General features: G+C 41.0%; 1 long non-coding RNA gene across 1 annotated transcript; it reads left to right on the top strand.

Annotated features, from left to right (window-relative positions):
* The first annotated feature begins 30,953 nt into the window (after positions 1 to 30,953).
* LOC142652984 (uncharacterized) lies at positions 30,954 to 82,051 on the top strand. The gene is made up of 2 exons (XR_012848005.1): positions 30,954 to 31,022; positions 81,856 to 82,051. It is a non-coding gene; the product is annotated as an uncharacterized LOC142652984 (long non-coding RNA).
* The last annotated feature ends 62,128 nt before the right edge of the window (positions 82,052 to 144,179 follow it).

The raw sequence follows: 144,179 nt of genomic DNA, 5'->3' as shown, positions 1-144,179 counted from the left end.
TCTTGTTGATTTTTGCATGGCAGGAATTTGAACACATATTAACAATGATGTTAAAGGGTTATTCCCAAGTTGACCCTAATTTATTCGATTTTTTTTTTGTATTTTACATATTAATAATTACAAATTTTCCACTTTTTGTAATGAAAATATTATTTTTTATTTCATCAATTTTAATCTAAGATGTTGTTTTTTTACTCAATATCTGTATGTATCGCACTTCACCAGCAAGTGGCGCTGTAATAGAATCACAACGCTGCTTTGTGTATCTGCCCGCTCCCGAGACTTCTATAATACAATACCAACATAATGTGCTTGCTCCAAAACTCTCTAAATTATTTCTATCTAAGAATATAGAGATATCATGAGGGGATCAAGTGCAATGTGTGGCATCTGATAATAATTATGACTCGGCATGAAAGGTGAGCGCCTAGGATTTGCGCGCTCACGCTTGAGATGATAGAGGAGAAAAGGCAGAACTGCGCAGGCGTCACAGAATGAAGAAAACTGTGGTGGTGGTCGTTTCCATAGAAATGACCGGCACAACTAAAAAAATGAGTTGCACTTCAGAGGATGGCATAACTTCAAAACGCTGCACTACAGAAAATAGGAGGTATTTAGAAAAATGTGTACTTTTACTTTAATAGGGCTTGGAACATGGAAATTTATCTTGGGAATAACCCTTTAAGTCCTAGAAAGCAAAGAAAGAAATGCCCTTTAAAGACAAACTCCCAGAAACATGTGACATCATCCCTACCATCAACTTACCTACAGTAGCCCACACTATAACAGTGTTATTCTATTTTTCAAAATGCAACTTCATTTACCCTTCAAAAGAGAATAATCGAGATTCCATCTGCCATTTGACTGTAGAAAACAATCCAGCAAATAAATTTCCACTTTAGACAGCAACAGACTTCATATGCTGTTAGAGTGCCTGTACTCAAATGGGATGTTTTCCACCCCCAAAAAATGTCCAAAGTAGTAGTTGAGAAAACCGCAACTTTTATCAATGAATTTCTTTAATTGTGCCCATCATTATCGTACAAAAAATAGAAGCAAGAGCTTGAAAATAACCAACCACTGTAACGGGTCGAAACGGTGCTTCTATTTTTTTTGTACAAATATGATGGGCACACTAAAAAAAATTCATTAAAAAAGGATGCTGTTTTCTCAACTACTACGGTACTTTGTAGCAGCTCTGGAAATGACATGTCCCATAATGCCTTGCCCAGGCATCACAAAGAGAGGTGTGACCAGGTGATATCAGATGCTTTAGTAATATAGATCATTTCAAATTTGAAATAACATATAGGCACAGGAAAAGGCACAGGAGAGGCTGCAGACCTTTCTTATGCAGCAGCATGCGTGTCACAGGTAGTTTCCAAACTCCAGACAACTGCAGGGAGAGGCAGCCAGGATTGGTTGTCAACAGTCTTACATCATCTACAGGAGACAAGAGGCAACCAGGAGGAGATCAATAACAAATGCAAAATACGTGGGATATGTAAATTTACAGTTGTTTTTTAATTGTTAATTCATTGCTGGATTGTTGATATGTAAGGGTCCAGGAACATTCGACCTGATATATTATTTAGAGTGCAGTAATATCAAACCTCATGATTATACGTAAGGGCTCAAATAGGAAACTGATTCTGTAGAAATACAATCCTGACACAATTCAGAAAACGATAGTCATCAATTTCCAAGGCTCTGTTCACAAGGGTGACAATGCTCAACTTTCTGACTGATCTGTTAGGGATCTATTTGGAAGCATAATAGGTTCCAATAGATTCCATTGACTTTAATGGGGTCCAGCACGTTTTAATTAATTAAATGAGTAGAATAGTGAATATTAGACTACACTATTCTGTCCGCCTGGAAACCTGAAGGAATATAGGCTAACTGAAGGCAATTCATATTTACCATAAGAGAAATCCCATTGAAATCAATGAAGGTTAACGGAAATGTTTCTCTAAATTTTTTTGAAACCGCAATGGAATAGACTAACCATCTCCTTCTCCAGATCTCCACTTTACTGTGCAGATTTACCATTCACAAGTTTGAAAAAGCTGGCTAACAACCACTATAGGAGTGGTGATAGAAAACAGAGGAAGAAATAAAATATAGTATGACAGAGAAATAGGTTAATACAACTTTTAATACTATGGAATACTATGGGCGTAGCTAATAGGCTGTAAACCAACGCCGAGAGAGTCGTTTTGGTAAGGGATTTAATATATCAGGAATAATACTGGCAAGTATTATGGCTGTCACTGCCATATGAATCATGTCACTGTTATTGTGGTCAATGTGTCTGTCACTGTTATGTAGTACTTTGAGGATGTCGCTATTATGGGGGTTTCAATTCTATGGGGGCATTGTGTCTTTTATGGCTATGGCACGGTCGCTGTCATTGTTCTATTTTACGTTTTTGGCCAAAGCTATGTTTTTGGCCAAACTTCCACTTTCTAGTTTACCTTTTTCCACTGTGTGTGAGGTAATTTTTGATTTTGCATGTTTTTGTTGTATTGATTTGCTCTTGTACTTCATTGTGGTTTCACGTTTGCTGCAATTATATTATTCACTCAGCGAGTTACATGCTGCCATCCTCATGTTTCCATCTCTGGTGGTTTATGATGTTTTTGTTTTTCTCTATAATTTCACGCTTTATCTGAGAATGTTTCTGCTTGTTGCTACATATGATGAATAGGATGAGGTGCAATGAAAAAATATAATCATATTCCAACAGAGAACCGTCATCTGAAGACCAGAACTAATAATTGTAATAAAGGGAAACATGAAAGGGTCCAAACAATAGTTGAGCTATGCAACAGAGTAAGAAGTGGTTCAGGCCTCTTTTACTGGGGACACAAACATAGAGCGGATGCTGATTTATAATTATTAAAAAGCAACAAGCTCAGAATTCATCATTTACTAACCAGGGCTGTCATTATAATCACTGCAGGTATTATGTAGTAATCTATTATAGATATTGTTTGGCGTTTTCTTCATGGTTTTCATTTCTAGTAATACATAGTGAAGAAAAATTATCAGAAGCGCTAGGAATTTGTCAATCCCAGACTTTTTTTGAATGATTTATAGGCCACTGCTTCAGAGAACTGCAAAATGTCTACTTACCTGTTTAGAAAGTTAGAAAGTTAGAAAAAAAGACCTCCAGCTCTTCATAATCCTATTATATCAAATTGTAGCATCTTCCCTCTACTGACTCACCACCCCTGCATTTTATTTTCCCATTTGGACCCTGAAAATCTTAGACCCTTGGGTCATTTCAGATTTCAATAAACTTTTCAATGTTTTTTTCTGAACCATTGGGTTACAGACTACATGAATGTTAGTAAATATTACAAACCCTAGTTGATGCCCTACAGCTTACATTATAATATTTAAGAACCAGATTTCAACTTCCATTATCATATAACCAGATAAGTAGGTATAGAACCTAGGGGAATTTATCAACCTTTCTACAACAGTTTTCTGGCATAGAAAAATCACAAAAAGGGCCCAAAAGTTGCAATATGTTTTGTAAATTGTGACTTTTGGGCCTTTTATCCTGCCCACATCTTTTGGAAAAAAGGGCATGGCTTACAAAAAGTGGTCGTGGCTGCTCGACAAATTTGCTATAAATGACGTAAAAAAACTGGCGTAAATTAAAGCTCCCAGCTGGCTTAGATTTCACTTTGTAGGCAAAGCACAGATGCCTGGCCCATCAGACTACCCCCATTGGACAATAAAAAAATACAAATATGTATTTATCACCTCAATGCTCCTCTTCACACCCCCCTTCAGGTCCCTTCAGGCTCTCACTACTAGCCACAGCTCACACTACATACTCATGCCGGGCAGCGTCCGGACACTAAGTGATGCAGCACTCAGATGTTGAGAGGTGCATCATATATAAGGCCCTGATGCTGCTCATTGTCAGGACCTTGAATGAGCTGTGGCCGGTGGTGAGAGCCTCATGGGACCCAGAGGGGAGAAGCAAAGAGGAGTGTGCATCTCTTAATAAATCTGTTGCATCTTACTCCTGCAAAGCAGATAGTTAAGACTGGCGTATGAAACACCACTCTTAGTAAATCTGCCCACTGGGTCTTGTGTGTTGTTCTTGGTGTAGGGAATGACCGAAAGTGAAAATGTAATAATAAGGACAGGGCTTAATGTAACACTAGCAATGTCCTATAACAAGGTAAATAAGACATAGAAGATAAGTCGAAAAGCCGTAGAATGAGAGGTACAAATATGAGCCATGTATGCCAATGGTACCAATGAGGCCCAATGGAGCCCCTTATTGGAAGAAAACACTTTCTCTACAGTAATTGGTCACTCCCAAGCAAGAAAACACCCCCCAGATTGAGCAAGGGCTGTCTATCAGGACAACGGACAACTCCTATCCATATGCCATATTGGGGCATAAGGACATCATAGAGGGGGTCCTTAGCCCGGGATCTCCCTCCATGAGTCAGAGCAGACAGCTGTAACAATTAGCATCTCTCACTTTGGTGGAGTCAGGTCTATCCATGTATTAAGTCTTCAGCAGAAATATCTGACGGTCTGCAATTGATCTTCGTGGCATCTCCAATATTTAGGGGTTTTCTGTGATGAAACAACTCCTTTGACTTCTGCCCAGGAAGGAGTACTTAGATTAGTTGTGAACCCCTCGTCAGGCACTAATATATTTTCTTAATTCTATGTATATGACTCCATGCAACCCTTGCCTACCAAGGAGAGAACAATATGCTAAGGAAAAAGCTTTCTGCCTGTTGAAAAGAGACGATTTGAAACCCTGCTTTCTTGTTTATTTATGGCTTTTTATCCATTGCATAAGACATTATATAACAAATCGAACAAAACACAGTTTGGTCCTGGACAATGTTAGTAAGTTCATACTGTACGTTTGCTTTAGAAAATAGTTTTAGGAATCATTTTCCTTTCTATGTTGCTATACATAAATGTTTTATTGTCAGATGAGAAGTTTGTTAGGAATGCATTTATAGAGTGACCTCGAGTATGACAACAAAGAGGAGCGATTACATTCAAACTGTTTTTCAAGTATATAGAAAATTACCTTCTTTATTCAGAATGGCTGCTGATTGCAAAAGTTATATTTAATAGTATGAATTTGTCAGCCCAAACTCTTTGTCAATGTATATTTCTCAATATATTTTCATATTACAATATAAAGAAAAGAGGAAACATACATACAAACAAAAAATAAGATAGTAATCAATATAACATTTTTGTCCTTCTGCTCCTTATGAGCATCATTTTCCTAGTCCTGACTTTATGAATTTATTGTATAGAACTGGGGTCTCAAGCACGCGGCCCACGGGCTGCATGCGGCCCCTGGGGCTGTCATCTGCGGCCCGCGGAACACAGAGCCGCTAGTATCGGCTCTGCTCCGAGACTCTGTAATTCCCTGACATCGCTGTCCACATATGAACAGCGATGTCTGGGGCTTCCCCAGAGCCGGAGTCCCGAGCAGAGCGCTGGTGTCGGCTCTGCTCCGGGACTCTGTGGAATTCCCTGACATCGCTGTCCACATATGAACAGCGATGTCTGGGGCTTCCCCAGAGCTGGAGTCCCGGGCAGAGCGCTAGTACAGGCTCTGCTCCGGGACTCTGTGGAATTCCATGACATCGCTGCCCATATATGGACAGTGTGTCAGGGTCTTGCCCAGAGCGGAGCAGAGCGCTGGTGTCGGCTCTGCTCCTGGACTCTGTGGAATTCCCTGACATCGCTGTCCACATATGGACAGTGTGTCAGGGTCTTCCCCAGAGCGGAGCAGAGCGCTGGTGTCGGCTCTGCTCCTGGACTCTGTGGAATTCCCTGACATCGCTGTCCACATATGAACAGCGATGTCTGGGGCTTCCCCAGAGCCGGAGTCCCGAGCAGAGCGCTGGTGTCGGCTCTGCTCCTGGACTCTGTGGAATTCCCTGACATCGCTGCCCATATATGGACAGTGTGTCTGGGTCTTGCCCAGAGCGGAGCAGAGCGCTGATGTCGGCTCTGCTCCTGGACTCTGTGGAATTCCCTGACATCGCTGTCCACATATGAGCAGCGATGTCTGGGGCTTCCCCAGAGCCGGATTCCCGAGCAGAGCGCTGGTGTCGGCTCTGCTCCGGGACTCTGTGGAATTCCCTGACATCGCTGCCCATACATCGACAATGATGTCAGGGGCTTCCCCAGAGCAGGAGTCCCAGTGATGTCAGGAGCACAGCTGGAGTCCCAGTGCCCTCTATAGAGGCTGCCCAAGTGATGTCAGGGGCTTGCCGAGAGCTCTGCCTGGGACTCTAGCTCTGGGCAAGCCCCTGACATCACTGGGGCAGCCTCTATAGAGGGCACTGGGGCAGCCTCTACAGAGGGCACTGGGGCAGCCTCTACAGAGGGCACTGGGGCAGCCTCTACAGAGGGCACTGGGGCAGCCTCTACAGAGGGCAGTGGGGCAGCCTCTACAGAGGGCACTGGGGCAGCCTCTACAGAGGGCACTGTGGCAGCCTCTACAGAGGGCACTGTGGCAGCCTCTACAGAGGGCACTGTGGCGTTATCTACAAGTGGGTGTGTGACAGTATCTGAAGAGGACACTGGCATTATCTAGGGGTGTGTTGCGTTATCTACAGAGGGCAATGTGGCCTTATCTACAGAGGGCACTGTGGCCTTATCTACAGAGGGCACTGTGGCCTTATCTACAGAGGGCACTGTGGCCTTATCTACAGAGGGCACTGTGGCCTTATGTACAGAGGGCACTGTGGCCTTATCTAGGGGTGTGTTGCATTATCCACAGAGGGCACTGCGGCAGCATCCACAGAGGGCACTTCGTCCAGCATCCACAGAGGGCACTGCGGCACTATCTAAAAAGGGGCTGCCCAATCTTGACATGTGTGCTGACTGAGCCGCCGGACTGCATTTGGCGACACTTAAACTGGAAAGCTGGATTGTTGAAATAAGCACGTGGAGAAATATCTCAAATTTTAAACCTAGCGGTATTATTATAGTAATGTAGTATTATTATTCTAGTAATAGTGTTATAGTAGTTCAAATAACTAATTGATTAACAATAATTTTGTATTGTATCAAATTTGAAAGTAATGCGGCCCGTCAACTTCCCATTTTTTCTATATGCGGCCCACTTACCCGGCCGAGTTTGAGACCCCTGGTATAGAACATAAGATGTGGTTATAAGTATAAAGCAAATTACAGTGTTGATTTATCATTTTTTCCCTACACTGCACAGAGTATAAATTGACATAAAAAAAGAAATGAAAACAGCAAAAACCAAAAAATCATGAATGTATAATACAGATATGAAGCTTCACAATTTATTAGCAATAACAAGAAATGTCACTTGTGTATAGAAAGTTAATTGACACATTTCCTGGACTGCAAAAATTGTTACATGGAAATACCAGTCATGGTGCCATAATATGGAAAACTTGTGACAACCGCACGTAACAAGCGAGAGGATCTTTACAATGTAAGATAAGGAACAAATATAAATAATGCGATATTTGATTTTTCATTTTTAGCGCAGATTTTCCATTAACTTGTAATGAAATTCAGTTGGTGAGCACTGTATTCCGTGTGACTGTAAAATTTGTACACAGAGGTTGATGTCTTTACAAACCCTTTCCGGAGGATCTAACTGGGCAGTCATCAGGACCTTATCTTTTGTGTAATACACAGTACATATGTAGCCATCTTTATCTTGATTCTGATAACTAGATGCAGCGTGATATCACACAACAAAAGACATTGAAAAGTCATTGAAAAAGTTGAGATTAAGAATCTTGCCACTGTGTATTTAATGTGTTAAAAGTCAAGATAAAGACGGCTACATCTGTATGTGCATTATACATATTGACCTGGGTCCTTCAATACAGAACTGTGTGAGGGCTTATTTATTTTTTTATTTTTTTTTAGCACAGCAAGCTGTAGTTATTATTGGTACAATTTTGATCACTTTTATTCCACTTGTAGGTGAGGTAGCCAAAAAACTGTAATTCTGGCATTGTTTTTTTCTCTTTACGGCGTTCACCATGCCACACATAGAATGCATTTGTTTTATAGTATGGGTCACTATGGATGTGGCAATACCAATTACGTGCCTTTTTTAAGCTGTTTAAATAATAAACCATTTTTTATCAGAGAAAAAATAGTTGTGTTGTTTCTTCTTTTTTTATATTTCTATATTTCATTACACTTTTTATGCAATCCCTCATATAGCATGATGCAATATTTCTGTATTTCAATGTGTATATCACCGTAAAACACATCCTATGACCTGCTGCCATGACAACACTTCGTAACTTTGCGATCATGCGGTCACAAATAGGGTTACAGTCCCTCTATCAAACCCCTTAGACGCAGCGGTCAATATTGACCATGGCATCTTAAGGCTTAAACAGCCAGGATGAGATTTTTTCTGAGCTAGCACTTGCTGTTGATGGTGCAGGATCAGCTGCGGAGCCCGAGCCATGACTGTGCCGTAAATGCACAGCAATTTGCGCTAAGGTCCATGGGCACTGAGGAGGCAGCTGGAAAGCCGCATTGTTATCATTGCTTCGTGGACACTATGTCTGTTATGTGTTATGGGGAACAACAGTTGGTATTTTAATGGGTTACTGAGGCATCTATGACATTTATTTGTGTACATTCTTCCACAGAGTGCGGGCTTGTGTTGCTAGAGAGGTTGGGGATGTGCTGTAAAACAATGGAGTCAAAGATGTCCATGTGTCAAATTGTAGCTAGAAGTAGCCTTCAGGATGGTCAGAGACAAATTAATAAGGAAAAGTGAATGATTTAAATTTGGTTCGCCAGGGTGCTCATCATATTTTGATATTCCAGCAATGGCCCTGTTGTTAACTGGGAATCATTGTAGAAACCTCCATGTGTATATGTGGCCATGTAAGATATGCAAATTAAATGTGCGACGGTAAGTCATTGGGTTTAATTACTGTTTATTTTGCCATTGACTGTATTTGATCAGTACTGTATTGGTTTATCCAATCTACGGATTGCCTGTTATTTGGCCACTGTAAGCAGCTGCAGAAATACTATGTGTACAGCTGCATGGTCCTGTAGGGGACCCACTTCCACCTTAACCTCTTCCCGCGATTTAACATGCATGTACGTCGTATTCGACAGAGGAGGAGTATGGAGCGTGTTCACAGGCTCATACGCCGCAGATGTCAGCTGTACAGAACCGATAAAAACACAGGGACATATACAAAAACACCGAAAAAAGGCCATACTTACAAATGGACACAGCCAGGCCAGAAACGCTGATGAAAGGGCGAGCAGGTGCTTTAAATAATAATAGCCACTCCCACTAGTCTTGAGGGGAGTGGTGTGTGGTGCATGGGAAGTGTAGTAAGAAATAATAAATGAATAGTGTGTGTGCAAGTGTAATACTATAAGTGAAATATAGGGGGCAGTAATAAATGAAGTGCCTCAATGGAAATAAATGGATAATGGGGTGCAAGTGAGTGAAACATGGAGGGATAGTGTGTACGTCATGAGGCACAACGTGTATAGCCAGGTAGAAGCCTATTTGTGACGCCTTGATAATTCATAGAGCGGGCTACCCTGCTTGCTATGCCAAACAACAACACACCATGCTCTCCCAGCATCAAAGACCCGGCTGTGTCCAAGAGAAGCGAATATACATAATAATGAAAAATACCTGGGGTATTGGTAATCATTTTGGCCAAAAGGACGCAAGCTCGCAATCCACGACAAGGATCCCCAGACTTGCGAGTCCCTAAATCCTAAACTGGAACAGAACGTTCCTGATGCACAAACAGAACCGATAAAAACACAGGGACATATACAAAAACACCAAAAAAAGGCCATACTTACAAATGGACACAGCCAGGCCAGAAACGCTGATGAAAGGGCGAGCAGGTGCTTTAAATAATAATAGCCACTCCCACTAGTCTTGAGGGGAGTGGTGTGTGGTGCATGGGAAGTGTAGTAAGAAATAATAAATGAATAGTGTGTGTGCAAGTGTAATACTATAAGTGAAATATAGGGGGCAGTAATAAATGAAGTGCCTCAATGGAAATAAATGGATAATGGGGTGCAAGTGAGTGAAACATGGAGGGATAGTGTGTACGTCATGAGGCACAACGTGTATAGCCAGGTAGAAGCCTATTTGTGACGCCTTGATAATTCATAGAGCGGGCTACCCTGCTTGCTATGCCAACTGAGACCTCGCACTAATGGCCGAGATGTGAGATAACTCCAATCTTGGCTGTTTAACCACTTAAATGAGCAGGCAATAGCGTCCACAGCATCTATGCAATAAGAGGGAGGCCCCCTCTGTCACCCCATTGGCCTGCGACGTAATTGCGGGGTGGTGATGAGTTGTCATGGCAGCCGGGGGCCAAATGAAGGCAGGTCTAAAGAGGAGATGGCAAAAAGCACAATATACTACAATACATAAGTATTGCAATGTATTGTGCAAGCATTGAAATGATTGCATGTTCAAATACCCTAGTAGAACTAAAAAAAATGACAAAAGTAAGGGGTATAGAAAAAATATATTGAAAAAAAAAAAGTTTTCCATTTTCTCTAAAGTAATGTAAACAATTATAAAAAATGTACTCTGTAAAAGTCCATGCTATGACAATATAATGCTATTTATCTGACACGGTGAATGCCATAAAATTTTACAAAAAAAACAATTGTTTTTTTTTAGTCATATGGCTATTTGAACTAAAAAATTAAAAAACGTAAAAAAAAGAAAAGGAAAAATGAAAAATTGCTGCGTTCGGAAGGAATTAAAAGCAGAGAGCAGCATCCTACTGTCTATAACATTGCAAGAAGAGATGAGCACATCAATTGAACTCAAATCAAATTTGGTTCGAATTTGCCAAGAGTTTCGGATTCGGCGAATTCCAAAACTAAATGCTGCCATTTTACAGATTAGAAAAAAGATAACATGACCTTGGACGGGCATTGAATTTGCGAAAAATTGAGGCCCGAAACGTATTTTAGGAAATTCACTCATCTGTAAATACAAGGGCCTGAACTAATAAATTTCACAGCACAAAATTACTGGCAGTTTGTTAGAGAAACATAGGTGAATGTTCTATAATGAGTTATTAGTGAGCATGGAGCCCATATGCTGTTCTTGCCCCCTGCTATCCGTGTCCACCATTGACTGTGTCAATTATTTGATTACTGTATGGCATTATTTAGTTACTCTATGGTCATATTATTTTATCACTGTATAGTGCTGTTATTCATTCTGCGTATGGTGGTGTTACTCAGTCACTGTATGGAGATATTAACCAGACAAAATATAGTGGTGCTATAAGATTACTGCTCTGTTTGGTCATGTATTTTTTTTTTTCAAGATATAATAAACACTATATACTATTATTTATAGATCCAAGTGTCTGTGAAGAGGGACATATTTTTTCAGGGAATGGACAATGCAAGACATTACCAACTGGTGCCCGAAGGTGCCCCAGATGTTTTGAGATTCTAGCAACGCAACTGTGAGTTATTGTGGAAATCCACTTATGTATATACTAGACCAATCAAGATCTGCAAATTAAATATATAAAAAGCAGTTCCATTAAATCTTTAAGAACTAAGTAATGGCCCATTTATCTGAATCCTGTGGTATGAAGCCAATATGGAAAGATTAAGCATAATTATTTCCAGACAATTCATGTCTAGCATACAACAGATGAAGATGATACAAATTCTATGAGTTGGAAATAAAGTGGAACATTAACTTCATATGAACTGAAGCCATAATAAATATCAGGACAATGGACATTTTCTTATAGATATTTTGTGCTGGCAGACCCTTTGTCATCTTAAGTGTTTGTCACTGTCAACCGTATCTTCAATGGTATTATCATTTGTAAATTCTGTTTTACGGATACTGACCAGTGCTTCTTCTTGTAAGCTGTCATCTCATATGTTCATCTCCATTTACTTAATTTTGAACTGTTGACAGCTCAAATGTGTTTCAAATAAAGAAAGTCTGATTTGTACATTAGGAGTGATTTCACACGGCCAGATACTATCTGGAAAAACTAGCATCGTTCGACGAGACAGGACGGCGCTCGTGAGCTCTATTCACAAGGGGCAACAATCGTTAAAGAGGCTCTGTCACCAGATTTTGCAACCCCTATCTCTTATTGCAGCAGATCGGAACAATGTAGATAAGAGTAACGCTTTTTGTTTTTTTTAAAAACAAGCATTTTTGGCCAAGTTATGACCATTTTTATATTTATGCAAATGAGGCTTTCTAAAGTACAACTGTGCGTGTTTAAAGTTAAAGTACAACTGGGCGTGTATTGTGTATGTACATCTGGGCGTTTTTACTTCTTTTACTAGCTGGGCGTTGTGAATAGAAGTGTATGATGCTGACGAATCAGCATCATCCATTTCTCTTCGTTACCACCCAGCTTCTGGCAGTGCACAGACACACAGCGTGTTCTCGAGAGATCACGCTGTGACTTCACTTCCTGCCCCAGGTCCTGCATCGTATCGGACAAGCGAGGACACATCGGCACCAGAGGCTACAGTTGATTCTGCAGCAGCATCAGCGTTTGCAGGTAAGTAGCTACATCGACTTACCTGCAAACGCCGATGCTGCTGCAAAATCAAATGTAGCCTCTGGTGCCGATGTGTCCTCGCTCGTCCGACACGATGCAGGACCTGGGGCAGGAAGTGACGTCACAGCGTGATCTCTCGAGAACACGCTGTGTGTCTGTAAAAGAAGTAAAAACGCCCAGGTGTACATACACAATACACGCCCACTTGTACTTTAAACACGCCCAGTTGTACTTTAGAAAGCCTAATTTGCATAAATATAAAAATGGTCATAACTTGGCCAAAAATGCTCGTTTAAAAAAAACAAAAAACGTTACTCTTTAGGAGATAGGGGTTGCAAAATCTGGTGACAGAGCCTCTTTAATGTATGGAGACGAATGATCATTATGATCTTTTGTCCCCATGCATTTGCATCGCATCATGTCGGCAGCACATCTTTCTGTCTGACTAGCAATAATTTTTTTGCTGCATAAAAGATCCGATCAGCAGATGAACGAACTTTTGCTCGTTCCACAGCTGATCATTGCCCTATTTACACAGATTTACACAGGGCAATGATCGGGAGCGAGCGTTTGTATGAACACTGGTTTGCACGATCATTGGCCCTTATAAAAGGCCTTAAAGGGGTTGTCCACTACAACTGATGATCTCTCCGCCAGATAGGTCATCTCATCAGTATATCATCGGTGCGGGTCCAACACCAGGTCCCCGCACCGGCTATCTCCGGGCACCGGATCGGATGTTATAGCCCATTAGGCGGTTTACATAGCCTTTAATTTTTGTTTTATGTGGTTAATGAGTGCTATCCATAGTACTCTCTACTCCTGCTCAAATTGCTGCAAATAATACTTACAAATTATTCTATCCATAGAAAACAAAGACAAAACAATTATGACTTGGTCCCAGGCAGACTTAAAGGGGACCTCTTCGAACATATCTGTTAAAATAATCAACAATGTTTAGTTAGTGCTCAGTCGAGGAGAGTTTATTTGTATTTTGTTGCCTAAATGTAAAGGCTGTACGTTTTATTTTGAATTCTGCCACAAAATAAAGGAGAGGCAAAGCACCTGTTTGAAAACAAATTTCTGTGTCACGGTTCCTGACTGCAATTTGCCTACCGCTACAGAGCTAATAATATATATTTGTTTATATATACACTCCTTAACATTAGAATTGCAACACCAAGGGCAAGCCATAAGGTTATGCAAATCAAGGAACAAGCAGGTGTCGCTAAGATCTGCAAGTGATCAAATTTTCAATCACCTAGCTCCAATCTGTGGCATGTGCGGGGCGGCATAAGACAAGATTGAAAGCAAAGATCTTTAGCCAAAAAACCTCAAAAATTGGATCAAGTGGTGTGGGATGATTGTGTGATGCCTCCTGTTAGTCGACGTGCCAGTTATCGCACTTGTTTACTTGTTGTAAACTGAGAGGAACAGAATCCCTGAACTGAGAGACCGTGGTTTATCACTCTGGCAGAGATGCCAGCACTGTTCAACGTTGCGTGTTGGGAGAACAAAAACAAATGGGAATGACAGCAAGAGGTATGAGTTTGCCAAGGTGTGTAGCTAGGCGGGTCCCAGGGCGCAACTACATTGTAGTGAAGGGGGCGCCGCTGCAGGGTGCCCATAAGCTGCAATCAGCTGTTTTGATACAGCTGCTCTGTGGCGGTCCCATCCTCTCAGGCTTTTCCATTGTAGCGGCACCTCGCGCGGCACCCCTCCCCCCCCACTCACGGCACTGACCCCCCCACCACCCTGTAACTTCTTCCTGTCCTGGAAGTCTGTCTGGGAGGGAGAACAGAAAGTGATAAAACACACACACACTTTTTTTTTCTCCAATAAATATATATTTTAGGGGCGCAGCTGGGGGGGGGGCAGGCGAGGCATGTGCTCCGGGCACAACTACAATGTAGGGAAGGGGGGGCACCGCAGAGCAGCCGTATCAAAATAGCTGATCGTTGCTGCAGCCGCCCAGTATACAGGGCGCCTATTAGCAACGATCGGCTTGCTAAATGCTGCAGCATACAGGGCACCCATGAGCTGCGATCAGCTGTTTTGATATAGCTGCTCTGCGGCACTCCCATCCTCTCAGGGCCCCCTACTGCTACGGAGCCCGTGCCGCCCAGGACATTACATTTATGGGCCGGGTGGCACGGACCCCCTCATGCCCTGTGGCGTCGCTAGCACCGGGGGGGCCCGGTGCTAGCGACTGCCACATTCAATTGTATCTGCATACATTTGAATACTATGGCGTAGCAGCTCCCTGCTCCGCCATCACTAGGTTACAGGACATATTAGCCCTGCATCCTATAAGACACTGGTACGGAGTCCCAGCACAGGCCGGCGTGATGACGTCATTGGATCACGCCGGCCCACGCAATGGTCTTAGAGCCGGGAATGGGGCTAGGTAAGTAATTTTTTTTAAAGTTCTTTCTACACGGGGGGGGGGGGGGCGGGCTGTGTGGCACCATCCACAAGGGGGGCTGTGTGGCACCATCTACAGGGGGACTGTGTGGCATCATCTACAGGGGGGCTGTGTGGCACCATCTGCAATGGGGGTTGTGTGGCACCATCTGCAAGGTGGGGCTGTGCGGCACTTTCTACAAAGGGGGGCTGTGTGGTACCATCTACAAGGCAGGGGCATAGCTAGGGGGCAGGCGGGGCATGTGCCCTGGGAGCAACTTAGAGGGGGGCGCCAGTGCCACCCCTTCCTTCGCTATAATTGTACCTGTGTCTATAGGACACAGGTACAATTAGAACCAATGAATGGCCAGGTACATTCCGTGCCCGGCCATCAATGGCGGATTATCATGGTAAATTGTAGTTTTGTCGCGATTTTGCCGCGAACCGCGGCAAAAACCGCGACGAAACTGCAATGTGTATGTCCTGCAGAAGGACCTTTATACATAAGGTCACATGACCTCATCTCTGAAGTTCTTACTATTGCTTAGAGACCTGCTGGTCACATGACCGCAGGAGCTCGAGCAGCAGCAGAAGCAAGACTCCACAGAGAAGACTGACTGTAAGTATAAGGGGATTGATTTGTTTAATGGGTCTGTATTTAGGGGGACTGTATTTAGTGGGTCTGGTGTGGGGTTTGTATTTAGGGGGTCTGGTGTGGGGTTTGTATTTAGGGGGCCTGGTTTGGGGACTGTATTTCAGATGTTTAGTGTCTATTAGTTTAAGGGGTCTGTATTTAGGGGGTCTGGTCTGGGGTCTGTATCAGTTTAAGGGGTTTAGGGTCTGTATATTTAGGGGTCTGTGTTAGTTTAAGTGGTCTGGGGTCTATTTAGGGGGCCTCTTCTAGGGTCTGTATTAGTTTAGGGGTCTGTATTTAGGGGGTCTGATCTGGGGTCTGTTTTAGTTTACAGGGTCTATTTAGGTGGCCTGTTCTAGGGTCTGTATTAGGTTAGGGGGTCTGTATTTAGGGGTCTGGTCTGGGGTTTTTATTAGAATAGGGGGTCTGGTCTGGGGTCTGTATTTAGGGGGTCTATTAGTTTGGAGTCTGGTGTCTGTATTTAGGGGGTCTGTATTTGGGGGTGTGGTCTGGGGTCTGTATTAGTTTATGGGGTCTGTATTTAGGGGTCTGTATTAGTTTTGGGGTCTTTATTTAGGGGTCTGTATTCATTTAGGGGGTCTGGTCTGAGGTCTGTATTAAGGGAGTCAGGTCTGGGGTCATTATTCGTGTAGGGGGTTAGGTCTGGTGTCTGTATTTAGGGGTCCGTCTGAGGTCTGTATTTATTCAGGGTGCTTGTGATGAGGTCTGTATTTGTTTAGGGGGTCTGGTCTGGAGATTGCAATAGTTTAGAAGGTCTGGGTCTGTATGTATTCTATGATCCAGTCTGTGGTCCAAATTTATTAGTCTGAGAAAAAGGGGTTGTCCGGGGACATAGATAGGTCATCAGTATAAAAAACGATCTGTGCCCGCACCACCCCTTTAATGTATCGTCCTGGGTCTTGGTGTCTAAATTTGTGTGTTTCTATAGGGGCTGGAAATGGCTGCAGAAGTGATGGACAAAGATGTCTCATAAGGAGAAGTCGCCATAACGGTCTGCATCAGATGGAGAAGAAAAGAAGACGGCTCCCATCAGAGAAGACGTCACTGGATCTATAGGGGATCTCCTCTCCTGACATGTCTGTTGCAGGTAATCCTTGTATTCTACATATCTCTGTGTACCCAGAGCTAATAGACAAATGCGAGTTACCTTTCCCATTGTCAGGAGGATGTGTCCCTACACAGTGTGATACGGTCAGCGATGGTTGGAGATTGTCAGTATGTAGGGACACAGCCAATTGACAAGGGGAATCGTAACAACCATTTGTCAATGCTCACACAAAAAGGTGGTGTTCACTATAGACACGGCAGGGCGGCGGTGGAGAACGGTGGCCCAAGTTTGTGGAACAGCCCCAGGCCTATGGTCTACTTAATCTGCCCCTGCCGGCTATTCAGCGCCTTTCTACGAGTGAGGTGGTGCGATACTTTGCGCCGCTTGCATCGTTTAAATGCGCTGATTGACAGGGAAGCGTTCAACCCCAGGAGACCTGCTCAGAAGATAGCAGGTCTCCTTTGCTGCCGGATGGCGTGGGAACGGGATTAAGGTGAGTTTGAATAGTTTGTTATTTTATCGTAAAAGTGTGTGGCATTATCTACGGGGGTGGCTTTAGCTACAGGGGGGCTTTACCTACGGCGGGGGCTATATCTAACAGGGGGGGCTTTTTCTATGGTGGGGCTCTATCTACAGGGGAGGCTATATACTGGGGTGGGCTATATGTGGAGAACTATATACAGGGGTGGGCTATATCTACAGGGGAGCTATATACAGGGGTGGGCTATCTGTGGGCACTATATACAGGGGTGGGCTATATCTACAGGGGGCTATATACAGGAGTGGGCTATCTGTGGAGCACTATATACAGGGGTGTGTGTGTGTGTGTGTGTGTGTGTGTGTGTGTGTGTGTGTGTGTGTGTGTGTGTGTGTGTGTGACACAGTGTATGGTACGCTATTATATTTAGGGGCATAGTATGTGGTATATTGAGAACTTTATATTTGTTTATAGGTGTAGAAATGTAGGAAAAGTGAGAAGCTGAAGACATCTGAGCGGCAAACTGCAGAAATGCGCTGTGACCGGGAGAAGTCATCATAGAGGTCTGGATCGGAAGAAAAATAACTAGAATCTGAGACGTCACCGGTGAGTCACTTAATGTAAATGTTTATTCTGCCTCTAATCAGTAATGTAGTCACTGTATGATCTGCAGCGAGATGATGGGTGGTATGATTATGATATGATATTTTTTTGTGTGAAACAGCATCTCCCAGCATATCCTTATCATTGTTCAGGCCATGCTGGGAGCTGGAAACAATTTATTGTGAATCTATACGTCAGGGGTTGCACTAAATTGAGCTGTATTTGTGCTGGTGCTGTATATATTTCCTGAGCTTGGTTCTGGTGTTGTGTATAGAACTATATAGCTTGTAAAATGTACAAATGTTTTTATGCTCGAGTTACATAAAAAGAAATGTGGAAAAGAAATGACACATTGGTAGAGAAAACAAAAACACGGCAAGGGGGAAGGAGATGTCGGGAAAGAGGTTTGCGGGGGGCGCCAAATGGAATTTTTGCTCAGGGTGCTGGAGAACCTAGCTACACCTCTGTACAAGGGGGGGTGTTACCATCTACAAGGGAGTGCAACATGTAGAGGTAAAGATGGTTGGCACTACCTTAGCTTGCAATGTCACAGACTCTGTGCTTAGGCTCGCTGGGACCTGTGGTTCGACAGCCTTTATCTGGCGGTGCTCAGTGCGTGTTGAAGTTAGATTCAGCAAATAACAGCAAGTAGAAAAGAAGACAGCACCACACTCACCATTTGCAAAAGGTTTCTCTTTATTCCTAAATTGAGGCAGGCAACACAGGATTAAAAGACAATAGAGCCGACCGTTTCACGTCCTTCAGACGCTTTATCAAGGCATCACTGTTGCTGCAGAGGGGGCATTATACTTTATGGGGTCATTATACTGTATGGGACAGCTGTGGGGGGCATTATACTGTATGTGGCAGCTATGGAGGGCATTATACTGTATGTGACAGCTATGGGGGCATTATAATGTATGGTGCAGCCATGGGGGGCATTATACTGTATGGTGCAGCTATGGGGGGCATGATATTGTATGGGGCAGCTATGAGGGCATTATACTGTATGGGGCAGCTATGGGGGGCATTATAATGTATGGTGCAGCTATGGGGGCATTATACTGTATAGTGCAGCTATGGGGGCATTATACTGTATGGTGCAGCTATGGGGGGCATTATACGGTATGAGGCAGTAATGGGGGGCATTATACTGTATGGTGCAGCTATGGGGGGAATTATACTGTATGGGGCAGCTATGGGGGCATTATACTGTATGGTGCAGCTATGGGGGCATTATAATGTATGGTGCAGCTATGGGAGGCATTATACGGTATGGGTAAGACCAAAAGAAGAAACAATAAATGCTGAGAGACAATAGAATAATGAGAAAATACAAAAATACTTTATTGACATGAAATACACTATGTGATGATAAAAGAATCCATAAACCAACAGTAAAAACACGGATACTCGACTGAATGTATATTGAACTACATACAAAACGGTGCATGAAATATATAAACTCCCTAGATGGAAATGATTTCACTAAATACTTTTTAATATATGTATATAGTAATGTGGTACTGTAGTCTGCTTGAACAGGTAAGCAAAATATATAAATGCATTTATATGCAAGGTAATGTAAACTGCATAACCCTACAAGCAGTGGCCTTATCTATTCAATTGGTATGCTGTTTGGGTATAACACCCTGGAATCAACCCGTAGAGCCATATATATATATTTCCCACTTGTGATATGCTCTTTATTGGGGTATGTAGATTCATGTTGCTTTTTCGGATCGATTATACGGTATGGGGCAGTTATGGGGGCATTATACTATGTGGGGGGCAGCTATGGGGGGCATTATACTGTGTGGTGGATTTATACTGTGGGAGCAGCTAGGGGGGCATTATACTGTGGTGGTCAGCTATGGAGGGCATTATACTGTGTGGGGACAGCTATGGGGAGCATTATACTGTGTGGTGGGCAGCTATGGGGGGTCATTATACTGTGGGGGCAGCTATGGGGGCATTAAACTGTGGGGGCATTCATGGGGTCTGTCGGGCAAGGCAACTGGGCATAGGCGTGTGCAGGGGTCTGATGGTGTTGGGGAGGGGTAGGGGGGCCTAAGCTGAATTCTTGCACCAGGGCCCATGAGCCTTTAGCTACGCCACTCCAAGGCAGAATGCTAGTAGTGACAGTGATGTCAGGAGCTGTGTGGCACTACCTGGCAGGGGGGCTGTGTGGCACGATCTACAGAGGGCACTAAACTTATGGGGGTACAAACTGGGGGCCTAACTTCTATATGGGGGCATAAACAGGGCCTAACATCCATATGGGTGCACAAAGTGATGATTCTTGGCATTTTATTGCCGCCGCGTGTTCCCCCGCAAAGGTGCCCACTAAGTATGTGTCGCCCAAGGGCCCACATAAACCTGGAGCCGGCCCTGGCTGTGCATAATGATAGCCTTTGAGAGCGGTTGCGTGTGGTCAATGGAACTCCTGTAGCTGGATGTCTGTCTCATAGCCCAGTGTCGTGCAAGCACCTTCTGATGGTTTGTGTTGACAATGGTTGGGGCCCCAGGCTTGGGATGTGACGCTCAATTTCACTTGCAGTACAGAATGGATCACTATGCGCCATTCTTCCAATCAGACAATCCGTCCGTGCAGAGGTTTGAATCCGCACACCTCTTGCTATCATTCCCGTTCGTTGTTGTTCTCCCAACCTCCGGGACATGCAATGTTGAACTAGCTGACATCACGGCCTAGCCACATAGCGATCTGCCTGAGTGATAAACCAAGGTCTCTCAGTTCAAGGATTCTGTCCCTCTCAATTTTCGCCAAGTGGTGATAACTGGCACGTTAACGAACAGGAGGCATCGCACAATCATCCCAGACCACTTGATCTGATTCTTGAGGTTTCATGTGGCTAAGAAACTATGCTTTCAATCTGGCTTTTGTGCTGCCCCGCACATGCCCAGATTTCGGCTAAGTGCTTGCAAATTTGGTAATTTGCAGATCTTAGTGACACCTTCTACTTCCTCGATTTGCATAACCTTACGCCCTGTCCTCTTGCTGTTGCAATTTTAATGTTGAGAAGTGTACCTTACCCTGAGATGTGCGGTTACCCCATGCAATCAATACCTTTAAAAACCTCAAATATACTACATCACAATATTATAAAAATATCAAAGCTTTATTATTCCATAAATATAATCACAGTTTACAAAAAGTCTATAAAATAACCTATGTATATATTCACACATGGTCTCAAGATGTATGTATACAATATATCACTCAAAGAGCTAATTCACACTTCAGTTTATCTAATTTCGTTTTTCATTGAAAAAAAAGTGTCAATACATTAAAATGGTTTTGTTCACATTTCCGTATTTTTCTACACGCCTTTTTTATGTGCAAGACTTTTTTCTTTCAATATGCAGCAACTTCCAACGGATCCGTCTTGGTACAGTTTTTAGCCCCTAGAAGTCAATGAGTGCATTTTAAACACTCATGTTCCGTTTTAGCATAGTTCATAAGTGCGTATCTGTTTCATTTTTTTTAAAGGGTAACTAAATGTTCAACAAACTTCTGACATGTCATAGTGACATGTCAGAAGTTTTGATTGGTGGGGGTCCGAGCACTGAGACCTCGCCAATCGCTAAAACGAAGTGGCAGAAGTGCTCGCGTGAGCGCGCAGCCGCTTCATTTCTGTTCCGCTTGCATTTTTGTATTTGATCCGTATTTTCATATGCAAGTGTAAAAGGAGACCTTTTTGGTAAATAGTATACACCAATTGAAAAAAAAACCTGTAAATAGGGTTTATTCAAAATCTTGCATTGTCTGGAAATTGGCCTGAACTAGTAAAAAATGGCTAGTAAAATTATAGAATGTGACTAACATCCATTAGATGTAATACCCTTTAGAGTATGTGCACACACACTAATTACGTCCCTACACAGTGCAGGGAGCCGGGCTCCTAGCATCATACTTATGTACGATGCTAGGAGTCCCTGCCTCGCTGCAGGACAACTGTCCCGTACTGAAAACATGATTACATTACGGGACAGTTGTCCTGCAGCGAGGCAGGGACTCCTAGCATCGTACATAAGTATGATGCCAGAAGCCCGGCTCCCTGCACTGTGTTCGGTTCGGTACTTGCGGCCGAAATACGTCCGTCAATTACGGACGTAATTAGTGTGTGTGCACATACCCTTAGGATATGTATCTTTTTTGGTAAGAGCTGTTACATCTGATCAATGAACACCAAGGGCAATTTAACTAGTAAACATATTTCTGTTATTCATTGTGCTTTAGTGCTAAATCTCAGATATTAAGACTACTGATGTGAAGAAATTTAATTTGAGTATTAAACTGCCATATGCTTTAGTGCGCAATTACATAATTAAAGCAGAAAAAATGTAAAATGTTTCGTTCCAGCCTGACATAACAGATGCTACTTTACCAAGTCTTCAGGCATTGTCTGTATAGAATCTCTATCCTTTATTGCAAGATCAGCTAAAACAATAAATCAAACTAATGTTTATCACATAAAAATATAAATGATTTCTTTACCATTTACCAATCAAAGAATCAAACACTTAATAAAGAAGGTTGAAATGTAACTTTGTATTTTCAGTTATAGATGAAGCAAAACAGAAAAACAATAAAAAATTCTTTAGGGTTTGAACAGTATTGCACAGGTCTTTATCCAAATTGTGAATGAGTAAGCTCTTTCTCCTTTTCTCGCAGGAGTAAGTCCCAGCAAGATACCATTCAATATTCAGCAGCTAGATTACATCCAAACAATCTGCAGCTTGTATACATTCTCTTTTCTCTTCATGTATCTGATGTTGAGGACACTTTTCGTAGGCGAAGCTTCAGCCTCCATCACCAACTTTTGTGTTACAAAAAGATCTTCTGGGGTCTAGATTTAACCCGTTAGTGACCACCCCATAGTGTTTTTACAGTGGCCACTAACGGGCTTTATTCTAATGCAGTAGCCTTTTTACTAGCGCTGCATCATAATAAATAAATAGAGCAGGGAACCGTTAAATTTCCCTGCTCTCAGCTAGCAGAGGTAGCTGAGGGCCAGCAGCATCCCTGCTCAAATGGGCGAGATCGATATCAGTATCGATCTCGCTCGTTCAACCCTTCAGATGCGACGCACAATAGCGTTGCGCCGCATCGGAGTGGTTTTGGAGAGAGGAAGGGAGCTCTCTCTCTCACCCCACCGGCACCCTGCGTGTGATCGCAGGTTGTCGGTGTCTCTTATGGCAGCCAGGGGGCCTAACAAAGGCCCCCAGGTCTTCCTCAGTTAATGCCAGGGACATGGCCTATGAGATGCCTGTCTGTTTTACACGGACAGGCATTAATACACTGTAATACAGAAGTATTGCAGTGTATTATAATAGCGATCAGAAGATCGCATAGCTAAGTCCCGTAGTAGGACTAGTAAAAAAAAGTAAAAAAGAAAAAAGTTTAAGAGAGAAATAAAAAAGTGAAAAAAAAGGAAAAACCCACTTTTTCCCCTTACGAACTGCTTTACTATTAAAATACACAAAAAAAGTTAAACTTTACACATATTTGATATTGCCGCATCCGTAACGACCCCAACTATAAAGCTATTACATTATTTAACCCACTCGGCGAACACCGTAAAAAATAAAATAAAAAACAATGCAAAAATTGCTGTTTTCTGTGAATCCTGCCTTAAAAAAAATTTGATAAAAAGTGATCAAAATGTCACATGTACTCCAAAATGGTACTAATAAAAACTACAAGTCGACCCGCAAAACAAAAGCCCTCATAAAGCTGCATCGGCGGAAAAATAAAAAGTTATCTCTCTTCAAATATGGAGACACAAAAACAAATAATTTTGAAAAAAAAGAGATTTTACTCCGCTTGATCTGTTATTATCCTTGTACCCACTTCTGGCCTGAACCCGGTTTTGTCTCCTGATACCGATTACTGGATCTGACATTGTCTACCTTTTACCGACCCGGATATGTTTGACCACGAAACATTTTTATTCATTTAATCTGCAGCCCTACCTTCTGTTAATGTCTATTCTGCAACCTGGGAATTTTACTGGCAAAGTTCATATCTCTTGCAGGGGTTAAGGGTAAAAACCGGGGGAGTCCTGAAACTCCAGTTTAGTCTGCAACAACTAAATAATGGTCACAACATACCTTCCAACTATCAAGTATTGCAAAGAGGGACGACCAATGCGGCGAGCATAGGCAGGGGTGAACCTAGCCCCTCTGCTGCCTGAGGCGAACTATAATAAGGCGCCCCCCCCCCCCAATCTATCTGAGTTTTCTCATTACTACCTTTACACATCAAACACACAATATATAAAAAAAAATTAAATAGGAAAACATTTGTTGTTTATTTGTAAAGTGCTGTTTAATGTATAGAGAAGATTTAAAGAACTCTTTTTACTGTATTACTTTAGTATCATAGATCAGAAACGCAGCATTAACACTGAAAATGGTTTAAAGGAACAGTGTCATCACAAATTATTTTTTTATATGTTAAAGATGTTAGTGCTTTATTAAAAACGTTTATATTCATTTGTGTGTTTGTGTTTTACTTTTTCTTATTTTTACACTTTTTCTTCCCTATGGGGGCTGCCATTTTTTTTCCATTTCTGTCTGTGTCGATTAACGACACATACAGACATGGAATACGGCAGCCACAGTCCCATAGGGACTGCGAACGGCTCCCGTCCCATTGACTTCCGTGTACGGCGTCTGTGTGGGAACTGCGCATGCGCCGCTCCCACACAGTCCAATTCGAAATTTGCGCCATCCGGCACCATTTTCCTGTGGACCGGAAGTCGCGGCCGGACAGTAATATTACTACTTCCGGTCGCGGCTTCCGGATTTGTGCACTTGGACCAGCGGCAGCAAACGGAGCGGACGGACCGGAGGGAGCCGCGGCGGCAGGAGCAGGTAAGAGATTTCAATGTATGTTCGTGTTTGTGTGTGTTTACTACTGTATGTAAACCTACTACACTGTGTGTTAGCTCAAAAAATGGCGACACACAGTGTAGGAGGTTACACCGTTCAAACCCCTCGTTTATCCCGGCACTAGCCAGGATAAAGGAGGGGGGGATGCTGAGAGCTCACTAGAGCGAGGGCTTTTAACCCTATGTTGCACTGCTGCAATTTTGGGAATAGCTCCATCTAGTGACCAAAAATGGGTAGTATTATAAATTTAGAATTAATTTATAATATTTCCTGACTCGTGAAAAAAATAAAAAAAATTTGAACAATGTTTAATCACCCACACACTAAATGTTTAATTTAAAAAAAAAAAACATGTTTTTCTGGCAACACATTCCCTTTAATGCATCTTCTATGCCCCCTTTTTATTACCTAATTGACTTATGATTTTTAACCGAGTTCAGTGGCCCGGCGTGGTCGGCATGATGCAGTGACGTCATCGTGCCGGGCAGTTGACGTCATCAGCGTGCTCCCGATCTCTTGTAGGCCTCAGGCCTAAACCAGGCTGTGGCCTACAAGAGCAAAAGGCGGAGCAGGGGTTTCTATTGTGGCAAATTATTTTTTTTTTTACATTTTATACTGCTAACTTTTTTTTGGTAGGTTCCGCTGGACCGTTTGGACTACATCGTAGATTCATTGGACTACTTCAATGATCTACTTTAAAAAAAAAAAATAAATTGTGAAAGAGGGTTGCATGGGGGAGTTTTGATTTCAATAAAAAAAAAATCTTATGTCTGTTTTTTTTTAATACTTTATTATGGCCTTAGTAATGGCACCTGTCTGATTGACAGCGTTCAATTACTAAGGCTGGGGCTTAGCATTAGCCAGTAAAAAGGCTATCACTAACCCCTATTATTACCCCGGTTCCCACTGCCGCCAGGGATACCGGGAAGAGTCGAGTACGATTCAGTAACTGGCCATCTGAAACAACTGTTAGGCCGCAGGCTGGTATTATCAGGCTGGGAAGGGCCAAAAAAGTGGCCCTTCCCACCCTAGGGATGCTAGGCTGCAGCTGATTTATTGTATCTGGCTGGTTATGAAAAATTGAGGAAACCCCTCGTCATTTTTTAAAATCAAATTGAAAAAAAAATTACGTGAGATCCCCTCCATTTTTCATAGCCAGCCAGATACAATAAAGCAGCAGCAGCAGCAGCCAAGCATCACCAGGGTGGGAAGGGCCATGGTTTTTGTCCCTTCCTAGCCTGATAGTACCAGCCTGCGGCCACCCAAGTGCCCTTCTCTTCAGACGGTCGGGTGCTGGATCGTACCCAGCTCTTCCCGGTACTCCTGGTGGCGGTGGGTACCGGGGTAATAATAGGGGTTAGTGATAGCCTTATTACTGGCTAACACTAAGCCCCTTCTTAGTAATGGACGCTCTCGATCAGACAGCAGCCATTACTAAGGCGGTAATGAAGTATTAAAAAACAGAGACATAAAGTAATTTATTTTATTGAAATGACAACTCTTCCACACAATCCACTTTAACCATTTTATTAAAAAAAAAAAGAAAAAGAGCTTACATCAGCGAAGTAGTCCAACGAATTTACGGCGTAGTTCAAATGGTCCAGCGGAACCTACAAAACAAAAATTAGCAGTATGAAAAATAAAAATAAAGTTGGCTGTCCCCACAGACGTACAAACATATGAATAAATAGCTACCTTCGGAAACATATTAAAATAATAAGAAAAATTAGGCCCATAAAATAAAACATATCAAATAAAAAAATAATAATTATAACACCTTTCTTTTAAAGAGAACCTTTCATCTCCCCATACATGTGCAGCTCCCCATCATGTAATGGGGAGGGCCGCACAAACTCTGGGGCACTTTAGATTTTTTTCCTCGCCTCCTTCGTTATTTAGATATCGGTGCTGTAATATTTGGTGCCCGATATTTAAATAACCCCCTGAACTGTCAATGGGGAGGTAATTGGCAAGGGGGCGTGTAACATCGCTGTGACACTGTCCAATCAGCTACAGACAGTTTCAGAGCAAGAGCTGGACAGAGAGCGCTTGCGCGCGAGCGCGCAGCTCCGCCACCACTAAGGAACAGAAGAAGAGTGTGAATTCTTCTTCTTCTGTTTCATGGCATCGGAGCTGTGCGCGCACGCACGCTCTCACTCTTTAGCTCTCGGCAGACAAGGACGACAAGACTGATCTCTCACCTGAGATCACAGTCTTGTACTTGCCTGCCGAGAGCTGAAGAGTGAGAGCGTGCGCGCGCACATGCTCTCCTCTCTCCAGCTCTTGCTGTTGACATTGTCCGTAGCTGATTGGACAGTGTCACAGCGATGTTACACGCCCCCTTGCCAATTACCGCCCCATTGGCAGTTCATGGGGTTATTTAAATATCGGCGCCAAACATTACGGCACCGATATCTAAGTAAGGAAAGAGGGTAGGAAAAAAAATGTCAAGTGCCCCAGAGTTTGTGCAGCCCTGACCATTACATGCTGCACTCAAATGCAAATCTGTGGGCAGGTGAAAGATTCTCTTTAAAGTGTAACAACTTTTTTAAAAACGTTTGACATGTCAGAAGTTTTGATCAGTGGGGTCCAAACACTGAGACCCCCCACTAGTCGCTAAAACGAAGCAACAGAAGTGCTCGGGTGAGCGGTGTGCCGCTTCAATTCTGTTTGGCTTTCCTTGGAGCAGTGTACGGGCTCAATAGAAAGTCTAGGAGTCCGTACACCGCTCACTCGGCTGAAAGTCGATCATAAATGAAGCGGCACAGCGCTCACCCGAGCACTTCTGCTACTTCATTTTAGCGATCGGTGGGGGCCTCAGTGCTCGGTCCCCCACCGATGAAAACTTCGGACATGTCACTATGATATATAAATATATCTATTACTGCGATTGGTGCAAGTTTTAATTACTTTTTATTGAAAATGATTTGTACTTTTTGAGATACAGCTGCTTTGTATCCTGTATACAGAGCAGCTGTATATTGCGCTGAGACCTGAATCCATTAGGTCGCCTATTACCGATCACATCTAAGTTATGAACTTAGATGTGATTGGTAACAGCTCGATCCTGCAGGACCCGCTGACCTGACGGATACAGGATACAGCGTTATATACATTATATAATATATTTATTTTAATTAGCGGGGGCAGGTTTATGGGGAAGGATTAGGGCCTGTTCACATCAGCGTTGGCTTTCCGTTCCGGGGTTCCGTGGGAGGTTTCCGTCGGGTGAACCCCGCAACGGAAAGTCAAACTGAAACCACAGCTTCCGTTTCAGTCACCATTGAAATCAATGGTGACGGAAACATTGCTAATGGTTTCCGTTCGTCAACATTCCGGCAGGTTTCCGTTTTTGTGACGGAATCAATAGCGCAGTCGACTGCGCTAATGGTGACGGAAACGGAAGCTGTGGTTACAGTTTGACTTTCCGTTGCGGGGTTACCTCCAACGGAACCCCAGAACGGAAAGCCAACGCTGATGTGAACAGGCCCTAAGGCTTCTTTCACACTAGCATTAATATACGTTTACCTCTCCTCCGTCAGAGGAAGAGGATCGATACGTTAAACGGAAAGCAACGGCTCCATTAGAATTACCATTGCTTTCAATGGTAATACTTTTGTATCAGTTGCTTTCCGTTTGTCTCCGTTCGCTAAGTTTCCGTTTTTTTTAAAGGAAACAAAAGTGCAGTCTGCAGAACTTTTATTTCCGTTCAAAAGAACGGAAACCTAGCGATCGGAGACAAACGGAAAGCAACTGAAAGCAACTGATACAAAAGTATTACCATTGAAAGCAATGGTAATTCTAATGGTACCGTTGCTTTCCGTTTAACGTATAGATCCTCTCTTCCTCTGACGGAAGAGAGGTAAACGTATATTAATGCTAGTGTGAACAAAGCCCAATACAAGATATTAAAAAAAAAACCCCAGCTGGGATTTGAACCAGCAACCTTCCATGTGTAAGGCAGACAAGCTAACCACTACACTATAGAAGCTGTCATAGATAATCCCTGTGAAACTGTAGTAGTTGAGGGTTTACTATTAGTCTCTCCTGTCTCTGCTGCGTGTGGGTGGTGACTAGTCAGAGACTCACAGTCAGACTGGCTGCCGCATTCAGTGTGCACTGTGAGTGACTGTGAGACTCACCAGTCACCGCCCTATTTGTAGCTTTCCCACGCTAATTAAGCACAGGAAAGCTACAAAGCCAGGAGTATACTGCAGGGGAAGGGGGGGGGGGGGGCGTTTTACTGACAGCAGAGGGCTCTATAGAGGGGGAATTATCCCCCCACCATAGAGCCCTGACTAGTTACTATACTGAAAGGTTAGGGGGGTCTGAGCATCTGACTGACTGCTCTAAAGGGGGGGGGCAGAATCCCCCCCTATAGAGCTCTCTGCAGTAAGTCAGACGCTCAGACCCTCCCCCACCCACACTAATCGTTGCATTATAGTGATGTGAGGGCTCTATGGGGTGGATAATTCCAGCCCCATAGAGCCCTCTGCTGTCGGTAAAATGCCCAGACCCCCCCCTTGCTGTATACTCAGGTCACGGGTCCCGGTCCCAGCAAGGCAGGCACTTACCTCTGCGCTCCTCCTGCAGACTTGCTCCTCTCTGCCTGCATGTGCTGTGTGCAGCGTCAGAGAGGAGGAGGAGTATTACAGATGTTCGGCACGTCTCTCCCCGGTCCGGTCCGTCCCGGGCTGAAAATGCCGCCCCCCCCCCCCGTTTGGGTAGGTGGTGCCGCCTGAGGCCGTCGGCTCACCTGGCCTCATGGCAGATGTGGCACTGAGCATAGGGTGTCAAATTTTACCCTTTTAATCCACGCCTCTAACCCTGCCCTATCACCGCCCACACACATCCGTTTCAGCCCACACAGCATCATGCTTTCATAGTGCCTTCCCACATTATAATGCCCCCATAGAACCCCATACACAGTATAATGCTCCTATAGTTGCCCCCCACAGTATAATACCCCATAGTGCTTCCACACAGTATAATGCCAAATAGCTGCTCCCATATAATATAAAACCCCATAGCTGCCCCCATACAGTATAATGCCCCCATAGATGCCAGGGGTGCCAGGGATTCTGCTCCCGGAGGAACCCCTGACTTCACTGCCCCTATATAGAGAGTGATGTTAGGGGCTTTGAGATGTCGGAACCCGTCGACAACACTCTGGCCAGGGATTCCACTCCTGGAGGAGCCGCTGATGTCACTGTCTATGTATGGACAGTAGAAAATTACCACAGCACTGGACCACAAGTGGGTGCACGCCTCAATAGGACCGGATCCGCGGTCCCCAATATCAGATAGACAAAATAGATGAGGAGACAGCACTTCCAAAATATGTCAGCTTTTTAATCACCCGTGCGACGTTTCAGTCCAGCAGGACTTTTCTCAAGCATGCTTGAGAAAAGTCCTGCTGGACTGAAACGTGGCACGGGTGATTAAAAAGCTGACATATTTTGGAAGTGCTGTCTCCTCGTCTATTTTGTCTATATGTATGGACAGTGACATCAAGGGCATTCCCAAGACAGAAGTTCCCGGCCAGTTCTCAAAGAGTGAAGGAGATCCCTGTTAGTGCCGAGCGGTTCATGGCTGCTTCACACAGTGAATGCTGAAGCAGGCAGCTGACAGTGCCTTGCTTCAGCATTGCATTCAACTGTATCTGCATCCTGTAGACGCAGATACAGTTGACACCAGGATAAACCACCGGCCGCCCGGGACAGCGGGACACGGCCCGCAATCTGGGACTGTCCAGCTGAAACCAGATCGGTTGGAAGGAAGTCTTTCATTGTCCCTGCCTGCTGCCAAACTTCTGCACTGGATCGCAACTCCTTCACCAACAAGTCTGCATGGTATCACTGAAGTCCATTCCTGCTACTCTGTGCTATATTCGCATCACTAAACACAATTTGTCTATAAGGCCATTAACCCTATTTTCCACACTAGTAACAGAAGGTATTGAATTGTTCTATTCACATAACTCCTAATAATGAAAATAATCTTTATTAAAGGCACATAGCCTATATTCTGAAATCATCCCATGAGCCCAGAAACGTTATCATTCATATAGATGTAATAAAGGTTATTTTCATTATTAGGAATTTTGTGTGAACAGAACAATTCAACACCTTCTGTTAGTAGTGTGGAAAATAGGGTTAGTTACATTATAGGCAAATTGTGTTTTGTCATAAAATTTATTTGCCACCTACTACGACAAATATATTTATTTTTATACATTTTTTGTTTATTGTATTAGATATTTGCATCACTGTCGCTGAGACATCACCCAAGTTCCAGCTATGCTATCCAGGGACCGGCATTCAGGTACACTTGTGGGCTTATATACCAAGTGTTACAGAGTTCATGTGACATCATCAGTAAAATGGCTGATTTATATGTCTACAGTGCGGTAGTGACACATGTAGGGATAGTGACATCAGTGATCATAACTTATATACTGTGAGGAGCAACAATGCATTATTTGATATTAGTGCAGTGTGAGATGATTGCAAGGTGAGTGACATTATGAGATTAAGTGAATGTTGTCCACTAACTGTGTGAGTAGCAGTGTGTGGCACGGTGGCATAACTTCAGCTCCAAGGCCCCAATGCAAACTCTGTAAAAGAGCCCCCAGCCTTGTATGTGCCATTTATCATACTGGTGTCTGCTTTTGTGGTAGAAGTACCCATTGGGCCTGCATGGGTACCACGGTTATGGGTGCGATTGCTACCTCTGCACTCTCTTTAGTCATGCCCCTGGTGTGACATCAGTGAGTGAAGTCAATGCAGTATTATGGTGTATTACATCAGTGTCAGTGTGAGTTATATATGTGGGTTGTGAGTTATAGTGTCAGGGCAGTGTTAGTGATATTAAGTCACGTGTGAGCAGTGCATTGTAAGAGCCTATCAAAATGCAGGTAACCTCTCCATATGTACATATGTATACACTGAGCCACATGAGCTCAATTAAGGTTGATTCTGAAGTTCCTCCACTAATTTAATCTACTGAAACAAATTAAGTAAAATGAACAACCAATATAAAAAAAGATTTCCAAAAAAGTTTGTGTTTGTTTGTTTGTTTGTTGGTTTGTTTGTTTGTTTTTATATATTAGAAATTTATACTGTATTTTTTTTACACATACATTTATGAATATGGATTTTTGCTGGCCTAATTCTGCAGAGTACAAAAGATTTAAGAATTTTTTGTGAACCTGGATCAATTCACAAATTAATTTCAAACATGAAATTCAGCAACATTTGCAAACCAGATAAATCAATTCTTTTTGCTCTCCTTGTTAAAAGAAAACTTTTTACAGTAGAGGTGACGTGGTCTTCTAATGAATAGCAATAAGACGGGTAGCCCTGTGGACCAGTGAGTAATGCAACTGATTGCATATGATCAGTGTAATATCTTTATAAAGTTTCTATCTTCTCCCTATGCTTACAGTTTTCTCCAATTGATCTTAGTTTTCACATACTCCAAAAACATACTAAAATCTTGGCTTGCTAAGGAAAATGCCCCTTATATTTTTCCCATAACTTGTATTTTTCCGATACTCCAAAAACATACTAACATACTGGCTTGCTAAGGAAAATGCCCATTGTACAGGTCTGTAATTGGAAAACGGACAGACTCCAGTTATTACAATATGTATACAGTACTTTCAATACAGTTGTGCCCAGTGGATGATTACCAAAGGGGCGGTACACCACCAACCCAGCCGGCATTCACCTCAGGAGGCCAGTGCCGGCAATTATTTTTCACCAGCAATGCAAATTGTCAATATTTAAAAAAAAAAAAAACCCTGGTTAGCATTCCAACAACCAAGGCAGAAACTGAATTTCAGGACTGAAATGCCTGACACAGGCAAGTCACCAATCCCCAACAGACACGTCAGGAAAGATGATGAGGGAACAGATCAATTGTGGGTTCTTATGAATCAGAGAAAGGAGGTAGAGTCAAGGAGCTAGACTCTGTCAAGTGGCTAGAATGCTTTCCTGCTTCTTCCTGCTTTCAGTTGCGCCCAGGAGTGGAATTAAGGAACAGGGAGAGGTAAGTATCTGCACATCTTGATCTGTATAAAGGGGTAGTCTGGTCTGAGGTCTGTATGAAGGGGGTCTGTGTTAAAGAGGAGTCTGGCCTGGGGTTTGTATTAAAATGGGGTCTGTGCTCTGCATAAAATTGATCTGTATTAAATGGGGGTCTAATCCGGGGGCCGTATTAAGGAGGTCGGTGGTCTGTATAAGGACTGGTACAAAGGGGGCCTGGTCTGCGGTCTGTGTTAAGGGAGATCTGATCTGGGGTCTGCATTTAGAGCCAACTTTATTTTTTTAGGGATTACGGTCTTCGGTCTTTTTCTTCATGGGTCTGTAAGGGGTCAATATAGTTGGTCTAGACTCTGTATTTATTTATTGTGTTTGTGGGGGGCCTAGTCTGGGGACTATATTTATTTTGGGGGTTTGTTCTTGGGTCTGAAATTTATAGAGAGTCTGGTCAGTGGTCCGTATGTAGGGGGTCTGGTCTGGGTCTGTTTTAGTGAAGGGGGTCTAGTCTGGGGTCTGTATTTAGGGGTTGTGGTCTGTATTTATTTAGGATGTCTGGTCTGGGGTCTGAATTTATTTGCATTGAAACAGAGGCTAGGGTTGGCTGTAGAAGCACAGGGGCCAAAAATGTTATAGCAGGAAACTCTGCATCTGTCATGAGAAGTCGTCATAGCGGTCTGGGCTGAATGGAGAAGAAAAGGAAAGAGAATGTCTATAATCAGAGAAGATGTCACCTGTGAGTCACTTGATTTAAGGAGGAGCTGTCCCCTCTCCTAACATGTCTGTTATAGTAAATCCTTGTATTTCACAAAAAGTCTCTATGTAGCCAAATTTGCAACTGTCTGTAACCATTCCCTTTGTCAAGAGGATGTGTCGCTACACAGTGTGATTCTGGCAGCAATGATCGGAAATTGTCAGTACGTAGGCACACAGCCCCTTGACATGTGAAATGGTAACACCAAATTGTCAATGCTAGCACACAAAGGTGGTGTTCACTATAAATACGGTGTGGCAGGGAGGCAGGGAGTGGGAGGCAAGTTTGTGGAACAGTCCAGTGCCTATGGTCTACTTAATTTGCCACTGGTTGTGTTAGACTGAGTTTTTCATTGCAGCAGAGCTGAATATGTCATTTGATACTAATAAGTGCTACATCAGAATCTGTTATCTATTACTGTGCTTTCCATATGATTGCTGGTAAACCGACTAAGACACAGCCAATGGCAGACTATCAAAAAATGTTCCAAGCAATCTGCTATGGGATAATTTTTGTTGTATGCAGAACTACGAGGATTTTTTGGACCATCGAAGTCGGATTAGAGGAACTTTGCTGTACTATTTACTAACACCGTTATTTAACCCATAAATTAGTTACTCAACACATACAGTATTTATTGGAAATAACTGAGCTTTTGAAAAAATCTAAACCATTTTTATATTCCTGAATATAGCTCATACATGGGATGTATTAGACTTTGAAACTTCTAAATATAGCAAATCCCTAGGTCACTCCAATCTGTAAAATTTCCAAAGTGATCTTGAATGTGTCATTTTAGCCTTTGTGTCTGTCCTTATTTAGTGTTGTATTGATCGTTCTGTGTTGACTGAAAGGAACTTGTGGTTTTTGGGTTTAGCTTACATCTTTGTCATTGGTTCATCTTCAATATCTTATTCTAAGTAATTTCAGTGTCTGTTGTCCTTAAAAGCCACTAAAAACAAAAGGTCATTAAGCAAACAACATTCAGTAAAGCCTAGCAGTATATTCAAGAAAAACTATAGCAGAGTAAATGAGTATAAGGGCACGTTCAGACGTGGCAGAATTTTTCTGCTGCAAATGTTGGTGCAGATTTGGGGCAATTACGCAACGAATCTGCACCAACATTTGCATACTTAACAGGTAATTCAGACGTTGCAGATATCACAGCGGACTTGCCACGGATTTCAGTTTTTGCATTGCAAAGGCTGAAATCCGCAGTGAAATTCCGCTTCTCCGCAATGGAAAGAGCATGCTGCGGAGGGAAAATTCTGCACCACAGCCTAATTTCCGCACAGTTATTTTCTGCAAAGTCTGAACTAACTTTCCTTAAAATGTATAGAAACAAATGTAAAAAACGTCCGCTCCAGAATTCCACTGCGGACTGTCCCCAGCGGAATTCAACAGCAATTCCGCCACGTGTGAATATGCCCTAAGAGTGCAATACCTTCCTATAAATAAGGGTGAAATAATAGTACACTCTTACCTAATAGCATGTACTACAATATACTCTCCGAATTCTGTTGTCCGAGACCATGGCTGCAGGATTATGGAAATGGGGGCAGTGTTTGTGACCTCATATTCTTAGGCGGAATTCACACGACTGGGTTTCCCGGCCGGGTGACGGCCGTTCATAAATCGGCTGTCACCCGGCTGCATTAGGAACAATAGACCCCTAATGGGGCTATTCACACGACCGATTTTTTGACGGGCCGGGAAAATGGGACATGCCCTATTTTCGGCCGGGTGCCCGGCCGCCCGGCTCCCATTGAAGTCTATGGGGCCGGGTAATACACGGCCATCACCGGAATGTGTTCCGAGTGATGGCCGGGTCTACCGTTGCTCGCGCACTCTCTCTCCTCCTCCTCCTCCTCCTCCTCACAGTGCAGAGTGCATGTGAGGAGGAGGAGGAGGGTCTTTTTTTGCTCCCTGTAGGAGTCGGAATCCCCAATCCCCGGCCGGAGATTGGGGATTCCGCTACAGGAGAAGTGCGTGACTACACTGTCCATATATGGACACAGCGATGTCACTCACTTCTGCAGCGGAATCCCCGACTCTATGGCCGGGGATTCCGCTACAGGAGAAATGAGTGACTACACTGTCCATATATGGACACAGCGATGTCACTCACTTCTGCAGCGGAATCCCGACTCTATGGCCGGGGATTCCGCTACAGGAGAAGTGCGTGACTACACTGTCCATATATGGACACAGCGATGTCACTCACTTCTGCAGCGGAATCCCGACTCTATGGCCGGGGATTCCGCTACAGGAGAAGTGCGTGACTACACTGTCCATATATGGACACAGCGATGTCACTCACTTCTGCAGCGGAATCCCCGACTCTATGGCCGGGGATTCCGCTACAGGAGAAGTGAGTGACTACACTGTCCATATATGGACTCAGCGAAGTCACTCACTTCTGAAGCGGAATTCCCGACCTGTGGCAGGGAATTCCTCTCCAGGAGAAGTCAGTGACTACACTGTCCATATATGGACATTGAAGTCAGTGACTTCTCCTGGAAGGAGGGAGGATGGGTGCAACCTACAGGGGGCTGTGTGGCATCACCTACAGGGGACTTGGTGGCATCACCTACAGGGGGCTGGGTGGCATCACCTACAGGGGGCAGGGTGGCATCCCTACAGGGGGCAGGGTGGCATCACCTACAGGGGGGCAGGGTGGCATCGCCTGCAGAGGGCAGGGTGGCATCGCCTGCAGGGGGCTGGGTGGCATCACCTACAGGTGGATGGGTGGCATCACCTACAGGGGGCAGGGTGGCATCGCCTGCAAGGGGCTGTGTGGCATCACCTACAGGGGGCTGTGTGGCATTACCTACAGGGGACTTGGTGGCATTACCTACAGGGGATTTGGTGGCATTACCTACAGGGGGCTGTGTGGCATTACATACAGGGGGCTGTGTGGCATTACCTACAGGGGGCAGGGTGGCATTACCTACAGGGGGCAGGGTGGCAATACCTGCAGGGGGCTGGGTGGCGTTACCTGCAGGGGGCTGGGTGGCATTACCTGCAGGGGGCTGGGTGGCATTACCTACAGGGGGCTGGGTGGCATTACCTACAGGGGGCTGGGTGGCATCACCTACGGGGGCAGATAAAAGAAGATCAGCAGCACAGGACAATTTTAATTCTCTCGAACGGGTGCACGTCTCCCAGGCCACAGTCCAAGAGTGACCCCTCAGTCAGGATAGGAAGAAATTGAGACAGCACTCCAAAATATTCAAAGATAAAGATCCTTTATTCCACGTGTGCAACGTTTCAGCTCAGTGTGAGCCTTTCTCAAGCACCTACGGGGGCAGGGTGGCATCACCTACAGGGGGCAGGGTGGTATCGCCTACAGGGGGCAGGGTGGCATCGCCTACAGGGGGTAGGGTGGCATCGCCTGCAGGGAATGGGTGGCATCACCTACAGGGGGCTGGGTGGCATCACCTACAGGGGGCTGTGTGTGGCAACAAATTTAAATGAAATTCATCTAATTAAAAAACGGTCAGGGAAAAAAACGGATGCAAATCGGGTCCAAATCGGCCGGTAAAAACGGCAACACGGCCCAGAACAGAATCGGCACGGATGCAAACCGGCCGGGAAAATCGGCCAAAAATGTCCGATTTTCCCGGCCGACACTCGGACCCTGTCATGTGAATGAGGCCTAAGGGTATGCTCAGACGTACACGTTTCTCCATTGCTTTCCACAGCTTTTTGGTGACGTTCGTTTACACGTTGCGGAAAACTCCGCTGCGGACCAGAGGCTGCGGTGCGGAATTTTGTGTCCGCAGCATACACTGGTTGTTGCAGACGTGTAGCGGACTTGTTGCAGACTGCAGTCTGCAGATGTTATGTGTGCTGCGTAGCGTATTGGTTTTACGAACATGATAGTTCTTCATTCTGGCTGGACCTATGTATTTCTAGGTCTACAGCCAGACTGAGGAAGTCAATGGGGCTCCCGTAATTACGGGTGACTACGTGTGTGCACCCGTAATTACGGGAGCGTTGCTAGGCGACGTCAGTATGCTTGATAAAGGTCCTATAGCAGGACGGAAACGGTGCAGCTTGCGCTGGCTTAATAAACCCCCATTTTATTTCACTAACACGGAGTGCTGTGGGATTTTCTTCAATATTGATCTATATCCTCTGGATCGGGATTACCTGCTTGCACCTGAGACCATCTTGGAATTGCATTTTGAGTGCTGCTGCTCTTCCATTGTATATATATATATATATATATATATATATATATATATATATATATATATATAAATAACTGTGTATCAGTGCGTTTGGTGCGACAATCAAATTACTTTTTATTAGTGCTGAAACCTGCATCCGTCAAGTCAGTGGGACATAACTTAGATGTGATCGATAACAGGTGGATCCTGCGTGTCAGAAACCCGCTGATACTGAAACCGTCAGTACCGCTGACGTGACAGATTGAGGTCTTAGCGCAACATACAGCTGCTCTGTATACAGGATGCAAGGCAGCTGTATATCAAATAGTTACAATTATTTTGAATAAAAAGTAGTTAGAAAGTTGTACCAAACACACTGATACAGTGTTTTATAAAAAAAAATAATAATAAAAACACTTTTTCAAAGGTGTACATAGCCTTTGGGCCCTGTTCACACAAAGTTTTTTGCCGTGTTTTTTGCCGCAGAATCCACACCAAAAACGGCCGAAAACGCCTCCCATTGATTTCAATATGAGGTGGAGGCAGTTTTTTCCCGTGAGAAAAAAAACCTGCAGGAAAGAAGCGTCATGCCCTTCCTTCGGGCATTTCCATTTCTGACCTACCATTGACATCAATGGGAGGCAGAGAAAGCTGTTTTCGCAATGTATTTTACCCGGGGCGCTCAATGGCCGCGACCAAAAAACACAGTGGCAAAAGCGGCAAACCGAGTGCAGGCAGGTCAAAATCTTCCTCAAAATTCTATTTTTCCACCTCAAAAAACTCTGTGTGAACATGGCCTAAAGTTACTGGAGGAGGTAAATATTGATGTATAAAGACAGAACACATGGCAGAAGCAGGAAACAGAAAGTCGCAAAAGAGTCCAAACAAATATTGAATAATTTGTTTTGCTGTTTTTTGATTTGCCAAAAGAGATTATTGGGGGAAGGGGAGCCAGCATATACGTTCTTTAGCGCATATGGCATTTTGTATTTAAATCTGGTCATCACAATTTTAAGGGGATCTTAAGTGCATGTAAGGGTATGTGCACACACACTAATTACGTCCGTAATTGACGGACGTATTTCGGCCGCAAGTACCGGACCGAACACAGTGCAGGGAGCCGGGCTCCTAGCATCATAGTTATATACGATGCCTCGCTGCAGGACAACTGTCCCGTACTGTAATCATGTTTTCAGTACGGGACAGTAGTTCCACGGAGAGGCAGGGACTCCTAGCATCGTACATAAGTATGATGCTAGGAGCCCGGCTCCCTGCACTGTGTTCGGTCCACTACTTGCGGCCGAAATACGTCCGTCAATTACGGACGTAATTAGTGTGTGTGCACATACCCTAATAGTATAAACGGATCTGGTTAGGTTCTCTGTATTTACCATAGTTCAATGAGTGAATAAAATTCAGTCGTGTGATAGAAAGTAATATTTGTACTGACAATTTAACAATTATTTAAAGGAAAAGTTCATGACAAAACTTTATCTTTTACTGTAAACATATAAATGTTCCAAACTTTTTAAAAGTGTCTTTGAGATTTACTTACCGCTGTCCTCACATGCATGCTAAAGAGATTCATAATACTTTCCTCTGACAGCCTGTAATAACTTCCAGATCTTGACTAGAATTGATTTAAGTAATATCCATTTAATGACACATCAAGACTGCTGAAATGGCAAAGTTTAATCTGTCATGTACTTTTAAATATTTATTTTACTGCGTTGAAAAATAAAAATAATTTATTAAAAAGATTAAAATGTGTATTTATGAAGCTGAAAAAAAATATATATATTTTTTCACTGAATTGACTTGGAAAGAACATTGAACATTTATTTTTGTTCTTCAATTTTTTTGGTGCATCATTCCAAACAGAACAATTATGGACAATTGCACAAGACCAGAATGAATTATTTGAACATTTATGTACTTCAATCATTTCTCTCTCCAATTCATTTTAAAATGTTTGCTGCAATCATAAGAAACCTGATGGACCAGTGTCTAGGATGTAAAACTGATATTATAATGTGTGTCAATATTATTAATGTAACTTATCACTTTTGGGAAATTTTCTACCATTCTCATTGTTCAGGTGACTGATTCGGCCATTGGAAACTAGCTTTTGCAAAGTCATACAGATGTTACAAGCTCTGCTGTGATTTTAGGATGTTTTTACGATAATTTGATAAGTATGCTAAGAGCTTGTAGGGAATGTCAATAGTCTGCAATCCACTCAAGCTTTAACATTTTACTTAAAGCATACCTAACCTTTCATGTGACTTTTTAAAGTAAGCTGTCATATGTGTGTACATGATGAATAACCCTTTATTTGGGCCATTACATAACGTGTGGCATTTTTTAGCAGATTTCCCCTCTGCAGGCCATATCTCTAATTCTCAGTTGTCTCTGAGCTAGTGGGCAGGGCCTAATGGCTTTCATATTTTCTATACTTCACACATATAAGAGGAGAATCGATGCTCTCCTATCTCTATCTATCACATATATACTGTAAATATAGAAGCTGAGGCTTTATGGAGGAAATTATGCCGCAGTACAGACCAGTGTAGCTGAGAATCCAGCACTGGGGTTGAATAGAATACTTACCTGCAGCTTGTGTCTTTCTCACTCTGCTACTGCTTCCTCCATCTGTTCACCCCTGCCCTCTACATAGACTTACATGCATTTTACTGCTTCACTCTCTCTCTCTCCCTGCTCCTTCCTTCTGCTCCCCCTCCCTTCTCTACAGAGTTCTTTGGACAGGCAGTGAAATTACACACCCCCACTTTCTACATCCCGTCAATTCTACTCTGTAACCAGGGACGGAATTAGCTTAACAACAGGGGGTGGACAGCAGATTACAGGAAAGAAGGCATCTAGTGGCAGTAAAATCAAACAGAATTTGCATGGATAAAACAACTACATTTTAACAGGAAGTAAATTAGAAAGGTGACTTATATCAGGTATACTATTAGATTAGCATATGTTGTTTGAAAAATTATTGTCCATTTAAGTAAAGATAAGGGTAGAAATTTGCAAAGGAATAATCTAGCCAAAAATGAAAAATCAGTTCTTACTCCCACTAACTCGTCTATTACTTACCTGAGATCCCTTATAAATCAGTATGATGTTTCTGCTCGCACTTGTTCCTTTAGGCTGCCTAACTGTCAATGGTCCATACTATGTGAATAAATATGACTCCACAGGATCCGTTATTCTTAAAGATGTTGTCCAAAATTAGAAAAGTGTGTACTTGTTTTCCAGGAACATTCCCATGCCTCTCCATAGGCTATGTCTGGTACTGCAGTTTATTTAGAAAAATTGCTGAGGCAATAGGAACCTGCTTTTTTCCCAACTACTTACTAACTAATAGAATAGGATAGTACAATAAATGAAATTTTATTAAATTAGGGACAAACAACATGAAAATTTAAAACTACAATGTGTACTAGCAATTTGCAGACATAAATCTGTCTATAGAACTTGAGAGATATAACCCAATGCAAAGTTGACACTGAGTATAACTGCTAGCTATAGTCAATTATATGAAGAATCAGCTCCAGTTAACATTGAACTAAAAGACTAGTATAGCCCACCCCCCCCCCTCCCGACATGTTTCGCCAGTACATGTTCCCCTGTCTATAGAGCACCATATACAGGGGTGGGCTATATAGTATATAGTCCCCTGTAAATATAGCCCACCCCTGTATATGGTGCTCCATAGATAGCCCACCCCAGTATAAAGCCCCCCCTGGAGATATAGTCGCCCTGTATATAGCCCAGCCCTGTAGATATAGCCCAGCCCTGTAGATATAGCCCCCTGTAGATATATTCCCCCTGTGTATAGCCCACCCCTGTGTATAGCCCCCCTCTGTAGATATAGCCCACCCCTGTAGATATAGCCCCCCTGTGTATAGTCCAGCCCTGTGTATAGCCCAGCCCTGTCAATAGCCCAGCCCTGTGTATAGCCCAGCCCTGTGTATAGCCCAGCCCTGTAGATATGGTCCCCCTGTAGATATGGTCCCCCTGTAGATATGGTCCCTCTGTAGATAGCCCACCCCTGTAGATAGCCCACCCCTGTATATAGTCCCCCTGTAGATATAGCCCACCCCTGAATATAGTCCCCCTGTAGATATAGCCCACCCCTGTATATAGTATCCCACAAATAGCTCCCCCTATAGTGCTCCACAGAAAGCCCACCCCTGTATATAGCCCCCTTGTACATATAGTCCACCCCTGTATATAGTGCTCCACAGATAGCCCACCCTTGTATATAGTATATACAGGGGTGAGCTATCTGTGGAGCACTATATACAGGGGTGGACTATCTAGTGGAGCACTATATACAGGGGTGGACTATATGTACAAGGGGGCTATATACAGGGGTGAGCTATCTGTGAAACACTATATACAGGGGTGGACTATATGTGGAGCAGTATATACAGGGGTGGGCTATATCTACAGGGGGGCTACATACATGGTTGGGCTATCTGTAGAGCTCTATATACAGAGGTGGGCTATATCTACAGGGGGCTATATACAGGGGTGGGCTATCTGTAGAGCACTATAGGGGGAGTTATTTGTGGGACACTATATACAAGGGTGGTCTATATGGGGGCACTATCTACAGGGGCTCTATGGCAGGCACTATCTACAGGGGGCACAGTGTGTGTGTGGGACACGGTGTATGGTGCTATTATAATTAGAGGTGCAGTGTATGGCACTATTATATTTAGGGGCGTAGTGTGTGGTATAATGATAACTTTATATTTATTTATAGGTGCAGAAATGTTGGAAAAGTGAGAAGCTGAAGGCATGTGAGCGGCAAACTGCAGAAATGGACCGGGAGAAGTCATCATAGAGGTCTGGATCGGATGGAGAAAAAGAACTAGAATCTGAGACGTCACTGGTGAGTCACTTAATTTAAATGTTTATTCTGCCTCTAATCAGCACTATAGTCACTGTACGATCTGCAGCGAGATGATGGGTGGTGTGATTATGATAGGATTTATTTTTTGTGAAACGGCATCTCCCAGCATATCCTTACCATTGTTCGGGCCATGCTGGGAGCTGTAGTTTTACGCCGTACACACCTATACGGCAGGGGTTGCACTAAATTGAGCTGTATTTGTTCTGGGGCTGTATATATGTACCGAGCTTGGTTCTGGTGTTGTGTATAGAACCATATTGCTTGTGAAATGTACAAATAATTTTATGCTCGCGTTACATAAAAAGAAATGACACGTCGATTGGTTGAGAAAACAAACACGGCGAAGGGGAAGGAGATGTCGGGAAAGAGGTTGGGGGGGGGGCGCCAAACTGAATCTTTGCCCCGGGTACTGGAGAACCTAGCTACGCCTCTGGACCGATCCATACATGTTTCTGTGCCTGGTATCATTACCCAGCCCAAAATGAATGGGGCTGAGCGAAACATGCAGACTTAGGCCCCATGCACACAACCGTAAAACCGCGGATCGTCATACGGTCCGCGGTTTTACGGACCCATTCAGTTCCATAGGCCGCAGACACCTTTCCGTATCGCTACGGATGGGTGTCCGTGCCGTAGAACTGTGCCGGGAATTATGGAGCATGTCAGTTTTTTTGTTTTTTACGGGCCGTGCTCCCATACTTTCGCTGGCCGTGATTACGGGCACGGTCGTGTGCATGGGGCCAAACAGATGTGTCTTGAGTGACCGTTTTCCATTTATACTTCGTACTGCTGATTGTCAGGTGTCCCAGGGATCAGACCCCCACCGATCAAATATTGTTCTAAGAATAGGCCATAAATGTTTTAGTCCCTGAGAACCTCTTTAAAGAGCTACGTACTTGCTGTTTGGTGACTGTGAAAAATGTTTGTGCGCTTATGGGTTATGGCTGATCGGAGTGTATATCACATTTAAAGAATACAAACTTCTATAAGCTGCACTCAGCAGTCTGTAGATAAAACAGAGTGACATCATGTGTAATACGAATTTCCCTCCAAGAAAATTTTGGGGGCTCTGTTACAAATATGAATAAAAGGATAAAGTTGCAGTACAGGAACTGGGCGCCAGACACATCAATGCAGCATTCCGGATTTATTTGCCTGGCATCCAGTCCCTGTACTGCAGTTTTTTAGCATTTTATGCATTCTTATTCCCACACTGGAGTTTCCTCAAGCAGGATTAGTGGGAGGCAGTCGGCAGAACATACGTGCTATCAAGTAGCGTTGTGCCTATGTCAGCCCAACCTGAATACGTGAGTGAATCTCTGTTATCTATACAACGCCAAAAACAACAGCATATCCTAGATGATATTACCTAAGGAAAAGCTTCGTCTTTGTTCTTTTTCTTCTATATTCTATTGCAAATATGGCCCTGCCTGCTGTCAGGAGCAATGGAAATTTACTGTGATTTCAATTTAAATTCTAAAACGCAAACCTGTTTAATATTGAATCCAGTAGAGAGGCTGCACTTTATAGTCAGTTATTTTTAGTACATTTGCTTTTTAATTTCTATATCTGATTGATGCAGCGGGCAGATTGTAATAGAAGCCTGCTCTGCCCATCTCCTCTCTCCTCCCTAAACAAAGCTGTCAGAATATTGCTGCAGGGATGGGAAATGCTGCAAATTTCCTGACAGACCCAATGTTCACAGAGATTGTGCAGATGGCAAAGTAAACTCCATATCTGCACAGTCCCTGACATTTTTTTTTGTAATAATGTAACATACAGTTACTAAATAACACCACTATACAAGAAACAAATATTATCACCATACATATTACTATCATACTGTTACTGAGAAAAACTCAGTATACCAAGGCCAATATTACTAATAATACCACTATACAAAGAACAATTAATACCGCGACACACCATGACAACACATTACCACCACATAGTGACTGAGTAATATCAGCATACAGTCATTTAATAAAAAACATTGCACCAAGACCGATATTACCCCATACAGTGACCATACAGTGGTACATACCAGTCCTACACAGGCACTCTGCAGGCCATATAAGTGATTACAGTACAGTTACATTAAGTGACTCACAGGTGACATTTTCCCAGATTGGATTTGTTCACTATGCCTTTTCTTCTCCATCCAGACGAAATTGCCATGAAGACTTCTTCCAGCCACAACTCGTCTCTACAGAGTTTACAGCACAACATAATTGACTCCTCGCTTTGTAAGCAAACCCTCCACCTCTACACAAACTCCTTATTCATAGTGCCTCCAACGGAATTAGTGTCACAGATGATAGTAATGCTCCCCTTGGTGCCCCGCAAAGTAATAGAGCCCCTGATTGTGCTCTCTTTCCATAATGCCTACCCTTTTTCCCCCACACAGTAGTAATGTCCCCATTGAGACCCCTTACAGTATTTATGTTCCCTCCCTCTTTGTACCCCCACATCGTAGTAGTCTTTGTGCTCCCATTTGTAGTCCTAATTTGTGCAGTTACATCTTTTGTCTAACCCCTATTGTTACGCCGTTGATGGTGCTCAACACCAAACAGTTGCTAACACATGGGTGAAGCACACATCAACACTGAAAGAAAACCAAAGGCAATAAACTCACCAGTGGATGAGCAGAACCAAACACTGATGGTAGTAGACGGTGGAGACAATGCATAAATGGAGGGATGGCAGATGAATAACATGCAAGCAGTTAACAGACTAATAGACAGTGGACAATAACTTACAGCACTCACTGACCCTATCTGGATTCTATCCCACAGCAGAGTAAGACAAAAGCTTGGTAGCATAACAAATGCACAGGAAAGGCAAACAAACAAGTGGAACTACTGATCCCAGGGTACACATAAACCACTGTACACAAACTAGAACTCTCAGAGGACCAACATTTCCCACAGAACATAAAAACACATAGACAAGAAACAAAGTCACAAACAAGAATCTGGAAAGAGTTTAGCATATGCCAGAAACAGTATAACCAGCACCTGAGCATTCCAGGCCTGAAGTAGATATAGGCCTAAGAAAAGTACTCCGTCCTAATTAACCAGGCAAAACTAATTGATGACCAAATCTAGACTCAAACCAAAGGCATTGCCTAGAAATTAACAGCAGTCCTGCTGCTAATTGCACAACCCATTAAAGGAGTTGTCCGGACACAGACAACTGATGACCTATCCACAGAATAGGTCATCAGTATATGATCCATGGGGGTCCGACATCCAGACCCAACACCGATCAGCTGCTCTGGCTGCCTCTGAGTGTCGGATGTTATGAAGTGTATCCAAAGTTCGGAGCTGGAAGCAGATGGCTCCGTACAGTGCATAGCAGCTGTGCTGCAGAATTGCAGCTCTGCTCCTTTTCACTTGAATAGGAGCAGAGTTGCAGTACTGCAACTCGGCCACTATTCTGGACTGGAGCCATCTGCTTCCGGCATGGACATCCGGTGTCCGGAGGCACTTGGAGCAGCTGATCGGTGCGGGGTCCTGGGATCCTGATGGTAAGGTCATCAATTGTCGGTGCCTGGACAACCCCTTTAATAATATTTTCTTTGCGCTAATAAAAATAGAATAAAACTTAAACTCACCTGTCCTTATTCCTGTGACAAGGGGCTGGGGCCTCTTCCTATCTCTGCTGTCCATGGCCTAGCGCAGGTGGCACAATACAGTAGCATTGCGCCAGCCCTTTGACATCCTCAGCGTTCTCCCAATCTTTTGTAGGCCACAGGCGTAAAGCATCCTGTGACTTCCATCAAAGTTTTCAACTTAATCCACAGATAAAGTGGTGCTTATCCAGGGCATCGGGCCTAATGGCCCTGATAGTGCCGATTTCTTCCAATAATGATTCCAAACTCAAAGCTGTTGCATCTGTATGCAGCCTTTGTCATAGTAGCCAGAAATTCCCCCACAAAAACTACCCTCTCCAAATCGAATTAAACCCCAAGAATTATGCATACTTAGCTGCATTCCATTGCTTAGATCAAGAACACATCCTTCCAACTGAACCCCGCACTAGGAGCCATCTTCCATAACTGCTTCTAGCCTTATGGATGCAGCCTCAGTACCCTGTTCTATCCTAGGCCTCTATATGAATTATTGTCTGTAACCACTACAGTTAGGTCTTTTCAGAGGCCAGATTCTGTGGTCACTGAGCAGAGGCATAGCTAAAGGCTCATGCGCCATGGTGCAAAACTTCAGCTTGTGTCCCCCCTTTTCTCCCTACCACCAAAAACAAAACACAAATTTTACCCTGTATACATTGTGTATACATCATTTGAGTAAGGCATCAAGTTGTATGAAGCTGTAATATGGCTCCCATAGTCCTGTATGTGGCTCTACTATAACTTCATATGTCTCTGATTTCATAGGGAGGCATTCATTATGTATGCAGGGGTGTAGCTATAGGGGGTTCAGAGGTAGCAGTCACAGCCGGGCCCTGGTGCCAAAGGCCCCTCTGACACATGTGAAGACACCGGTATTATAGTATTATAAATTGCACATGGTAGATGGGGCACTGTAACAGATTTTGCATTGTGGCCCAGTAACTTCAAATATGCCCTGTATGTATGTTACAGAGAGAATTGTAAATCAGTGGTAAAAATCTGTATTATTACATTGTTAGCAAACACCATAAATAATTTTTTACATTTATTATACAATTGACACAAGTATAACACCCATTGTGTTCTTTTTTGCAAAAAAAGAAATAAATAATTCACAATTTTTCTTTTAAGTTACATAGGAGTAAATGAAACATTAGGGGCTCTAAAATTGCTATGGGGGTGCAGTTGCTAATAGCAAAGTAATATACTAATGCTTTACAGGGGTAGCTTATTATACAAATGCACATGACGATTAGGTTGGCCTGGTACAGATTTTTAATGAGAGCCTAGGTGCTTCAAGAATAGATATACCTCTGAAAAGGGGTACATCACACCGTGCTAATTTACTAATGTGGAGTACAGTTTACAATATATAAAACTTTTGATGCCACTTGGCTTGAGTTTATGTCATATTCAAGGGCAAGACATTTCAATTACACACACAGTTGATGACATTATGAGAAGAAATGTGCTGAGAAATGAATTTCATAGGTTCACAGGCGTTCTAGCAGCTGGGCCTGGGACTGTTGCCAGCTAGGGGTTAATTTAGTTTCTGTATGTAGAAGTGCATGGCTGATTCCCCTCTTACCCCTCCTTTCTCTCTCTGTTCCCAGGCTTGAGTGTAAGCCTATGGGTGGGAAGGGGGGGGGTGCTTATGCTAATAGGGGAGAGTTTATAACCTCAACACTCCCCCTGTACTTCCTCTTTTGGCTGTGGAAATTTCCCGCCCTCCCTCCCAGGTTTACCGTAGTTGATGGCGGTTGTGTGTTTCGGTGTTTTTTCTTTTACGCTTTGGCAATTGTTAAATTTTGTGTCTCTTATTAAAAAAATAAATAATAATAACTACCAAATAAAAAATAATAAGCGCATTATAAGAAAAAATAAAAATGAATAACATAAAAAATATTAAGTGAAAATACTGCTTTTAATTAGCATTTTGGTTTTGTTCTATTTTCAATTCTTGATTTGTCCTGTCTGTTTATGTCACAGCTGGCGGGGGGTTTAGTTTATTACCTACATGCCCTTAGGCAATAGGCTGGCATTCAGGTTTTGTTAACCTCTGGTTTAGGTCATTGAGTTTTTTGGATAATGATATTTATAGATAAAGTTATTTTATATTAAAATTAATCTAATTATTTTCAAAATAAATCTGTGTCCAATCCTGCATTCTAAAGAAATTTGGTGTTGGTAATATTATTTGTACTTCTACTTTACACTTGGTTTAGGGGGTTATATATGCACACAGTCTCTCTGCAAAACAGAACAAGGAGGCATTTATCAAAAACAGAGTATGACTAAAGGAAAGAAACATAACCATATACCTACCCTCCTCTGTCCCAGGTCAGGTCCCCTTAATCTCCAGGCATCGCAGCACAGGATCCTGACGTCAATAAACGACATCGGGATGCAGATCGCAGTGGAGCGAGGCAGAAGTGTACCGAGGAGGGTAACTACAGTATATGGAAAAGTTATTGCGTATGTGGGCCTGTGTAGCTTCATCTAATGGAAACTACAAAGGCCCCATTTAATATACAAACTCAGATAAAGGCCCCATGCACACGAACGTAAAAACGCCCGTAATTACGGGCCCATAGACTTCTATTGGCCACGGGTACCTCCCCGTATGCTTACGGGAAGGTGCCTGTGCCATTGAAAAATATAGAACATGTCCTATTTCAGGCCGTAAAAACGGCACGGGCAGGCCAATAGAAGTCTATGGGGCTCCCGTAATTACGGGTGGCTACGTGTGTGCACCCGTAATTACGGGAGCATTGCTAGGCATGTCAGGGGATAGTCACTGTCCAGGGTGCTGAAAGAGTTAAACGATCGGCAGTAACTCTTTCAGCACCCGGGACAGTGACTACCGATCACAATATAGATCAACCTGTAAAAAAAAAAAAAGACGTTCATACTTACCCAGAACTCCCTGCTTCTTCCTCCAGTCCGGCCTCCTGGGATGACGTTACAGCCCATGTGACCGCTGCAGCAAATCACAGGCTGCAGCGGTCACATAGACTGACGCGTCATCCAGGGAGGTCGGGCTGGATGTCGAAAGAGGGACGCGTCACCAAGACAACGGCTGGGTAAGTATGAATTTCTCTTACTTTTACTGCGGAAAAGGCTGTCCCATCTCTCTATCCTGCACTGATAGAGAGAAGGGGCTACCGATTAGTTCAGTGCAATTTTGCAGAGAAAACGTGCCCGTAAATACGGGTGGAATACTGGTGACACCGGAACCTTATTTACGGGCACGGGTTCGTAAATACTGGTGCAATACGGGTCAAGTACGTGTGACCAAGGACCCGTCTTTACGCCAGTATTTACGGACAGGAAAAAATACGTTCGTGTGCATGGGGCCATAGACACCACAACCACTGTCACTGTTCCTGCGACAGGAAATTATGTCATTTCATTGACAGATGCAGACAAGAGGATGTAATTTGGAGCAGGAGGGGGCATCACACTGGAAAATTGCTGTAATCATGTTACATGCCAGGTTGTGTCTGGTACATAAGTCACAATTTTATCGTTGAATTTAGGCTTTAGATTGTAACCTATTAACATTGCGCATAGAAATGTGGCTGCACTACACTAAAATTGTAATCCTTAGAGTATAGATGTGTTTTCTGGGACCACTTTGCAAAGATTTGGAGCCATGCAAGTCTGTCCAGTGGTCGGTGCTTCAGAAAATATAACATTATGCTATATGTTACAAAAGCTGCTAATACCTGCTGTAGAGATGGAACATATTGCCTTGCATGTTATGTATACTTAGGACTGCACTTTATATATACTTTTTATACTGCACTTATGTGTCCATCTGTGCAGGGCGTACCATGCCTAGCACCTGCTCAGTAATATATATGTATGCACTTTAGCCGTTTATAGGAGGTATTGGACCATTTGTACATCTGGGGGGCCACTCTGCTTTCATGTTCGGATTCCATTTCTGTTCGAGGGTCTATGGTATTTTATTATGTATAACTGTTATATGTTGTTTTTTGCTGTGTGTCTAATTGACTTTAATAAAGACTGTTTGTATTTTTTCAAATACCTGGTCGTGACTTGTTCTTTTTTCTGGTTTTGTTAAAATTAGTCACTAGCACCACTAGTACCAATTGGGGTATTGTTCGGTTTCACAGATGGAACATTGCATTAAAGGAGCTTGAAGCCTTGGATGATGTAAATATTAATCTGCAAATTTATGAAACTAACAAATCGCTGTTTTCTTTGCTACAGATTTACTATTAGATCTTATTACTTTGTGCTGGAGAATTGATTTATTGTGCATAATCTCTTCCCTTTAGGCTTTACTCAGACGACCGGGTGTCAAAGCGGTCATGTAAAGCTGCAGTTTTTCACGGCCGTTAACGCCCACGCGGGACCCGTTTTGATATAGATCAGTCTATTGAAGGATTCGGGAAACAGTACAAAAATAGGACATGTCCTATTTTTTACCGGGTCGTTCACACGATCCATTAAAAAAAAAACGTGTGAATAGTTCCATAGAGATGCATTGATTTTAATGCAGCCGTGTGACGGCCGTTAATAAAACTTCAGTCACCTGGCTGATTATCCCTGTTAAATGAATAAGGCCTTATTTGCTAGCTCATTAATTTTATTGAAATGTTTTGGGTTCCATCAACAGCCTTTTTTCCTATTGCTTTTCTTGACTTCTGTTTTCTTTAATACTTTTGCCTTATTTGACAATATTCAAGAGATCAACATTAATTACAGAATCTGCTGACTTGTTCCATGGTAACTTTTGAGGCTCTATTTAAACATTTATATATATGACAGTTGCACAGGATAGCAGCACTGATCAAAGAGTTACAGTTTTTACTGTTTATGCCACACAAAAAAACACTCTTTATTGAATACTACATTTTCATGTCATTGCTTTGGCAGATATATTTAATGTAGAACACATATATTTAAAATTGTGAGGGAGCAAAGAGGATTGTTTACACAGTTGCACATTTCAATATTCAATGCATAAATAATAGAAGACCATCTTTGAATTCAAAATATTTTTGTGACCTACAGTCAGTAAGGAGAACATTCACCCTAATAATACCAACTTTTAAACGAGTTACTTTCATATGGAATTGGAAATGGAACAGTCAATGCCATCCGATAACTATTATGCAGAACTTCAGGGTCAAAGGATATGGGGGGCACATTCTGAAACCATCCGCCTTGGGTACAACTGTTCGACCCCTGGGAACAGTGACATTGATGTCGCAACGTTCCAAAGCAATAGAGGGATCAAAAATGCTCATTAAGAGGACAGCAAAGCAAAACAGTTTGATTTATGCATAAAACTGTTATAATTAATTGCCACCAGCATTGCAAACAGTCTTAATTACAAAATTTCCTATCTTTTTATATTTTTAAAGCTCTTATGCAGATTTATGTGTTTTCATAGTTAGACTATAAACTTGGAAATAGGAACATTTGGTAAAAATGAAAATACCGTGTTCATCAATTAATTATTTTACCATGAAGAACGAATGTCCATTAGAGAAATATAGAATATCAAGATCCATAGATCTGGCGGACCTGGCACCTTAATATATTACATGGTCAGCTAGCCATTTGAATCCCGAACACATAATACTACACTTGCCCTGCAGTGGCTACATGCAGCCAATTGGCAGTTTTTGATTTAAGTCTCATATAGACCGTAGAGCTGTATGCATAGACCCCACTATATCCCTAGGTCTCCATAATATTGAGCAGTGGCATTGTGTGACACCATATGGCAGATTTATATGGCACCATGTTACGGAGATATTACCTGACACAATTATTTTTTTTCTTGAATTCCTTCTGAACAATCTGCCGGCTGGTTGTGTCTATACTTGGTTGCTCTACAGCTTTGATGAGTATAAAACAGAACCAGCTTCTTGTACCATTTTCAATATATTTTTATTGGATTTTTATCATAAAGGATGATAAATAATAAAACCGGTTACAATGTGAAAAGCATCACTATGGTGTCAAAGCAGTGTTTAGACAATCCAGTCGGCACTCCGCGTTTACTGTGGTGCACATGTTTAGGGATTATATCCCAGTTAGTAAAGGAAAAAAAAGTTTTCCAAGTTTCAATCACAATGTACGTGATGCGTTTTAGCGCGTTCTGAACCTTTCTCAAACATATATGCAAATATATGGTAGAACATGGTTTTTATATGGTTAACAGGTGCATGATCATTACATCACATTACCATGGTTACATAACAACCAATCCATTTGTTACAATCAAAAGTAAACAAGCCAAAAAAAACAGAACGTATCTTACAAGCGATTATATTTACCGCTGTGAAAATAAAGTTACAGCATTTTAATGATCTGAAAATATATAACAACTAAAAATTATGGAGAAACATATATTTAGGTACTTGCGTTAAATGTAGTAATTGGTTCATTGGCGCATCTGTGGGATGAAAGCGAGAAAAATGTGTCATCTCATATTCTCAGTGTAGATCGAGAGGTTCCAAAGCTTTCGACCTATGGATCCAGTATGCCTCACATTTTATGCTGTCAAATTAGTCACATGTGGAGTTACAACATACAGAATATCTGATAGGAGGTTTATTATGTAAGAACCAGTAAATGTACATAACATCATCTCAATTGTCTAAGGGATAAGAAGATCAGGTCAGTGGGGGAAAGCAACATGTCCTACTTTTTAGCATAATGTAATGCAAGATTCTTTTCAACACAATCAGAATAGTTTGTCAAGAAAACAAAGTGTAACCAAATACAAAAATCGAAAAACATTTGACTTGTGAACACATGGGCAGCTTTACTGCACACCTCTTAACAAACTTGTCACTGTCTGTGCGACACAATTGTGGTGCAATAACCATGGCCGTTCACAATCTATCTGCCCCTCGATCAGATATAAGCTAAAATATATATATACATACAGTATGCTCACCTCACCGCTCCTTTGCTTCTCTCCATCGGGTCTCCACAGGCTCCCTCAGCATGCTGCAACTAATGCAAGGTCCTGATGCCGAGCAGTGTCCTGAGTGCTGTGTCACATACAATGTCCTTAGCGTTGTCTATAGTCAGAACATTGAATGAGCCACAACATGCTTAGGGAGTCTGAGGGGACCCAAAATGAGAGAAGCAAAGAGGTGAGCATAATTGACCATTTTTTTTTAAATTGACCAATGGGGTTGATGATGAGGAAGGGGGGTAGTCTAATCAGGGGGGCCATGGTATAGGGCCCAACATGGGCCTCTGCCTTGCTATGCCCCACAAAGTGAAATCTTTACGCTATAGTTTTTTGCCATAAATTATAATAAATTTGTCCGGCCCATGTGACCACGCCCATTTTTGTGAAGAAATGCCCCCTTTTTTTACAAAGGTAGCAAGGGTGACATAAAATGCACAAAGCTGCAATTTTCTGCACAAATTGCGACTTTTTGGCCCTTTTGCAACTTTTCTAGAATTTGGCGTAGAAAGGTTGATAAATTTCCCCTCAGTGTCTGTATGCAGCCCAAGGTCTCCAAATGACTTCAAAGTCAGGATGTTTTCTACTTTTCCCGTGTGATAGTTCCTCAACACTATATATTTGGTCACGCCTAGCTATCCAACAGTCAAGCTGAGGAGCTTCAGCCAAAGAAGATGTATAAATACGTGTTTCAGTAACATAGCAGTTTGTTTTTTAATTGTATTTTGGAAAAAGGGCGAAAGGCAGTAACCCTGGAAAGCATTGCAAGTTTTAGAGCACAAATTTTATTGCAGTTGTCAGTAATGTTCAGGCTGAGCAATGCAGCACTACAGGGAAACCCCTTCCTCCACAAATATTGCATGCAAAAATCGATCATACCGAGCTTATTGCATTAATTTCTGAAGACATTATATGTTCACATTTACAAATTTTACCAAGGTCGTCATGACCAATAAAAATTCAGCTGAATGCCATAGTAGATGTTTTCCAGGTCTCCACATTCTCGTAAACATAGAATACTGAGTCCCTCGACTGAATCCTTTTTGTGTTTCCCAATGTGCTTGTCTTAGGGGATGTTGGTGATGATGAGGCCACTTGTAACATAAAAAATACATTTACATAGTAAGAAAATACACATTGCTGAAGTTTAGCAGCAAATTTATTCTTGATGCTGAAACAACAATACACTAATGATTCCCTTGACTCAAATATTTTAAAAAAAAAATGTTAGTGACAGACATTGGCCCTTGTTGTTTTATAGCTGCAAAGCAGTTAAGTTTCAGGCACCAGGGAAATACATTTTAGTGCAGTTGGTAAAAGAAAAAAAAAAAGTATTAGAAATGCAAGCATAGCTAAGAGTTTTTCATTTATCTGATACAATGCAAGTGCTTGCTGGAGGCTGAAACATGAGGAAACTAAAAACGTTAAAAATTCTAAGAATTTACATGTAGTTTTATAGATGTATATACTGTAATAATATAACAACATAAAAAAACACAACACAAAATAGGGCATTTAACACATGTGTGATTTGATTTCAACACTGTTTCTGGAACTCCCATTCACTTCCATGTGAGTTCCGAAAACAGCATTGCTCATTGAGCTTGACTGTTTCCGTACTCCTGACTACATCGTTGGTCAGTGGCCAGAGAGCAGCGAGAGCAAGAGAAGGTAGAATGGGGGGCCAGGGGGCCTCGTTCTAGAGATAACAATCAACACGTTTTAAGACCCTGGTAGTTAGCGGGCTACAGTGAATTAATGTAATATCTAAAAAGCCCTTTTTCCCCACTACCTGATTGTGGAAAGATTCCGTATTAGAACATATAACCTTTTTTAAAGGTACACCTTCAAAATAGTTTTTTATATATATATATATAAGAATGTTTAACAGTGTGCAACTTTCAAAATACTTTTTTTTTTTAATTATTTTAACTTTTTGAGATAGAGCTGCTTTGTATACTGTATACAGGGCAGCTGTATCTAGAGCTGAAACCTGTATCTGTCAGGTCCGTGGGACTGACCGGTTAAGTGTCAGCAGAAGACACGCAGGATCGAGCTGCTATCGATCAAATCTAAGTTCATAAGTTCAGAGACATGCAGGACCCGCGTTCAATGAACTCGTCAGTCTCGCGGACCTGACTGATTCAGGTCTTAGCGCACAATACAGCTGCTCTGTATACAAAGCAGCTGTAACTCAAAAAGTAAAAACATTTTTAAACAAAAAGTATTTTGAAAGTTGCATATATCGAAACAATCAAAATTGTTCTTAAGAGTCGAGCATTTCTGCAGAGTGATAAATTTGTAAGCCGTCCAATCAGAAGTCTCCATATCCATCCAATGAGATGAGCACCAAGGCGCATGCACTTGAGTCTTATGTACACATTAGAGGGATAGAGTGTCGATTTAACCTGATTGTGCATGTCAGTCGACTTAGATGTTCACACTCACAGTCAACTGCGCATGACAAAGGACTTAGTTCTAGAGTGGCTGTTACCACCAATACTCCCGTATTAGAGAGATAGGTGCAGGAACTTAGTCAATAGTTGTCATTTATACCTGCCACTGCGCATGTCGTTTGACTTCCTTCTAAATTCGATATAGCTAATTTTACTGTTATGGATGTAGCCTTATGTCACTTATATTGGAGGTCTATCAAGAAAAAACATGTAGTAAGTAAAAAACTTCCGTAATTACGGGCCCATAGACTTCTATTGGCCACGGGTACCTTCCCGTTTGCGTACGGGAAGGTGCCCGGGCCGTTTAAAAATATAGAACATGACCTGTTTCAGGCCGTAATTAAGGCACGGGCAGGCCCATAGAAGTCTCCGTAACTATGGGATTGTTGCTAGGCGACGTCAAGGGATTTCAATTTTTGAATAAAGTGAAGCAGAGAAAATGTTGTCTGAGCGATCATGTGACCCTTTTAAGGGGTTTGGACATGATTGTGACATCATTTCCAGCCCCCCTTTTTTTACGGGTCCATAAATACGGGTGTAATACGGATGACAATGGACCCATATTTACGGGCACGTGTTAGTAAATACGGGTTAAATATGGGTTAAAAACGTGTGACAAAGGACCCGTATTTACAGCCAGAAAAAATACAGTCGTGTGCATCGGGCCTTACTAATAGGCAAATATAAACACCAAAAAGTGGGGAACATCCTAGCTAATAACAAAAATACTGTTCTGACTGGTTATGGCCAAAAAGGACAAATCCCCTAATAGTGGGAAAAATGTATATCTCCTTGCCCACCCAAGTGGTCGAAAGAAGGGGGAAGTAGGGATATCACCAAAGATAGGGGGTGGTTCAAACAATTTTTTTTATTAACTTTCTATTTATCTTTATTATAGAGTTACATTAACTATAGTGAATAGCAGGATATTTTACTGGAATACAGATCCTAAGACCAGAGGTAAGTATATTAGGGAAACGCCACAAACGTAAAACTTTCATTCAGGCCGTTCGGGCTCAAACTGCTAAGGCGATGAATCCAACATGCTTCTTCCTGTAATAATTTACAACCCAGATTGTCCCCTCTGGGGGCCAGTTTCAATTGTGTAATGCCCCAGAATTAGAGTACCCTAGTGTTTCCATAATGTACTTATCTAATATGCCTCAAATAAGGTGTTTCTTCTTTTTTGTTTATCAAGCTTCGAGGTATGTCTTCTCAATTGTTGAACCATTTTGCCCACATACTATTCGGGGCATGGGCATTTCGCCGCATATACCACTCCACTACTTTGGGAACCTTTAATGGCAGATTGAAGCCAAGTACTTCGCGGGGTGTGCTGCCTGAAATAATGGCTATGGACTAAAAATTCACAAAGCTTTTTATCCCTCTGATATTTGATTCTAGGGGTAGCTGATATGAGATCACAGAAATCAGGGTCAGCATATAAAATAGGCCAGTATCTTCATAAAATATTGGTGACCTGAGAGAAACAGACTAATGTCTAATGTCTGTGGAAGACTTTGTTGGTTTTTTATTTTGACTGTAAGGAAAGTCCCTTCTGTTAGTCACCCTGGCCCTGGCATAGGCCTTATGTAAACTTTTATTAGGGTAGCCGCGTGCTAGGAATTTTCGAAAAAGCCATAACACTCTTGTTGAAAGGTATGATCATCTGAGCAAAATCTTTTGGCCCTCAAATACTGTCCTATGGGGATTCCTTTCTTTAGAGAAGGTGGATGATAGCTCTACTAATATAAAAAGCTATTAGTGACAGTGGCTTTTTGAAATATATCAGTGTGGACACTGCCACCAGGATCCAAAGAAATTTTTATTTAAAAAAATAAATAAATTATTTTTCATGTATCTAGTTCTAGAGATAGGTGCGGGTTTCAGATGTGAGACCCACTCAGATTTATAGCATATCCTGTGGATATGCCAAGTCCAAGATGGGAAAACCCCTTTAATGTAAAATGCAGGGACGAGGTAGTAAACTTGGATCAGTATAAATTATATTCTAGAGATATTACTACATTATATTTAACTTTATGGATATTTGCTTGATTCTCAGAGTGGTGGCTAGAATACAGTAGGACTCAGACTCCGATGGTTAGTACTAGGCTTTTCGTTACAGTTAACTGCCCCAACTCTGTAACTTAATATTATGGGCAAGGCAAAGTAAAGAGTTTTTCTCTGATCGCCATCCTGATTTTGTGCAAAAGGAGGCCTGGAATGAGATAGATGAAGAATCCAGAGCTTTGAAACTTATGTTTTTGGTCACTCAACATGTCTACTTTTATACTGCTCATACACTCTGAGAGATTACAGGGGTTGTCTAGTTTAGAAAACCCATTTTTAAAAACCCTTTATGTGAATTCTGAGTTTAGCACACACCCACCCGGAGAGCAGCAACAAAGAGAATCCAACATATTATGGACACATTATGTCGACATTGTGGCATACTTTATTTCCCCTGGGGAGGTGGTGAAAGGAAATTAGGCACTTACAGACCCCATGCACACGTCCGTGCAGTAATTCCGGTCAGTAAATACTTTACGGACGGGCCGTGGAGTATCATCCACATTTGTGGACCTTGCTCACAGTAATAAGTATATGAGCATGGTCCGTAAATGCGAAAAATAGGACATGTCCTATTTTTTGCATCTCTTTTGTACGGCCCGGACACACACTCGTAAATATCTGATTGCCCCATTTGAACCCCTGAAGACGCTACGTATGTAGCGAAACATGTCGGGGGGGCTTCTCTTTAGGTTTTAACTTTAATGTCTCACTGACCGTGGCCACTGACACCACCTGATCTGTGTACTACAGTGTACTGCAGACGCTGTTAAGTTACACAGATACAGACGTATCACATCGTACTGACTAACTGCATCTTAGATATGCCAAATCCTTTACTGTCAGTGAGCATTAGCTAACTTTTAACAAGTGTTTTTGTCTTGTCCGGTTTAGTTACTTGTCTGTTTAATTATACTTAATAAAAGTTACATTTTAGTTTATTGCATATCTTTGTAACCGGCTGGGAATAAGGGCAATCCCCTTTTTGCTTAACCGCAAATTAGTTGAATTTTGTGCATGGATTATGCTCTTGTCTCATCCCTTGAAATTGTCACCTGGTACTACTACTGTTGTCGTCCCCTGACCTGTTTACCTATTTGACTCTGGCTATGTTTCTGACTTCACTACAATTTATTTTCTATAGCACAACCGCCCTCAGTCAGTAACTATTCTGGGGACTGCAATCTGGGAATCCACCGTGAAAGTCCATACCTATTTGAAAATTTTTTAAGGGGTAAAGATCGGCAAGTTTCCTTAGTCTCCACATACCAGTCTAACCAATGCCAAACAGATTGCGGCTTAGAGTATCTACTTCTCTGGTGAGAAACGCAACAATGAACTTGCTCTTTAAATACTGTTAACTTGATATAGGTTAGCAGACAAGATTTAATGCAAAAGTAGGACAAAAAGGGCAAACTCTATAATTTACTGTATGTTGGTGGAAAACAGTCCCAATAAGAATACCTGAATAGCCTAAGACTATTATCTTCTTTAACTGACATTTACCTAATCGAATAAAAGAAGTGAATCTATTTGCTTTGTATGTAACATGCATCTTTTATAACTTTTTCTCCTTTCTTTCTTAACTTAAAATCTTTTTACTTGTATGATTGACAGTGAACTGAATATAGAAAAAATACAAATAATGACAAGATATTTTTATTTTTCAGTAAGTTCCATATTCATGTTTTGAATTCTAACTCTGTTCTGTATTGCTTGAAAATTGGATGTGTGAGGAGCCCTAGAACATTAATCTTGCTTCAGATAAACTTGTCAGTGTGAAATTGTGGGGGTTGAGGAGTATCAGCAAACTACAGATTGCACAGTCTGCGCTATGTCATATAACAGAATTGTCAGCTGCTGATACACTAGGAGCTCGCTGAGATATTGAAATGGGCAATAGCTGGCTAGCATTACATTGAATTTTAGAGAGAACTTGGTATGTCCCTCTGAACGATTATAAAACATTAGTCAGGCATGGGTTATGATTAGCATCAGTGCTGGGTGAGGAAAATAAATTGAGGTTAGTTCGGAGAATGTGGCAATACACAAACATACAGTGTCTTCTGTTTATCTCTATGCTTGGCTTCCTTCTATAATCTTGAGAGATAAAATTCTGAGCAGAGGGATTCACAGCTCCTCAGATTATATGCTTGAAAACGTTAATATAAGAAGATATAAATGGGAGCACAGTTCATCAACAAACCAGAAAACCACAAGAAATGCAAATATAACTGAAAACATTGTGTAAGCTATTGACGTGGACAATGCTGATCTCATATTTAGAAAAAACAAATATTCATTCAAATGTACCTCTCTAGTCAGTTTTGGCAAATATATCTGATCGCTGTCCCCAATGTGGACAGTGATAGGTTGGGACAGTCACAGGTTGTCGGCAAAGAGCTGCATATGGCCTCCTTTTTTAAGGGCCAATCCTAATGGTTCCATTGGCTGAAAATTACTGGTGGGTTGCTAGAGAGTCATAAGTAAGGAGCTCTATGACAAGCAAAACCCTCTTTAGATATTAGCTGTTGGACAGCAAGTAGCCCACTATTCTAGCACAGAAGCTCTCCTGTCCATGTCCACACTGCATTGCGGGTGTAAACAAGATGTAGCGAGTGAACTATAAACATATTGCTCTTTCTTATTTTTACATGTGTGGGGTCTGTTGAGTGATATATTTAGAGGTTTGAGGCCTGGTTCACACTGAGTTTTTTTGCAGGGAGAAAAAATCTGCCTCAGAAAAGATTTTGAACTGCCAGCGTTGTTTTAACGCTTTTTTTTCCGTGTTTTTCTGCAGCATTTTTTGCCAGCGTCTGTTGAATGTAATGCAAAAGTTGCGGACAAAAAGTGCTGCAAAATACACACAGAAACAAGCGCCACAGGTTTTTTCTGCCTCCCATTGATTTCAATGAGAAGTCAGAGGTGGAAACCGCTCAAAGAAATAGCATGCCACTCTTTTTTTCTGCGAGCGGCCAAAAGCCGCACGGGGAAATAAACATCTCTGCGTCTCATTGAAATCAATAGTGGGCGATTTCGGCCATTTTTTGGCATTGATTCTGATGCGGTTTCCGCATCAAAATAAGTGCCAAAAAGCTTTGTGTGAACTGAACCTAAGAACAATTTCTAGAGCGAAGTAATGTATTACAGCCATTGCTCCACTCCAGATTATGTGGGTACAGTGCACTGCCACACTCTCTGTGTTTTATAATATTACCTGCGTGGTCTTCTAAGTGCTCCTGCCTGTATCATATGGCAAGGGTCCTAAAGGGGTTAATATGTACAGTATTATTACATATTTATATTGTCTAAAATCAGCAATCTATTTTATACTTTATTTATGATATTAACCTATGCAGTTGTAATAGCTTTGTTTTCTATCAAGCGAAACATAATAGTAAAAAGCTCATTTTTCCCAGCAGGTCAGAACACTGCCAGTGGCTAAATCGAGCATTATTGAGTGTAGCCTTTTCTGTAAAGTATAAATAAAAAAAATACAAATGAAGATTAATTCACAGAGGCAAACTGGTCAATAGAACCCTTTGGGCTTCTGTTAAAGCTAAAGAACTTAAGAAGTTTAATTAGTGAATATACAAGATTTATTTTCCCAGTCAGTTCAAAGCAAATAACAACTTGTATAAATAACAGGCCTTGAAATATAATGAAGTATTATGTTATATATCTACTGTTCTAGTTATAAGCTATTTCTATAAAACGGTGACTAAAGAAGGTTAAACTAACACAATTCAATTCAAATTTAAGCTCTTTGTTCTTTTCAACGTAAAATCCAGTTTACAAATAAGCTATTGCCATATAAAACCCAATGACTGAGCTGGACATAGGGTCTTATGTTTTTTTTTTCCTAGTAAACAATGAAGTTCCAGCACTCCGTGTCAGTTTGGATGATTGCAGAAGGGCAGGACTGAGGACTTCTATATAGAGTAAAGGCCCTTCTACACAGACCAATTATCGTTCAAATAAATGCTTGTTTCCAATCATTGCCCTGTGTAAACTGGGCAATGATCAGCCGATGAACGAGCAAACCAATCCACTGACATTCTGCTCCCCATGCAATTGAAATGGTTTTTTGTTTTTTACCCATTCACAGCATGTTCATTATTGGCGTGGATTCTATATGCAAAAGTTGTGGTCTAGCTCCATTCAATTCCAATGGGACTAATTCACGTGCACATCCGTTGGCACATTCGTGGCAAAAATCTAGTTTTACCTAGGACTTCTGCTCCACAGCGGATTTTCCTAAGGCATGAACATTCCCTAATGTGTCCAGTGCCGCATGCCCAGTAGCTCACTCCCATCGTCCAGTTCCTCTCCCTTATAAATGGGCTGCGGGGTGATTCCTACTATTGGGTAGGCCAGCCAATAAGAATTGGAGCACCAGCACTGACCACATTAGATGTATATATGTATGGCCATACACATGCCAAAAATTTGACTCCTAGAGGAGTGAGTGACATAATCAGTAAGAAAAAGAATTTGTTTTACATCCCACCAATTATATCTCTTAAAGCAAAGAACATTAAAAAACAACCTTTATTATATATGCATTAAAATATAAATAGGATAGCCAATCATTGTTTTAAAAAGAAAAGGGGTAACAGGAAATCATGTTTCACCCCAAGTACGTAAATGTCACAGTGAGTTTCACTGTCAAAGCAGTAAACAAAATCCCATGAACTTGATCCAATCAGGGCCGCTGAAGTTTTCTCAATTACTGGATGATCGATATCCAGTCATTTCAATGATAGAAAAGATAAAAAGTGTTAATTCACTGACTATCATCGAACACCAGCCCCTGTGGGAGAACCCCATGAACCTAGACCTGTTAATATATATTATCCCTAAGGTAAGTACCCAATGGTACTGCAATCCACCACTAGTGTATAGAAAACAATGATAACTGCAAACCACAGCCCTCCTACTAAAGGTGTCATTTACCAATTCATCTCCAACTTACCTTTTATTTCCAAACTTCTTGAAAGACTTGTCTACAAAGACCGACCAGCTATCTCACTCAGTGAACCACTTCTACTAGTTCTATGTCTGGTCTCCTGATGTGCCATGTTAAAAGCATAGCAAAACGCCTATAAATCCCAGCTACTGATTGTTTGTAGAAACATTGTATTTATTGGCTTATACATTACTGCAGACCTAATAAAGTTGAAGTTATTTTGTTTCTTTCCAAGTGTAAATAGATTTATATAAATAAAGTGCAATTAATTATATATATTGTGTAAAAAAAATAACCTAATAAGTGATCCAAAAAAATAATACAACGCTTAACTTAATCCAAACTATATCAGAAACGTGATTCTACAAATCTCCATGCACCCAGTCTTGATTCTTAAACGAAAGGGTCCATTCTATCTCTTCATAGACGCTTCACCCTCTAGGCATATTGAATGTTCTGATTCTGGTCCGTAGTCCAAACTCTGAATAACTCAATCTCATAGACAATATGGCTTGGTAAAGTTTAAAGGGAATGTGTTGCCAGAAAAACATGTTTTGTTTTTTTTAATTAAACATTTAGTGTGTGGGTGATTAAACATTGTTCAAATTTTTTTTATTTTTTTCACGAGTCAGGAAATATTATAAATTAATTCTAATTTAGAATATTTCCCATTTCTGGTCACTAGATGGAGCTATTCCCAAAATTGCAGCATTGCAAAATTGGGTAAAAAGCCCTCGCTCTAGTGAGCTCTCAGCATCCCCCCCTCCTTTATCCTGGCTAGTGCCGGGATAAACGAGGGGTTTGAACGGTGTAACCTCCTACACTGTGTGTCGCCATTTTTTGAGCTAACACACAGTGTAGTAGGTTTACATACAGTAGTAAACACACACAAACACGAACATACATTGAAATCTCTTACCTGCTCCTGCCGCCGCGGCTCCCTCCGGCCCGTCCGCTCCGTCTGCTGCCGCTGGTCCAAGTGCACAAGTCCGGAAGCCGCGACCGGAAGTAGTAATATTACTGTCCGGCCGCGACTTCCGGTCCACAGGAAAATGGCGCCGGACGGCGCCAATTTCAAATTGGACTGTGTGGGAGCGGCGCATGCGCAGTTCCCACACAGACGCCGTACACAGAAGTGAATGGGACGGGACCCGTTCGCAGTCCCTATGGGACTGTGGCTGCCGTATTCCATGTCTGTATGTGTCGTTAATCGACACATACAGAAATGGAACAAAAAATGGCAGCCCCCATAGGGAAGAAAAAGTGTAAAAATAAGAAAAAGTAAAACACAAACACACAAATAAATATAAACGTTTTTAATAAAGCACTAACATCTTTAACATATAAAAAAATAATTTGTGATGACACTGTTCCTTTAAGTTTTATTTATATTCACTCGTATTAAAAAAAAAATTCCTACAGCTTCACTTCCTCCTTGCCCTACAATATCACCAGCCATAATACTTCTGATCACAGTTGTACCCACCAAGGTGTCTGGCACACTAAATTGCATATCCACTTATGTATAAATATTACTTTATTCGTGTTTTCTGATATTGGCTGGATCACCCCTTTGTAATATTGTATCTGATTATAATTTTATGTCGCTGTAAACTGTTGTACAACGCTATAAAAAATGTTGACGCTTTATAAATACAATTATTATTATTACTACTTTGGTAGGCCAGTCCAACCTTAAATTTGTCTACTGTTAAAGAGAAGGGTCCACTTGCCTACACAGGTGACATAGATGTAAAATACACTTGATGGAAGCATGTGGATGTCTCCATCCAGTTCCCCCAGACACATTCATAAAATGTATTGGATTTCAATTGTAGTTTTTAGCAATAATTACAAATACAACAATAAATCTGGTTTTCTTTTTAGCAGAATTCGAAAAAAACAATCAAATATTTAAAAGTATACAAAATCAATAATGATAGTTCACTTCACAGAGTAGTCTATACACAACAATTGTGCTATTCCAAAGCCAAATATCTGCCACTCCACTTTTATATATGACCACATTATTTTGAACTCTATCATATTCTTTATACTGAAGATATATTCTCATATTGGAGTATAAATTCACTCTAGCTAAGCTTGTGGTAATAACAGAGAGAAAAACTTAAGCAGTCATATAGAGACTTCAAATCAATAACAGAAAAAATACAGCAATCTCACTGATTGACTTTTCGTGGGGATAAATTGACTTTTTACTATACAGAACAGAAGGCATTGGAAATTTTTTCCTGTTATGGAATGAGCAGTGAGTAATGTTCAATTTCTGAGGCAGAATCTAGTTGAATGGTTCTGAATCTAATGGAATTTCTAAGAACATCATTTACATTTACTAGATGAAAAGCTTTTTTTTTATAGTGTGGGGTGTAGATATTGCACAATATGATATATTCATATATTTTAACATCTACTTCATTGCTCATGGCTATTGAAAATGCAGTATGAATAAAGTCCTAGACGTAACAGGGACCACAGTGCATTCTTTCAATAATGCATATTGCATTGAAAGGTATTTTTTCCTCATATTTATCTTAACCCTAATATTTTCATGCATGAATATTTTAATTCCTTTTACCGAATTTCAATAACAACAAATATTTTTCACATATTATTAAAGAAAAAATAATGGGTGCCACCAATTTTTTCCTTTTTTTTTTTTTCATTGTTTATAGGGAATTGGTAAGACAATCCTTTATATACTTTCATTCCTAAAAATGCAGAATTTAAAAAAAAATATATATATATATTAAAATTTCCATGCCTGTCTTCTTGGTCTTGGTATAGCAATGTGGTAAATGCCCCATTTTTTATTTTTTTGTTAAATCGGTGTCTAACAATCAGTGGAGTACATAGATAAGAGAAGGGCTCCAAAGCAAAGTTAAAAAGGGGCCCCCAATATTGGTGCCAGATTTTGCCACCCAGGACAAAAGGACCTGGTGTTTGTTACCCCTTTCATGCCCTTTCTATGACTTTTGTGCCAATTCCTCACCCCCTCGCTTGCCAACATTACAATTCCTCTGGGGAGGAGAATCCTGTACAGGTTATCGTTACTTAGTAGCAAAGGATAAGGAACAATGAGGACTGGGCTAAATTGTACAAGTACCCCCTATCAGCTGCATGGTGTAATCTGACAGGATGTCATAACTGTCCATAGCTACATTTTAGTTTCTAGATGATCTACGGAAAGATAATGCAAAATACCCCCTAAAACATCTTAAATTCCTTGATGTAGGTTATGCATTGGTAACTTTGACAGTGGGGTTATTGCTGTGTGTTTGCTTTAGAGCTTTTTTTCAATGTTGCCTTCAGAATGATTTGGCAGGTAGAGTTCTTAAAAAAAGTGATTAGGTGAAGTGAAGTGGTATAGTATAATACCGTATTAATATTCTTATTGTTGTTTTTTCCATATCAAACGTGAACCTTTTTTTTTTAGGATTTTTATTAACTATGAGTGTATGTACGAGGTACTTAAAAATAAGCTCTTTATCCACGACCATTGCGCTGCGAGCCGAGTCAGTCATTTCATCTCCTCCCCCTCTCCCAGGGCAATGGCCATGGCACAGCCACTTGTTTTAGCTATTTTCAGCATCTTAACATAGATTTCCCCCTCCCTTTGAGCATCGTGGATAGGGGCAAGTCTGTATAAAGTTGCTAAAAGAAAACTAAAAGAAGCATTGCTGTAACGTAAGTGAGCCAGGATAACGCTGGGGAGTAGAGAGACGGACAGCCAGCCCAATTACATGAAACATGTCTGGCCTGACTGAGGACTAGCTAAAGATGTGGAATGAGATGCAAAAAATATTTTATATATACTCCCCCATCTTGAGAAAATCCTGCATATGCCGCTGCATAAATAAATAGGGAAGCAAATAAGTAACAATTCGACGCTAGGTGTTAAGCAAAGATTCTTGGCTATTATTATCTTGGGGCCCTAGGTATTGGGATGGTAACACTATAAACAGTGGGGTTATATTCAAAATCACCAAACATTTAACCCCTTAAGGGCCAAGACAATTTTGGCCTTAGGGACCGCAGGAATTTTTAAATTTTTGCCACCTAACATTTCAACAGCCAGAACATTTTTACTTTTATGTCTACGTAGCTATTGGAGGCCTTTTTTTTTTTCTTTTTTTTTTGGGAGACCGGTTGTAATTTTTTCAGACATAGTTTTGGGTTAAATACTAGTTAACATCTAATTAGTATAATTTTTTTCTAATGGTGGAATGCATGAAAAAACGTTGCAGAACAGGTTAGATATCCAGGATTGGACATTCCCCTGTTTCCTGCCATTCTGTCAATCCCAGCTGTCCTCTTGTAGGTGATCGTGGGAACACAGATTCTGTGCCCCACACAATCACCATTATGTACAATGTACATGATTCTGTGAAAAGGTTTTAATATGACTAAATACTGAAGTATAGTTATTAAGCATTGGTTTATTAAAATCACTTATTTTTTCAAGAACAATTTTACCTGAAGACTTCTACAGCAAAGATAGCACAATAATTCCAGCAGTTTTTTGGCTTGGTATGAGAAATAATGCCCTGTGTATTCAATGCTAATAGGATCTCCAGATGCTTACATAGAAATCTTAATTAACTTGCAAAATCCACATATTATGTTTTCACGTGGTCGAAACTCCATGCCGGTTTTATGTGCAAATTTTAGTTGTGGGCTTTATAATAGTTTATAATTGGTTTCAAGAGGATAACAGCAAATCTTCCAAATGCATTTTAATTGTAGTGAGTATTGTAATATATGCAATAATTTTACCAAGGGATAATATGGTATTAAGCAACCATGATCTTCTACAAGAGAAGTTAAATGTGTATTTACAGAAAGGTTCTGTAGCTCTAAGCATGTAATCAAGAAACCTATTTAGACTTTTCACTGCATAATATTTTACAGGCTTAAAATCATTTAAAATGTATTTATTTACCCATGACATAAGCATTTCTGCAGAAAATTAAATATTACTGAATAAAGGAATACAACTCAAAGCTGACCAAAATATCTAATCTATCTATCTATCTATCTATCTATCTATCTATCTATCTATCTATCTATCTATCTATCTATCTATCTATCTATCTATCTATCTATCTGTCTGTCTGTCTGTCTGTCTATCTAACATCTACCAAATATACCCACCGTTCCTCCTCACTGCTCGACAGCAGTGAGGGGGACATAGAATGCAGCGGCTGTCCAGCATCCAAGTCTATGGGACTGACAGAAACAGCCAAGTACAGCGCTTATTCTCACAGACATTGTATTGAGCAGCAGGCGCATGCTCGACCGCCACTACATTCAAGCTCCTCACTGCAGGGGGTGCAGTGAATAGGAATGGGGTTAGGGACTCCCGTTGTCATGATCACTAACAAGTTATCTTGTTACAGTGAAGCTGCAGCCTGTTCCCGGTCACTATTTCTACAAACCTGATAGTTCACATTAAATTTGCCACTCTCCCACCTTCCCCCTTTCAAACTGCAGAGCTGGTTGGTTAAATCAGTGCCAAAGCTGCATGATCGCAGTACTATGAGCTAAAAAGTTCCCTCTGCAGACGCAGAGACAGATGGCAATTTCCTGTTTGGGTTAGATATTCAAGTTATATTAGCTACAGTAAGGCTCTCTATCTATATCTTTATCAGAAAGGAGAAAGTATAGGGCTGCAGTATGTCATTTCTTCCTACTTTGCTCCATATTGAAATAAATGGAGTGTGCAGCCTGCACGTGGACGTGGATGAAGCTAATAAACAGCATAGATCACTGTCGGTGTGGGAAATAATGTTATCAGGTTGGTCACTCTTTAGAAGATTTATCACTGTTCCAACTCTTCTTCATTTTGAATTAATGGTTAACACTGTGGTGTGACGGGGTAACAGATGCTTAGACATGCTTTGTAACCATTTCTAGGCATATTTTTCAAAATTATTTACCATTTCTTCTGGTCCTGAAGCATGCGTGAAAACATACCAATGTGTCTATATTAAAGAAGTTCTGCAAAAAAAAGTGTAGGTTAAAAATCTGCAAAAGTGATGTCTCACCCTAATATTGCTACCTAAATTGGATTAGGAAGTCCCAATTCCTAAAACCATAGAGCTCTGGTTTCCAAACCTTGCACCGATAAGGGCTAATAAGCCCAAAACAGCTGTATGCAAGTTGGAATAAATGGCTCTGTACAGATGTAGCCGTCTGCATCCTAAATTCTAACGCATTAAATACACAGTGTCAAACTTTAACTTGACTTTTTCAATGGCTTTTGTTGTGTGATGTCCCGCTGCAACAAGTTATCAGAGTCAAGATAAAGATGGCTGCAGCCGTACTTTTTTAGGCTGTATCAGTGGAATCCAAATGGAGAGCCGCAGATAGGAGTGGACGCAAGGGTATTACAGGGAGAACCTGTCACTGCTGTTCAACTGCCCACACTAGAGTGTAAGCGAGCGGGTGTACAGAACTGACAGGTACTTCTATAACAGTGCATTATTAACCCCAGCGTGGGGTTAATCAGGGCCTTCTGAGCTCAGGGGGAGGGGTCCACACTGCCTTGCTCCTTCTATGTAATAAGATAAGACCCTGCCTGCATTTGATCTGTTGCATGAACTGTACTGCGTCTGGACCTGCCCATTGGCTGTCAGCAGTCCCCTGAGTTGAGGACAATATTTTAAAATCATTTCTAAAGCTTACATGGGGTAGGACGGTAGTGGTACCCAATGCTGCAGGCAGTGAGTAAAGGAGGCAGTGTCATCAACAGGACAGGGCCTGCAAGACATGGTGAGTTTTGTGCTTTCTCTCTTGACTCCTAAATATCTGTGTCATTAGTGCAGTGAACATGCCAAACCTATCATATGTAAATAATGAGGAAGACTGCAGAGCTGACTGATGAGGGACAGGGGCGAATGACAATTAGGGCAATCTGGGCACGTGCTCAAGGCCCGAGGCTGAAAGGGGGCCCAGTTGGCCCCAGTTTTCCCGAACCGGTTGTTAAAATTACAGCCGGTTTAGAGACCCGGGGTGAAGCGGGACATTTCACCCAATTGTATCCGCATCCTTAGGCTGCGGATACAATTGATAACTATTGCGCTGGTGAGACGGTAACCATCAATTCCCGCCTCGCCGTTCGGCGCTTTAACAATGATGCGGTCAGCAACAGGTGAGTGTTTTTTGTTTTTTTTCTGTAGGCAGCGTTGGGGGCAATATCTACAGGGGGCGCTATCTACACTGGGCACTATATACAGGGGGCATTGTGACTGGCACTATCTACAGTGGGCACTGTGACGGGCACTATCTACAGAGGGCATTGTGACTGGCCTTATCTACATAGGGCATTGTGACTGGTGCTATCTACAGGGGGCATTGTTAGTGTGTGTGGTGTTTTACTTTATAGTGTTTGACACAATTTAATTCATGGGGACAGAGTATAGTGCTATTTTATTCAGGGGCACGGTGTATAGTGCTACTGTATTCAGGGGTGCAGTGTTTGATACTATTATATTCAGGGACATAGAGTGTGGCACTATGAGAATTTTATCTTCGTTTATAGGTGTGCAAATGTTGGAAAAGTGAGGAGCCGAAGATATCTAAGCGACGAAATCTGCAGAAATGGGCTGTGGCTGGGAGAAGTCATCATAGAGGTCTGGACCAGATGGAGAAGAAAAGAGATATAAGAATTAAAGAATCTGAGGCGTCACCTGTGAGTCACTCAATTTAAATGTTTATTCTCCCTGTGACTGATCAGTATTGTAGTCATTATATGATCTGCAGTGAGATGATGGGTGTATTGTTCTTTTTTGTGAAACAACAACTCCCAGCATATCCTAACCATTGTTCTGGCTATACTGGGAGCTGTCATTTTATGTCGTACAAACTTATATGGCAGGGGTTAAACTTAATTTGCAAATGATCTCTGTACAGAGCTGTATTTGTGCTGGTGCTGTATTTATGTGCTGGGCATGGTTCTAGTGCTGGATATATGTACTGAGCTTGGTTCTGATGCTGTATGTATGTATTGAGCTTAGTTCTGATGCTGTATATATGTACTGAGTTTGGTTCTGGTGCTGTATTTATGTACTGAGCTTGTTCTGGTGCTGTATTTATATATTGAGCTTTGTTATGATACTGTATTTATATACTGAGTTTTGCTCTGGTGCTGTATATATGTACTAAGTTTGGTTCTGCCATTGTATATATGTACTGAGTTTGGTTCTGGGGTTGTATATATGTTCTGAGCTTGGATCTGTTGCTGTATATCTGTATTGAGCTATGGCAGCGGACCCTCATTTACAGAGTTTCATTGAAGCCGAGACGCAGAAGCAGCGGTTCCAAGGATTGATGCATCAACTGACCGAACTATGTTGGGAAAAATGGATGGAGAAACCAGGACCAAAGTTGGATGCTCGATGTAAGAGCTGTTTTGTGAATTGTGTGGAGAGATTTGACACCGGGACATACCACCGGCTGCCTGGGACAGCGGGACACAGTCTGGAATCCGTGTATGCAGTTGCATTTCTAAGAGTTATGACGTTTATATTTTTAAGTCGACATAGCCCTATGGGGGCTTGTTTTTTATGGTACAATTGAAAAAAACAGCTTTTCTAGCATTTTTTTTCGCGTTTTAAATTTACGCCATTGACTTTGCGGCGTAAATAACATGTTACCTTTATTCTTTGAATTGGTACAATTGCGGCGATACTAAATATGATAAAGGTTTTTTATGTTTTGCTATGTTTGCACACTAAAAACCCTTTTAAAAAAAATCGTTGTTTTTGCATCACCACATTTCAAGAGTCGTAACGTTTTTATTTTTCCTTCGACGTATGCCGAATGAGGGCTTGTGTTTTGCGGGACGAGTTGTAATTTTCATTGCTACTATTTTGGGGTACATGGGACATATTGATTAAATTTAATTTCATTTTTTGGGGGGTAATGGAAAAAAAAGGAATTAACTTAAACTTTATTTAACTGTGTTTAATTAGATTTTTCTGTCCCACTAGGGGACTTCACAATGAGATGCTCTGATTGCAGATATAATGCTTTGGTATACTTAGCTTTACACTGACAAGCAGTAATGCTTTAGTATACTGACATGCAATCTATTAGGCCATTGAAATTACTAAAGACCTGGGGGCCTATATTAGGCCCCTGGTTGCCATGGAAACCCATTGGCAACCCCGCGGGTATGGCGGTGGGGTGGCAGAGGAATGGTTAAACTGACAGAATCAGACTACTCTTCGATTCCGGCAGTTGCGGCAGGAGCCTAGCTGTGTATAACAGCTGAGCTCCTGCCACCGATTTTGTGGGTCCAGTGGCAATACCCACAAGATACGAGAGTCGGATATATCCATCATGATGTGGGAATTAGCATCCGCTTGTGAGGGATGTATTCGTCGCTCGTCGTTAAGGGGTTATTCATATTAGTACAACAATGCATATTACAGAAGTGTTTTCTATAATAACATTAAATAGGTTGTCCGACAGCTTTAAAAATTAAAGTAACTGAAATGAATGTTATTAAATAGAAAATAAAGCTTACCCATCTGTTAAATCTCCTGTTGCTCCAGCGCTTATGCTCTGGTGGTCTCTGACATTTTGTTTATTTGCCGGCAGTGATGATGTGCTGTTCATCCACGTGACTGCTGCAGCCAATCACTGGCCTCAGCGGTGATGCCAGCATGTTCATGAGGCTAGCCATTGGCTGCTGCAGTCACGTGGATGAACGGCATGTCATCACTTCAGAAAAAGTAAACAAAGACTGTCGGCGCAGGGGTTTTAACGTGTCGGTAACCTTTGATTTTTTTACTTCATACCATTTACTGCAGTTAGTTTAATTTGTAATACTCTCGGACAACCCCTTAAAGGCCTCTTTTACGTGGCAGTATTTGGTCAGTTTTTGCTTTAGTATTTCTAAGCCAAAATCAGGAGTGGAAAATGATATAATTTTTTTTTTTTAACAAAGTCTAATTCAAACATTTGTTAATTTTTCATGTTTTAGAGCCACTACTGTTTTTTTATTTCCAAATACTGATGTAGTGACAGCTGCAGTCCACAACATTGCATGCAACTGAATATTTCTTTCGACTGCAGCTGTAGCTCTATAGTTAAAAATCAATTAGTAGCACTACAACACGTTTCAGTGTAGCCTTATGCCCCATGCACACGACCGTATATATTTCATCTGTAATTACGGAACGTAATTACGGTCCCTAATTACGGACCCATTTATTTCTATTGGCCACGGACACTTTTCAGTATGTTAACTTTTTGGTGTCACGCTAAAAAAATTGCATCCGTAAACCGTCCGTATTTATGGAAGCATTGCTAAGCAACATGTTGGTGACATCATTTGCAGCCTCCATTTTTTTTACGGATCCATATACACCGTGTTCCAAATTATTATGCACATTGGATTTAAGCGTCATAAACATTTAATTATTAGTTTTTCAATTAAACTCATGGATGGTATTGTGTCTTAGGGCTCTTTGGATCATTGTAATCAATCTCAGACACCTGTGATAATTAGTTTGCCAGGTGTGCCCAATCAAAGAAAAACTACTTAAGAAGGACGTTCCACATTATTAAACAGGCCACAGGTTTCAAGCAATATGGGAAAGAAAAAGGATCGCTCTGCTGCCGAAAAGCGTGAAATAGTGCAATACCTTGGACAAGGTATGAAAACATTGGATATTTCAAGAAAACGTAAGCGTGATCATCGTACTGTGAAAAGATTTGTGGCTGATTCAGGGCACAGACGGGTTAGTTCAGATAAAGGCATAATGAGGAAGGTTTCTGCCAGACAAATTAATAGGATTAGGAGAGCAGCTGCTAAAATGCCATTGCAAAGCAGCAAACAGGTATTTGAAGCCGCTGGTGCCTCTGGAGTCCCACAAACTTCAAGGTGTAGGATCCTCCAGAGGTTTGCAAGTGTGCATAAAGCTATTATTCAGCCACCCCTAAACAATGCTCACAAGCAGAAACGGTTGCAGTGGGCTCAGAAATACATGAAGACTAATTTTCAAACCGTGTTGTTTACTGATGAGTGCCGTGCAACCCTGGATGGTCCAGATGGATGGAGTAGTGAATGGTTGGTGAATGGCAACCATGTCCCAACAAGGCTGCGACATCAGCAAAGAGGTGGCGGAGTCATGTTTTGGGCTGGAATCATGGGGAGAGAGCTGGTAGGCCCCTTTAGGGTCCCTGATGGTGTGAAAATTACCTCTGCAAAGTACGTAGAGTTTATGACTGACCACTTTCTTCCGTGGTACAAAAAGAAGAACCGTGCCTTCCGTAGCAAAATTATCTTCATGCATGACAATGCACCATCTCATGCTGCAAAGAATACCTCTGTGTCATTGGCTGCTATGGGCATAAAAGGAGAGAAACTCATGGTGTGGCCCCCATGTTCCCCTGACCTCAACCCTATTGAAAACCTTTTTAGCATCCTCAAGCAAAATATCTATGAGGGTAGGAGGCAGTTCACATCAAAACAGAAGCTCTGGGAGGCTATTCTGACATCCTGCAAAGATATTCAAGCAGAAACTGTCCAAATACTCACAAATTCAATGGATACAAGAAATGTGAAGGTGATATCAAAGAAGGGGTCCTATGTTAACATGTAACTAGACCTGTTAAGTTTTTTTTGATTGAAAGAGCATTTGATTTCTGTAAATATGACGTCCTGATGCTGCAAATTCAACAAATTACCATTTTAGTTCTCTTTACAACCTTTAAAATGTTTTGATCTCTGTTGTGCATAATAATTTGAAACAGTGCATTTTGAGTTTTTTACTTCTAAAAAAAATCTGTTATCATTAGGAGATTTGTTCAATAAAATTTGCATTATACTCCAACGGTTGATGGCTTGAAGACTATTTAGGACTATTTGCATCGACTATTTAGGAAAATCAGCGAAGAATAACATTTGCATAATAATTTGGAATGCGGTGTATACGGATGAAATACAAATGCAATACGGACCGTATTTACGGACACCCTTCCCTATATACAGATGAATTATGTATGACTATGGATCCGTATTTACAGATGGATGAAAATGGTCATGTGCATGGGGCCTTAGGCCCGTAATTACGATCCGTAATTATAAAGTATGGGAGCACAGTCCGTAAAATAAAAAAATAGGACATATCCTATTTTTTTTCGGAAAGTTTCTACGGCACAGACACATTCCCGTAAATATACGGGAAGGTGTCCGTTGGCCATAGAAATGAATGGGTCTGTAATTACGGGCGATTTTACGATCGTGTGCATGGAGCCTTACAGTTGGAGGTCCAATTTAATATTACAAAGCAATATGGTGGAAGGAGTGGAAATGTCATTTTTACTACAAAAGCATGAAAAGAGCAACAACAAAAAAGTTCTAATACACTTAAAAAACATGTGCTTCTTAATTGGTTTGATTGGATGGCATACTACTGGAATGTGTTAATATAGTACATAGCAGGACAAAAAATAACCTGAAGAGAAGGGGTTATTATTATTGCTATTCACACATAATTGTAGTCACATATTAGTTTCACAAAACTTGGGTTTGCTGTGGCGATGTGCATATTGCTGCGAAAATGCTGCGACAAAAAAACAGCAGGTGTGAATACAGCCTTCCTAATGGTTGGGAAGGGGGGGGCGCTGTTTTGATGTTCGTCCTGTCCGCAAAATCCCGTAGAAACTGTTCTGGGCCCACATGACCCCCTCACCCTACTTACCTTGTCCTGACACGCTGCGTGAGGTGACATGTTCATTAATGGTTTATTCTGGAAAATACAGTTTATTTATTGCATAACTAAATACTTTGTGTTTCCATGCTCAGCATGATAGAAAAAATATATATATATATACATATATAAATAAAAAATAAAGAAATAAATCCATACATAAATACATTTGTTGTAAGAGATAGGAGAGTAAGCTGAACTTACCCTTAGGGCTGATTCAGACGAACGTCGCATTTTTGCACGCGCAAAAAACGCGGCGTTTTGCGCGTGCAAAAACCACTTGACAGCTCCGTGTGTCATCCGTGTATGATGCGCGGCTGCGTGATTTTCGCGCAGCCGCCATCATAGAGATGAGTCTAGTCGACGTCAGTCACTGTCCAGGGTGCTGAAAGAGTTAACTGATCGGCAGTTAACTCTTTCAGCACCCACGACAGTGAATGCCGATCACAATATCGAGAAACCTGTTAAAAAAAAAAAAAAAGTTCGTACTTACCGAGAACTTCCCTCCCGGCCGTTGCCTTGGTGACGCGTCCTTGGTGACGCGCCTCTCTTTACATCGGGCCCCACCTCCCTGGATGACGCCGCAGTCCATGTGACCGCTGCAGCCTGTGCTTGGCCTGTGATTGGCTGGAGCTGTCACTTGGAATGAATTGTCATCCCGGGAGGTCAGACTGGAGGAAGAAGTCGGAAGTTATCGGTAAGTCAGAACTTCTTTTTTTTTTTACACGTTCATGTATATTGGGATCGGAAGTCACTGTCCAGGGTGCTGAAACAGTTTAACTCTTTCAGCACCCTGGACAGTGACTATCTCCTGATTTCGCGTACCGGAATTTTTTTTGCTGAGTTCGGCCAAAACGAGTTCGGTTCGGTTGTCCGGGTTCGCTCATCTCAAAGACACTCTGTTTACATTCATCCTTTTGACAGCTGGTGCGCGAAACAGGCAGTTCGCACGGAAGTGCTTCCGTGCGACCTGCGTGGTTTTCACGCACCCATTGACTTCAATGGGAGCGTGATGCGCGAAATACGCAGAGATATTGAACATGTCGCGCTTTTTGCGCAGCGGACAAACGCTGCGCAAAAAGCACAGACTGTCTGTACTGCCCCATAGACTTGTATTGGTCTGTGTGTGGCGCGTGAAAACCACGCGGCCCGCACGGACCCAATACACGTTCGTGTGAATCCCCCCTTAGGCCCATAAGCCTTTTGCTACACCCCTGGGTTGTATCTGTGCTATACACCAGTTGTTGTGATTGCATAGTTGGCCACGTGGGGCAGAAAGGAACAATATGCATGTCTCTTCTTCCCACTATCCCAGAATCAAAATTAATTTCTTTGTTGTTTGGATAAGTGATGGACGTGAGCATGTGAATACCTTCTGTTTTAAGAAGGCCTTGCTGTGCTACAGTTATGTGACATTCTAAGAAAATTACAAACACCGCCACAAAAGGTGTTGAAATCAGACAATGCAGGACTTGTATTTGGTTAACCCCTTACTACATAAGTCTGACAATGAGCTGCTTGTGGTAGGTTCCTACTGCCAGGACAGCATGCAATAAGCGGTTATCGCTCGGGCAGCATCTGGCGAGCAACATTTCATTACACTCTTATGATCTAATAGGGCATATCGCTAGGAGTTGTCCGAAATTGTTTAACCCCTTAAGGACATGGCCAATTTTGGCCCTGAGGACAGAACAATTTTTTTGTATCTCCCTTTCGCATCCCGGGGATTATAACTTTTTTTTATTTTTTTGTACGACGTAGTTGTATGAGACTTTGTTTTTTCGGGACGAGTTGTACTTTATGTAGGTACCATTTTTTGGTACAAATACATTACTGTTTTATTTATATACATTTTTATTTTGGCGAAAATGCAGAAAAAAAGCAATTCCGCTGCTTTTTTAAAAATTATTTTTTTTACACCATACACCGATCATCATAATTAATGTTATACATTTGTTGTATAGGTTGTTACGGTCATGGCAACACCAAATACGTCTATATTATTTCATTTTTGGGATTTAAAAAGTTTATTCATTGTAAAAAAAACTATATTTTTGTGTCTTTTTTACAAAATTTTTATTTTATTTAACATTACTTTTTTTTAATTAATTTTCCTTTTTTTTAATCCTACAGAGGGATTTCTCATTTTCATTTAGATTTTTACCTGTAATGTACTGGCATATATCTATATGCCAGTACCTTAGCCTGCGTACTGATTGTACACAGGCAGTTAGGACATACCTCAATATGCCCTAACAGGGAATATGGTCAGACAGCCCTGGGGTCCTTTACCTTGAGACAAACAAAGTGCCAGATTTAAAAAAAAAAATGCAATGTGCTTGCTGCCATGTTTGGACCTCAGGGTATGTTCACACGGCTTATTTTTGGCCGTTTTTCAGGCCGTAAACAGACGAAAAATCAGAAGCAGAACGCCTCTAAACATCTGCCCATTGATTTCAATGGGAAAAACGGCGTTCTGTTCAGACGGGACATTTTTTTTACACGGCCGTTTTTAAAAAGTTGCCTGCGAAAAAGAAGTGCATGTCACTTCTTGAGCCGTTTTTGGAGCCATTTTTCATTGACTATATAAAAATACAGCTCCAAAAACAGCCGGAAAAAACACTGTGAAAAACGCAAGTTTGCTTAAAAAACTTTCCCTTGAAAACCGCTCCGTATTTTCAGACTTTTTTTGCTAAGCGTGTGAACATACCCTAATGCTTGAGGTCTGACACTCTTCACTGCTAATGCACCGACTGCAGAGCCCCGGGGGATGAATGCCTCATAAGTGACTTTAGGAGAATGATGCCATCTTTTCTGCATGACCTGCTCTGAGGGATTCCTCTTACCAAGAACCTTGAGGCAGTGTAATCGAGGCTCGACCAATGCTGTATTACCATGTGTTTTATACCATTTGGTTCCAGATAAAAGGAATAGAATTGTATTATGCAACAATATCAAAAACTGGCTTTGTTTTCTTCTATAAAGCATAAATAATCTAAGACAATCACCATTTCACACCATTTTTGCAACACTCACAGTTCTTCATAAGTAAATACCATGGAAGCATAACTATAATTGCCACCAAAATAAACAAGCATGGGAAACCAGTAGAAAGTTTGAATGTTTAATTAACGCAACCTGAATTATTTATGACTAGCGAGTCACTCATAAAACTGCAGGCTTACTTTATGACTTGAGGGTGCATATGGATTTTGCTGTAAAATTAAAAATGTACTTTGGTGCACATCTCGGCTGTCATAAACAAAAGATCAATCATGCACAAAAGAAATAAAGATCGTAATAGCACAAACATAAAAGATTTTAAATGGCAAAGTAAAGTGTACCAAAGAGGCAAGTTCTATATATTATTATGAGATTGTATTTTGCATATTAGAGAAAGATAAATTTGCCCATATGATTAGAAAGAATCTCCCTACAGTGTTTGACTCATTAAACGTCAAAAATAGTATTTCAAAGTAAGAATAAAATGATCTATTACTGTACCTGTCCCCAGACATGCGTTTTATTACCACCTCTCTTAGCTGAAATATCCAAGTTTTGGCTCTGACAGCAATTTCAAAATCAATGCTTCCAAGTAGATGGCTCCCAAAGTCGCCAATCGACTGTTTACTTACTTAAATCCAACCAACTTGGTCAAGTGTTTGGGTGCATATTATCCATCAAACTTTAACTCCGGTAAATTTTGTTAAAATAACACATTCTATTCTATACAGTTCACTTTTTAATAGATAAAATTACATATCCTGAAGGTAGTGGGGTCCTAGGTCTACCAAACAACTTTCTGTATAATATCACTCTCAAACTAAAGTGAGTTCTGGATTGATACCACTGAATTGTAAGGCCTCGTTCACATTCGCGTCGGGGTTCCATTCGTGGGTTCCATCTTTCGGTCAGGGAAACCAATGAACGGAAAGCCAAACGGACACCATAACTACCATTGAAATCATTGGTAATGCTTCCATTGCAAATAGTTTCCGTTTTACTCCATTCCGTAAGGTTTCCGTTTTTTTAGGGGAAACAATAGCGCAGTTGACTACGCTATTGTTTCTGCTAAAAAAAAATCTTTACAAGAAACTTCACACCTGATGCCTTACTCATATCGCTAGTCAGTTGTTCAAATTGTACATATACCAAGTAGTTTTCTCTTGTGGTTTTTTTAAATTATTATTAATGATTCATGCAATTTCTGACTTTGTGATATTTTTGCGGAGTGTGGTATTAATGTTGAATTGTTGGTTTCTCTCTTTACCGCCACCTTGAGATTCTTATGCATAAATATGTAATCTTTCAATTTGTTTTTCTTCCCATTCTTAATCCCTTAATGACACGGCCAATTTTAGGTTTTTTTTGTAGACATAGCTGTATGAGGACATGTTTTTTGTGGGAAAAGTTGTCGTTTTTCATGGCACCATTTAACCATTTAATGTATCATGTAATGTACTGGGAAACTGAAAAAAGATTATTTGTAAGGGTCAAATGGGCAAAAAACAGTGATTCGCCATTATTTGTGGGTGCACCCAGTCTGCCATGAAGACCGTTTGCACTCCACGATCACGTCCTGGGGGGGCCATGGCATGTCAGAGGGGGCCGCCCCCTCATTCTAACGCCTTAGATGCTGCGGTTGCGATTGACTGCAGCATCTAAGGTGTTAAACAGGCGGAATCAAAGTGATCTGTGATTCCGCTCGTTGCAGTAATTTGTCAGCTGTATTACACCACCAACACCTGTTGAGTATGGACAGAACTCAGTCTGTGATACCTCTCCATACTACCCCTTAATGGCTGCCATGTACATGTTTGTGGCATGTCATTAAGGGGTTATCTGGGTTAAAAAATTATGTGCAGTTGGTATAACTGCATTAGGATTGGTCACTTACTAATAAACTGTCTGTAGCTGAAATGTCTCTGTAAACCAGTTTCACGTGCAGTTACATGATCATGCTCCTTGTGTTTATCTCCTGCTTGTGCAATATTTGGTATTCTGAACAGGTGGTAACCTCCCATCTCCCTCTCCTCTTGCTTCCCTTTCTGAAGTACGAAATGACACACATCACATGACTCGCATCTCCACTGCTCCCTGCTCTCCCCCTACCTCCGTTTCTGAAGGGATTGTTTCACAGGACTGTGACTCAGTAGCAAAGAGTGAGCAATTACAGCACTACCTTACACCTTGTAATAGAGGCAGCTGTAAATATAAGCAATGTCTGTGAAAGGAGAAAGAAATATAAATGGGAACTACAGTCCTTTACATGGTAATCCTGCCCACACCAAACCCTGCCGGCATCAAAACAACAGTAATTACTTCTGAGCTATGGTGGCATCATCTAGTGAGCATTTAGATACAAACAGGTACTCTTAAAAGCAATAGTTTCTGAAAAGTTAAAATAGGTACATCATCTTTTATGCTAGAAGTGGATATGTTTTTATTTTTTTCAGTACAGATGGAGATATTTATCGTATTATTGTTTTCCTTACACTTTAGATGGTTGAGCCAATAAAATGTATTGCACAAATGAATCCTATAATAGGATACAACAGGGAATGCATAAAGGTGAGAAGGCCCCACAGTGAAGATTAAAATGGGGCCTTCTACCGATGCTGGTTAACACCACCTCACCCCTAAACACCTGAGAGAGGAGGACTTGGTGTTTGTTTGCCCCATCATCTCCTTTTCATGGTCCTTCCATACCTATTTATAGGACCTGTGCAGGGGTTATCCCTGCACAGATTCTTGCTACCTAATAAAATAAAGGATACAGTCAACCTGGCCGGGGGCCCCTTTCCCCCAGGGCCCCATTGCAGCCTCAAAGTTTGCCTGTACGTTGTATACGCCCTTGATGTTTTCCAAAATGGTAGTTTTTAGATAAGTCTACCTTCCCCAGCTGGTTTGCCACAGACATGTACGGAATCTATCCATGAGTAAATAGGGGCAGGGCTGTAGGTCTGTGGGTTACATACATTATAACTTCTGCTGCCATGAATATGTGACTATAGTATATTCTGCAGTATACAGATCATTGTTGCTAATGATCCATATATAGCAAAATTCAGAGAAATAACACATCCAGGCTAATTAATAATAATATTAAAAAAAAAAAAATGTAGGCAGATTTCTATCTATTAAAAATGGGTAAATTGTATCTGGTTGCCTGTGCATGACATTATTAGTAAACTTTTTTTTAATGAATGAAGTTGTTTATGATCTACTTTTCTATCTTCCTAAAATATAATTTTCAAAATGTGACAGATTGTAACAGCCAATAATAAATGCAGCCCAGCAACCTTAGTGACAAGAAAATGGAACTTAAAATTCTCATTAGATTTTCTTCAGCTTCTTGTTCTTATTTACTTAATAATTGCCATAACCTTTGCCAATATTCTGTCTTTCTTACAGCTGATGGAGAAAAATACCAAGGAGTAATTGGCGGAGATCATTAATAATTTCTGAGCCTGTGGTTATTTTTGAAGACATCATTCCTTTCATGTCAGCTAAAAAGACACGAACAACTAAAATTAAAATAGTTATATTTATACTCTCATATTATGTGGCAAGCCAAAAAATATGTTAATAAAATATAATTACCTACTCATTGTGATAATGATTAGCAATTAATCCATACATTTCTAGGATGAATAAAAGAGGAACAGCACAATGCAGAGTTCTAAGAAAAGATACCTCTGATTAAGACATGTTCTTTTTGGATTAAAACTGGCAAACCGCACTGCAACAAAGCTGGAAGGAGAATGTAGCATTGCATGGATGGACTCTCCGCTTTGGCTAATAGAAGGAGGTCCCGAGTGTTGGAACCTCTGCTATGATATCAATTTGTCCTAGTATGGCATATAGAAAGTGATGTTCTTGAAGAGACAACCCTTTCAAACCCCCATGTGATAAGTTTTAAACAGGGCATCATTAGGCCTCCTTCACACATTGGCAGATGCATTTCAAGGGTCTTAAACAGCTGGCACTCGCCGATCTAAACAAATTCAATTTAATAGGACTAATATGTATTCTGTCTTCTATATTATCGGCATCCATAATGCCAAAATGTGCATGCCCGCAAGGGACTCATCAATTGGCTCAAGCCAAACATGTGATCGGCAGTCAATGGAGACGCAGTGTAACAGTATAGAGGCAGCGTCATCAGAGCTGCCTGGAAGGGTAAGTATGATGTGCAAACACACTGCAAACCTACAAGTGCATCAGCGTCATCTTAGAAAAGGGGATATGCCAGTACTGCAGTCCGTGTTAACCACATCAGTGCGGTGTAACTATCATAATATACAGTATCGCTAGCTTCAGGGGCTAAATAGCCCAACCATAGATCATCTATATTGATTTAAAGGGGTATTCTGGTTACAACAAATTAACCCCTATCCGTAGGGTAAGGGATAACATGCTGATCGGTGTGTGTCTGACAGTTCGGACCCCCAAGAACGGGGAGCCCAGACCCCAAGTTTGAACTGAGATCGACAATGCGCACTGCCGCTCCATTCATTCTCTATGGCAGCGCCAGAAAAAGCCGAACACTGCAGTCGGCTATCTCTGGCACTCCCATACGGGGTCGGACAGCCACCGATCAACAACTTACCCCTTACCCTACAGATAGGGGGTAACTTGTTGTAAATGGAATACCACTGTAAATAGAGGAGCAAATACAGGTCGTCCACATACATAGTGAACAGCATCACAGTGTTTGTAGTTCCATCCTTTATGCCTCATGTCCCTAGTAACGGGGTGCATCCCACAATAATAGTGTGAGATCACCCCAACCCGGGTGCCACTACATCTCCATGTGAATATATAATTCACATGGAGACATATGGTGAAGATCCTTCGAGGATCAAATCGCTAAATGAGGAGAACTGCATCCTCCAAGTTTCATGCATCGGTCATAGGGACCAAATATAGAATATGAGGTTATCACTATGGCTTCTAGAAATATAAATAGGTCCTTAAATCTCCGATTTGGCAAAAAAACTAAGGATAAGATGTATATAAAAAATGTATAGGGGTGATAAGGGAGAAAAAGAGAGTCATCCAACTCAATATATCTTACATTGTTTTAAATTATTGTTCTAATATTGTTACACTGTGATCCAAAACACCCACTAGACCATAGGGCATGGCAAAAAAAAAAAAATATTTAAGAAAAAAGATTTTTCAATAAAAAGTACAGATAACAAAACAATATGAAATATGAGTCCAATGTTTCTTAGTTCAGACGGTGAGAGTCCAGTCGTGATATCAACGTATCATTCTGTTTAAAGAAAAAGAACGTCAAACGACAGATACACTTGTAATATACAATTGTTGTCATAAAACTATCACTATTAAATCCCATTGACCAATTCATAACAATGCTAATAGAACACAATCTGAATAGCTAACACTGGGCAAGGGGATGAAGTCTACATGCCAAGTAGACTACACCGAAGAGAGACCCACAAATTGATCAGAGTGAGAAAAACAATAATACCCATTTATAATGGACTCACTCAACCTTATTTGAACACATGTAGAGGGTAGTCTACATTTAAACAATTTGGAGATAAGGAATTGAATCTATTAATCTATTGTAACTCTCGTTGTTTTAAAACCAATTCCCTATTGTCAGCCCGTTTCAATGGGGGTAGGCTATCAATGATGGTAAATTTGAGCTGTTGGACCGTGTGTCCAGCCTCCATGAAATATTGTGATACAGGAAGTTCCTGTTTCCTAGTCCGTATAGTGGATTTATGATTATTTAATCTTAGGCGGCACTCCGTATTTGCTTCGCCCACATAGATCAAATTACACAGTCATTGTAGCACATATATTATAAAATCGCTTTTGCATATATAAAAGGATTTATCTTAAAGGACTTGTGGGTAACCGGGTGTATGAATGTATCACCCTTTATCATCAAAGGGCAGCTTTTACAGGATAAACAAGAAAAACAGTAATTACCTGTCACACAGGTCTGTCCCCTACATTTTAGATTTTTGTTTTTACTAATATACGTCTTTGAATAATGGGGGAGAACAGAACTCCAAAATTTTATCATAATAGTTGCCCAGGATCTGCAAATGTTTTTTAATGATCCCTGCAATATTAAAGGTGGCACTCTAGAGTATTAGCACACTGCAGACTATATTCAGTAAGTAATTGGAGTACAAATACAGTGACTCACAGGTGACGTCTGCTCTGGTTGGAGTCGTTCTCTTTCCCTTTTTTTACACATTCTTCACCAGACCACCATGATGACTTCTCGCTCCCCCACTCGTCTCTGCAGATGGATCTTTGGATTTCACTTTTCCAGTGCATCATACCCCAAACAGTAATAATGTCCCCACAAAGTAATGATGCCCCCTGTGTGCCCTCAAGAAATTGACAAATGGAACCTAGTAAGCAGTGGGCAAATATATATTTATCATTAAGCATAAATTGCCATTAAGGCAAAACGCATGTCCTATTTCCACATTATTCTATGTGCTGTATAATAAAACACATAACTTTAATTAAAGGCTCAAACAATTAAAAGGGGAATGTGAGTCAATAGGCTAATATAATCAGTAGGTATTGCAATAATAACTCAGTTGGTTTAAATTAGTATTGCATATCAGTATTATATATGAGAACAATGCACTCTGTTGCGGCTGCAGTCACAATGACACTAGAGATTGAGGCTGCTGGAAACATCACATTGCTATTAAAATCAAGGAAGACTACCCCCTGAGATGTTTCGCCATGCTGGAGTCATCAGGGGTTACGGGGCCCTCCACAACAGTAATAGTACCTGCCCCTTTAGGCGCCACCACAGTAATAGTGCCCTCCCACACAAACAGTATTGGGGCTAACTTAGTGCACTCCACACAATAAAGCCCACTGCGCACGGCAGCAGCCATAATCATGGTCCGTGATTACAGGCACGGACGGCCGAGGACAGTCACCCGCATGGTCCGTAAAATTGAAAAAAAAGGACATTTTTGGCGGATGCTTTCTACGGCCCGGACACCTTCCCATTCAATAATAGTGCCCCTTAGTGGCCCTCATTCAGCAATAGTACCCCTTAGTGGCCCTCATTCAGCAATAGTACCCCTTAGTGGCCCTCATTCAGCAATAGTACCCCTTAGTGGCCCTCATTCAGCAATAGTACCCCTTAGTGGCCCTCATTCAGCAATAGTACCCCTTAGTGGCCCTAATTCAGCAATAGTACCCCTTAGTGTTGCTTGCTGTGTATAGATTTCTTCAACAAAATCCGCAGCATGTGCAGAAGGCCTTACACACAAAAAGAAATATACAACAAAATGCATTATTTGAGTAGATTTTCAGAAAATCTGGCCACTGTGGTTTCATTCAGTTGAAAATAACAGAAGCTAAAATGTCAATAAAAGATCCTATATAATTCCAGCATTAGTATAAGCAGAAAGGCTACTGTAATTTTCTCTGACCAGGAGGTGAATGTTGTGTGGGGTTTATATGGCATCAATAGTCTTCTAACAAGGCTCAGGTTACGTCAATGTTATCTATTATAGATACATTGTTACCTATAGTCACTATAGTTACAGCTTGCATTGTGATTATGAACAAATGTGTAGCATTTATGGCCTGCTTCTCAAAAATCCATTTATTTCTAGAACTATCCCTGTATTCTAATAATGACATATACTGTACAATTAGTTATAATATCTACCCATTCCCTTGTTTTATTATCAAATGTGCTTTCAAGTTAACACAAGTCTTTTCATGGTTCAATAAAACACTAACACGATTAATAAAAGCAATATTATTCTGTTCTGCCAATTGTAGGGCTTCTATGCAAGATTACGTTGAATTAAATAAATTTTAAAAAAATGAGTGGGTGTTATTTTCTTTCTTCCATATGAGGTGTCAGTAAAGAATGGTTTGTGACTCTTTGTGCAATTAAATAAAAGCCCCGTCAAAGGGGACTATTCTAGTACCGGTAATAAAGAAATTCCCTTTGATTTCAACATTTTAGGTCATATCTCGTGTGTTTTTCTTTCCATAAATTAAATATATGATTTTTTTTCTCTTAAGTTACTACTATGGAATTGTTAGACTATTTGTACTGAAGCGATACATTTTTTTCTAAACCTTTTCAGGAAATGGCATCTGTTTATCTAATTGTTAAAACTGTTTTCTTTTGTAAACAGCAAAAATGAAACTGCATTACAAATCCATTGAAATTCAGATTGTATTCATAGCCTCGAAGTGTTGAATACACCATATATGTATAATGAATATGTTTGGTTTTTAATCTTTTTTATTGAGTTTTGCAGTTGTAAAATATACAACACAACACTGGGGATAGATTGAAATATGTCCTATATCAAGGCATATACAGTGGAGGAAATAAGTATTTGATCCCTTGCTGATTTTGTATGATTGCCCACTGTCAAAGACATGAACAGTATAGAATTTTTAGGCTAGGTTAATTTTACCAGTGAGAGATAGATTATATATAAAAAAAAAAAAGAAAATCACATTGTCAAAATTATATATATTTATTTGCATTGTGCACAGAGAAATAAGTATTTGATCCCCTACCAACCATTAAGAGTTCAGCCTCCTCCAGACCAGTTACACGCTCCAAATCAACTTGGTGCCTGCATTAAAGACAGCTCTTACATGGTCACCTGTATAAAAGACTCCTGTCCACAGACTCAATGAATCCGTCTGACTCTAACCTCTACAACATGGGCAAGACCAAAGAGCTTTCTAAGGATGTCAGGGACAAGATCATAGACCTGCATAAGGCTGGAATGGGCTACAAAACCATAAGTAAGACACTGGGTGAGAAGGAGACAACTGTTGGTGCAATAATAAGAAAATGGAAGACATACAAAATGACTGTCAATCTACATCGATCTGGGGCTCCATGCAAAATCTCACCTCGTGGGGTATCCTTGATCCTAAGGAAGGTGAGAGCTCAGCCGAAAACTACACGGGGGGAACTTGTTAATGATCTCAAGGCAGCTGGGACCACAGTCACCAAGAAAACCATTGGTAACACAGTACGCCGTAATGGATTAAATTCCTGCAGTGCCCGCAAGGTCCTCCTGCTCAAGAAGGCACATGTACAGGCCCGTCTGAAGTTTGCAAATGAACATCTGGATGATTCTGAGAGTGATTGGGAGAAGGTGCTGTGGTCAGATGAGACTAAAATTGATCTCTTTGGCATTAACTGAACTCGCCGTGTTTGGAGGAAGAGAAATGCTGCCTATGACCCAAAGAACACCGTCCCCACTGTCAAGCATGGAGGTGGAAACATTATGTTTTGGGGGTGTTTCTCTGCTAAGGGCACAGGACTACTTCACCGCATCAATGGGAGAATGGATGGAGCCATGTACCTTCAAATCCTGAGTGACAACCTCCTTCCCTCCACCAGGACATTAATAATGGCTCGTGGCTGAGTCTTCCAGCACGACAATTACCCGAAACATACAGCCAAGGCAACAAAGGAGTGGCTCAAAAAGAAGCACATTTAGGTCATGGAGTGGCCTAGCCAGTCTCCAGACCTTAATCCCATCGAAAACTTATGGAGGGAGCTGAAGATCCGAGTTACCAAGCGACAGCCTCGAAATCTTAATGATTTACAGATGATCTGCAAAGAGGAGTGGGCCAAAATTCCATCTAACATGTGTGCAAACCTCATCATCAACTACTAAAAATGTCTGACTGCTGTGCTTGCCAACAAGGGTTTTGCCACCAAGTATTACGTCTTGTTTGTCAAAGGGATCAAATACTTATTTCTCTGTGCACAATGCAAATAAATATATCTAATTTTGACAATGTTATTTTTTTTATTTTTTTTTTATATAATCTATCTCTCACTGGTAAAATTAACCTAGCCTAAAAATTCTAGACTGCTCAAGTCTTTGACAATGGGCAAACTTACAAAATCAGCAAGGGATCAAATACTTATTTCCTTCACTGTATAATAGATACTATAAAAGTTGCCATACAAACACTATAGTAAGAGGTCAGGTGGCGAAACGTACTAGTTTTAAATATAAGTGATGGTCCTAAAAGTATCGCTATCTGCAGTGTAAATGAATGTAGAGAAGTGTATGACGCTGATTGGTCACTGATTGGTCAGCTTCATACACTCCTCTGTACAACGCCCACTTGGCCAAAAAGTAAAACACGCCCAGTTGTTCATTAAGAAATTCATTAGCATAATGCTAATATAGGTCATAACTCCGTCAAAAATGATCGTTTTTCTAAATAAAAAACACTGCTGTAATCCACATTACAGCCCCGATCACATCATGTACAAGATAGGCCACTTATAATGTGGTGACAGCCTCTTTAACTTTATCTGCAACTTATGCTACAGTAGCTCTTCTTTGTTATTGGACCAGATGGGCTAGTCTTCCCTTTCTAAATGCATCAATTAGTCTTTTGCGCCCATAACCCTTTCACCGGTTTACCACTTTTCCTTCCTTGGACAACTTTTTGTAGATACTTACCACTAAATACCGGGAACACCGCACAAGACCTGAGGTTTTTTTTTAGATGCTCTGGCCAAGTCACCTAGCCATCACAATTTGTCATTCAGATAAATTTTTCCTGCTTCCAACACATTAACTTCAAGTACTGACTGTTAGGCTGGGTTCACACGACCTATTTTCAGACGTAAACGAGGCGTATTATGCCTCGATTTACTCCTGAAAATACGGCTCCAATACGTCGGCAAACATCTGCCCATTCATTTGAATGGGTTTGCCGACGTACTGTGCAGACAACCTGTCATTTACGCGTCGTCGTTTGACAGCCTCATCAAAAGAAGTGCAGGACACTTCTTTCAGACGTAATTTGAGCCGTTCTTCATTGAACTCAATGAAGCACAGCTCAAAATTTACGGCTGTCAGAGAAGCCTCGCAAAATGCGAGGAGGAGCTTTTGCGGCTGAAACGAGGCAGCTGTTTTCTCCTGAAAACAGTCTGTCTTTTCAGACGTAAAAGCCTGCTACCGTGTGCACATACCCTTAGGCTATGTTCACACACTAAAGTAAAAACGGCTGTAAAATACAGAGCTGTTTTCAAGGGAAAACAGACTCAGATTTTCAACTATTTTTAAAGCATATAAAGTTTTTTCATGCGTTTGGAGCTGTTTTTGGAGCTGTTTTTCTATTGACACAATGAAAAATAGCTCCAAAAACGACTCAAGAAGTGACATGCACTTCTTTTTACAGGGCGTTTTTTTACGTGCTGTTTTTTCAAACATCCCAACTGAACGCCGCTTTCCCATTGAAATCAATATGCAGATGTTTGGAGGAATTCAACTTCCATTTTTTCTGCCGTTTTTTAAGGCATTTACGCCCCGAAAAATATCTGAAAACACAGCGTGTGAGCATACCCTTATTGTGCGGTTTAAAATGTCCCACCTTTTGACAGGAGCCATTGTAACAAGATAATCAATATTATTTACTTCATCTGTCAATGCTTTTAGACCGGGTTCCCAAGTGTGCGTTTTTATTGCATTTTTAACATGTGCTTTTTTGTTTTATTTGATGAACTCCCATTGTGAGAAATGCACATTAAAAATGCAACAAAAACGCACAATGTGAACACAACCTTAAAGGGGACTTGTGAGCAACATTATGCTGCCCTTAGTGGCCTCTACGCGGGGGAGGAGGGGAACTGGCAGCTCATGAATAGTCCTAGCTTCTTTCTCTCAGCGCACGCAACATACTGCAGCATTTATACTGTAAGTTAACAAAAAATAAAAGTACATTCCCACGTAAGTGATAGACGGCTAAAATCAACGTGTCTGCCATTGCTTTATGCTGCCGTCAGAGAGGCAGCATAAAGTTGATAACAAGTTTCCTTTAAAATTATGGATGAACGGTGTATCTCATTTATTGCTTAATTCTTTATAACCGTCAATGCAATTTGTCAATAAATATTCCTTATAGCAGCTCCAAAGGTGGATTTTCACATTAGTACATCGCACAGTAAACCTCTTATCTTATATTTTTTGCATGTTATTTTATTACTGCAATTTTGAATTCCTTTAAAAAAAAATATATTTCAAAGGAATTTTCCATATTCCATCAATTCCCTGTTAAAATGTTTTACAACATGCAGTGTGTTATTTATCAGATGCTTAATTTCAGTTAGCCCTTTGGGAAGGCTGCAATAAAACATCTGTGGATATTGCGATGCCAAGCTGTATAATGATCGCATTGCTGTGAGACCCATTAGCACTTAGTTAAATAAATTCTATCTTCATAGAACAGGTGAACTGGTGTCAGAGATAGTGCTGCTATTGGGCTCATGCACACAACTGGATTACATCTCAAAATAGAAAAGTCCAGCTCATTTTATATGTTTCCACAGATGCACGGAGGTTCAAAGCAGCACTTTTTAACAGTAAAACAAAACAAATTCCAGCATCCAGTTTAAGGAACGTAAAATCTTTTGCCTTTATTCAGGTTTCCATTTAAAATCCAAAAGGCAAGACATTCACCGCTTACGCGTTTCTGGGCTCAAATGGCCCTTAAATGGGTTATCCGACTTCTGAAGAAAAAATAACAACTGCAGCATATTTTATAAAGAAACAAAAAAAAATGACCTCTCAAATCCCCAGCAGATCCAGCACAGAGGGTCTGGTGGTCCCCCCAGTTTTTGTATGCAAGCGGCCAGTATGTTACCACTGCAGCCAATCAGTGGCCTCAGCGGTCACTTGCCATTCTTCTGGTATCACCCCTAAACGATGGGAGCCATGATGCCAGTAGACTTTTCTATAGTCATAAACTGGGGTAATTAGAGTTCATAATCTATAGGTGATGGATGGCACTATAAGGGTATGTTCACACAGGTCGGATACGCTGCGGAAAAGTATGCAGCATATTCAACCTAGAGCCCACTGGAAATTTCGTTCAAAACCTAGAGCCCACTGGAAATTCCGTTCAAAAGGCCGCACGAAAATGTGGTGCAGATTTTCGACCGAAATCGCCAATGCGGAAAGCAGAGCAGAGAAAAAAAAGTCAATACTTGTTGCCAATGCTACACGTTTCTGCTCTCCACATCTGGTCTCCCTGCAGCCCAGCCTCCTGTGATGATGCTACAGCCCATGTCCCAGCTATAGCCTGTGATTGGCTTTAGCAGTCACATGTGACGAAATGTCAGTCCTGGAGGACAGCAGCATAGAGAAAAACCAGAGGGGGAATAATTAGCTGTGGCTATGGCAATGCCAGGAAAGTAAGTATGGAATTTTTTATTAATATGAAACAAGAAAATGTGCGATTTTTGTGGCGGAATCGCAGCTTTTATGCTGCAAAAATCGCAACATTTGCTATTTGTTGCAGCTTTAATCTCCCCAAATAACTAAATTGGGAAAGCACACAACAAAAAAAATCTCATCCACTTTGCTGCTACTGTAATACGCTGCAGATTTTCTGCAATAAAAATCAGTTGCGGATAATCCGCAGCTCATCCGCCCTGTGTGCACATACCCTCTGACATCCATTTAACCTATGTGTCACTACTGACTTTATTGGTATCCATTAAACGTATACATCAAGAAAGGCTATTGAAAAGCTAATGATGTACCGTATACGTTAAACGTATAACTGTGATGTATATTTTCAGGAAAACAGCAGCACAGCCACAAAAAATTCTTCAATGTGAAAGGACAACTCCCCAAACATGGGTGCAGAAAAGAATCCCAGGTCCAAGGGAGACAATCAATATGCAATCGAAGAAAGGAACTGCAGCACTCAAGATAATCCAAAGAAGTGTATTTGATTTATTCACCAAGCATAAAAACACTTGCAACGTTTCAACCCATGAATGGGTCTTTATCAAGCCAACAACAAAAAAATTGTGGCATGTTCCATCAGACTCTGCATTATGTAGGTATTCTCGTACTACAATGCTGTAGATAGTGTATTTGCCGTGTGCATGGGGCCTAAGGAAGAGTTTATAAATTGCTCCTGAATGTTACATACAGTTGGTCTTGATTAAACAAAGGGGTCCTTCTTGTAACACTTTATATCTATGTATCATTTTTGGGGGTCAACATGTAAAACTCCTCTGTATATTTAAGGAATTTTGATGTTGTTTAGTTTGCATATAAATCTCAATCCAAACTAGTGTTTACTATATACTATCCATAGCAGGACATATAGAGCTTGGAAAAGCTGCTACTATATTTTTGTGTGGGCTATGGTGAAACTTATAAATGAATTGGACAGTATAGTAGGTACTGTACAAGCTAAACCCTTTACATTATCCTTACATAAACCCTAGATTTCTTATAATATACAAGGCCAGGTACTTCTTTCCTGTTAAACAAAAAAGTGCTGATCTCCCCACCTACGTTCTGCTTGCATCAAAGTATACAACACAAATATAGAGAATATAACAGACCAGCGTAAATTATATCTGCAATGCAAAATAAGAAATGCAATATATATAAACAAATAATATCCATGTTGGTATGCCAAAATTATACTGGCGGGTCTATAAAGTATGTTGGTTGAGAAACAAATGTTAGAGGGGTATGGAACAAGTATCAGAAGAGCATAGTAAGTAAGGCTGTGGAAGGGGACAACAAGGATAGAGGATAAACAGGACAGGGAAAAGACAAAACAGAGGGGAAAAGTTAGTTACTTGCTTTTGTACATGAATTGTAAGCTATATTCCACCCCTTGTTTTACAGAAAGGGGAAATAGGCAGCAGACCAATTCACATGTAGAAAATTCAGTGAGTGTACTCTATAAATGAAGCTCCTGAGACCAGTAGACTCAGCTTTTGAGTTTTACCCTAAATATTTCTTTAGAAGGGTTGCCTGGTTTAGGCATCGTTCACATCTGCGTCAGGGCTCCATTCATGGGTTCCGTCTGAGCTTTTTGTCAGGGGAACCCATGAAGGGAACACTGACTGAAACCAACGGAAACCATAGGTTACCGTTTGCATCACCATTGATTTCAATGGTGACGGATCCGATGCAAATGGTTTCCGTTTGTCACCGTTGTTTAAGGGTTTCGTCGTTTTGACGGAATCAATACCGTAATCGACTGAGCTATTCATTCCGTCAAAATGACAGAACCCTTAAAAAACTGTGACAAACCATTTGCATCGGATATGTCACCATTGAAATCAATGGTGATTCAAACGGAAACCTTTGGTTTCCATTTGTTTTAGTCAGGGTTCCCCTTATGAAAGCTCAGACGAAACCTATGAATGGAGCCCTGACTCAGATGTGAACCCATTTTCTAATACCCTATCAGGAAAAATTAGTTAACAGAGGGAATTTCCTAGTTCAGGACCAGAGGTGTAACTTGCAGTTCCTGGGTCTCAAACCAAAATCTGTAACTGCTACTATATTTTATTTATAATACTAGTGTATTATTTGGCAGAGTTGACTTTGCGCCCCCTCAGGCACATTCCTGCCACATTCATTAGCCTGATCAGCGAGTGGCTACATAGTGCACAACCTCCTGTGGATGACCAGGCACGTTCATTTATATTACACAATAAACCCATTAATTTCAGAGGGCACAGTGTATTATTCCGTTTCCACTGCGGTGGTACTGCAGGGGAATTGAACACTTGTGCCACGTTCCCCCTGAAAAACACAGCTGCTCACAGGGGCTCCTGGCAGTGGGACACTCTTTGCTCTGGTTATTGATGGGACCATTCTAAAACACCAAATCTTTTTAACGATATGATGATTTACCAAAAACTCTATAGATGAGCAGGGATTCCATCAAACAGCCCTGCCTACTATATCATAAACACATAGGGTAGCTATTGTATTTATTAGACTAAAAACCACTTAGTAAAAAATAAAAAAATAAATGTAGGTTAAGCCTGTTGAAATGAAATGTCCCCAAGGAACAACCCTAGCAAGAACTTTAGCGTTGGTTCCACACTGGCCTATTTTTTTTTTATGGTGAATGGACTTGCTCGCTCTTCTTTTAAAGAAATTGAAAAAATCTTTTTTTTTTGTACTTTTGAACTATTTTTTTTTAATTCTCTTTCTCTATATATTAGATCATTCCCAGTTTTTGGGTAACCTGGTAATCAAATAAGTTTACACCATTAGTTAAAATATCTGCCAAAGTTTGTAAGCCTTTTCGAATGCACACAATGGATTTACTGAAAAGTACTTTGATTAAATTCCACTTTGGCAATGTTCTTAAAATATTCATGGCATACCAGCTCAAAATCTGCTTTCCTTTATGATAGTTTGGATGCATTTTTGCAGCATGCTGCTAAATTAAAATACATTGTATATTTATGTTTGCATTTTAAAGTGAACATTCATTGTTATAAGTAACCACTTTTATATACACCGAACAGACAAAGATACAGCACAGGGAAGCTTAAAATTTTGCTTCATTTAAGTGAGCAACTTCTGAATCATTCATGAGAAGTATCCGAAATGTAAATGATTAATTTTACTTGCATCAAACCTCACTCTATAGCAAATGAAGCTGAAAAATCAAATAAAGGCTTTACCAATTGAAGGAAGAACCTGTCAAATGTCAAGATTTTGCCTAACACATTAGAAAGTTGTTATAAAAAGCAAAGAAGAATTAAAGATATAGCTACACACCAACAAAACAAGGCATTAAAGAATTGAACAAAACATATTGATCAGAACATAAAAGGTGCGCTAAAGAATAAACCAAATTTTATGTGGGAAAAATAAAAACAAAAACACCAAATGCCCTAATGAAGTGAGTTAATAATGTATGAATATTTTATGTTTAGTTAACGTGAACCATTACAAGCATTTTTGTATTTCTCAAGCGCATGTTAAATAAAAAAAGAAGCAAACTTGCAAATAGTCCTGATTTTAAATATCCTACAGTTTTGTGTATACAGCCCCTGTGTATTCCTATGCGTATCCATGGTTACAGACTACAAACAAATCAGTGTGTAGCCTGAATCTGCAGTTATGTGTTACTTCCATTTCACCCCCTCTTGTGCTGTAAGTAGAATATTAAGAAGAGGGGCAGGTGGACGAGAATAGCCCACCAGCAGGTAATTGGGATAATCCGTCATTAGTGTAATTTTTATAAAACTTTTGATAATTGTGATGCATCTGAATCTGCAATATATTATTTCATAGGACATTTCACAAATCAGTCATAACTAGAGAAAAATATAATAAACATGCAGCCTGTTGTAAATGTACATCTGAATTTTGTTTCTTGAGGTTGATAAATGGGACCCTGACACCCTTAAAGGGGTTGTCCGGGAATACATTTTATTTCAATTATAATTAATTAGTCATATTTAATAACATTTCTAATATAGTGTCTACTTAACTGTGCCAGCGTTCCCCTGTTCTGATCTGCCGTCACGTCACCTATTTCCTGTGAGGTACCGTGTCTTTGCTCAGCCAGCACTTCTGGCTGAGAAAGGCACGGCGCGTCATCAACTGCATTTCCAGGCAGTGGGCCGGGCGGATGTTTCATGAGCTCTTCAGAGCTCCGCCTCCTCTGGTCCCGCCGCCTGTAGATGTGGTTGATGACGCGCCATGTCTTTACACAGCAGGAAGTGCTGGCTGAGCTGAGACACAGAGCGTCATCAATCTTAGTACACGGCCCCTGCTCCTCCTCCTCTCTTCTCGTCCACGCCTCCTCCTCCTCCTTCTTCACTCTTGGAGCTCCCGCACTGAAGTGCATGTGAGAAGGAGGAGCGGACAGTGAAGTCAGGGACTGTCCATATATGGACACAGTGACGTCATGGACTTCTGAAGCGGAATCCCCACCGCTGTGGCCGGGGATTCCGCTCTAGGAGAAGTCACTGCCTTCACTGTCCATATATGGACACAGTGACGTCAGGGACTTCTGAAGCAGAATCCCCACTGCTGAGGCCGGGGATTTAGATCCAGGAGAATTCCCTCACTTCACTGTCCATATATGGACAGAGAAGTGAGGGACTTCTCCTGGAGCCGTCCCCTACAGGAAGAGTGGTGACTATGTAAAAGGGGGCTGTGTGGCATTACCTACAGGGGGGCTGTGTGGAATTACCTACAGGGGGGCTGTGTGGCATTACCTACAGGGGGGCAGTGTGGCATTACCTACATGGGGGCTGTGTGGCATTTCTTACAGGGGTGCTGTGTGGCATTGCATACAGGGGGGCTGTGTGGCACTACCTATAGGGGGGCTGTGTGGCACTACCTACAGGGGGGCTGTGTGGCACTACCTTCAGGGGGCTGTGTGGCATTATCTACAGAGAGCAGTGTGTGGCAGTATCTACAGAGGGCAGTGTGTGGCAGTATCTACAGAGGGCAGTGTGTGGCAGAAAATTTACAAATGAAATTGAAACGGATGCAAAATGGCGGAGAAAAACTGACCAAAGCCGCAGTTTTTTAGGCCGACACTCGGACCCTGTCGTGTGAATAGAGCCTAAAGTTAGTGGATGACGCGCCGTGTCTCTACAGTCGGAAGTGCTGTCTTAGCAAAGACATGGAGTGTCATCAATCATAGAGCACTCCCTCCTCCTATCTCGTCGTCCACACCTCCTCCTCCTTCACTCTAGGATTTCCTGCGCTGCCTGGCCGCCTTGTCTCTCCTCTAACACACACCCTCCTATGCCTATGTGTGTGTGTGTGTGTGTGTGTGTGCGTGTGTGTGTGTGTGTGTGTATGTATGTATATATACACACACAGATACATACATGCATACATATATATATATATATATATATATATATCTCAATAACAGGATGTGCTTATATTGCTTGATCTGTGTGTGTATATATATATATATATATATATATATATACACTACTGTTCAAAAGTTTGGGGTCACCCAGACAATTTTGTGTTTTTCATGAAAACTCACACTTATATTTATCAAATGAGTTGCAAAATGACTAGAAAATATAGACATTGACAAGGTTAGAAATAATGATTTTTATTTGAAATAATAATTTTCTCCTTCAAACTTTGCTTTCGTCAAAGAATAATCCATTTGCAGCAATTACAGCATTGCAGACCTTTGGCATTCTAGCTGTTAATTTGCTGAGGTAATCGGGAGAAATTTCACCCCATGCTTCCAGAAGGCCCTCCCACATGTTGGATTGGCTTGATGGGCACTTCTTGCATACCATACGGTCAAGCTGCTCCCACAACAGCTCTATGGGGTTGAGATCTGGTGATTGCGCTGGCCACTCCATTACAGATAGAATACCAGCTGCCTGTTTCTTCCCTAAATAGTTCTTGCATAATTTGGAGGTGTGCTTTGGGTCATTGTCCTGTTGTAGGATGAAATTGGCTCCAATCAAGCGCTGTCCACAGGGTATGGCATGGCGTTGCAAAATGGAGTGATAGCCTTCCTTATTCAAAATCCCTTTTACCTTGTACAAATCTCCCACTTTACCAGCACCAAAGCAACCCCAGACCATCACATTACCTCCACCATGCTTGACAGATGGCGTCAGGCACTCTTCCAGCATCTTTTCAGTTGTTCTGCGTCCCACAAATGTTCTTCTGTGTGATCCAAACACCTCAAACTTTGATTCGTCTGTCCATAACACTTTTTTCCAATCTTCCTTTGTCCAATGTCTGTGTGCTTTTGCCCGAGATCACGCTGTGCTGTCACTCCCACATTAACTTTACCGGAGTGTCGGGAGAAATGAAAAGACATCGGCTCCTGCCTGGAGGCGATGTCTTTTCATTCTCCTGGCACTCCGGTAAAGTTAATGTGGGAGTAAGTGACAGCACAGCGTGATCTTGCGAGATCACGCTGTGCTGTGAGTACAGCTGTAGATTAATGAACAGTTGCGTCGTGGTGCGCCTAGGGGTTAAGACCGCTTTGCGCTGGCTATAACATAAACATACCTTGCTTGTAACTTGTATATTTATAACCAGGAAATATTACTTCAAAGATGACTGTTCACTCAAATTACCACAAGGAGTGGAGGGATGACCAGACTTCACTTGATAATTATATTCTGGATGTAATTTATTCAGTCAATATTCAGACCTTATTCTCAGGTCCCTCTGACTTGATGATACTTTGTGGTGTTGGAGTCCCAGACACTCGGCCAGACACTCTCATGTTCAGTTTCTTTCTACCTATTGTCACTCGAACTCCCTCAACTGTCATTACCTCACACTTCCTGCCTTTTTCTAACTCCACCCCTTCGCTCTCTCTAACCTCTTTCTATATAGGAGTCGCACCAATCACCTTGACCAGTGTGGTCACCTGATCTGTGCACTAATATAGGGCTCAATCGGAACCCCCCCTTACTGCAGGGCTACTGTGTCTCCTTGGTAGCTAGGGAAATCCAGCCTCACCCCCCCCCCCCCACTTGGAAGACATACAGAAACAGGAGGATACAAACAACCAAGACAGACATGGGGGGGGCACACAAAAGGGTGAGAGAGCAAAACACGCAACCATTTACAATACCTGGTGGGCACCGCAGGAAGCACCGCACAAACTCTGCTAGTGATATATAAATACAAGTACATTTTTGAAGAAATGATAAACAAACTTTATAGAGTACTTTATAGAGTACTTATTACAGATCATAAAATGGTTAAATTATGCCCAATAAGCTGTGTTTTCAAATGTAACATTTATATGTAGATATTTATTCAAAGCAAACTTTTGATGCTACTCCTTCATCTTTATGTTATGAGTTTGTCAGAAGTTATTAGTGCTAGATTTTAGATGAATAGCACCTGTCAGACAAATATCAAATCATAGAACAGATTGATGTTGGAAGATCGAATTGTGTAGAATCTGGAAATGATCATTACAATTCATGGGCAACTGAGATAAAGAACACTGCTTAGATTTGCGTTTGATTACCTTTGGGATTTTGCACAGAAATCAATTTTACTTGTACTGTAAATGCTAATTTCAATGGAAATTACTTCTTTCAAAACAAAACAATAGTAAGGACAAGAATTGGACACCAATACCCTGTATGATTATTTTAGATATCAGCTTTTCTGGTTTTGAAGGTTTGCAAGGCTGCATTTATTTATTTACTCATATTCCAGTTAAATAATAAGATTCTAGAGATTGTGGCGGCAATTTATAAACTGCTAATAATACACTTTTTGCACTTTCATTTGCTCAAATTCAGATGATCATCTGCCAAGAAGCCCCATCTTATCTTATAGGAATTATAGTCTTCTATAAAGATAGCTTATATAGCAAAACAAATTGGTATACATTGAAATCCTTTACCTTGCGCAATGCATACTGTGTAAAGTGCCCAATTAATGCTGCATACACTGGCCAAATAACACAGGCATAAAATGCCCAAAGCATAGTGCTATACATTTCTCAAAACCAACATAACATGTTCCAATAAAATCTCCACACAGATCAAAATAATACTGCACCAAAGTAGCCATTGACATGTAGTGCCCAAATAATAGTGACATTTAAATCCAAATTAACAACGCCACACAGGTACCAAAAAATAGTGCCTTACAGTATACACATAATAGTGCTATGAAGTTCTCAAATACTTTTTATAAGGCCAAAAACAGCTTTGCAGTGCTCAAATCACACCACCCTCAATGTTTCAAATAATGTCAACAGATAAAGTTGGCAATTGTCATCCAAGTCAGAATTTTTTTTAAAATATAAATATCAGTAGAAAGAGCCACACTAGGTGTATACCACCAATTGACTATGTGAAATATAAGGGAGGGGGGAGAGGAGGAGAAATTATGTAGCTCATCTGGAGGTCTATTTATTCGAATACTATCTATTCTATTCATTAGAATGCACAGGTACTAAATTAGAGATATAACACTACATGTATTCACTACATCTAAAAATCACTTAATTGTTCCGATAATGGTGATGTATAAAGTGAACGTGCAACTGGTGCCTGCTATGCAGCCAAGTCTCTCCTCCGGGCTGTATATCAAAGCCCAGCAGTGGAGAGGCCCCACTTGGTGGTGGTGTGATGCATTGTATGCAGCAGTGTCGCCCGTGTTCGGACACACACGGAAGCAAAAAGGTAGTGAACCTCGCGATAGATGCTATCGAGCTCACCGCTCAAACAGCGGTGAGAGAGTGGCCAGTGTAGGTGTCGTGTGTGATGTGGTGAATACAGTGGACAGGAAACAGAGTGGTGAGTAATATTCTGGATGCTGTCAACCATGCTCCACGGAACCAAGGATTGCGGTAATCGTGGAGAGCGGTGAGTGCATTCACCAGTGAGTTTAAATAACTCACATACACAGCTGCAAGATAGAGATGATGTTAGTGATATGAGCACCAATCGTGTTACGAGACAATAGGGGTTAAACCAGACTCAGAGAGGTATGCATTGGATAGACTAAAAATGTTACCAAACACCCGACACGCATTTCCGGCTCCTTCCAGGGGTGGCGACCACCACGCAGGTGGCCCTCATATAGGTATAAAGTTTGATTGACAGTGTAACGATGGGGGTAGTGAAACAGTCAAGTGAGCCCTAATCTACCCGCCACTCAGTCCCTGCCTACTTGCAACGACCCGCCCTAGGCGACGGGGTACAACTGGGCGACAGTCCCTACGCTCAATAGGTGCACGACAGACAAACAGACAAGGGTACACAGAAGCTAAGGGAAATGGGGCAGTTGCCCACGGCAACACCGTGAGAAAACAAGAGTGGTGAACGAGCCGAGTCAAACCAGGAGTGTACGAGGTACCAAACGCAGAGCAGGAGAGTAGTGAACAAGCCGAGTCAAACCAGGAGTGTACGAGGTACAAAACGCAGAGCAGGAGAGTAGTCAGTAAGCCAGGGTCAGTATGAAGCAGGGACAAATAGTTCAAGAAGCTGCAGCAGGGCCAGGAAACCAAACGAGTTGAATCACAAGCAAGAAGGAACAGGAAAGGCAGGTATAAATAGACAGAGGGCGGGAGCTAGCTCCGTCTGGCCAGGCTGTGATAGGCTCTCCCACTCCTAAGCCTGCCATCCTGAGTGGTGGAAGATGGAGTCAGTCTCACAGACATAGAAGCAGGTGCAGACTGATTACCTATGGGCGTTGACACAGAAGCTGTGCCTGGCAGATCCTTTACAGACAGATTAATATGCCAATCACTAAGGAATATGCTAATTGCGATGTATCAGTGTGATCTGTGAAAGAACTGAATGATTGACGGAATCCCTAGCCAATCAGAAGGAATTCAAATTATTGGATTTTATCTATGGAAAAACTATTTTATATGCAAATTGTTGAATTAGAATATATTATAATTGAAATGACAGTAAATCCACAATCTATTCTTATTCATAAATACATAAATGCTTTATTTGGGTACTGTAGTACAACACAATTTCTTTCAGGCTATATCCCAGTGTTCATTCAGAATGTTTAGGGATAAGTAATATTGAAAATTGGATGAGTATATCCAATTGGGAGGATATAGGTAACAAATAAGAAATTGTGATAAGGTGTTTACAAGAAATAACCAAAGTTGAAACTTTCATTTAAACCATGTGGATTGACAGAATTCATACGGAAAATCCATTGGATCTCTCTTTTCAAGAGAGCCTCATCTAAGCTGCCACCCCTAATACCCAGGCTCATCTTGCAGATACCCCAACCTTTAAGAGTGGTCCAATCCAAATAATGTATTTTCTTAAAGTGCCTGGCAATGGGGGTAGGGGTGAAGAGTTTATTCTGAATTTGGCTGTCTTGCTCATTTTTATCAAAGTTAATGATGGATCCTATGTGTTCCCTGATGCAAACTCTAAGTTCCCTTGTTGTCTTGCCCACATATCTTAGGCCACATGGACATTCTAGACAATATATGACACCCTTTGTTGTGCATCTGATATGGTCTCTGATGGAGGATTTTTTCCCAAAGCCATCAGTGAACTCTTTTGTGCTGCTCAAAACTCTACATGTTTTGCACATTTTGCATGGAAAGAAACCAGGGGTCAAGATGTTCTTACTAATGTCATTTCTAGTAAAATTACTCGAGACTAGTAAATTAGATATACTTTTCCCTTTATGGTAGCCTGATGGAACCTAATAACCCAGGATTTTACTGAGGTCTGAATCTTTTTTGAGAACATGCCAGTGTTTATTCAAGATGTTTAACATAGTATTCCATTCTGCATTATAATTTGTGATAAACCTTGGTTAAGTACTGTTTGTCACGATGTGGGGTGTGGACCCACTGGGCCGTACCGCGTAGCGGGATGGCAGCTGGCCAAACAGGTAAAGTACAGAGTCAATAGTCCAGAGAGGATACCTAAGGCAATGTAGACAATGTAGCAAGGCAGGCTTGGCTGGAACCAGGCGGCAGGTAGACGTCAGGCGTGGCGTAGCAGAACAGGCATGCAATGCAGCACAACACGGCAACAGCTCAGCACAGCACTAGATCTGGATAGCACGGGAACAGGAGGAAACTGGAAGACACTAGGGGACCATTAGCAAGACAAACTTTGGGTAACGAACAACGCTCAGGCAAAGAATAAGAGGGCAGAGCCCCTTTTATAGCCCAGTAGCACTCTGGGCTAGATTGCAGACTTCCTGCAATTACGTGCGCACTGGCCCTTTAAGACAGTGCTCGCGCGGATGCGCGCACCCTACGGAGACAGTCTCGATACCGGGAAGTGAGTGCCGGCGCCTCACAGGATGACGACGCTGCAAGGAACTCGGATGTCCATGGCCACGGCCGTCGACGGGTAAGTCAGAATGACGGGCCGTGGCCATAGACGTTACACTATTCAATGATGGGACTTAATTAATTATCTCTTTATTTTTCTTAGGAATAAGCAAAACTTCTCGATCAGTTCTAAGGGCTGCATTATATGCCTCCTTGATATTTCTATTACAGTAGTTTCTGGCTTGAAGCCTGAATTTTAGTTCAGCTATTTTTTGTTTGAAAATAGGTAGTGTAGAGCAGTTGCATCTCAAACGTAAAAATTCTCCCTTAGGGATTGCTCTTATAGTGTTCTTAGAATGTGCACTATTAGCAGCCAGTAGACTGTTCGTAGAGGTCTCCTTCCTAAACAGATCTGTGTGTATGTCTCCCTTTTGATATCTAAGAATGGAATTAAATTATGGTTGTAGATGAGAGTCAATCTGAGTTTAAATTCATTGTCATTTAATGACTGAATTAATTTTTGCAAGTCTGGTATTGTTCCTCCCCATATTACAAAGATGTCATCAATATAACGTTACCAAAGGCTCACATTATCGGTAAAGTTCTTCATACCGTCAGCAAAAACAATTTCTTCTTCCCACCACCCTAAGTAAAGTTTGGCAACTGTTGGTGCCATGGCTGCTCTCATGGCTGTGCCCCTAGTCTGCAGATAATACCGGCCATAGAAAAGAAAGTAATTACACATCAAAATAAATCTAAGGACTTGGAGCATGAAACCCTTCTTGATGGAATTAAGATCCTCAACCCTGGACAGAAAGGACTCTACTGCTGCATAACCTTTGTTTTGGTCAATGCTAGTGTAGAGGCTTTCTACATCACAGGTGACCAAGAGCTCGTCACTACTGAGGTTAACCCCATCTAATTCCTCATGGATCTTCATAGTGTCTCTGGTGTAGGACGGGAGCCTATGAACAATGTCCCGGAGCTTGTGGTCCAGCCATTTGTTACACTTCTCCATGAGATTTCCTACACCAGAGACAATAGGCCTGCCAGGGGGATTGGCTAGATTCCTATGGATTTTGGGGAGCATATAGAATGTGGCAACTCGAGGGTCTTTCATTGAAAGAAAATTTCTCTCATTAAGGGTAATTGCCCCTTGTCTATAGCCTTCATCGATCATGTTGGTATATTCTTGTAAGAATTGTGCAGTCGGGTCTCCCCAGAGGGGTTTGTAGCATTTCGTATCTAGTAGTTGCCACTTGGCTTCGTGTACATATTGTTCCTTAGGCCAGATGACTACATTCCCCCTTTATCCGATTGTTTATATACCACATTGTTCCAGGCCCTAGAGGGCATAGTGGTTGATTTGGGTTTGAAAGCATCTGTGTTTTTAGGTACCAGAGTACAGACTTCTGTACTTTACAATAGGAGATCTTCCAGATCTCTAATAACATCAAGTTCTTGTCTCGATAGGCCCTGTATGGTTTGAATACTAGGCAACACCTCCTCTAAGTTGGTCTCAGTATGTGGCTCTCGTTTGGCAAAAATGTTTTTGTAAATTAGCTTCCTGCCCAAAAAATTGAAGTCTTTGATAATGGTAAACTTGTCTAATTGAGTAGTAAGGCAAAAATTCAAACCCTTCTCCAAAACCTTTGTCTGTATTGCCGTGAGAGGATGTTGAGAGAGATTGATAACTCTCAGAGAATCCCCCCTCAGGTCAGGACTGACAGGCATTACCTCCTCTGAGGTTCTAGCTTTCTGTTCTTTCCTCTTTGAGACCCTCTGAAACTCCACCTCCCTCTGTCCAGTAAAAAAGGGATTTCTGTGTTGTGGGTAAAGTTCCTACAGTTGTCAGGGGTTGCTGTGCCTCGTCTCAGAGGGCTTGAATGTCCCTTTGTCTGGCCTTGGGATGTTGTCTCTGTTTCTGACTGTTTCCGTCATTTCAGTGTCTGTATCTGAAAAGTCATGTGGTCTTACAAACTTGGAATTAATTGAGCTGGATTTATTATCCAATCAGTTGGATTTCTTTTTGCCCCAATTGAACACTTCCCCTTTGGCGTAGTCTGTTTTGTCGCGTAAGAATTTCTCTCTTTTCCTATTTTTAACTTTATTTTCTACCATATCAATATGGTCTAAAGTTTTATGAAATATCTCCTCAAAACCTGGTGTATCCTCATACGCTGCTAAATTAGGAGTGAGAATCTCTATTTCCTTCTCCACATTTACCAAAATATTGGATTCATCCTCTATGAGTATTGTCATCAATGCCCTGGAGCACTCAGTTAGAACTGTTTCTTATTTATCTTTAAGTTCAGGTTTAGATAATTCATAGGAGAAAAAAAGAGGCACACGTAGGCCTCTGGAAATAAGACCTTGTTGCAAATACTGTTCTAAAGTGGCTTTAAGGTCATTCATGTCCATTTCTCTACCAGGGTTTTGAGAATCAATTGAATTTGTCAATGAGAAGGCATGTGAAAGTTTTTCTCTCTGACATACTAGTCCTGAATTAATCCCGTCAGTGACCTTGGATTGAGCCATGATGTGTAAATTTTTGTTTTTAAACCTGAATAATGGCATATAGTGCATAAATAAGTCCACTATTAGTATACCAAAAGATGAGGCTACACTGCGGAGGTCAGGGCCATAAGCAGGCGTTGGTGGCAGGCTGGCCCCTGTTTTTTTATATTTATGGCCAAGCCCCTAACAGTAATACTTCCTGTACTTCCCTGCTGGCCAGTGGTGTAACGATCGCAATTGCAGGGGGTGCGACCGGGCCTAGAGGAAAAGGGGTAGCAAGGGGCTCGTCCTGGATCCCCTCAGGCTGCCACATCAGACCCGCTCTGTGGCACGCCATATAGAGGCTCCTGATGCCGGGTAGCGTCAGGACTTTATATGCGTTGCAGCACACAGCATCCTAACGCTGGACGTTGTGTGCTGAGTCGCATCCAACATCCTGATGCTGTCCAGCATCAGGACTTTGTAAAGGGCACGGCATAGACTGGGCCTGACGTGGCAGCCTGAGGGGATCTGGGGCAGGCCCCCGGCAGACAAGAGAAGATGGAGGAGCTGTGAGTAAAGGCTTTTTTTTATGTCTAGGGGTGTCTGATCTAGAGGGGGGCCCTGCAAGGGGGCCCAGCAGGGGTCCCAGCAGTCCCTGGTTATGCCCCTGGCCCTTTCTATTTCTAGCAAAGCACAGATGAGATAAACTAACATGCTGGAAAGTTGAATCCGAGCACTCTGCTTTATATTCTATAAGTAAAGGCTGCAGAAGTGCTGAAAGTTTAAGTGTAAGAAACAGTAATTTTCAATCAGTTCAGCACAGGGTTGAAAAAGCCTCAGGAGCAAAAGTGATAATAAAAAGCACCTTATATTTCACATTTAATTTTCCACTGGCCTTTTTTCTAAAAGTGTGCTGCAACAGCAGCCTGTCCCTAGCATCTCAGTACAGAAAATCACCTAACAAATCTGCTTACAGAGTATTAAGCATGACAAGCTGACATTTATTGCACCACAAAAAACTTAACATCTTCACAGTCAGCAACTAAGGTATGGTTCACATTCTGAAGTGGTTGAGGGAACTAAAGGTAAATTAAGTTTGTGCATCCTGGAATAAACCTGCATCTTAAATGTAACCAACCACTTTATTCCTGATCCAGGAACATACATAGACCCATTTTTGCATGCTTCAAATTTTAATATTTTACAAGTAATTTCCTGCAAAGATCAGTTCACAAAAACTAATTTTAACTTTGCTACCCCAATTGAACAAGGGTAGTGTATGCGAGTCAAAAAAAATCTAAAGAAAACTATTAAACACTTGTAACACTGTATTACTAATAAGAGACTGTTCAAAATATACATCGATTTTAAAAACCTTTTATTGCTCAATGAATAAAAAAAAATAAGCAACTTTGCAAATAGTCTTTAAGTCCTGATTTTAAAAAAAATCCTATCGTTTTATGCATGCAGCTCCTATGCAGACCTATATGTCTCCATAATTAGACTACAAACAAACCCAGTGTGTAGTCTAATCCTGCAGCTATATGTTACTCCCTTCTTTTTGCTCCCTCTCTACATGTTACCAAGAAGAGGGCAGTGACTGCAGTATCATACTACACACTGGGTTTGTTTGTAGTCAGTAACCATGGAAACGCAAAGGTGTACACCAAGATGGTGTGATACATATATTTTTTTCTAATATATAAGTTCAGGTTGTTGAAATGCCCCTAGTTAACCTCTAAATAATATCTGGGACTCTGAAGACTTAAAAAAATCTGAAAAAAAAGTAAGGTCTGGACTATTTTGTGCTTTCTAGACCAAGTAAATTTTTCTCATCGCCACATTCCAAGAGCCATAACTTTTTTATTTTTCCTGTCGACTTAGCTATATTAGGGTACAGTTTATGTACAATAATTTAAAGGGGTTATCCAACTTGTAAAACATTTTTGGAACAGCTCTAAATGTCCTAGAAGAAAAAAAATGATGTCATGCCATGATGCCAGGAATACAACATGAGGCCACACTAATGTCAGGGCCCCCCATAGCAATTAGCTTGGGGGACACATGGTATCACAGCCCCACATTTTCATTTTAGTTTTTTCCTCCCCACCTTCCAAAAGCCATAACTTCTTTATTTTTCCGTCCACATAGTCCTTGATTTTTGCAGGACGAGTTGTAGTTTTTCGTAAGGCCATTTATTGTGCCATATAATGTACTAGGAAACGGGAAAAATTATTTGTGGGGTAGAAAATGAAAAAAAAACAGCAATTCCTCCATTGTTTTTTGCGCGTCGTTTTTACGGAATTCACTGTGCAATTAAAACAACATGTTAACTTTATTCTGTGGGTCAATACGATTACGGCGCTGCCAAATATATATAGTTTTTTCTATATTTTACTACTTTTACAAGTAAAAACCTAAGTGTAAAAAAGAAAATTTATTTGGTGTCGCCAAAGTCTGAGAGCCATAACTTTTTTATTTTTCCGTAGATTAAGTGGTATGAGGGCTTATTTTTTTGTGGGATATATCAGCTGTACTTTTTAATAATATCATTTTGGTGTACATGTGAAGTTTTGATCACTTTTTATTTCATGTTTTGTAGGAGATGAGGTGACCAAAACATAGAGATTCTGGTGCTTACAATTTATTTTATTTTTTTACGGCGTTCACCGTGCGGGTTAAATAATAATATATTGTAATAGTTCAGACTTTTACAGACGCGGCGATACCAATTATGTTTATTTATTTATTTTTTTACTATGCTCTAGGGGGAAAATGGGAAAAGGTTTTTTTTTTTAACTTTTAATTTTTCATTTTTTTTTCACATTAAAAAAAAACTTTATTTAACTCATTTTTACTTTTTTTTATTAGTCCCCCTAGGGGACTTCAACCAGCGATCGTTAGATCGCTTGCACGATATACTGCAATACTAACGTATTGCAGTATATCGTGATTCTGACAGGCTTCTAGGCGCCCAAGCAGCCATAGTAACCATCGTCCCCCCACAATTGCATTGCGGGGGGCGCGATGAGCTGTTAGAGGGGGTTGGCCCCCTCTTTCTAATGATTTAAATGCTGCGGTTGGTATTGACCACAGCATTTAACAAGTTAAACAAGCGGGATCGCGCTCGAGCACAATGCCGCTCGTTGCCCTGAAGTGTCTGCTGTAACATACAGCCGACACCGGCTTCGTATGGAGTGGGTACACTCCGTGAGCCCGCTCCATACTTCCCCTACCCGACTTTGGCGTATGGATACGTCAAATGTCGGGAAGGGGTTAATATAAAAGTGCTCTGTTTTTTGTTTGTGTTTTGATTTCTCCCTCCCCCTTCTTATTATTTACAGTTGGTACTTACCAATTGTCGGTCAGCTGTATGGAATATACGAGCAGGTTCTAGAATCTTCCACCTTTCTTCTGATTGGCTGTTGAGTGGCAATGACGGGAATAATTCTCCTTCATATTCTGGTGTTCGCCGGTGCTCTGGTCCATTTGAAGAAGATTTTGAAGAAAAGCCCCCGCCCGCCCTCCCCCTTTTAATAAATTTAATTTCCTTGTCTTGATGTTTAATAGTGGGGTTTAGTCTCTCCTAATGCTGGGGGGACTTGGTACAATATTTTTCTGATGTTTGATTAATGAATTTTCAATAATTTTATGGTTATGTGGTATTTAATTATTTATTCTTTACTAACCCTTAATAAACGAGGCCTATATTTTCCAAATTTAAAGTTGTCTTGTGTTTTTATTTATGATCTGTTTTTCTGTGTTGGGGTTTGTGTTACCATGCTTTGTACAGTGGAAATATTATGTCCCTCTTATGCCTTAGAAGCAGCTGATTGACATTGTTATTCAGTCTATGATCTCCAAGTGCTCTTAGATCCATCTCAACAAGTGACACTCCCAGTTTAACTCCCCCTAGGGCATATGGTGCATGCAGCCTGTCCGTGCCTGTTATAATTTAGAACAGAGTAAAGATGGTTCCTACCTACCCTGAGTTCATTTTGTAGGCATATAGGCCCAAGAGAGAGTCCAGCATCTCTTCACTGGGCACACATTGTTCAGTCTGTACAGCTGCTCGGCACTGTCTGAGCAGCTGGTTATGCAGTCAGATGCCAATGAGCGCCCTCTCTACACTCCTGTCACACCTGAAAACCTATGGCTCTGTGTGGCAGGCAGTTGCTTTAATCAATCAGCCATTTCTCTTAGCGTACCTGATTACATGCCTGGTGTCAGACGTCAGACTTATTTTATGGGCACTTCTTGAGGGCCACTGGGGAGGGGTCTAAAGCCCACCTGTGTTCAAGATGGTGATAATGCCTGAATTATAAAAGACAATCCAACAGAGACGTACTGAGATATTTTAAGTGGTTGTCAGGAAGTTCTGTGAGGAGCAAGACGCTGTACAGAAGCTGACTACAAGATCCGGCACACACTCCTTGCAGGCTCGCCCTGGAAACTCACAGAGCTCAGAGTACCAGCCCCAGAGTTCTGTGAAAAGATGGCGGTTCTTTCTCCAGCAGCCTGAGTGTGTCTGTGCCCCCCCCCCCCCCTCAACTTACCTACTGTCTGTCCTGCCCTCACGGAAGTCCTGACCTGCTATACAGCTAGTAGATGAGAATATCTGGTGAGCTCCGAGGGGGGGGCTGATTAGTGATGCGGGAGAAATACTAGGGGCACCAGCTCCTACTGCAAGATATGTTTGTACACTATATGACAGTACACCATCAAGGAAGAAGCAACAGAGGATACCACACAGAGCACTATTCAATGTAAGCTGGTCCTGGTCTGTAACAGTGCTGTAATGCATTGCTTATGAGGCTTGAACCCGGTTTTTCTTCTCCTTAAGCAGGCCAAGATCATAAGAATAAAAAAGGATGGATATGTAGGTTTAGTAAACTAAGTCAGGTGTCCCATGGATGCATCTTATGCAGGTGTAAGGAATTTCCTGACATCAGGTTCGAACACTTTCCTCGGCATACAATATATTTTGGGAGAAGTTCACACGCTTAAGCATGCACAATTCCTGTTTGACAGCGGTGATGGACCTTTGTATACATTCCAGCCATGAGTATTCTGCTCTTATTCAGCTATTGTGTGGGGTTTACTAAGGTATGAAATACTAGCACAGAAGAAGAAAGGAAGCAATTTGGGAAACTTTGAGGCCCACTGAACGGTGGGTCCTATGAATCCATTTCTCTGGTTAAATCTCCTGTTGTATAGATATAATATTTAGTCTAGGGAACCATTTAAATGAGATCGCCTTGTCCTGGCTGGTGGGCTCAGATAATTTTAGAATCCATATATTCAATGTTTGCATATATCTCAGTCCCCGCTGAGTAATGCTATATTTTTATGTTTGTGTGCTCTAACTTCTTGAGTAACTTTTCTAAAAAAAAATTCTGTTAGGAGGGAATGAAAAAAACCTGAAATTTCGCTATTTTACGTGCAGTATAAATAACATGTTAACTTTATTCCACAGGTCGGTACAACATCAAATTTATATAATTTTTCTTAGGTTTAGTATTTTTCTACAATAATAGCATGTTTTATGGAAAAAAAAGTAACTTTTGTGTTGCTGCATTCCAAGAACTAACATTTTTTTTTTTTTTCGTGAACGTAGCAGTATGAGGGCTTGTCTTTTGCGGGATGTGGCGAGCTGATCGGCAGACAGAAGGAGCCCCCACTCGCTATTGAGTTTCTTAGATGCCCAATAGCTATTGACCATGGCATCTAAGGTTTAAAGGGGTTGTCCGAGAATTAATGGAAGAAAAAGAAAATCAGACATAATATAGTACATACCAAACTCAGTCTAACGAAGTTAGAACCAGTCCTGTATCTTATATGCATCCAGAGATCTTCCCATCAATCTCTCAAATTGCTCTGCTTGATTTTCTTCAGGCTGGCAGCTCAGGGGGCATGTCCTATCTGCAGCAGCTCCTCCCCCTCCCTATCATAGTTTGTAAAGTAAGAAAGTCCTGTTTTACTGCTTCTGCCTCCTCTCTATTAGAAGCTTTACAATTATGTATTTTTAGAGGAGGAGCCCAGCCCTATATAATTCAAGATGAGGGAGAGCCTGCAGCTTACCGTATTTTCCGGACTATAAGGCGCACATAAAATGTTGAGAATTTCTCAGAAATAGAAAGTGCGCCTTATAATCCGGTGCGCCTTATATATGAACCCGACAGTAAAGAGAGGGGTTCATACAGGATCCTTTACCTCTATCGTGGGCGGCAGGGGTCGGCGGCGGCATACCACAGCACACACCATGCTCCTCCCCCCCGTGCGCCTATGAATTTATTCTTCACTTGGGTTTTTACAGTATCCATAAATGGATTGAGCATTACGGCCACCGTAATCAGGAGCCACACTGAGTGATACTTACAGCTCTGTAGGATCCTTGCAATATATCTTTGCTTTAGCGTTAACTATACCCACTACCCCAAAAAATGCCTCCTGTTAAGAGACATGCTTATGATGCAGGTTTCAAGCTTAAAGCTATAAGTTATGCAGTAGAGCATGGAAATAGGGCAGCTGCAAGAGAATTCAACATTAATGAATCCATGGTGCGTAAGTGGAGAAAACAAGAAGATGACCTCCGCCAAGTAAAGAAGACCAAACTGAGTTTCCGAGGAAACAAAGCAAGGTGGCCACAGTTGGAGGACAAAATAGAACAGTGGGTTATGGAACAGAGAAACGCATGTAGAAGCGTCTCCACTGTCTCTATTAGACTCAAAGCCACTGCTTTAGCACGTGACATGGAGATCAAGGACTTTCGAGGAGGTCCTTCATGGTGCTTTCGTTTCATGCAAAGGCGTCATCTCTCCATTCGCACCAGAACTACTGTGTGCCAGCAATTACCAAAGGATTATGAAGAGAAGCTGGCCATTTTCCGCACCTACTGCATAACCAAGATAAATGAAAAGAATATCCAGCCAGAACACATTATTAACATGGATGAGGTTCCCCTCACTTTCGATATCCCCGTAAACCGTACTGTTGAGAAAACAGGGACCAGTACGATATCTATACGTACCACAGGAAATGAGAAGTCATCTTTCACTGTAGTTCTCGCTTGTCAGGCTAATGGCCAGAAACTACCACCCATGGTAATTTTCAAGAGGAAGACTTTGCCTAAAGAAAATTTTCCTGCTGGTGTCATCATTAAGGCTAACCCAAAGGGCTGGATGGATGAGGAGAAGATGAGTGAGTGGCTGAGGGAGGTCTACGTCAAGAGACCGGGTGGCTTTTTTCACAAATCCCCATCCCTATTGGTCTGTGACTCGATGCGCGCCCACTTGACCGATACTGTCAAAGCCCAAGTGAAGAAAACTAATTCGGAGCTTGCTGTCATCCCTGGTGGATTAACCAAAGAGCTCCAGCCGCTAGATATCAGCATCAACAGGTCATTTAAAGTTAAATTGCGAGCTGCATGGGAGCATTGGATGACAGAAGGTGACCACACATTCACCAAAACAGGGAGGCAACGCCGTGCGAGTTATGCCACTATGTGCCAGTGGATCGTGGATGCCTGGAAGAATGTATCAGTCTCCAGTGTCATCCGAGCTTTCAGGAAGGCTGGAATCACCACTGAAGAGCCTAGCAGCAGCAACGAAACCGACTCGGATAATGAAGAGGAGGACCCCATGCTTGATGCCGAAATCGCCCAACTGTTCAACTCCGACACTGAAGATGACGGATTTGATGGATTTCTGGTGGAGGAATGAACTGAAAAAGTACGGTAAGGGTATGTGCACACACACTAATTACGTCCGTAATTGACGGACGTATTTCGGCCGCAAGTCCCGGACCGAACACAGTGCAAGGAGCCGGGCTCCTAGCATCATACTTATGTACGACGCTAGGAGTCCCTGCCTTGCTGCAGGACAACTGTCCCGTAGTATAATCATGTTTACAGTACGGGACAGTTGTCCTGCAGCGAGGCAGGGACTCCTAGCGTCGTACATAAGTATGATGCTAGGAGCCCGGCTCCTTGCACTGTTCGGTCCGGGACTTGCGGCCGAAATACGTCCGTCAATTACGGACGTAATTAGTGTGTGTGCACATACCCTTAACGTTTTGATTTGCAATTACAGCTGAACCAGTTGCAAGTTATTGTTAAAAAGTGTAATAAATTTTGACTTGCAGTCTGAGCAATGGTTTATTTAGCGGTAATGTGCTGCGCCTTATAATCCAGTGCGCCTTATGTATGAAACATGATTGCTTACAAGGCGCTCATAGAAAGTGCGCCTTATAATCCGGTGCGCCTTATAGTCCGGAAAATACGGTACACACAGTGTGAGTATGAGTAGGAGAGGGGAGAGCTTAATGCTGTATGTAAGCAGTGCTGTATACAGGCTCTCTCTTTATCTAAACAAACTGCTAGCGCTCCTGTGTTAACAAGCAGAGAAGGCAATTTCTATTGGATAGTGGAAGTTGGAGAGTGGAACTGAGCATGTCCAATTTAGCTCAGTAGTAGGACATACATATTACTATACAGAAGAAACACCAAGGACCACTATTATAATGAAGTAAAGGGAATATCTCTCAACAGGAGCATTTTTGTAACATAAGGTAAAATATGAAGTGGATTAATTTTTAATGCTGAACTATATTGCAATAACATTTAATACTGGGGCAGCCCCTTTTAGTGGCCGGATTTCTAAGGTTTCTTTAATCCCGGCTGTTGCAGCAGACACACAACTGTCAATCACAGCTGGGCTCCTGATGTTGATTGCACAGGCACAGCTTCTGTGCCTGTGCGATCTACCAGACATAAATGTATTTTAAGACAATCCATATATGTATATTTATGTCAAGCTGTGCCAAAGGGTAAATGAATCACTTCCATCCAAAAGTGCACATGAATCAACAAGTATCAATTAGTTGTCAGGCTATAGATTTCATGACCTCATGCACACAGCTGTATTATGGATGCCTGTGGTATGTATAGGTAATATGGTTCCCTCCCATAGCCTGTCGTGGGTCTATACTCTAGCTCCATTGACCTAGGACTTTAAACAGAGGTATTTTTCCAATTCCATTTCATATAAACCCTTGAGGGGAAAAAAAATAATGTCATGCACCATGTCATGCGGTATTACAGAGGTTTTCCTCTAGAAGAACTGCATCTAAGGGAGAATATAGAGCCTCACCAAGGGACCATACAGTGGCACATGAAGTGCTTACAGGTCCACATTATGTGCGCTGCTGTATAGGGTCCATTCACATGGCATGAAGCCTAACAATATGCAATAGGCCTTGAGACACAATAAACAACAGAGGTGTTTTTCCCTTTTTTTCTGTTTATAAATCCTGTGTAGACCTTTTTTGCTTGCCACATCCATGAGTCTAGAAAATGAGATGGTAATTTTCCCACACTTACATACATATGGTTTTCCAAAGAAAGCATTCATACATATTTATTGGTATTTTCCTTTACACTTCCAATCAAGCGATCAGATGCATATTTTAAGTATTTTATAAATATATTTAAAATGTATGAAGTTTTACACCACCAGAGTTGATCTTGTTGCTTGCAGCATGCATCAATTTTGAGAAATTCTGATCATGACATCGATGGCCAAATCAATAACTGCATAGCATCTGGGAGTCTAAAATTATGTTTGCAACCTAGCTTTATTTAAGAGAAAGTCCATAAGAAAAAAAAACAGGTCAAATGCAACCTATTAATCATATAGCACTATTATTAAATTATGCATGGAGCTGTTATTTGGTCCCTATGTGTTGCACCCAGTGCATTGTATGGCACTTCTACTTAGGCATTGTGCAGTATATTACTTTTGCAGTGTATGGTGCACATTATGGTATTGTTATTCACTGTATGGAAGTGCTATTTGGGCAGCATGTGGCACAGTATTGTGCTTTTAATCAGGCATTGTTTCCTTTGGTTATTTGACCACCATATAGAATAGTGGGCACCAACAGAAGGCACCACACAGGGCACCATCCAACATAAGGCTCGTCCTGTATACCAGTAAATAATGCATGTGAATAATTACGTTTAGAAACTTTTAGTCAGAACACTTATTTATAGTATTGCAGCCTGTGGCTGACTGCTAGCGTTGTTCTGCATTCAATGCGGCAGGTTCCGACAAGTCATGACGAGAGCCTGAAAAATATTTATATATATATATATATATATACAGTAGAAGAGAGAAGTGCGTGGAAGGCCACTTCCCTAATGTGTGAGATGTGCCGGGCAAAATGCAGTTTCCTGTGTAGTTGAAACTACACTAAACTTTCAGAAAACTGAAACCCCCACCGATCTCTAAAATAAATCAGCAGAAGCACTTGGGTGAGCGCTGAGCCGCTTCGTTTCTGATCGTCTTTTCTCGGAAAGCTGATGTAATGGTGTATGGGCCCAGAGACTTTCTATTGTGTGCATACTCCCTTACATTGGCTTTCTGAGAAAAGCCGATCAGAAACCAAGCGGCTCAGTGCTCAGCGCATTTAGTTACCCTTTAAATGCAGGGCATAGAGCAGTGGCTACACTTTGCTGCAGTTGTCAGGTGCTGTCGGGTGATGAAGCTGGACCTATAACGCCTAGAGCTATATTCACAATTATACTGGTTGCTTGTTGTTAGACACATCCATAACAGCAGAGATGAGCTCCTATAATGATGTGTGACAGTTTCCAGAATGTAAAGCACAAGAGCAAATTCTGTGTAAAAAAAAAAGGGAAGGAATGCTGAGAGATTTCAGCTCTGAAGCTTGCAGAATTAAGAACACAACTCTGGACTACAGCTGAGCTGTAATGTTTTTATAAAGTTATTAAACTTTATATGCAAAAGTATACAATTTCTTAACTGTAAAATAGGGTATAAAGGTGAAGCAGCGCTTTATATTCCATGGTACTTGAGAGTAGTAAAAGGATTTGAAAGACAGGCATACACGAAAGTCAATGGGAAGAATGTATCAAATCTGGTGCAATGGAAAATCAGATTTTGATTCTCATTTTTCAGAAGCTCTTTAAAAAATGAAAGCACCTACCGGTCTAGTTGTCATGGGTAACTACTTCACATTTCCTTTGCACTAGTTTTTATATATCTCCCCCATTATGTTTATTTGCGACCATCTACGTCTATTAAAAGAGTTCTCCCATCAGAGACATTTATGACATATCCACAGGATATGGCAAATGGCACCTATCTCTAGAACGGGACCCCCTAAACCCTGTTCTACCTTTGGAAAAAGAAAAAAAAAATCCAGCGCTGTGTTTGATTAAAAAGGAAAATTGTTCCCAATTTTATTGAAAAAATAGTTAAAAGTTGCACGGAGACGCAGTCTCAAGGTGTATATATAAAGCGGGCTGGATGACCTGTTCTACCTTTGTCTGTTGTCGCTGCCTCCCGGCCACTTCCTGGTTGTATGGACAGGAGTTATGAAAACAGCGTAGCTCGCTGAGCTGTTGCCGTAACCTCCCATAGTAGTGAATGGCAGTAAAAGAAGCAGCGTAACACGTGAGCTACACTGTTTCCGTAACTACCATTTAGTTCTAAGGGACTTAAGAAAACAGCGTAGATCAGCAAGATACGCTGTTTTTGGAACTTCCGACCATGTAACCTTTTTCATGGTCGGAATTCAGACACAACACAGTGGCAGAAGGGGGTTTCGGGGGCCCTGTTCTAGAGATAGGTGTGGGTCCCAGAGGTGGGACACGCATATATGACATTTATGACATATCCTGTGGATATGTCATAAATGTCTCTCATGGGAAAACCCCTTTAATTGCATTTCCATTGCATTATTATTATTATTATTATTATTATCATTATTTAGAACATTTCTATTCATACCGTGTTTCTTTTAAATGTAATAAACTATAACAATGTTCAGACCATTTATTCTATTAATAAGTATTGTATTTCTTGCAATGCATATCAAAACGTAGTGTTCCATAAAAATAATAACAACTGAAAGCTCTAAAAATGACAAACTACACACCATTGAAGAATACATTTGGTACGTTGTTTCTGTGTGTTGCAATTCAAAATCTAATTAAGATTTTTACATCCCATTAGTGTTGATAAAATGTTGTATACAGTAATAATGCAGTGAATTCTATTGAACAATTATATTCATAACTTAAAGCAACAGATGGAACGGCACTATGCAACAATTTATTTTCTATTTGTAGTAGATTATAAGGTTGTTCGTTGATGTTCAAAAAATATCTGCAAAAAAAGTTTCTAAAATGTGCGTCTCTGAAGGGTCTGCTAACAAATTTATGTACAGATTGCTGGCAGGTGGTGACCACTTTAATTAATGTGGAGGAGGTAGCAGATATAAAGAAAATATAAAACAAAGTGAGGTTAATTTCACTAGAAACTGTCAGGAAAAATTACGCTGTTAAAGCGGTTTTCCAGGAATATACGTTGATGACCTATCCTTAGGATAAGCAATCAATGTTGGATCGTTGGGCGCTCAACCTTTGGTACACACACTGATCTGTGGAACGAAGAGGCCACGATGCCCCAACCCCTTCAATGTCTATCTAGTTACAGAAGAACAATTTGTACATGAAGCTGTGCCCGGTACTACAGCTCAGCCCCATTGAAGTGAATAGGGTAAGCTGCAGTAATAGGCACAGTTGTTCTGCTGATTGGTGGGAATCCAACCAGATTCTGGAAAACCTTTAAGGTTAGTTTTATATACAGAATTTTGATGCATTTTTGCCAACTTTCTTTCTGAAATATGAAAATGCCTATGTATACTGTTTTGTTTTTGTGTGTTTTTACAGCTTTTTTGGGGTCATTGTCGTTTTTGTTACGCCAGAAAAAAACACATGTACAAAATACACAAATGTAAAAAATGCCAAGAAAAATGCGTGTATAGAAATTGTTGACATGCAATTAAAAAGAGCTCAATGTTTTACAATTCTTACATTGCCCCGTCAGGAGATTATTTAAGCAATGTGAGAATTGTAAAACATTGAGCTCTTTTTAATTGTTTTTTTTAAACAATAGAACATTTTAATAATTCCTAATAGCAATAGTCAATCAGAATTTTTTTGACCGCGATCTGTGGGCTATCTTTCTGGACAAGAACCCTGGACTACATCTTGTTGAGATACTCTCTGACCAAGACTTGGATCTTGTTAGTGCAATTGTGTACTTGATGGATGTGTTACATTCTTAAATACTACACTATCAGGCATGGGTCTCTTTCCCTTTTGTAAAAAGCATTAATATTTGTTGATGTGTTGTCAATGTTTAATAAAGGTGATGCTTGGGGGTGCGGGATAGTATATCAGCTATATACCTAAAGTTTGACAACGTGCTTAACGGGTAGCTAAACTTTTAAAAAACGTTTGACATGTCATGGTGACATGTCAGAAGTTTTGATCAGTGAGGTCCAAGCATTAAGACCTCTACCGATCACTTAAACAAAGCAGCAGAAGCGTCGGGTGAATGCTGTGCTGCTTCGTTTCTGATCGTCTTTCCGCAGAAGACCTTCTATTGAGTCCGTACACCGCTTGCTTGACTTTCCAAAAAAGTTGATCGGAAACTAAGCGGCGCAGCACTCAACCGAGCACTTTGTTTAAGAGATCATTGGGGGTCTCAATGCTCAATCCCCACCGATCAAAATTTCTGACATGTCACTATAACATGTCAAAAGTTTTTTGAAAGTTTAGTTACCCTTTAATATAGATTGACATACTTACATGTATATACTGTAGTAGCCCACATATGCACAAATGTATGCTTCATTATATATAACATAAAAACTTTTGAAATGTTCCAAAGAGTACTAAATAACAAAACACCTAGCAAAATGAAATTGTTGTTCATCTTATTCACCTCATGCTGAATATAACAAGAACTAGCAATTTTATTCTGATAGCCTGCTTGTCATTATTCTTGTTTTATCTTCAAAAGTTTCTCGAACCAGAAGGACCGAGCAATAGAGACAGAAAGTTTATTGAATCCCAATTACTATGTCTGGTGAAGCCAGAGGTGTCGCGTCTTAATGGAATTAGCCTGTCTTCTAGAGAATATTCTAATGTGACTTATAGATGAAGTAAATCTCTCTACTGCTAACTTCACTCCTTGCTGATCGTTGGATGAATATAAAGAAGGACAGAAAAGTATTTTATGAGTTTCATGACACTGCACCGTGTGACAAGAGAGAATAATGTTAATCCATTACAAAAACAGTTCTGGGACATGTAACAATATTCAGGTGTGAGTATATATCTTCTGTCTCTGGGATGATAACTGCACCTCGCGGAGTTGATGTGAAATTATTTGCCATGTCTCCATTGAGCTATAAAAATAAGGTGTAGGAGATACCTGTCAATTCAAATCACAGCAAGAACCCCGCACTTCTGAGAGCTCCATCACTGATTGCCTTCATGTTGTCGACTTCCAACATAAAATTTTTTGACATGGAGAATAATAATGTTCAGAATCATTAGAATAAAATAAATTTTATTTCTGAAGTGGCAAATAACTGAAGAATGACTGGGAGCTCGTCTCAGCAATAAAACCATCACATATAATCTTAGCATATCATTTTTATTTATTTTTATTGCAGATTTGTGCATAGTAAATCCAGAGAGGGGAAGGAATCAAACATAACTTAGTGTCCTTTATGTGTTTTTTAGTATGTCGTTACTAAGAAGGTTAAAGTCTGTAGCCATTATGTTGGGAAGCAGAGAGGAAAGATTTCTGTGAATGCAGATAGAGAATCTTGTTATAGCAAAAAAAAAAATCAATTTAATCGCCATTTTCAATTCTGAAAAATAAATATTCCCTGTATGGCTCTCTCCAGAGTCACTGTGTTCATATTCTTCCCTGTCAACTAGTGGCTGATTCTTCTGAAAGATTTTAGCCATGATCAATTTCAATTTATGGTATATTACTGTACTAAATGCTACATGCTCAGAAAATATTCAGCACTCTGGATGCATTGGGTGGAAATACAGTGGATTTATACAGTAATAAAGCAAATTAGTTATATATTCCCATGGATGTAATACTGTTTTTACACACGTAAAATGTGTGGAATGTAGATATGATACTCTGAGTCTTAAAGCATACCTTACTTCTTAGGGTACTTTTCAGAATAAGCTGTCATATGTGTGTACATGAGGAATGACACTATTTATGGCAATTATATGACTCGTATTCTGCATTTTTTAGCAGCTTTCCCCTCTGCAGGCTCTATGCCAATTCTCAGTTTTCTCTGAGCTAGTGGGCAGTCTAACTGCTATTATGTCTCCTATACACTGTACACATAGAAGAGGAGAATCCTACTCTCCTATCTCTATCTATCACATATATAGAAGCAGCAGCAGCATGGAGGAGATTATACAGCAGTAATGAGTAGTATAGCTGAGAATCCTGCACTGGAGTGACATATAATACTTACCAGGAAGTTGCAGCATGTCTGTTTATGTCTCTCTCACTTCTCCCCTGCTCCCCTCTCCCCTGTACATAGACTTGTATGGGCAGCGTGTCTATGTCTAACTCACTCTTCTCCTGCTCCCCTCTTCAATCTCTATAGCCGTGTATAGGAAGCGTGCGGGTGTCTATTTCTCTCCATGCTCTCTCCACCTGTCCCCCCTCTTATAAACTTGTATAGGCAGGCAATGAAGAGACACACCTCCACTTTCTGCAGTCTGTCAATTTGGCTCTGTAATTTGGGACAGATTTTGCTGGAAAACAGGGGTGGACAGCAGATTACAAGAAGGGAGACACCTAGTAGCAGCAACTTCACAAAGAAATTGTATGGATAAAAAACTACATTTTAACAGTAAGTAAATTACAAAGTTGGTAAATATCAGGTAAACTATTAGACGAGAGTGTCCATTCAAATTAATGTTCCACGTAAAATGCATGCACAATGTTATGCCTATTGCAGGGCTCCAAGGGAGGGTATACTTGGTCTCATAAAATGCTCATTTTTAAATCAGGCAGGAAAAATATGAGAAAGGCTTATACAATTATTCTGGCATAGATTTTCAAAGTATTTAGATCTGTCCCTTGAGGGCTTAAAGATCTATTTATTAATGTATGTAGTTTGTATTGTGAAATCTAGTGACAGATCCACTTTAAGGGTATGTCCACAAGGCAGAATTTTTACGGCGGAATCTACTGTGGATTCCGCCGCAAAATTCTGCCTCCCATTATTTTCTATGGGAGCCGGACACTTCTGTTTCCCACTAGCTGATTTTGTCAGCTAGCGGGGAAAAACAAGCGTCCTGCCTGATCTTCGGGCAGATTCCGCCCGAACCTCCCATTGGAGTGAATGGGAGGAGGAGTCTTCCGAGGGCAGGGATAATTCTGCGGCGGATTCTTTAGCGAGACATGCCAAGCAAAATCCCCGTGTGAACTGACCCGAAGTCCAATTACAATCCCAAAAACAAACCTGTATCTCTTTTGAGTGCAATGGATTTGAAAATTAGAAGGTATAAAACTACATTTCTGTACTTAAATGTCATTATTTTGTTAACTCAAGAGTGTTCATACAATGAAGTAGTGACAAAGAAATTTATATAAAAGAGAGTCATTAGTTTATTAAAGCATTTAGATCTTCAGCTTTATTAAAGCATTTAGATCTTCAGCTTTTATTCCACTATTTATAGAAAATGTATTAAATACTCACACTAATAAATATAGATGCTTGTAACTGCTGACTCAACACAGCTCTTATTAAAAAGGGGACTTGGTGGAAAAAGTCGAGAGATTATTTAGAGACACTTATTATTGTAACATGTGAGGACTGAAGATTAAAGGAACTGAGATCATGTCCTCTGGGGAAATAGTAGGAAACAGATTTTATTATCAATGTAAAAAGAAAACATTTTAGATGAATGACCTAAAAACTCCAGTCTCAAAGGGTCTAAATGAAGGTGATGAGGCGGCACTTCTTTCAAAGGATGACCTTACTAAACCACTAAACCTAGGCAAGATGTTATTGCTCTTTCATTTTGTCTTAAGGAACTTAATAAAATAATAAATTCTAAGAAGTTTTCTTTGTACTTTGTCTAAATAAAGGATATAATTTGGATAAAAACATAGAAAGATAGATAGAGAGAGAGAGAGAGAGAGAGAGAGAGAGAGAGAGGGATAGATAGATAGATAGATAGATAGATAGATAGATAGATAGATAGATAGATAGATAGATAGATAGATAGATAGATAGATAGATAGATAGATAGATAGATAGATAGATAGATAGATAGATAGATAGATATCCATCCAGAACATTTCCCACTGACAATGGAGACTTGGGGACCCCATCTATAATACATTTATGACTCATAGATCACCCAGTTTAAGAGTATATTTGCATGACAACATCAGTAAAATATAATATTTTAACAGCTTAATATGCCAAATTTTGCATTTATTTAGAATACAAATTTCCAATTATCATATTCCTCCATTTAACTTGTAGCATTATATATTGTTAAAGTGGCAGCTAAGACAAGTCTTACCTATACTGTATCTACTAAGACATAGGTAATAGATAAATTCTAGAACATAATTTGTCTTTTAGACTATAGAGGGACTATAAGAGGACCATAAAACCGCTGCAGCCTGGTTCAAAGCCGGTAACTAGAGTTAATTACCGCTAGGATTATTTGTGGAAGAGAGAGAAAAAATATAGTGAACCATAAACGGCGCTGATGGTATAGAGGTGGAAGGAAATTGGACATATTTAAGATAGCATATGATTTATTGCAAGAGGCTACGTGTTTCGACGCTGAACCAGCATCATCATCAGGCCTTATCCTTGGTCTTACTTGGCCTGATGATAACGCTGGTTCAGCGTCGAAACGCAGAACCTCTTGCAATAAATCATATGCTATCTTAAATATGCTATCTTAAATATTTCCAATTTCCTTCCACCTCTATACCAGCAGCGCCGTAAATGGATCAACATATTTTTTCTCTCTCTTCCACAAATTTGTCATCTGAGGGCCCTGGTCCTGTTAACAGGGTGGAGTACATGTTTGACATATCAGAGCTGTCACATCGTTTTTTTAATAGGGAGAGGGGAATAAGCCACTGCCAGACTCCTCTGGCAGGGGCCTTCTTTCTTGCGGGAATAGAAAATTGGGAATTTTGAAATCCAACATGCCCGATCCTTCTTTCTCTTGGACATCTGCAGAAAGGCAGCTTATCTCACTGAAATTGGCTGGTTCAGCTAACTAATATCTAATGTGTGTGGCCAGATATAGCTTGTAGTAAGATGCGTTTATCCTACACATATGTTGTAGACATTGCCCAAATCAGTAACATTTTGTACATAGCACCAAACGTGTGACATTATTAATAAATCTGTGCCAATGATCTCTCATCCTCACCTCACTTGAAACTTTTATTCAAAGAATAGGCGCAGTGGTTCAGTGGTTAGCACTGGTTTCTGGAAGCATTTGAGTCCTGGGGTCAATTCTGATCAAGTACAACATCTGCAAAGGCGAGATAGAAGGCCCCTGGACCCGATGGCCCACCGATAGAGGTTCTACTCCAGTTTTCAGAAGTCTTGCTTCCAATGCTGGTGGATATTTGTGCTCGCTTGTTTGATCGGGGTGAATTACCAGATAGTATGAAGGAGGCATTGATAATCTTGATTCTTAAGCCAAATAAAGATGTAACGGCTGCTGCGCCGTTCCCCGTCTTCCCCTCGGCCTCTGCTCCAGTTCCTGCGCCCTCCATTACCTCATGCTCATCCCAAAATCCTCTTACCGGATCCGGACGCTCTGCTGGCCCTGGGCGGCGTCAGGTAAGTGCATCCCTTACCACCCTCCGCGGCCGTCATTCTCAATGTGCGGCTGCAGTCACTAGAGGGCGCGCGTGCTGACTCGTTCTGTCTAAAAGGGCCAGTGCGCGCCTTAATTCAAAAGACTTCCTATTTAAGGTTCCTCCTTCCTTTCATCCATGCTTGTTCAAACAAGTACCCTGTGAGCTTCCCTGTGCCCTGGTCCTCTGTTTCCTTCCCTTCTGCCTTTGTCTGACTTTCCCGTTGCTGAACTCTGCCTGTACTTGACTATCCTTGCCTGCCACCTGCCATGACCTATTGCTTCCATATCCGTTACGACGCCTGCCTTGACCTATTGCTTCCATACCCGTTACGACGTCTGCTGCCTGTCCTGACTTCTGCCTTTCCATCCGACCGCCTCTACCCGCTGTGCCAAGCGTTGCCTGGGTTCCAAGCACCATCTCCCAGACGACACCGAGGATCCACAAACAAACCGGTGAGAACCGGTGATATCCTTTGGATATGGATACTTATAGGACCATATCACTTCTCAATGCCGATTATGAGTTGATTGCTAGTGTATTGGCTGATAGATTGGCTGGGGTTTATGGTTCATTGATTCACACCGATCAGACGGGCTTTATGCCCGGTAGGACCACCTCTTGGAATTTGCGTAGATTATATTGGAATTTGCAGTGTCAGCCGGAAGAAGTGAGTGGTCGGGCTGTGCTTTCGCTTGATGCGGTTAAAGCCTTTGACCGGGTCGAGTGGACCTACATCTCGATCGTCTTAATTAAGTTTGGTTTAGGTCAGAATTTCCGTTCATGGATTAGGGTGTTGTATGAGGGGGCTGGGGCAAGGTCCTATCTCACCCTTTTTGTTTGCCCTGATAATGGAGCTAATGGCTCATATTATAGGAATTAGATCTGACATTAGGGGTATAATGTATGGGTCTGTAGAAGAAAAAAATTGCTTATATGCTGATGATATTTTGTTAATGTTGGGTGAGACAAAGGACTCGCTGAATAAAGTGATTAAGATTATAAAAGAGTTTGGGAAGTTCTAAGGAGTAAGGATGAATTGGGAAAATTCCTTTGGATGCTACGGTATTTCAGATACATTAGCAAATCTCCCCATGCCTTGCTCTACCTCATTTAAGTATCTGGGTACAGAGATATCAGGGCGAGTGGAGGAGTTTGAAATATTAAACTTGATCCCTCTGTAAAAAGAATGAGAAATAAGGCCAAAATATGGAGTAAATTGCCCATTTCAATGGCGGCTAGAATCTCATTGATAAAGATGATCTGGCTTCCACAAATACTGTATTATTTGCAGCATGTACCTGTTTGGATGTCTGATAAAGTGTTTATAACCTTAAATAGGATAATAAGAGAATTTGTATGGAAGGGGAAGAAACCAAGATCGAAATTACATTTGCCGAATAATCAAGGGGGACTGGGATTACCAGATTTTAGATTATATTATTTTATGTCTTAACTGCAACAATTGAGGGGAAGTAATGTAGATTTGTTAAAGAGCTCACTTAAGAAGTATCCCATATTATGTCACAAATCGTACAATATTTTTTCAATTCTTGAAGCAAGGGTATTTACTAAAAATTTTGATACTAAATTGGTGACGGGGTAATGTTACAGAAAATATGGGAGAAGGTAAAAGATATGTGTAATATTAGAGGATATTTTTATTTTACACCAATTTGGAGTAATAATTGGGATAAACTAAAAATTTTAGAGAATAAGGATTTTTGGTGGAAACACAGAATAAATTATATCACAAAAGTATTGAGTGGTAATAGAATTAAAACCTTTGCTGAGGTGCAGCAAGAGTTTCACATTAAATCGAGAAGTATTTTTTATTATATGCAGTTGAATCACGTTATTAGGCCCCATGCACACGAACGTAAAAACACTCGTAATTACGGGCCCATAGACTTCTATTGGCCACGGGTACCTTCTCGTTTGCTTACGGGAAGGTGCCCGGGCCGTTGAAAAATATGGAACATGTCCTATTTCAGGCCGTAATTACGGCACGGGCAGGCCCATAGAGGTCTACGGGGCTCCCGTATTACGGGTGGCTACGTATGTGCACCCGTAATAACGGGAACGTTGCTAGGCGATGTCAGGGGATAGTCACTGTCCAGGGTGCTGAAAGAGTTAACTGATCGGCAGTAACTCTTTCAGCACCCGGGACAGTGACTACCGCTCGAGTTACTAGTATTAAAAGTTAACTTACCCAGAACTCCCTGCTTCTTCCTCCAGTCCAGCCTCCCGGGATGACGTTTCATCCCATGTGACCGCTGCAGCCAATCACAGGCTGCAGCGGTCACATGGACTGCCGCGTCATCCAGGGAGGTCGGACTGGATGTCAAAAGACAAAGGCCGGGGTATGTATGAACTACTTTTACTTTCAATCACTGTGGAAACTCTGCTCGAAAGGGCTGCCCCTTCTCTCTATCCAGTAATAAAGAGAAGGGTCTGCTGGTTAGTGCAGAGAAAACGGGTCTGTAAATACGGGTGGAATACTGGTGACAACAGACCCGTATTTACGAGCACAAATAAAAACATAAAAAATATGTTCGTGTGCATGGGGCCTTGGTGTGCAGTTGGGATTGGAGGAATTTAGGAGAGAGTTTTCCCCCTTTTTTAATTATGTTTCTTTGGCAGAAATTAGAAAGGGATTTATATCAAGAACATATGGCATGTTAACCCCTTTTCAGATTTTCGGTTTTGTTTTTTCCTCCTCACCTTCCAAAAGCTATAATTTTTTTATTTTTTCGTCTATATGGCCATATGAGGGCTTGTTTTTTGCGGCACAAGTTGTAGTTTTTTATGGCACCATTTATTGTACTGCATATTGTACTGGCAAGCTGAAAAAGTTTTTGTGGGGTGAAATGGGAAAAAAACAGCAATTACGCATTGTTTTGGGGGGTTTTGTTTTTACGGCATCCATCAGGCGGTAAAATCTACATATTCACCTTATACTACAGGTTGATACGATTACGGCGATACCGAATTTATATGTTTTGTTTTATGTTTTACCACTTTTAAAAAAATAACACTATTTGCTAAATTTAAAAAAATCTTTTGTGTCGCTGCATTCTGAGAGCCATAACTTTTTCATTTTTCTATCAATTTAGCGATGTGAGGGCTTACATTTTGTGGGGCGAGCTGTAGCTTTCATCGATACCATGCATTATATGCGACTTTTTGATCACTTTTTATTTAATTTTTTTGAGCGCTAAGTTGACCAAAAACCAGCAATTTGTGTGTTTTATATATATATATATATATATGTATATATATATATATATATATATATATGTATATATATATATATATATATATATATATATATATATTTATATATATTTGTTTTATGGAATTCACCGAGCGGGTTAAACAACACTATATTGTGATAGTTTGGACTTTTACAAATGTGGCGATACCAGTTATGTTAACTTTTATTTTTTTTAACATTGATTTAGGGAACAAAATGTTAAAAGGGGGGTTTTTTGAACTTTTAATACGTTATTTTTTTTGGAACAAAAAGAACTTTAACTGTTTTTTACTTTTTTTATTATTCCCCCCTAGGAGACTTGAAGCAGCGATCATTGGATCGCTTGCATGACATACTGCAATACTAATGTACACCGCGTTCCAAATTATTATGCAAATGTTATTTTTCGCTGATTTTCCTAAATAGTCGATGCAACTGACAGTCAGTATAATCTTCAAGCCATCAACCATTGGAGTATAATGCGAATTTTATTGAACAAATCTCCTAATGATAACAGGTTTTTTTTTTAGAAGTAAAAAACTCAAAATGCACTGTTTCAAATTATTATGCGCAACAGAGATCAAAACATTTTAAAGGTTGTAAAAAGAACTCAAATGGTAATTTGTTGAATTTGCAGCATTAGGAGGTCATATTTACAGAAATCAAAAGCTCTTTCAATCAAAAAAAACTTAACAGGCCAAGTTACATGTTAACATAGGACCCCTTCTTTGATATCACCTTCACAATTCTTGCATCCATTGAATTTGTGAGTATTTGGACAGTTTCTGCTTGAATATCTTTGCAGGATGTCAGAATAGCCTCCCAGAGCTTCTGTTTTGATGTGAACTGCCTCCCACCCTCATAGATATTTTGCTTGAGGATGCTCCAAAGGCTCTCAGTAGGGTTGAGGTCAGGGGAACATGGGGCACACCATGAGTTTCTGCTTTTATGCCCATAGCAGCATGAGTTTCTCCTTTTATGCCCATAGCAGCCAATGACACAGATGTATTCTTTGCAGCATGAGATGGTGCACTGTCATGCATGAAGATAATTTTGCTACGGAAGGCACAGTTCTACTTTTTGTACCACGGAAGAAAGTGGTCAGTCATAAATTCTACGTACTTTGCAGAGGTCATTTTCACACCGTCAGGGACCCTAAAGGGGCCTACCAGCTCTCTCCCCATGATTCCAGCCCAAAACATGACTCCGCCACCTCCTTGCTTACGTCGCAGCCTTGTTGGGACATGGTGGCCATTCACCAACCATCCACTACTCCATCCATCTGGACCATCCAGGGTTGCACAGTAAACAACACGGTATGAAAATTAGTCTTCATGTATTTCTGAGCCCACTGCAACCATTTCTGCTTGTGAGCATTGTTTAGGGGTGGCCGAATAATAGCTTTATGCACACTTGCAAACCTCTGGAGGATCCTACACCTTGAGGTTCGCGAGACTCCAGAGGCACCAGCGGCTTCAAATAGCTGTTTGCTGCTTTGCAATGGCATTTTAGCAGTTGCTCTCCATATCCTATTAATTTATCTTGCAGAAACCTTCCTCATTAAGCCTTTATCTGATGAACCCGTCTGTGCTCTGAATCAGCCACAAATCTTTTCACAGTACGATGATCACGCTTAAGTTTTCTTGAAATATCCAATATTTTCATACATTGTCCAAGGTATTGCACTATTTCACGCTTTTCGGCAGCAGAGTGATAATTTTTCTTTCCCATATTGCATGAAACCTGTGGCCTGCTTAATAATGTGGAACGTCCTTCTTAAGTAGTTTTCACACCTGGCAAACTAATTATCACAGGTGTCTGAGATTGATTACAATGATCCAAAGAGCTCTAAGACACAATACCATCCATGAGTTTAATTGAAAAACTAATATTTAAATGTTCATGACACTTAAATCCAATGTGCATAATAATTTGGAACACAGTGTATTGCAGTAAATCGTGATTCTGACAGTCTCCTCTGAAGCCCTGCCGGAGGCAGAGCTTCAAAGGAGTACAAAGACGGCAGATCTGGGTGCCTTTGTTATGCCCTCAGGCTGCCATAACAACCGTTGTTACCGGCCGATCATGCCGCGGGGGGGAGCGCGATGGCTTGTTTGAGTGGGCACCCTGTGATTCTAACACTTTAAATGCTGCGGTTGCGATCTGATGTGTATCAGCCCAATTTTAATGGAAGAAGGATTTGGGTGATTTGGAGGAAGAGCAATGGGTGAGAGCCTTGCGTTTGGTCCCTTTGGTATTAAGAAATCCGATGCATCGAATTTCGAAATGGTATGCAATACATATGTTGTACTATACCCAGAGATTAAGAGTACATTTTCCAAGAGGGAGCCTTATAAATATCTGAGGTGCCTTAGAATTAGGGCAGATATGATACATATGTTCTTGCGATGCCCAAGATTAATAAGATACTGGGAACAAATGGGTCAGGTTTTGGGAGCAGCTTTTGGGATGCCGTTTTCATTATATATTGAAAACAGTATGTTGGGTATTGATTTGGGACTGGAGGGCGATTTACAACTGAAAGAAGTTTGCGTGAAAGGTTTTTTTCGGCCTCGTAGAGTAATTGCCTCAAATTGGAAATCATCTAAGACCCCATCAGTGGATGCATTTAAGAAATTAATGAATAGGGCAACGGAGTGTTATAGAGTGTAAAATAATAAAACGAGAACTGCAGATGATGTGTGGACCCCCTGGAGAGATTATTTTCGTTTGTGAACATGTATTAAGTAATAGGGATGGTTTGGGTTTTTTATTTATTTTTTATATTTATATTTTTTTCCCCTCCTCCAGGGGGATATGTGTGGGGGTGGTATGGTGGGTTAATATAATGTTATACATATGTGTAATATACATATAGGCATGTACTTTATACTATTGATTCAATGTTGGAGTTATGCAATATGTGCTGATATGTATACTATGTAAGCTTATTGTTATATACTGTATATGATGAAAACAAAAAAGAAATATTATAATTTTAAAAAAAATACAACATCTGCATGGAGTTTCTCACCATGTTTGCATAGGCTACCATTGACACATTTGAAAAAAAAATGCTGCTATGCAAATTGGCCCTAGTGTTTCTCTGAAATAGAAATTAGATTATGAGACAAATTGGGAACATTGACCAGAATTAAATAATCATGAAGTATATAACATTTTGTAACAGTTATTGTACTGAATGTGGTAGAAGACGGAACACGTATATTTGACTGAATTGGAAGCATTTGATTAATTACTGATATTTATAAAACTATTATGTTTCTGCTCATACACTGAAATGCCCATTTTTTTTATCCTTGCTTCTACTTATTTGTAGCAATGGCAGTCATGCTAAAGGCAGAATAGGAGTATAATTATTGTTCGTTATTTTTTTATGTTTCTATTTCAGTTTTTGACACATTTCAGCGTGTTCTATGTTATATTGATCCGATTTTTATATTTATTCAACATTACAAAATTATTTTGTTAGTCTTTTATTTCACTAATTGCTATTGCTAAGAAATAGCTATTTCTTAGGAAGTATTATTAAGCACTCTATTGTAATTTATAAATATGGGATATTGTACCACTCTGGCCCTATTCACACGGCAGAGATAGTCGGCTGTATGACGGACGTTTATTTAACGACCATCAAATGGCCACAGTAAAAACAATAGACCCCAAATGGGGCTATTCACACAACCGATCTTTTAAATCGGGCTGTGAAAAAATGGAACATGCCATATTTTGGGCCGTTCTCACAGCTGCACAGCTCCCATAGTAGTCTATAGGGCCGTGTAAAACACTGGCGTCACATGGATGTGATCTGAGTGGCGGCTGTGTTTTCTGATGCTTGCTCTCTCCTCCCCCCCCCCCACAGCACGAAGCCCCAGGAGGGAGCTGTGTGGCCCTACTTGAAAGAGTGCTGTGCGGCACTACCTACAAGGGAGCTGTGTGGCACTATCTACAGTGGGCTGTGTGGCACTACCTATAGGGGGCAGTCTGGCACCACATACAAGGGGACTGTGTCGCACTACTTACAAGGGGACTGTGTGGCACTACCTACTGGGGGCTGTGTGCCACTACACACAAGGGGACTGTGTGGCATTACTTACAAGGGGTCTGAGTGGCACTACCTACAGGGGGCGTGTGGCACTACCTATGGATGCTGTGTGACACTACATACTAGGGGACTGTGTGGCACTACCTACAAGGGGGCTGTGTGGCACTACTTAAAAGGGGCACTGTAGCACTATCTACAGGGGGCACAGTGGCACTATCTACACGTGGCACTATCTACAGAGGGCATCAACATCTGCGATTGCTGTCTGAATTGCTGAGAAATAAGCCAAAAATGCACTACACGGTTCAATGCTTGTGAGCACATGGTAGCAAGTAAAAAATAGCAGTGAAAAAGTAAAAAACCAATGCAAAGAAGCTGAGGGATCAGACAAAGCTGAAAGCAAGAGAAAATGGTGACTGGGCGATCTTGTGACCTTCATTGTGGGTGTTTTTAGTGGGTTGGGAACTAAAAAATTTACGAATGAAACTCATCCGTTTATAAAACGGACAGTGAAAAATGAATGCAAAACGGGTCACAATCGGCTGTTAAAAACGGAAACACGGCCCGGAACGGAAACAGAATGGATGCAAAACGGCCCCAGAAAAACGGACCAAAACTGACGTTTTTATCAGCTGACCCCCGGACCCTGTCGTGTGAATAGAGCCTTACTTTAAGATATAAGTATATTCAAAGCCACCAATGAGTACTGTGACAACATGAAAGCACAAAACTGGAGGGTATACATTGTTCCCTATAACACACAGCTGCCACAGAACCACTTTTTGAAGAGGAAGCAGGCACTTCATGTCAATCAATTAATTAATTAATAATATGGTTATTCAAAATTAGATTCTACTGTAGCTGAAGTTTTTATTACAGTATTCCCCAATAATAGTGCCATCCAAAATGCCTCTGTACACTATTTGTCACAATCACGCCCAAAAGTGTACAAGCCTCAATACCCCTCTGTAACAGTGTCAGCCAAAAAGTTCCCCTTACAGTGTTATCCACAAATGTCCAACATACAGTGCCTCCCCCAAACAGTGCCCTCAAAATAAACAGGGGCAATGCCCTAAATAAAGAAATAACGTTTCATCCACCAAATACCTCCATAATGTCAAGATGTGCCCTATATTCAGTGCCTGCCAAAGAGGCCAACCACCAAACAGTGGCAGCCACAATGGCCCCAAATATAAGGAGTTTCTAATACCTCCTCTCACCTGATGAATACTGGCTAGCCATTTCAATTCAGCTTCTTGGCAGACTTGCACCAATTTATTGTACCCTTTAATGTGTGTAATACATATGAAAAACCTACATAATTGAGAACTTAAAGGCCATGTCCACCTTCCAACCATTTTTTGTTATTATTTCAATGAATCAAAAATGAAGCAACTGTGCAAATAGTCTTTACTAAATCATTTTCCTGTTGTTTTGAGAATTTTTGAATTTCGCTGTTATGAACATAAATATATGCTCATCCCTGGCAACTGTCTTCAATGCTTTCCATTTGTAAACAATCCTTCTCACTGTATAATTGTGACTTTCAAATTCTTTGGCATTCACCCCATAACCCTTCCCAAATTGATGAGCAGCAACAATTTCTTCTCTCAGATCATGGCTAATGTCCTTTCTCCTTGGCATGATGTAGACACACAGCAGAGTGCTCCACAAGCCATGAGGTGAGGTGAGACTCTAGTCTCAGATGTTAGCCTGCAAAATCTAAAAAGAGGTGACAAAAAATGTATTACTGGTCCGGGCAGAAGAGAAGCTAGATTACTGCTGTTATTATACAGCGAGTATCAGTGGCGGTTGCAGATCCTCTGCTCACTGCTTTGGTTGTTACTGGGTTGCTTTGGTTGTATTATTCAGTCAGTGTATGGTTATATTATTCAGTCACTGTATGGTTGCATTTTTTGGGTCACTGTATGGTTGTATTATTCAGTCACAATATAGTGGTATTATTCAATCAGTGTATGGTTGTATTATTCAGTCACTGTATCGTGGTATTATTCAGTCAGTGTATGGTGCTATTATTCAGTCAGTGAATGGTTGTATTTTATTCAGTCACGGTATAGTGGTATTATTCAGTCACTGTATGGGGGTATTATTCAGTCAGTGTATGGTGGTATTATTCAGTCACTGTATGGTTGAATTATTCAGTCACTGTATCGTTGTATTATTCAATCACTGTATGGTGGTATTATTCAGTCAGTGTATGGTGGTATTATTCAGACAATTGTAAAATTAAACTACTTGTAGACCTGGTTTCCCAGATTTACTATGTTTTCTCAAAATTCCTCAAATTTATGAATTTGGAGATTTCTGTAGTACAACGAATATGAATTTTGCTCAAATCTGAATTTCCGAAGTAAACATTTTTGAATGAATAGTAGCGTTGTAGGGAAGGATATGTGGACATTCAATATATTTGACAAGCAGAAATCTGAAAGCTAATCAGGATCAGCTGTGCAGAGAGAGAAAAGCAATGTTTGAGTTTGAATCATTTATAATAGGCCATTCAATTGCCTGTCAGAGTATTAGCATATTTAAATAGTTTTAATCTAACCTCATCACCATGATTAAAATTGCTGACAAGGATGGAAAGCTTTGATGAACTGTATGAGGCATAACGAATAAGGTGAATATTAATGCGCAACAGGACAGATAAGTTTTGCATGTGAGATTTAAAAGAAATGATGTGTGGTTGAAGAGTAACAGAAAATTAATTTTGCTAAACTTTCAGAAGATTTTTTTCAATTGTTTGATTGTCTCATTGCATTGGGGTACACATGAGGAATTGATTACGAGTTCTGGTCTTGTACATATGAATATTTCAGTTCATTACATTTTTCAACACTGTGGGAGATTTAATTAAGCACTGTATGACAGATTTCTGGCGTAGACAAGACACAATTTGCGCAAAATCTTTTGCATTTTGCCTCCGCCACTGTTCCGAAAGGTGGGTAAAACTTAACAAAAGGGGGATGAAAATTATAGTGGAAGTCTACGTCAGCCTAATAAATTAGGCACATCTTACTCCGGCGATCTTTACATTAAGACTGGCCTATGATACGCCAGTGTTAATAAATCTCTCCCTGTATGTTGAAGGTGTATTCCGGCTACTACAAGTTATCACCATTTTCCGTCAGTGCCATAGACTTTGAATAGAATTGCGGCTGCATGCTCAGCCGCATGCTCGGCCGCATGTCGTCTAGCGCTCCATTCAGCTCCTCTTGGTAGCAGGGATGTGGCTGGGGGGAACGGGGGACAAAGCACCCTCATTTTGGTTATCAGTGGGGTTATTGTCCCCTATTTATTTATGTTGTTAAAATGTCGCCAACATATTTTGCAGCGCTGTATACACGCTGTCATCATTCACTGTCCGTAATGAGACTCATCAATTTCATTTCCTATCTGTATGTTTTAGAGTGTGGGAGTAGACTGGAGTATGCAGAGGAAACCCAATGCAAACAGTGGCAGAAGGTACAAACTCCAGAGCTAACCACTGAGCTACTGTGCTGCTCCAAAGCCATGCTTGGCGAGACATTATATAGTGGCACACTGTGTGCTTACAGGTCTGTAATACGGACAAGTCAAACAAGGTCATGTCATTTTTATTTAAAAAAAACCAAAACAAAACAGTAAAACCATGGTTAAAATCTCACTGTTCACTGTAATCTTTATGTTTTTGTTACTGATTATTGTCATAGCATCCCTGCCTTAAAGAGTGCCTATCACTAGCCGTAATCTATCTGTTTTAATTGAAAAATTATTAGGCCCCCCCCCCAAAAAAAATTCTCTAAATAAAAGTCTGCATACAAATGTGTCCTCTTTTAACTTATATCTAAGCCCAACATATACTGAGATATTTGGCACGAGATGTTAAACAAACATGTAAAAAATAATCATTTAAACTTCTGATGGTTATCATCGGTCAGCCATCCATTTCTCTTTGACTCCCATGTTAGAAAAAAAGGTACGTTTAACATTTTTACAGGATGGCATCAGATTGTATTGAATTGGTATCATGATAAATTGTATAACAACGCAATTCAAGAACAGTTAACAATTGAAAAGCACATTCCCCTCATACCTGCCTTGAAATTGGACAGATCCCTGGATCAGCAATCTTTATTGTTAGTACCAGTTACCCTGTCAATTTTGCTTTTAAATAAAAAAAATATTCAGCCATTTCTTCAATTTCTGTAAAAGCAATTTTGTTGAAGAAATTTTCTGCGAATGAAAATCAGTTCCATTCATCTGAAATCCTGGGGGACAGCCCTACTTTAAGTTCTGAGCCCAGTGAAGTCTCTAGCGTCATTGTTCATAGATGGACAGTGATGTCAGGGATTTTCAGCTATGGAGTCCCCGGCCAGAGCATCGCAAGCACTCTGGCCATGGACTCCTATCTTGGGAAAGCCCTTGACATCACTGTCCATATATGGACAGTGATGTCAGGGGCTTTGAGATGTTGCAAACGCCAGCCAGAGCGTCGGCAACGCTCTGCCCGTGGATTCTGCTGCTGGAGCAACCCCTGATGTCACTGTCCATATATGCTCGGCCAAAGCGATACCGATGCCATGGCCGGGATCTCCATAGTTAAAAGCCCCTGACATCACTATCCATATATGGACAGTGACGTCAGGGGCTTCGCTGGGGCCGGAATCCCAAGGCCGAGCACTGCCTGATGCTCTTCCCAGGGATACCAGCCCCGGGAAAGATCCCCAAAGTATATGTTTAACGTATATCTGTGATGGATGGCATACAGTGGCATCCATCACACATAGGCTCCTATGTAAACAAAAAATGATACCGCGCGGTATGCATTTTTTTGCGGGATCCTTCGGGATGGAATAGCGTAGTATACTACGTTATTTCATCCTCCCAAAAAAATGGTATACCGACGTATACCAGCCCGATGGAGGCCAAAGGACACTAATGGAGGGTAAGGAGCTTTCCCAATGTGCACGCCTTAGTAGCAGTATTCTTGCTGTGTTATATTCCTTCCTTCTATTTTTTTCCTGACAGTATTTACTTCTGCACACAAAAATAAATATTATTCAAGCTTAAAATTTTAACTACAATCATACAGTGTACAATTATAGCAGCTTTAAATACACCAAATTGCCCTCAAAATACATGTTGACTTTCTAAAAATTGTACTTCCTTAGCAATTTGCATTAAATTGCAATTAACAAAGTGCATAACACTAAGAATAATAAAGCTGTCAGCAGTTGTGAAAAGGATTGTCATAGCTGTCACTCTTTTTGTTGGCTGAAGTACTTTTCTTGTGATCTAATCCCAAGGTAAAAATGAAAAAAAATAAAATTACACTAGTTGCCAGAATGAGTTTGTTCATTTTTCTTTTTATGTTTATGATTTACATTTGGTTTGTTCACATTCAATCCACCTTACAGTATAAAAGGTAAAAGCAATCGCACTTAAAGTGGTTGTCCAGTTTCTAAAAATTGATGGCCTATCCTCAGGATAAGCCATCAATATCTGAATGGTCAGGGTCCGACTGCTGGGACCCCGGCCCATCAGCTGTCTTGTACGAGCGCAGCTTCCCCTTCATTCCGTTCACTTGCTCACAACGTGAATCGCCAACACGGCCGTAGCGGCGGTTCACAGTATTACAACCTTCTCCCAGTGAAGGGAATGGGAGTAGGATGTAATACTGTGGACTGCCGCTAATGCCTTGTCAGCGATTCACAGTGTGAGCAGTAAGGGAAATTAAGGAGAAGCAGCGATCATACATGCGCTGCGACCTCTTCAAAACTGCTGATAGTCGAGGGAGCCAGAAGTTGGATCCCCACCGATCAGATATTGATGGCCTATCCTGAGGATAGGCCATCAATTTTTAGGGACTGGACAACTCCTGTAAAATGTATATAGTAAAGTAAAATGCACCAAAATAATAAGGTCACTCCAATGGAAGTTACCAGGTATTTGACTTTATAACTTAATTTCAATGTATGAAAGGGGTTTTAAGGTTTTATGTATATACAGTTTATTACTACTTAACTTTCTAATAAACTTTGTATTGTAATTCTACGCCATTTCCAAGACCTCTGCTTGCTGTCTCTGAATAAGACATTTACTTGGCTGAAAACTTGTACTGACCTAATACTTCATACAGCTAAGTATTCACTACAATAGTATCCTTTCTAGAAAATCCTTAATGATAGAGGTGTAACTTTTAAGCTCCTGGGCCTCAATGAAAACCTGTAATAGGGCCCACATCTACCATGTTCCATTTATAATACCGGTGTCTACTTAAGTGGCAACAGAGCCTTGGTGTAAATTCAAAAGTACATTGCAGTAAGTGGTTAATATCCGTGAACCTCCATAATATTACAGCACACAGTGATGGTGCAGGATGACAGCCTACATCCTGCTGAAATGGCCGGGATCAGACATAACTCTGTCAACTAAGGCAATAATGATTGGGGCACCTAGCTGGTTTGACAGAGGGAGGGTACTCGCTATTGGCAGCCGATGGGTTGCTATTGCAACAAGGGTACTAACAAAGGATTTAATAAACTTCCTGTCACTAGGGGTGCTGGGAGTTGGACCCCCAATATTAAAGACCCAGAAAACCCTTTAAATTAAATACGGCAAGTGTGACATTATGTTTGCTAATACTCTTTAAACTTAATAACTTTTATAGTTTATCTGCTATTTCCTTCATTAATATAAAGAGCTCACGACTCTTTCCAAATTCTAACCTTGGATTCCAAACCTTTAAAACCCTGGAAATAGTGGAGTGGATACCCAGTGCTGCCTAAATAACAATGTTGTAGAGTACCACTACCATCATTAATTGCTAAAATAATAGACCGTACAGTGTCTAAATAACAGTGCCACACAATGTAAATACCACCATACAATGCCCAAATAATAGTGCTCCATACATAAGTGAACCTAATAACAGTGCTCGGGTGCCAGGCCATTAGTTGTACTATCTTCAGTAGGTAGCACACCCCAAAGGCCAGCTCAAGACATAATTTTTCTCTTTCCGGCAGCCGCGGCATCCAGACAGAGATCGATTGAATAAATAAGTTGCTTCGCACAGTGCACAGATCGCTCCACTCAGGTCTGTGAGAGTTACGGAAAAAGATGAAAAATTTGTGGTTCGATTTTTGTCTTGAATATAAAAGCATTAAAGAGGCTCTGTCACCAGATTTTCAAACCCCTATCTCGTATTGCAGCAGATCGGCGCTGCAATGTAGATTACAGTAACGTGTTTTTTTTTCAAAAACAAGCATTTTTGACCAAGTTATGACCATTTTTATATTTATGCAAATGAGCCTTTCTTACGTACAACTGGGCGTGTTTAAAGTAATGTCCAAGTGGGCGTGTATTGTGTGTGTGTACATCTGGGCGTTTTTACTTGTTTTACTAGCTGGGCTTTGTGAATAGAAGTGTATGATGCTGACGAATCAGCATCATCCACTTCTCTTCGTTGCCACCCAGCTTCTGGCAGTTCAGACACACAGCGTGTCCTCGCGAGTCCAACGCGATGAAGTTCCTGTGGGAGGAAGTGAGTGATGTCACAGCGTGATCTCGCGAGGACACGCTGTGTGTCTGTGCACTGCCAGAAGCTGGGCGTTGTGCATAGAAGTGGATGATGCTGATTCGTAAGCATCATACACTTCTATTCACAACGCCCAGCTAGTAAAACAAGTAAAAACGCCCAGATGTACACACACAATACACGCCCACTTGGACATAACTTTAAACACGCCCAGTTGTACTTAAGAAAAGCTAATTTGCATAAATATAAAAATGGTCATAACTTGGCCAAAAATGCTCGTTTTTGAAAAAAAACAAACTTTACTGTTATCTACATTGCAGCGCCGATCTGCTGCAATAGGAGATAAGGGTTTGAAAATCTGGTGACAGAGCCTCTTTAAGCAGAAAGCTATCAAAGCAAATTTTCTACATTTTGCTTATCTATAGTCAGAACCACATATAATGGGCTTGTTGTCCGAGTTCCTTCAGTATGTATTATGCCAACTATGTATTATTGTTTCAAAATGAACAATAAAACAGCAAGACATCACTGAAAGGGAACAAAATAAAATAAACTGCTACATATCCTTAAGAACATTAACTTTGGAAAAGGTTTATTTCTACTTGCTGGGTCCAAACCTGCTTTGACAAAAAAAAAGACACAGATAGTACACGAAACCAAAAATACAACCTTGTACACAAGCCTATATATATTCATTACCATACCTTGCTCTGACCCTGAGATGAAGTAAGATCTCTGATTGAGCCAAGAGCTGCTTCCGACACACCACTTATATGGCAGATTGACTCAGGGCCACTTCTGCCGTTAAGCAAGATGAGCATCTCGCTTCAGGCGGCAGCCTCCTGCCTCCCAGAGGGAAGGTGACCCCTCCTGCATTAAAATTGTATCTGCTTCTATGGGACGCAGATACAATTGAATGATTTCACTAGCGCTGACAAGACAGGGAATATTAGTTCCCTGCCCCACCATTCAGTGCGTTACCTGTGATGCAGGTGGCTTGATGATATAATTGCGCCACCTGCGTCGTTCCGCTAGAGCAGGCCTGCATTTTCAGTGGGCAGCGAGAGTGGCTATATCTACAGGGGGCTCAATGTGGGGCATTATCTACAGGGGGCTTTATGGGGGTACTATCTACAGGAGGCTTGATGTGGGCACTATCTACATGGGGCTTTATGTGGGGCATTATCTACAGGGGGCTGTATGTGGGGCACTATCTACAGAGGGCTCAATGTGGGGCATTATTGACAGGGGGCTCTATGTTGGGTATTCAGGGGTACAGTATATGGTGCTATTATAATCAGAGACGCAGTGTGTGGCATCATAAGAATTTTTATTTTAGTTTATAGGTGCAGAAATGCTGGAAAAGTGAGGAGCCAAAGAGCGGCAAACTCTATAGAGATGGTTCGTGGCTGTAAATAGTCGTCATGAAAGTTTGAACCCGATAGAGAAGAAAAAAGAAAAAGAACGACTAGAATCAGAGAAGACGTCACATGTGAGTCACTGGATGTAAATGTTTATTTTTATGTTTTAATCTCCACCATTTATCAGCATGTCATTTTCAGGTCCAAAATTCCATGCTGATTAATTTATAAATAGTGGTCAGCGCTCTTTTATTTATTTATTTATTTATTTGTTTTACACAATGCTCTTAATCCCATGGATAGACAAAGATTAAAAAGATAACAAGCTGGCTGCCTGCAGCCACCACTATTACTATTGAGATCGAGGTATTACAATATGCAGTTAGCTCCAATTCTCCCCCTAGTGGTGGCTGAAGGTATACAGCATGTTATGATTCAAATCTTTGTCTATGCAGGGAAAAAAAAATATTCACTTTAAACATTACCTATTCTAGTAAAGGTGCTCCCCTCCTTTAAGAAATCTCTTAATAGTTTTTCTCTTCTGTCATCATATTTAAAAAGTTGAAACATGGTGATTCTGCATATTATATTGAAACTATCAGTCAGTGCATTCTGGCTTGGATTCCTGCTTTATGTAGCATTGAAAGCATTACACGATGTGTTAACTCTGACTTGTGAAATGTTTCTGAACTTGAAGTCTCTGATTTGTCCACTGGCCAGGTGCCAAGAACGTGCTCATGTGGAAACTGCTAGCCACAAGATTAAGATTTGACAGAGATGCAAAGGCAAGCAGCACTGCCCTGCCAACGACTGATCCATTTTACTGGAATACCAAGCACATGAACTGACATAATTCTTTCACGTTTTAGAAGAATCATTTGCGTCCTGAGAGATTGCAGATTCCTGTATACACATAGAGTGATTACAGTAACTGGAGAGTGGATTATAAAAGCATGCTTCTAATGATTTAGTTAGCGTAATAGTGTTCAAAGAATGAATATCCAAATAATCCATAGAGGATACAGCTTATTTTTATAAAAATTTTCTATCCCCCTTTTGCTGGCTCAGCATATTAATAGCAAACAGATTGGATTTTTAATTTTTTTTAGATAATGAGGCCTTTTATTTGGCAACCACAGCCTATAAATAATATATTTCAATTTACTAAGTTGGAAACATTAATTCTATCATTCTAATCACTGAGGCACTCTTGAAATAGGGCATTTAAGATGTCAAAATTGAAAATTAATTGCAAGCTTCTCCTAGGATTTACTATATAGCTTAGTCCCCATTATACTACAGATCTACCCCTGGGAATCTTAAAGACGTAGTACAATTGTGTCCCCCTCCTGTATTCTTGACATTATTTCAGTATGATACTTATTACTCTTACAATAACTTTCCAATCATACAAGGTTTTTAAGGTCAAAATTACATAAATTGAACTTCAAATTTAGATCTTTTCAGTGTTTTTGACTTTTATTGTTATTGTCGAGTTAAATTCCTGAAATTACTGTCCTAAATCATAGAAGATATAAGGATTGAAAATCCGTCACAGAAAAATTTGGTCGAGATGGGGGTTGGTCTTCTCAAAGACGTGTAGTTTTTCTGTATGTTGTTTATTTCGCTCTAAGAACAACAATTTCAATTTAATTGATTTAAAAACAGAAAATTGCACCAGAACAATGATTTACTGATACTTCAGATGATCTTCCAGGAGACTCCTGATAGACTGTGTAAGTTCCGTGATAACTGCTGCTTCTGTTGTTTAGCATGAAATGAACATGTTTAGGCCACTGCTTTGAAACCATATCTCCATATACTAGTGTGTGTATATATAAATAAACAAATTTCTGTTGTCTGCTGTCTGTTCTTCATGAACAGCCAAATGACTGGACCAATCTGCACCAAATTTGGCACATAAGTAAATCAGGCGCTTTTGCAGGTTTTACACCGGGTTTCAGCTCTCTAAGGCCTACTGTTCTCGACATATCCACAAAAAATTGCATATACAAAAGCAAAAATGGCACCACTGGCTTCCACATCAAAGGTCCTCCTCTATATCACATCAGATGACCCGTATTAGCCAATAGAGGCTTGCAGGTTCTTCATACACACAGTTTTACACCAGGTTCCCATAACAAACCAGTAATTATTTTTTTTACACCGAGTTTAAATAACAATTCAGCCATCTTTCTTTACTCGCCGTGAACGGACTGCACATATACTATACTGTACCTATATTGGATTTCAGCATTCTTATAAATTGAACCCCTTTCAGACCAGTGATGCCTCCAAAAAGGAACCCTGCACTTGGACGAAAGACTCCTGCAGCAAAGCGTATGGCTGCTGCCCGAGCTGATGAAACCTCTCAACAGGCCCAAGCTCGTCTCCAGGCTGAGAAGAAATGTCACAGCCAACAGCGAAATGCTGAAACTCCCCAGCAGACTGAGGCATATCAGTGGGAAACTACGTTTTTAACCACACGCACAAACAACAAACAAATAGACCTGTGCGAGATGGGTAACTCTCCTAGTAACTATATATATCGTCAAATTAAATGTAATGTATAAGAATATTAATATCTCTAAACTGATTTTTACCATCATTCCAAGCATTAGTGAACAGGGCATCTTTAGATGGTGGAAACTCAGGGGGAAACTCAATAAAAGAAATTGCATTTTTGACTGGTGAGTGACATTACTGAGTTTAATTGCCCAAGACTAACTTAAAAAAAATCTTTAAAAAAGATTTTATGATAACTGACCGCTGAATTGACAGATAGCAAAGTCAGGAACACATTATGCTAGCTTTATGCAAAACATTTGGAAAGATTGAAAGTATTGATTTAAAATAAGATTTGAAATATTGATTATTAACTATATTAAGAGTAATAGTTTGGCTGCAAAACTGCTTTATCTAGATTTTATCATTCCAGTTATACTGTAAGTCACATGAAATAGGTTGTACAATTTGATTTCGTTATCAGCTCACTATTAGGGTATATTCACATGTAGTGACCAAAAACGTCTGAAAATACGGAGCTGTTTTCAGGCGAAAACAGCTCCTGATTTTCAGACGTTTTTTTAACAACTCGCGTTTTTTACGGCCGTTTTTGGAGCTGTTTTTCAATGGAGTCAATGAAAAACACCTAAAAAAATGTCCCAAGAAGTGTCATGCCCTTCTTTTGATGAGCCGTCATTTTACGCGACGTATTTTGACAGCGACGCGTAAAATAAAGGCTCGTGGGAACAGGACATCGTAATTCCCATTGAAAGCAATGGGCGGATGTTTGTAGGCGTATTAGGGGCGTTTTTTCAGGCATAATTCGAGGCATAAAACGCCCGAATTACGTCTGAAACCACTGCGTGTGCACATACCCTCATAGAGCATGTGCATGACAAAAAAAGACAATTGTACATGAAAACTGCTATCCATCTGAAGTACAACAAATACATATTTTCGTTTCCTGAGCAGTGACAGTGGTTCTCCAACCTGTGGCTCTCCAGTCATTGGCTGTCAAAGCATGCTGGGAATTGTACTTTTAGAATAGCTAAAGTGTAACAGATTGGAGACCACTTGGCTTGCAATCTCTAAAATGTCCAACCAAAGAACATCATTGATTCTGATGGAATATTTTAGCACAGAGTATAGCCTTAGCGGATAAACCATTGGT

This window comes from Rhinoderma darwinii, chromosome 5 (assembly GCF_050947455.1).
Source record: "Rhinoderma darwinii isolate aRhiDar2 chromosome 5, aRhiDar2.hap1, whole genome shotgun sequence".
NCBI lineage: Eukaryota > Metazoa > Chordata > Amphibia > Anura > Rhinodermatidae > Rhinoderma > Rhinoderma darwinii.
Note: the sequence above shows the minus strand (reverse complement) of the source record. Positions and strands in the feature narration are given on the sequence as shown.